Below are 121,896 nucleotides of genomic sequence, written 5' to 3' on the forward strand. Positions count from 1 at the left end.
TGAGATACTATACACTATAGAAGAAGACCTTATTATCGATTTTGTTAACCGTATATCAAGCATATAAAATTCAATATTCCATTTTCACTAATGAAAACTGTATTTTCTTTGGAAAAAAAGTGAAATATGACAACATGATTTCCATTGAATCATGTCAACTGGGAGGATGGCATTTACCAAAACATTTCAATGCAATATTCGACATAAAAAAATGAATACACAAGGTTGTTGAGCAGAGCAAAGCTCTTCATTAATATCTCATAACAGACATCAATTAATGCAAATCTCAACCAGCAACCAATCATCGTTCATTAAGATGAAGAAATACCAACAAAATAGTGCGCTTGTCATTAATGGGAAAACAAGTCACGAGTCTTGTAATTAAGCAAGTAGGAGATGATTAGAGTATATTCACATTACGCTAAAAAACCCTAACTAAAACACTGTGAACAAACTACAATTCCACAAAAGCTCTTTCTTCTTCCTCCTCAAGAAACTAGTGAGTACAATCAAAGCTAAAATTCTAGAATTGTTCCATCGAGGAATCAAATCGAGGAAGGAGGATACGGGTTTATGAATCTAAGGTAAACAGTCTGGGTTTAGTCGTCGTCACCGCCGGCTGCCTTGGAGGTGCCTCCCGCTTTCTTGGGGAGGAGGAGATTGTGGATGTTGGGCATCACGCCTCCATTGGCAATCGTTACATCGCCGAGTAGTTTGCTCAACTCCTCGTCGTTCCTAACAGCGAGCTGTATATGGCGAGGCACAATTCGGGTTTTCTTGTTGTCCCTGGCTGCATTTCCTGCAAGCTCCAGAACCTAAAAATAAGCACACATTTTACATCAGGATCACAAATGGTGGAAAAGACGATTATTCAATAATAAAAAATGCAGTTTTACGTATTGATCAAACCATAATTTCTTCCAATTGTTAAAAAGGACACAAAATTTCGCCAAAAAAAATTAAAGTTGAGAAATAGTAGCAATCTCTTACGCAGATAAACCCTAATTGATATATATATATCAAATTTAAAGATAAAGCACAGATCCGAAAATGAAAACCCAATCGTATAAACCTTTTATATGAAAATCCTTTTTTAGAACGTAGATCCATAATTCGTTTGGAAAGGACAATTTCAAAAGAAATTTGCTGGAAGCTTATCATAACAATTTTTTGAATTAAAATATTTAGTTTTCTCAGAAATTAAAGGGAACCCATATTAGGCTAAAAACCAAATGAACATTTTTTAAACAAAATACATATATACCCATTAATCCCTACGAATTTAAAACGGATGAAACCCAAATTAGATAAGAAAATGATTGTACCTCAGCCGCAAGATATTCAAGAACAGCTGCGAGGTAAACCGGAGCTCCGGCTCCGACACGTTCAGCATATTTCCCAGCCTTAAGGAACCTAGCGATACGACCCACCGGGAACTGAAGCCCGGCCTTGCTACTCCTCGATGTCGCCTTCTTTGACGCCCCTGATCCGAGAGTTTTGCCTCTACCAGCCATTTTAGACCCGCAACTAAAACTACGAACTTCTCAAAATATACGCCAAAATGTAAAAGTGAAACACTCGCGAAGGAGAAAGGGAGATCTAAGTGACTGAATGTAAGGTTGTTTAGGTTTATATATAGTGGAGAGCGAAAAGGTACTAGCCAATGGGAAGAGAAGACGCGGATTGATAAGGACACACCGTTGGACGATTAAGAAAGGAACGGATCCGATTTGAACCGAACACCGCTTCGGCATTTTTGGCTTTTGCGGAGTTTAGTTAGTTAAAATTTGAGGGAACTTTTTCTTTTTCCTTCGAAATTGGGATTTTATTGGAATGGATGGAGTAAGTGTCCTTAAGAAAAAAAAATTATTAATTATTCTGTTAATTTTAACATGAAACCCTAAACTATTGCCCAAATTTTAAAATGGTACATATATATAGTAATTTTAAATTATTTTTATTATTTAAGATATAAAAATTTGTTTTTATATTATGAAGAAAATAAAAATTAACTATGTATTAAATAAAAATAAAATTTTATTCAATTCTAATCATTGTCGTGTTTAAACTATTAACCATCAAATATTACGGTTAAATTACTCTCTCAAAATTATTTGTTGATAAACAATTAAACAATTACTCACATTTAAATATGAGAGTGGAGCAGGAACCGACTTACTTCAATGTTTAAAAGAATCGTTATTATTCTTTAAGTTTATGGGTTCGAGCACTTACAACTTTAACAAAGTGATTGTTGTCGAATAGTTGAAAATATTTAAAATAAATACTACTTATGGCCTTAGCTTAATAAGAAAAAAATTGAGAGTGAAATATTCAAAAGAAAATTGAGATTGGGATGTAAATAACATTGATTTGGATATTAATATTTTGTGGGCTTAAACTAAAAAAGTATTTAAATTATGACACTTTTTTACTTTAAGTATTTAGATTATTTTCTATTAAACTAAGTTCTTAAATTATTATATGTAATCACTTTACATATTTAAATTATGTTTTGGTCAAAAATAAGTCTCTAAATTCTGACTTTTTTGTCTTAATCCCGTAAATTATTTTCTGATCAAAACAAATATCTAATTTTGTATGATGTGTCAGTATCTTATTAGTCAAAAAATATTTTTCTAACTAAAAAGTGATATGACTTAAAATGATTAAATATAATGGTATGAAGGCTTAATTTAACCCAAAAAAAAGTTAAAGCAAAAAGAATGTAGTTTGAGTACTTATTCTTACTTTTAAGCATATTTTGTAGATCAAATATAATATTGGTCCCTGGATTATAAGATATTGTTTTGTTGAGTCTCTTAACTATTAAAAATTATTAAATGTACCCTCTGACTATAGGACATTGATATGTTGAGTAACTCAAATATTAAAAGTTACAAAATGGTCACCCAACTTTTCATATGTTCATAATTAGTCCCTTTTCATTACAAAATCAATGTCTATCTATGCTAAACGTTAACCTGCTGACTAGGATATTATAAAATCATATTTTAATTATGTTTACTAGCATCGTCGTTACTTTCAAACACTAGTTTGATGGCATAATGTTTCAATCACTAGCTCGAATACATAATATAAACCGAAAGTTAATCCACAAAATACAACTCAAAGGATTTTGAGACCAAATTTTACCATAACTCAGTTAACATGTCAATGTCTAGGAGCCCATCGAAGAACTACATGTTGGAAGCTAACCTCGTCAAGCATTCAAACTCTGCAATATAAAGGGGACCGTTGAAGAAAAAGAAGAGTAGTAGGAGGAGGAGTTAACGGAAGTTAACTACCACGTCAGATAAAACTAACGAGAGGTAACATAAGTAACCTTTATGAAAACGGACTAAAAGTTTAGTGACTATATTGCAAGTTTTAAAAGTTGATTGACCAAAATGCAAGTGCCCTAAAAGTTCAGGGACTACTTACATACTTTACCCTTATTATAATTATTGTTGTTTTGGAAGTTAATACAAAGTTAAAAATTACAAAGAAAACATTTTCCAAAAAAGACACGATCTGTCTTCTCGGTTCATTTTCACTTCTGAAGTATTAATATACAAAATTAAATCACAAAAAAGCCCTATGTTACACCAAATTACAATGTTTTTTTTAACCCTAAACACCCTCGAAACTCAATAGAGAACTCAAATTCTAAAACCAAACCTGGGTTTTGCTTTAGCTCCTTTACATCCGGAATACATGTCACAAAAACAAAGATTAAACCATTAGAAAAATTTAACACATCAACAAATGGAGTCAGCTGCTGTCCACGGACTCGTCTCTCCGGTGCACGGTTATCGGAAACTTAGTTTCTCCTTGCTCTAAGTCAACAGAAACATCGTCCATGATGGCACCAGATAGAGACTTACGATGCTTCTTAACGTGTCTTGTTTTAAGGATTCGCATTAGCTCTTGCACGATATCCCTCATCGAAGGTCGTTTTTTGGGAACACGGTTGACACATTTATATGCGAGGGTGGCTACATCATTGAGCTCATGCACGTCAAATTTCCCGTCCAATTGTGAATCCGCAATTTCCTCCCAACCGACTTTCTCTTCGGTACTCATAGCTGCCTGCTTGTCATACCATTATCATATTCAGAACATGAAAGATTTACTTTATAAGACAGGAAGTTGAAAGAGAGAATCTTACCAGTTCAACATGTTCCATGAGACCCTGTAAAGGATTTCTGCCAGCTATGAGTTCAAAGAGCAATACCCCAAAGCTGTAAACATCACTTTTCTTTGTAAAGGTCCTCGTCGATATATACTCCGGATCGAGATATCCGAAAGTTCCTCGTATGTTAGCTGCATGTTTGTCAACCATCTCTTCTCTTGAAAGTCCAAAATCAGCTACCTGCATGAAGTTCCTTCCAATAAGTATAACATCAAAAGGTTTACTAATGCATAAGAAAATAGATTTTTCGACAGAATTCCGTGCAAATATTGTATACCAATCACGAAGAACATACCCTAGCTCTCATGGAATCATCCAGCAAAATATTGGATGACTTGATGTCCCGGTGTATTACAGGAGGAACTGCCTGAAAAGGGAAATATGAATAAATTTACAAATGTGTACCGATGTTGAGAAGCATAAAATGCATAGACATGAATCTGCAAATACATGCCTGCAAACACAGACAGGTCCATGTATAGTTCGAACAAGAAGAAATATTACCCCATCATGAAGATATTCCAAGCCCCTTGCTACATCTAAAGCGATATAAACCCTCAAATTCCAGATCAGAGGTTCATGTTTTTCACCTGCACAAAGATGAAAATGCTGATTCGAAACGTGTATATGCTTGAAAAAGTACGCATACTTGTTTTAACCATATCACTCGTTTGCATAACCTAATCATGAAAAATATTCATGGTCCAGGATGGCATCTGACAAGCTAGGTTGGCCAGCTCTGTAGCAGTTTTTTTATAGCAATGACATGGCAATCAATTGCTCAATGAACTCAAGACGAAAAGACGTGCTTTTGTTTTGATAAAGCAGGCAGAACAGCAGAAAATACAAGTGACAGAACAGAAGATATACAAGTCTATAATACAATATTTCAGTTCAGTTTTGAGCATTCATAAAAATATACCGATCTTATACCAAAAATCGAGACAACTTACTGTACAAATGAGAAGCCAAGCTGCCTTTACTCATAAATACATAGACAAGAATATGCTGACCCTTTTCAGCACAATACCCAACCAAATTTACAAGGTTTCTATGGTGCAACCTTCCCAACAACATAACCTGAAGCATTAAGAGGGTGAAACATTAAACAAGTTTACGACAGCCAATAAAACAACAAAAAAGGGGAAACAAAACGCTCATAACACAGAGAAATGCCAGCAATAAAGGCATGTTAAAAAGGGGAAAATAGTAAATTGGGTAAAAGGATTGTGCAGGGCTTCGATTGACTAATCAAGTTTTCCCCATATTTCAATATGACGTTCCATGCATTCACTGGTTTGTTGCTATTTATCTCACTTCTCTACTTTCAGGTTTTCACTTATAGAAGAAATGCATGCTAGTGCTAAGATTCTTCCTCGATGCCAAGTCGTGTTTATTTCTTAAGACAAGAAAGCATGTCAGGAAATGGTATTTGCACAAATGCTTATGCAAATTTTAATAGAGGATGGATAGATCATGACTTCGAAATATGCCAACGAGATTGAACATCCCTACCTCCGTCTGGAACTCTTTCTCTCCTTGCTTAGAATCACTCGCAAGCACCTTTACAGCAACAGTCTCACCCGTTGACATCTGAGCTTTATAAACCGGACCAAAGGCTCCATGTCCGATTAGTGTTGTAAAATTAGAGGTTGCTTTTTGCAAATCCCTGTATGAATAAAGCCATCAATGAATTAGCATAGAAAAATTAAGGGGTCATGCAAATTTTGATTTTCTGATATTCAAGCCAAAAACCATCCAACCCTGCAAACTAGTTTGCAAGAATAGAAGTATTAGGTGCTTTAACATATTCTTACTTTGAAGTCATTAGATCGATTTTTGAGTTACCAAGTGCATGGTCTATTGGAATGCGATAATTTCGGTTATTTCTCATAAAGAATGTCCTCTTTTTCGAAAACAAACAAGCTTCACAGGTTCCAGAGCTGGGAAACCTTGTAAAGTTCATATCATGCTTACATGATGTCATCTTAGCTTGGGAAACAAATTTTCTATAGCCATTAAATCATTGATCATGTCATATGAAAAGCAACACAAACTAATCACCTATAAACTTTGTTGAATCGTAATCACATATAAAAGTAAGTAAATCATTTGCTTATACCAATACCAATCAAATCAAAACCAACTGCTATGATGCATAATTCAACGAGTTTCGAAGAGTCATACTTGTACGAATACTCATGTATTCCAGAAGCGGAGACAACATTACTCCTTCTAAACCCTTCAAGCCACACGGACATTCCATTTCTTCCGGATTTCACAGGTGAGTCAGGACCTATAGTCGAATCCGATAATATAGAACATGAATCAGCTCCATTAGCCCTGATAGGAATAGTTGAAACTCTCCTGGAACTGCTGATTCCTATCTGGGATCTCCTTCTATGATATCTAATGCAAAATAATGCGGAAATGGCTAAAAGCACACCAATCACTACTCCAATAGAAATCCCAATGATCAAACCAGATGACTCCTCCCTCATCTCCTCTCTCTCTTTTGTTATTGCTATTCAAGCCTGCAGTCCATTGAAACAACTGCAAGAACAATTCTGGGGTCAAATTAAGCCACCACTAAGCTACCAAAAATGACGACAATTTTTTTTAAAAGAAAAAATTGCAACATAATACCGAGTCAAAGAAAGTTAACTCTATCAAACCTAGAAGATCAATTCAAGAACTTCATGTCATCTTTCGATAGAAAATAAAATGAAAGTCAAAATTGAGATACATGACAGAAAGAAGAATTTTTCAGCCTTCTATCTGAACAATCTTAAACTAAAATTGATAAATTTTCAAATGCTGAAATGAAAACAAAAGGAAGAAAAATTGAGTAGAGCTTATGAAGAAAATATATTAGATTAACCCGTGAAACAAGAAAAGCTGCCCAGATATGAAAAAACCCAGAATTTGTTTCTCGTGGAAAAAGGTAAAACTAATACATTGATGAAGAAATCAACCAAAAACATTGACTTTAAAGCCTACCTATATCGGCATACAAATAATAAAAATAACCAGACATCTCATCAGTTACATGGTTTCTTTGGAGCTAGGAATAAAAAGAGAAAACAGCAATGAAAATGTGGCTAAGAAAATTCTTAGAGTGAGATTTTAAAGAAAGAATCTGAAGTTTGAGGTCTGAGAAGGGAGGTTTTTTTTTAAGATTGGAAAAAAATGGAATTATTGTTGGACTTTTTTATTTTTAAATATAATATTACATTTAAAATTCTATAAATTAAAAATGTCAGGACTAAAAAGTTTATTAATTTAGAGAGTTATTAATTTATCGATAAATTAATAATTAATAATTTAAAGAATTTTTAAGTAATTATACTGTACATACCAAACAAAAAGGTAAATTAGTCTATGCCTCTTAAAATTACGTTACAAGATATGAGTTAAATTAATAATGAGCTCCAAATAGACTTGAACTTTAAAAGAAAACATACAACTATTGAATCATATTTCAATAGAGTGTAATATATTATTTTCAGTTTCTATGAATTATTAATTTATGATTTTATTGGGACCGAAAATTATAAAAGGATCTCACAAAAAATTATTATCTTATTATTTTATCGAGTTTTTCAATTTTTTACATTGGCCCAAGTCGGGACCGGACAAATTTATTATTTTAGAGAATTATTAATTTACCGAATATTAATTTAAAGAGTTTCTACTGTATATATATAATATAACAATATACACGATAAATTAATACAAAAAAAACCCTGTAGAGATGGTTTAATTGTGTTACATTTAGATAATTTATTATATTACAAGAGATGTGAGTTCATCTTGTTTAGAATTATAAGTTTAATTATCAATAATAAATATTAGTATATTACTAAATATTAGTTTTTAAATGATCTATCCTAATTAAATTACTCTAATTATAACTAATTAAAAATTATAATTATAATACTTTGTGAATTATGGATAGAATTTACAGTAATAATTTGATATGATACTTGTATTTTAAGAAAGATTATTTTGTAGTACGAATTCAACTACTTCCGTGGTTAGAAGGATGATTGTTATCCTTAAAAGTCGTAAGTGAGAGCATCAAAGACAATAAAATTGTCTTAGTTTTCATTGTCCAATTGAAAATCTTTAGAACACGTACATGCATATTACTGTAAATAATAATATTCAAATTCTATCTGAATTGAACTTAAATTCATATTTGAGGAATTTTTTAAATAAATATTAATTTTTATTTATATTTGAATTATTCAATTTTTAAAAATTTAATTTTAAAAAAAAAATTGGCAAAGAAAAAAATAAGTAGAGGGCGAGTAAGAATAAATTGTTTATTCGGTTTTGTAATTAGATATTTTAATTTATAAAATTTAATTTCTTAATATCAAATGTATCTTGCGGTTATTTATTAGATAAATTATGTATTCAGTCACCATTTATTTTTGTGATTTTGTTTTGATCGTCTATTTTTTGAAATCATGACTAACGTTATGTTTTTGTTTCGTTTTGGTCATCCATCATTACAAAATAAAGGCTAAATTACACGTTTAATACCTAAAATATCAATTTTGATATGTTTTAAGATCTAAACTTTCATTTTTTTTCAAAATCATACCTAAAGTTTAGTTTTTATTTCATTTTAGTACCTCATCGTTAAAAACTTTAGTTTTTGTTTTATTTTAGTACATGTTCAAAATTTACCGTTATGTTTTGAAAAAAATTGAAAGTTTAGGTACTAAAACAGACTAAAAATGATAATTTAGGTACTAAACGCGTTAATTTTTAACGACGGGTACTAAAATGAAAACTAAATGTTAGATATGCTTTTGAAAAAATTGAAAGTTTATGTACTGAAACAGATCAAAACTGATAGTTTAGATACTAAATGTTTGGTTTACCCAAAATGAATATAATTAATGACATAACAATCTTTTATTTTTCCTTCAACGATGATATGATATTATCTTATGATGACATATAGTCATCATCGTTAATTTTTTAATGATATGTGACTAAAACATAACAAAAAAAGTATAAAGTATGATTTAAAATCACGAACTAATTTACCTCAATAGTTAAAGGAATCGTTGTTGTTCGTAGAGATCACGGGTTCGAGCACAACGACTGCAACAGGGTGATTGAGCGTTCATCGTCAAATGGTTGAGAGCACTTAAAACAGATACTACTTTGTATTCTTCTTAGCTTAATAAATAAAATTATGATTTTAAAAAATAATAGTTAGGTGGCTAAAACGGAACAACAAGAATAATTAGGTGATTAAATACATAATTTACCCTATTTATTTTTCTAATTTAATGTGTTAAAAAATGTTGGGAAGAAGCATATTGAAAAGAGAAAATATTTGGAACAAATCCTTCCACGTTACAAACACCAACATAATTGATTAAAGCAAACACATTTGATTATTAAAAAGATTAAAAAAAGGAGACGGCCAAACGAGCCAACCCAGAACAGAGGAGAGAGATCTTTAAAAGGCTAGCTTTGTTATTGTTGTAGAAACCCCAAATCTTTTCATTTGGGTATTCTTCTTAGCTTAATAAATAAAAGTTATGATTTTAAAAAATAATAGTTAGGTGGCTAAAACGGAACAACAAGAATAATTAGGTGATTAAATACATAATTTACCCTATTTATTTTTCTAATTTAATGTGTTAAAAAATGTTGGGAAGAAGCATATTGAAAAGAGAAAATATTTGGAACAAATCCTTCCACGTTACAAACACCAACGTAATTGATTAAAGCAAACACATTTGATTATTAAAAAGATTAAAAAAAGGAGACGGCCAAACGAGCCAACCCAGAACAGAGGAGAGAGATCTTTAAAAGGCTAGCTTTGTTATTGTTGTAGAAACCCCAAATCTTTTCATTTTGGGAAAGGCATAATACAAAAAATAACCCCAAAAGTCCGTCAAAATTATCATTTTGATCCCCGTGTTTTTTTTTAGTTTTTTTGGCCCTTAAAGTTTCAATTTGAGGTAATCATCTTCCTGAAAAATTTCAAATTATCATATATTTTCTATTGATAATCTATTTTTATCCCTAAAATTTTATAAATTCACCCGCTTAAAAATTTAAATTTTGCAAATTGGAATGCGTGATTGTGGTGTTAGCTTTTAGCTTTTGCCACTCTCAATCATCTATTAATCAAATTTCATCTCCTCCGTCACGTCTATTATAAATTGCTTTAACATTAAGTTAAACATAAGTCGAAAATTGCATTTATCGTATTTTGATGCTAAATTTTAACTACTCTTAATTAAAAAAAACCCAACTATGATACGGGTTCAACAGCTCAGAAAAACAACTCTAAATCTTACTGCCAATCAAATGAAGTAACTAAGAAAGATGCTCATAATTCATTAATACGAGTATAAAAACAAAACATCGGGATTAAAATAATAATTATGTAATAACAGGGTTTGTTCGAGTGGTAAACAATTTAATATCGTTTAAATAAGATTTCTAGTTCGAGTCATTGTATATACAGAAAATCCCCACTGCAAGATTCACTCAACAAAGCTCGGTGTGTGATGCATATCGATTTGGATTAATTAATGAGAATTCTTGAAACCGAGAAAACAAAAAAATTAATTATTATGTTTTGTCCATAAAAAGTATTTTGATGTCTAAGTTGAAGACAAAATCATGAAATGCCTCTAATCTCGGTTGCAAAATGATGATGGATTGTCTATGCACGATATATCTGAAGGGTAAATTATGTATTTACGTCACCCAACTATTTATGTAGTTTTGTTTTAGTAATTTGATTATTTTTTAAAATAAAATATCTAATGTTACGTTTTAGTCACCCGTTACTAAAAATTGACATAATTATTATTATTATATTCTTTTACTTTTACTTCAATGATGACATGACATTATCTTATGGTCACACATCAGTATAATCGTTAATTTTTTAACAACAATCGATCCAAACAAAACCAAAACGTAATGTTATGTATGGTTTTGAAAAAAAATGGTGACCAATATGAAATCACACAAATAATTGAGTGACTAAATATATGATTTATCCTTATCTTAAACAACTATTTGAATGGTCTTTCTAAACATTTATTGTTCGTGATTTATTTTATTTATAAAAAATAATTTTTTATAGTTTTAAAAAAATCTTTATATTTTATGTCACAAAACTATAATATGGTGTGCGATAGTAATCTCTCATATAAAATTATTAATATTTAATAATTAAAATTGATCTAAGTATATTTGGTCGGTTGACTAAACCATTCATCTTTTTTTTTTTATTCTCTTAGGGTTTGAGTTCTAAACTCAATAAGAACATTTTTTCTTCATTCCCTTTTCTCTTGATAGGATTAAAATTAGATTTAGAATTTATCTAGAAAATTAATTAAAACTTATCTCGAAAAATTAATTATTTTAAGTTCTCAATTTAAGAGATTAAATGTAAAAGTTTTGAAATTTTAATTGATTTTTGAAAAAATATATATTTTAAAGCTTTAAGATCCTTAAGCCGGAAAATATTTTCTCCCCCAACCATATGACGATCATGATTCCAAGAAGACATGCACAAAGTCGGATTTAAATTCGATTCGGTTTTTTCACCTAGCTAAAAAACTGGTTTATAAAAAAACTGATTCGAATCTTAACCGGTTTGGAGGGCCGGATGGTGTAACCGGTTCCGGTTTGGAAAAAATCGGTTAAAAAAAACGGATATAAAAAAACCGATTTTAATATTATTAAAATTACATCGTCATCAATTGCAACAAAGTTTACGATAATTGAAATACATAAATACTTCCAAGTTCGATAAATTCAAATACTTAAAAACTTCCAAATTCGATAAATTCAAATACTTAAAATCTTCCAAGTTCGATAATTGAAACAAAGTTTACGATAATTGAAATAAAGTTTAAAAATAAACTACATCGCCATCTCTTCTTCATCATTTTCGCCTTCTTCGATAAACGGTCAAAAAACAGTCACAAAAAACCCCCAACGACTAGTTTTTTAAACCCATACTGGTTTTTTCCAGATAAAAAATCGGTTTTTAATCCTGTAAAAAAACCGATCGTCCAATTTTTTCCCAAACATGTTATATTATCCGGTTTTAAAATATCTGATCCGGTTTAAAAAAACGGATTTTCCCAAATCCGATTTCGAATATTTTTTACGCAAAATCATATATTCCAATTTTTTTTCACCTCTAATTCCAAGTATTTTATATTTTCCACCCTTTTAGGGTTGCAAGTCCTATCCTATGAGTGGATCGCCAATAAGTATCACTCCCCTATATTCCATGCTTCATGTTGCACTTGATTGTTCTCACGTTATACTTTAAAGTTCTCACGTTACACTTGAAAATGCAATTATAATTGAATTTAATAATTTATCTTATTATATTTTATAGGACAAGCTATGCATTTAGTACATAAACTATCAGTTTTAGTCTATTTTAGTACCTAAACTTTTAATTTTTTTCAAAACAATACCTAACGTAAAATTTTTATTTCATTTTAGTACCGCTGTTAAAAACTTAAAGCGTTTAGTACCTAAACTATCAATTTTGGCTCATTTTAGAACCTAGATTTTTTTCTTCAAAATTTAATGTTAAATTTTGAACGGGTGTACTAAAATGAAACAAAAACTAAAGTTTATGTATGAATTAAAAAAGTTTAGATACTAAAACAAATTAAACTGATAGTTTAGGTACTAAACTCGTAATTTACCCTGTTTTATAATATATTATGTCATCTTTTTAGTTTATATATATATATATATATTATCAAGATAAATCGCGTCTTGCCATCATTTTTCTATTTTGATGGTTTTTGGTAGCATGATTGAGAGGCAAAGCAAAAGGCTTAGGCAGCATAGTGTTGGGTCCAAGGATGGCATGTGATTTGCACATATGGATGAATGTGAACTTGCTCTTGTAAAAAAAAATAGCAAGAGTGTTGATTTATAGCTAGGTTTGAGGGACATTAGCTTTATATTTTGAATGAAATATAAGGTATTACTCAGCGAATCATATGCGTTGGTGCATTGGATGCATATATTTATATGTTTTAATGTTACACTCTTTTTGGATCGTCGGGTGGACATAAATTAAAGACTTAAAATAATTTCTTATTTTTTTTCTTCCAGTGACTATCTTCTCATTTTTTACTATTGATCTCAACCTTTGATTTTTTTCTCATCCAACGATTCTAAAAACGTGTAAAACTTTTTTTTTTTGGGTAAATATCATCACATTTTGAGTGGAGATTTTTTTCACTCTTAAATCTGAATTGTATCAAACTCAAACTTAATTTTTTTTTAAAAAAAGTGATCTTATAAATTTTGATCTGGTCCTAAGCCGTCACGTTTAGATAAGTTTATCAACTATGTTTTTGATAGTTTATTTTAGGATAAAAATCAATAAGTACTTAATATTTAAGTTCATTTAAATCGAATGAAATCATATAGATAAGTCAAAGCCTATAAAACAAATATTTAGGGTATTGACAATTGGAACCTTGCAAATATAATTAACAATTATAAGTATAAAGCATTCAAAACCATAAGTTAATGCACGAAGTAACGGGCCTCGTGATAAAGAAATTGTTTTTATTCATGAGATTCGAGTTCAAGCATCATAGATGTCAGGAGTGTGAACATTTAATATTTTTAATCACTAAATCCAATTAATTAATCTAAAAATTTCAAATATAAGATAATTAACATTCACTTTAGCGGTAGGTGGGAATCGAACCCACGACGAGTTTTGTTTTAAAAGTAGAGCATATGCTTGTTCATAATTATCCATTTAATTTACAGTTTTAAACATTAAATTATCCATTTAAAAACGTGTAATTAAGACTCTTTTTCCACCTATAAAGTTTTTCAATAGATAATTTGTGTTCGTAATTATCCATTTAATTTGCATTTTAAACATTAAATTATCCATTTAAAAACGTGTAATTAAGAATCTTTTTTCGACCTAAAAAGCTTTTTAATAGATAATTTATGTACTATATTTTTTTCTTTTTTCCTTTACACGTTATCATTATCCATTCCTTCTCTCTCTCACACATACGTATAAAATGTTCAAATAAGTTATATGCTTTCGTGGATATCTCTTTAATTAATAGGTAAACATAAAAAATAAAGTAAAATGCAAAAAAAAAAATATTTTAAAAAGTACAATCTAATATTCTTCGTGTCATAACTAATTAGGCATCCCCCTTAACATGGTTAAATCCGAGATTGCCACGTCGGTCAAAGCAGTTAAATATAAGCTTGTAAACGAACCGAACGTTCAGCGAATCGTTCGGCGAAAAGTTTATTTATTTATTAAACGAACAAACATGAATAATATTTTATGTTCGTTTAATTAAATGAACGACTATGAACAGATGACTCGTTCGATCATTTACGTTTGTGAACGTTTGATAGTATGTTCGTTTATATTTTATCGTTTATGTTTGTTCGTTTATTTATTAAAAGAACGAATATGAATAATATTTTATGTTCGTTTAATTAAATGAACGAACATGAACAGAAGGCTCGTTCGTTCATTTACATTCGTGAACATGTTCGTTAATTTATGTTCGTTTATGTTTGTTTATGTTCATTTATGTTTAGCTCAATCTCTCTAGACCAATTTAAAATCTTAAAGCCCAATAAATTTTAATCTGATACCCATAATATTTTAAAATTTAATTAATTTTAAACAAAAATAAAAAACTCAAAACAATTAAATAAAATATAATCCTAAAATTATTAGAAAAGAAAAAAAATCTATTTTCATTTACGTTCTTTTACGTTCATTTATTGTGTTCGTTTATGCTCGTTTATATTCGTTCGTTTATGTTCATTCATTTGTGTTCGTTTATCATTTAAGTGAACAAACAAAAACAATCTACATTCCTTAAAGAACAAACACGAACAAAAAAAAATTCATTCGTATATATTCGTGATAATTTATTTTTTCGGTTAAAATTAAACGAACATGAACTTTGTGTTCATTCGGTTCGTTTACTTGCATAATAAAATAGGACATGCGTCCTTAAGCCACGTGTCTAATCCTTCACTTTGTCCTGCCGTGCACTTGTACACGGCCTTCAAAGCCAAACTGATTCTTCCCCAGTTATTACGTGTATGTTACGTACGTACTCACTGGAGTCACTTTATCATATTCCACTCAGACAATATTTTGGATTTATTGAAGTTTAATTTCTAAAAAACTTATTTCATCCATTAATTTAGTTATTAGATTCTAAATTAAAGAAGTTATTTTAAAATATTCCATAACAAATTTAATTAAATAATTTTTAATCCACTTTTATAAAAATACGATTTGCGAGATTCTTTTAAAATCAAGTGATTGCGTAAGTGCTGACGGGAGCTTATTTGACACAGTCTACGGAGGCGCGTGGAACACCGAGATCTTTTGCCATGCATTAAAAGAAGGGTAAAATATATTATTTTTCACTAAAATTTACCCTCGCATTTATTTTACTTATTATATTTTTAATTTTTTCAATTTACTTATTAAAATTAAAATTATTTATGTTTTGATAATTCTAAATTATTTTATTATTATTTTCATATGAAGTGATATTTATTATTATTACTAATATAAAATAATTTAAAATATAAAATAAAAATAAAAAGTGGTCATCCATTATTCGTTGGTGCAAGACGCCACCGTCGACCATCGTAGATGGTGTCCGTTCAGTCTCAAATTTTACAGTTTGATTTGTATCGATCCATTGAGTCTGAATCTAGTGGTTGTTTCACCAGAGAATGTCCCAAAACTCATGAATTTCGACGAAAATATTTCAGATGCCTCATTTTTTATCTCTAACTTCGGAGCAAGTTCAAAAAAAATAGAGGTCGGATTTAAATTCAAGGTTTGGAGGCAAAATGACTTATGAAATTTGAGATCAAACGACCATTATCTACGACGACATCGAGCATTGACGAACAACATATGACCACCTTTTATTTTTATCTTATATTTTAAATTATTTTTTTATTAAATAATAATATAAAATGTCAATTTATAGGATAATAATAATAATAAAATAATTCAAAATAGGAATAATTAAAAAAATTAAAGAGTAAATTAAAAAAATTAAAAGTACAATGAGTAAAATAGGAGAAAAAGAAAAGTTCAGACGAATGGTGTAATTTATGCATAAAAAAAGGAAATATCGGAGAACGTCGAACGTGGCCGCATTGTCGGCGGCCGTTAGTTTAGTTTAACGTCTTTAACTTCCGCAGTACAGAAAATACCTCCTCAGCCTTTTAAAAAAGAAAAAATAATCTCAGTGACCGAAAATGCCTTATAATATACGATTTTGATAAAATTTTTTCGATTTGTCAAAATGACTAACAAAATCGTAACGCGAACTCTAATTTTTCAACTCAGTTTCTAAATTCGCAACGCGAATATCCAGATTCGCAATGCGATTTTGAAAAATATGTTGCGATAGTTAAAATGTGTTGTGAGAGTTTGAAAAACGTGTTGTTGCGATAGTGAAAAAGTGTTGTGATAGTGAAAAATCCAAAATAAGTTTACATTTTAACTATTCTAAATTCACGTGGATTTTGAAACAATAAAGAACGTGTTACGATAGTGTAAAAGATTCCCAAGTCATTTGTAAGATCTTAGTTTGAAACAATAAAGAATGTGTTGCGTAAAATATTTCTAAGTGTTTGTAATACTCAATCCCACATAGTATTGAAAATATTATTAAAAATAGATATTTAAAGCTTGAATTTCACACTTTTATTATTGAGTGGAAGAGAACAAAGGGACTCTCGTGCCTGCTTTGTTTTTCGATTTCAAACTTAGAATTTTTTTTTTGGAAAAATTCTTAAGTTTTAAGTGAAAGAAGAAGACAAAAATATCATTTTTCCCTTAATTTGGAGCTTTGGGTTTTGTTATTTGATCCGTAAGAAGTAAGAATTTCCAGGTAAACTTCCAAAATTTACTGTCATATTGTTTGTTTTCCTTGGTGTTTCTTTTGCGTTCTTGGTTATTAACTGGCTTAAATTGATTTGGTTTTTTTTTTCGATTTTTCTGGGTTTTCATTTTGGTTAGCATTAGATTAAAAAATTAGCTTGATTTTAGTGCTTTATGTATGAATCGAAAAGCTTTTGTGCTTTAAGTGCTTCGAAGGTGTTTCTTTTGTGGGAAACTTGGTTACTTTTCAGTTGAAAAGATAATCAAAGATGTTCTCTTTCAGGGTTACTTATACTAAATTTAGCTCTCTTGTTTTGGGAACTTAATTATATATATGAAAAGAGAGAACTGCTTTAAGCTTCCCCTTCACATATACATATACCTGTATCTATAGGTTTTTTACTTTCTTAAGTTAGTTCTAGTTTTTATATATACATGTATTAATGTGCCAACTCATAACACTTAATCAAATTCTTCAGTTACAGGGGCCTTATAACTTTGTGAATTATCATTACTTCATGCGTATCCTATTTTCGTCGGTTTGAATAGTTTCGATTATTGACATTTTTCGTTTAGCTTTTAGGTTTGCTTCGGTCTATTCGGATTAGTCTATTAGAGCTTAATAAACTAAATTGGTTCAATGCTCAAGCCTAGTTATAGGAATGGAATTAGGTTGTTTTTAAGAACCATATATCTGCAGCTTATGCTAAACTTCTATAGTCATTTTCATTGTTTCTTAGTCATTTTGTGGTGATGGGAAATATTCGATTAATGTGCCTTCGTTTTCCATTTTATATGATTCGACAGAGTTTCATTGTTGATCAAGCTACCTACCAAGAAATCATAGATTAATTCTATAGTTGGACTTCTGAGAGACCTTTTTAACTAGTCAATTATGTAACTGCTTTGGACATACGTATAATTGTTAACCTACTAGATTATTGATTTATATTTGCAGTTAGATTTTCTGCCAAGAAATTACAGATTATGACGGAATACCTGTAATGTCCATTACGGCTTTTGATTTCGGACCTGCAAATGTGAATGTGTAGAACTTAACTTTTTTTTGCAGGTCATTTTTGTTTTCCTGAAGGGATAACGATATAACTTTGGCAATCTCTAATAGTGTCGAAGTTTCTTGTATTCACCGTGACAAAAGCAGTTCGATAATCCTGTCCTCTGCTGCCGAAAAATTCTGTAATTTTTTCATCATGTTGGGCAGCTGATGCCGAACTCATAGCATGGATTCACACCACCTTTTCAGATCATATGGTGTTACTGGTGCAGGCCTATCCAACTCAACCTCTTATTCAACTATTCCTTCAATACCTAATAGGCCGAGTTATTTGAAATCCGACGTAGGAAACTCACCCAATTCACCCTTTTCGACTCAAGTTGATTGTGATACCAAAACCACACTGAATGACAGCCAGAAGCATAGTTCCACTGAGAATCTCTCGGGACTCGGTCTTTCTTGTAACTTTTCACTTGAATCTAACGATTGTTTCCATCCATCTAGTCCCTCAGTAAACTGCAGGAGCAAAAGCTTACCAATCTATTCTGGCGGGACTTCTTACATGCAAGATTCAAAATCCAGCCAAGAAATGCTGTACACTTTGCAGGAATTAGGGACTCTACTCATGGAACCTGAAGGGGATGAAGAAGTAATGACCTTGAGTGCTTCCTGTGGAGAAAGTAGTAGATCAAAGGGAACAGTTCCGCGATCTAGGTCGTGGAATCTGGAGCCCCGAGGATCTCTGGTGCTTCAGTCTCAGACATCATTTGTCTCTAGGCATCGACAATCAACTGAAGTTGTTCATGACGAGAAACGTCAGAAAGGAATTACAGATTTGTCTTCGCATTATATTCTGCCAGTCAATCTGAAGCAGTGGTTAGTTGCGTGTGGTAAAGCACTCTCCGAAAACAATATAGATGAATTCGATAAGTTGATTGCAAAGGCCAAGAATGCTGTGTCTATATGTGGAGAACCGATACAGCGTCTTGGTGCTTACATGGTGGAATTGCAAGGAAGGAAGCATCGGGGTCTAACATGTACCATGCTCTTCGTTGCAGAGAACCTGAAGGCAACAACTTGCTTTCCTTCATGCATATCCTGTATGAATTTTGCCCGTAATTGAAGTTGGGGTACCTGGCAGCCAACGGGGCCATTGCTGAAGCATGTAGAACCGAAGACCGCATTCACATTATTGATTTCCAAATTGCTCAGGGAACTCAATGGGTGACCCTCTTGCAAGCACTTGCAGCCAGACCGGGCGGAGCGCCTCATGTCCAGATTACAGGAATTGATGATCCTGTTTCAAAATATGCTCGTCGTGGTGGATTGGAGGCTGTTGGAAGGCGTTTGTTGGCACTATCCGAACAGTTCAGTATACCAGTTGAGTTTCACGGAGTGCCAGTTTTTGCCCCTGATATCACAAGGGACATGCTTAGTGTCAGGCCCGAGGAGGCACTGGCTGTCAACTTCCCTCTGCAGCTGCACCACACTCCCGATGAGAGCGTCGATGTGAACAACCCCAGGGACGGGCTTCTCCGATTGGTGAAGTCACTTTCTCCCAACGTTACCACATTGGACTCTAAACACTATACACTGGTGGAGAAGGATGGTGCCATGTTGTTGAGATGGAAGGATCGAAACCTTATATCGGCTTCGCTTGGCAGTGCTGAAAGGCTGAAACCGGGGATACATACAAAGATCATGTAGAAATAATCCGTTCATTTTTTTTCACAGTAGCTTAGAGAAATAGATAACTTTGTTCTTTGGTATAGTAATGGATAATGGGGTTGTATGTGGAACGATGTTGCACAACGATCTTTTTTTTTGGGATAAATTTTCTTTGTTCATTCAAAGAGTCACAAGTTCAAAAGATGTCTTAATATTTTCATAATTAAATTTATATACTTATTAAAATGTAGTTTAAAAGGTAGTTTATGTTTACTAATATTGGCGAAGAAAATTATGGCTGAGGAATCGATTATTCAATGCCTTGCAAGTTACGGCGTCTCATTTAATAGAATATATTCTGTTCTTCCAATAAGCCTTGGAAATTAAGGAATTGTTTATTCAAGCAGTCCAAATAATGAGGCGAAAAGTCAAAGACAAATCTGATACAAGGTGCATGCATGCATGTGTTCTGCCTATTAATGAAATGGGTATATTTATTAAAGAGCCCATTCAGATGACTTATGTTTGATTTTTTATTTATTTATCGATGTTTATGAACTAAATTGGATCGATTATATGTATAAAATTAACAAAAAATTACAAGATTTATTAAAAAAATAAATAGGGTTCGTCTTATTTTCCCCTTTTTCTCTTAGCTTTTGTTAGTTTTTTTTTATCTTTGTGATTGACAACGATATCATCTTTGGTGCTGATTGTCGATATTCATTGTTTTTCCTTTATTTTATTTTTTTGTGAGAAAAAGAGGTTATTAACAAGCGTCTCGCTAAAAACCTCTCTAGTCCTAATAGAGGAAAAGAGTACAATTGGTAATAACTTTACAACTGAACAACAAAATAAACAAAAACACAACATCCACACATCACCGAAAAAGTACTCACAAGACTAACACCAATAAGCTAGAATCACCATCAAGACGTTGAGGATAGTAAAACACCTGAGTTTCAATAACTTCTGGTTTAGATTCCTTCACTAGTTTATCGGCAACTCCATTATCTTGCCTCATCACATGAGTGAATCTTACCTCTTATTCATGAACAAGTAAGCAATAAATATGCTCAACTATTGTCAGCAAACTCCTTTTCCTATTGTGCTCACTCAACATATTAACCACAAATAAATTATCGTATTCAACAATCACCTTCCTCAAACCGGTATTCCAAGCACAATAAAGGCCGACGTACACTCCCCAAAGTTTCGCTTCCAAAATTGAGCACAAGTAAAGAAATTTTTTAAAGCTAACTAGCCATTCTCCAACATTATTGCAAATTACACCCCACAAGAGGACAATCTGTTAGCAACATTTCTTGATCCATCAATGTTCACTTTGATCCAATGTTCAGGGGGAGCTTTACACACTGTACCACCCACCATTATTCGATTTACTCTTCTTTGTGCCTCATCATCTTGATCGACAGCTCTGCGCATCAACCCTTGAAGCCTCTTGCTCCTTTCGATAATCCCCATGTTATCCTCTATCAGATTGTAACCCCTTCAGACCGATGCGGATGACTTGATCCGATCTAGAGAGTCACATCGGAGCGACCCACCGTTAAAATCTCAGAAAATTTAAAACTTTTATTAAAACATGTAACTCATAAAACTTGATCCGATCTAGAGAGTCACATCGGAGCGACCCACCGTTAAAATCTCAGAAAATTTAAAACTTTTATTAAAACATGTAACTCATAAAATGATTTATCAGTATGCAAAGATAAAACAGATTTTCAGACACATATATAAAACAAAATACAATTACATGCCCCCTAATCATATGTAACATACTTTGCATGTAACGCCGGAAGAACTCCCTTACTGATATCGATAGATAGACTGGTACGATTCTTTTAACCTAAAAAGACGAGTAATAAAGTGAGCTTGGAAAGCTCAGTAATACAGAACTCCTAGACAATGCTGAAGAACGTGCAGATAACATATAAGCATATATTTCCTTATTGGTTCAGACATTTATAGATTTTTAGGCTGAGCAGAGATTCTACTGATATTTCAGGTAGTAACAGACAATGAGCTTTCAGTTCAGGGAAATATTTCGGATGACTGAGTTCAGGAGATCAATATAGGTTATCTAGTGTGTTCCCGTAAAACCAGTGAAAATATACAGATCTTTTATTTTAAAACAGTAGTAGTTTAAAAGATATTTTTATTCAAAAACCATATTAATCCCTCCAACCAAACACTCCATAATGTGTAGGTTTCCCAGAACCATACACCCACCTACACACAAAGTAAGGACTTACCCTGAGCACAAAGTAGAGGAGTCTGCAGTAACAGTAACGGTAACTTCCTCCAACAACACCCTCACATAAAACATTTATCAAAAAACCATAGTAATCCCTCCAACCGAACACTCCATAATGTGTAGGTTCCCCAGAACGATACACCCACCTGCACACATAGTAAATTCCATGATTCCATAAATCAGGAACAATTCATATTTTTCAGTGAAAACAGGAAACCTAATAACACATTTCAGGTAACCATAATTCATAAACCAGTAAATTCCATGATTACATAAATCATGAACAATTCATATTTTTCGATGAAAACCGTAATCGGAGATCACATACCATGTTGTCATGGTTCATAAATCAGTAAATCAATACTTTCGTTAAAACTCATTTCAAACATATAAAACTGTCATGTAGTACATGTGGAACACACTAGAGGATCAAAGTATTTATAAGATATTATTCAGATATACTGGATAATCTTATTGGGCAGAGAAACATGGATCTTCAGTAAACCGATTGAATGTCGAAAGTTAGAATCACTATCGGAAGAGTTCATTAACTGACAGAATCATCAGTTATTCAGAATGTGATTTGAGCTGGTAAGAAATAAATGAAGGTTCAAGACATTTACAATCTGTGTCGATCTATCGGATTATCGAAATAACTCAAGCTGAACAACTCCCAGAACTAATGCATGTTGATCGGTCCATTCGTTGCCCTTCCAAGTATTCACTATTTTATACCAACAATTCTTGTACATAAATCATCTTCTTAGTTATCACTGAATGGATCTTAAGGAGACGAATAAATATTCTAATGGTCTTTATTTCATTTTCATGTTTCAACTATATCAGGAAATGCCGACGTATTTGATTTATGGTTCATAACCCATATAGATGATACATCATGTAAGTTCATCCGAGTTTCCAGACTTATCCCAATCACTTACCTAATCCTCAGTCATTGATGTTACTTAGTTCATTTAGTAGTCAATTCTATCCCGGTTACTCCAGAGTTTTCCAGAGTAATTCTGACGTTTCTGAATTTCGGATACATATTGTACTTCCGTTCAGTTCAATTTGGTATTCGTGGCTGATTTGTCTAACGAATAATCATTTCTTAGTACCGAATTCTCTCTAGAGTTGAGCTGAGCTGAGTACTTCCAGAATTATCATCGATCCAAACTTGAGTAGACGAACAAGCATTCAAGTGGTATCTATTCCATTCAGGTATTGATATATCACTCGTGTTGGTTGACCGGCTTAATCTGTGTTCCATAACTTTTAAGAGCAGTACAACATCCATGTTTATTTGGATTTCTTAATTAATCCAAGACATTTACTTATTCTAGGCCATAAGGGTATTTTGGTCATTTTTATGCTCAATATTAATTCATTCATTTCAGAGATTGAGGATATTCAATCATTCATGGGCTTGGTGATATTCTTGATTCATTTTTATTTCAGGGTATTTTGGGTCATTTTACAGATACATGGTATTTCAATCATTTCCTTCCGTCCAATCTTATTATTTAATTCAAACTTATTATATATTCCAGTCATTTCGAACAATTCTGACAAAAGAGTACCCTCGATAACATATTCTTCAGGTATTTACTCTTAACTCGGAGATTTTCGGGTCAAGTACCTTCTCATATGTTACAAACAGGTTATCAGAAATTTTCTGTACAAAGACAGAATCTTAATAATTAGATCTGTAATTTATCGGGTTAGGTACGAATTCTCAGGGTATTTTCTCATTCAGAGTCAACTCGGACTATTTTTACCTCTTAAGGGCATTTTTATAATTTCTTAACCAGATAACATCAGTATTAAAACTCTTAACAATGATAAATAGAATTTAGAGGTCCTAGACTTAAATATTTTTCCAAATAATCTTTATTCCTTATCAAACTTCTAATTTATTGTACAAGCCATCAAAATTTTATTCACTTACCGACTTTTTACCGCATTCGTATCGAGTGTAGGAATTACCTAACTATACAGATGAGATCAAACATTTTCTTATTTATGCATTTATCAATACCAACATGTTCCACAAAGCATGAAAATGTAGTAATGTATTACCTCAATTTTTGTGTCATAATGATCGACCATTTAAATTCCATTCGAACACCCTCAATCTTTAATCCAACTTTCAATAATTCCTCAAATACATAACAACATAAATTTCATAAAAAAACAGAGCTTAATTGCGAAAAACGGATCGAATTGGATGATTAATCAGTGAAAAAAGCTTACCGGGTTCGAATTTGGCGAAACAGACCTCAAAAATGGACTCAGGACGTCGAAAAATATTAAGATAGGTGTACCCGAAAAAAGTCAACGGTGGTCAACAACGATCAACGGTGGTCAACAACGATCAACGGTTAACAACTCAGTGGCTCGGTCCAGACCGGTCCAACCGGTCAACACACTCCCCGGGCAGCCGGGCTGGCACGTGCGGCGGCTCCGGTCATTGGACGGTGACAAAAATTTCCAGATTTGTATATCAGGACCTCGGGATTATCGTGCAAGTGTTATTTTTCATCAAAATATAACGGATTGTAGAATTTTAAAACGTACCAACTTATCCGACGATGATCGACGAGTGAGGACGACAGAGCAACAACGTGCGACGATTTTGGTCGAGTTTTGAGCGCATGGTGGTGGTGAGTCTGATGGTGTAGGATGTGTGATGTACGGGTGGCAGGATCGACCGAAATCAACGAAAAACCAACGACGATCGCGTAAAACCGACAAAACTTCCAGTTGAGTTTTGTCGAACGACACTGATTCATGATGGAATAGAGGTCGGGTTTTGTTCTCCGTTCAATGGTGAATCTATTGGTGGTTTCAAATCGACGAACGGTGGTCAGACGGTGAAGAATCGGGGATACAAAGTTAGAATAATAGGGGAAGGAAATTGGGGGAAAACAATCTGGGGAAAATCATATTACACGGGGGAGAGGGTTTTATTTTCTAACATCTCACAAAAATAGGTAAATTTGAGTTTAAGTCCCTGAATTTTCCTAAACTTTATAAAATGATATATCAGCTTTGCGATTTTACACTTTAAGCCCCAATTTCTTCCAAAATACCACTATACTTCAATACTTTATAATTCCTAAAACTTAGCCCCTAAATTAGGGTGTGACACAGATTATAAAAAACTATGGAATTTCTATAGCACCAAGTATTCCAAAGGACGCGCTGAACATAATATCTCACTCCTTGTTATCCTTATGAAAATAGCAAGCTTTACTTAGATTGGTCCAAATCCACTTCTTGATCTCTATCGTCATGAACTCCTCAAGCTTATCTTCTTTTATGAGTAGCGTCCAAATGGGAATGATAGTAGTAGAAAATATGGTCGATGTCCTCCAAAGGACCATCATAGCACAGACAACTTTCACAATTAGTGAAATTATGTTTCGTCCGTTCAACATTAATCATCAGTTTGTTCCAGCTAAACAACCATAAGAATACCTTGATACGTTGCAGCCCCTTGCACTGATTAATCACCTTCCAAACTGGGTTTTTCGCTTCTAGATTTGGCATCGAACGAACTTCATAAGATGGCTTGATTGTAAAATACAAGTCATCATACCTCAACCACCCGTAATTATCCTCTTTGCCGCTAGGTACGAGACCTTTAATGACCGTAATTCTTAGGAGTATTTTAATGGGCAGTAAATGCTCGAAAGCTTCCCACTTTTAAATGCCTATATCATTGGACATGTCTCTCACCGATGCTTCCGAGCAATGTCTGATATTACCATTATTCACATAATTAATCAAAGGATCCAAATCGTATATCCACTTGTCGCTCCAAAAATCAATATTAGCATCATTGCCCACCACACGAGATATGTTGCTACAAATATCATTCCAAACCATGCCAATGCCTTTTCAAAGCCGCGAACAATTCTGAACATGATCGTATGTTGGAATATATTCCTTCTATTTATACTTTGCACTCAATAACCAAACCCAAAGAGTGTCCCTCCTAGTTATAAGGTGAAATGCTAATTTCATAATAAATGCTTCATTTTAAATCTCCAACTTCCTAAAACCCAAACCTCCATAATCAATGGGTTGGCACATATTGTCCCATTTCACTAAGGGTACTCCTCCACCACCATAATCCTTACCCCAAACGAACGATCGAATCAATCGCTCCAACTCAAAACATACTTTCTTGGGCAGTAAGGTCGTTTGCATAGTATAAGTTGGGATAGCTGATAGTACTGCCTTAGCAAGAGTGATACGACCAACCATATAACGAGTCTTCATTTTCCACCTACTTAGCTTATTCTGAACCATATGAATCAAATATCTATAAGACGCCGAAGTAACCCGGGTGTGTAAAAGTGGAACCCCAAATACTTACTAAGATCCTCCATCATGGTGAAGCCAAACTCTTTACTTATTCTGTTCTTGAGCTCAATAAAAACATTACGGGAGAAGAAAATTGTTGTTTTCTCCAAATTAATTTTGTGTCCCAAGATCGCATTGAATTGTTCAAGCACATTACGAATAGCCTCAAGTTGCTCCAGCGAATGCTTTAGCAAATAGAACCATATCATCAGCAAAAAATAAGTGAGAGATGTTGGGTATATACTTTCCTATAAAAACGATTTCCACACCCCCTGTTTATCTCAATTTGAATAGCTTGAGCAAGCCTCTCCATACATAGAACAAAAATATACGGAGATAGAGGATCACTTTGTCTAATACCTCGCATAGGATAAAACACTTCCGTCATAGACCCATTGCAGAGAATCTGAGTTGAAACCGAGGAGATGCGATGCATTATAAGACTCCTAATATTATTAGGAATACCAATGTCAGTGAAAGTGTCATCAATAAACTCCCACTCTACTCTATCATAAGCCTTCTTTAAGTTAATTTTAATCGTCATCCAACTACGTTTACCTATTTTTCGTCTCATAGATTGAATCACATCCTGGGCAATAATTATGTTATCTTCAATACTTCGACCAGACACAAAACTGGTTTGATTTTCAGAAACCCAAGCAGACAGAAAAGAGTTCAGGCGATTAACAATAATTTTAATGACTATCTTGTACAGTATGCTACAAAGACAAATCGGTCAAAATTGATGCATCGTTTCAGGCGTTGGCACATTTGGTAATAAAACCAAAAAGAGTGCGGTTAATCAAATCGGGAATATGACCCTCTATGAAAATCTTCCAAACAAAAGAACAAACCGAATTCCCAACTATATTCCAGTTCCTCTGATAAAACATAGCACAAAGACCATCCACACCAGGCGCTTTAAGGGCTCCTATACTATAAATAACCTCTTTAACCTCCTCATTCGAAACCATCTGAGATAAAATATTAATCATATGGCTGACTAATCTCGGAGAAAAACCATGCACCTTGTAGCTACATCCTGTACCTCATTGGCGAGTAAATAACGTTTTAAAGAAAGAAAATGCCAACTCTTTAAGCTTCTCTTGGTCCGAAGTCCAAGAACCATCCCCATTTTTCAGTGAGAAAATAGTATTTCTACGCCTCTAAGCTAAAGTCGAGACATGGAAATAAGACGTGTTATGATCGCCCATAAGTGCCCATTAAACACACGCCTTCTGCCTCCACAAACTCTCTTCTTGATCCAAAATCACCTCAAGCTCCTCCCATAACTGATACTCCAGATTCACAAGCGATTTTGAATTCCTGTGCTGCAAAGCTTTATCCACACCACAGATCCGAGAAATTAATTTTCTTTTTTTCTTTCCAATGTGCCCAAAAGAATTGTGATTCCACTCTATCACTTGACTTTGAAAAGAATTAGTGTTCGTTTCAACATCCTCGACCTGATTCCAAATTAAACATATAAAATTATTGAACTCTGGATGATCCTGCCAAGCTGCCAAGAATCGAAAAGGACGGTTATTGCTCCCAACATTATCCTGGACCAGCTTAAAGGAGTATGGGTCTATAATCCGAGCCAAGCCGATCCAAATGAAATACCCGAGAATCTTCAAAATTAGAATACCACGAATTATTAACTAACTAGCGGTCAAGTCTCTGATGCAAATTTTCCCTAGTCCAAGTGAACTCCGGACCAACAAAACCAATATTGTAAAGGCCAGTAGACTGAATGAAATTAGCAAAAGGTTGACTACCATTGTAATAAGTAATCGCTTCCCCAAAACGCTCCTCCGCATTTAGAATTACATTAAAGTCTCCCCCAATAGCCCAAGGGATATCATATCATCCCTAGGATTAAGGTTCTCAAGTTGATCCCACAGCTATTTCCACTTACTTCCATTTGGACTAGCATAAACCGCAATGAAGTGAAACCAGTTATGCAATTTCCGATTCCATATATTAGCATAAATGAACTGGGTGGAAATGTGCGTTACAACAAGATTAACAGGCTCATTCCAAAGAAGCCAGATGCCCCACTAAAACCATAAGCCTCCACCCGAAACGAGTGCGAAAAGGCCAGTTTATGAATAACTTTATTCGCCTTGCTACTAAGACGGGGTTCCAGCAGTGCCACTACATTCACTCTATACTCACGAACAAATAACTGAAAATATCTAGGAAACGTCATACTTACTGCTCCATCGCAATTCCAACACATCAAGCAAGTCATCAAAAAATAATCTAAAGGAAATACTTACTACTGAGACAAGCGTTGGGTACCCTCCAACTCCCTAACCTTTTTGACATTCGCAATAGCTAAACCGACCAAAGGAGACCCAATCCCTTCATTCATTTTAGACGAACTTTCATGGTTTATTGGCCGGTGATCCCTTTCGCCATCCATGGATAATTGGTATGCAATAGTTTGAACCCAACTCATTACATTCATTTTGTTGCTTGTTGAATTCTCGACTTGTTTCTTATTTCGAGCACCTTTAACCGAATTTTCCTTCCCTGATTTCCCTATTGCCTCCCGATTTTTAGAAATTTTAAACCCATGAGTATTCTTAACACCCATATTCGGTTCTTTAATTGCCATATCAATGTGCTTACTCCCATTAATCCTCATAGCATGTTCGACCACATCCACTTGTTGTCCAACCATTATCGAAACAACCTCCACCTGTTCGATACTCTTTTTAGCTTGTTTCTTCTTCTTTTCTGGATTCAAAGCAAGGTAGGCTGCTGAACGGGTCACTAAATTTATCGATGCATCTTGGCTATGATGATTTGGATGCTCTATTTCCTTCACCAGCTAGAGGCTTGACCGTACTTGTAGATACACTATCATGATTCTCTTCCCTCATTATTTTAGGTTCTTCCCTAATTTCTTCCAACACAGTAAAACGAGACCCTCTAGTCCCACTTATCATTCCACCCCTTCGAACTTCAGGCTATTGTTTACAAATTTTTTCCTGTGATTTTCAATCACCATCCAGGGGCCATAAAGCCCTTCCTCCACACTCTTTTCGTGAACATCGGGTGCAACTTCTTTATTTGAATCAACAGGTTCACTGTGATCATGCCCCTTCGTGCATTGTTCTTTTACATGACCATACACACTGTTAGGATTTACGGAAGCTCGAATCGATAACCAAAAATTGCCAAGAGGGGTTGAATTGCCAAGAGGGGTTGAATTGGTTTTTGTGTTTAGGGAGTAAGAAGATTAAAAAGATAGACAAATTGCACAACGATTTATAGTGGTTCGACTTCTCAACCAAGTCTACCTCCACTACCTAAGCTCTCACTTAGGATTTTCTAACAAATTCACCAATTTGTTCTTTTTTTCAAGGACAAAGAGATAACCATTTACAACTCCCTAACTTTTCAATGGCTAAACTAAAACCAATCTCTATATTTTCACTTGGCTAAAATAGAACCAATCCCCTTTTATAAGGAAAAGAAATGTAAACAAGAAAACCTCTCTAAGGTAGACAAATTGCACATCGATTTATAGTGGTTCGACTTCTCAACCAAGTCTACATCCACTACCTAAGCTCCTCACTTAGAATTTTCTAACAAATTCACCAATTTGTTCTTTCTTTTTCAAGGACAAAGAGATAACCTTTACAACTCCCTAACTTTTCAATGGCTAAACTAAAACTAATCTCTATCTTTTCACTTGGCTAAGATAGAACCAATCCCCTTTTACAAGGAAAAGAAATGTAAACAAGAAAACCTCTCTAAGGTATGTGTTTACAAAATTTAGCTCACAGGAACAAATATTTACAAGAGAATGAAAATAAGATTGTAAAACTCTTCTATTGTGTTTGAATGCTTGGATAGGTGTTCTCTGCCTTCTTCAAGTGTCTTGAACTTGTATTTATAGGTTGAAACGAGTTTGTGGTCGTTTCTAGTAGTTGGGATGTCTTGGAGCCCTTGGGGATTCATTTTCTCCAAAATAAAACTGCCCAGAACAAGTAGTATCGGTACTCATTCAATGAGTATAGGTACTACCTTTGTAATATTTGAATTTTATTACCGTTGGGCTTGATAGTATCGATACTACTGTTCACAATATCGATACTACTTTTCATGGTATCGATACTACTGTAGCAGTATCGATACCATTTTTTCATTCTATAATTTTTGAGCATCGGTACTGTTCATGGTATCGATACTACTGTTCACACAGTATCGGTACTATTCATACAATATTAGTACTATTCACACATAGGTTACTATTCATAAAATATTTTGTGCTCAATTCCAAATTAAATGGACTCTGAATTAGTTTTGAAAACTTTGAGTAAATTTAATTCAAGTTCAAAAATATTTTGCCATAAATTGTTATATCAAAACATAGTTCAACACACACCACACTTGAAACAAATTTGGTGTAATCCCTCATACTCGATCTTTTTCTTAACTCCATCAACTCTAATACATGTGATAACAAGTTTATTCAAGTCAACAAGAACCACAAGCCTTCAAACTTACCCCTTTCACCCATTTGAGTATTATAATCAATCTTAACGACATTGCCCACCACTGTAGCAATCAAGTGAAATAAGGCTTTACTATAATATCAATAAGGTAACCTTGGGAGGCGAATCCAAATGATTACTTGCGATGGATGTTTCTCCAAAGTCGAAAAGCTTCGAGACCATGGTTGAACGATTAGATAACTCCCATAAATAGTCAATGGCCCTTCCGTTAGCACCTTAACATAGTCATCTTCCTCCGCGAACTTGACCAAGAAGTAGTTGTTGTCTAAGTCTGTCAAGTGTATTTCTCTACAGGATTCCAAATAGCATTGATCCGATTCAACAAGGCTTTATAGCTCATCATCCTTCCAAGCAGTCGCACAATTATAAAGTTTCTCATATTTTAGTCAATTTGTTCATGAACCTTTCTCGAAAATTTGATTGTCGGGTACCCCTCGGATCTATAAATGACAAAATCCTCTTCAAGAACCACCACCTCATTGTCATTGATACCACAACAAGAATTCAAAGTTTTCCACTGGATATTCGATCCAGCCACCATGCTTGCATACGTAACCTTGCCAAACCTGGAATCATCAATATAATTTTTAGTAACCCGACCTGTTGAATACCCATATGGTCACTATCAGCCAGAGTGATACTGTTGGGAAATAAATGAGTAATTTCCCTATAACCAGATTAGTGAGAATGTGAAATAAAAGAGGAAAAATAATACCCGAAATTGATAACGGAGTTAAGCCAATTTTGCCTACGTCTCCGAATTGTTGTAGATCTTTTACTAAAGAGAGAAAATTTACAGGTGTTTACAAAATACTCACAAGAAAACTCTCTAGTATTGGGAGAAAGAAATGATTTGGGATAACTTTGAAGCTAAATGGGTTAGGGTATTTATAGTTGAAGCTTAAGGACTAATCTTATAAATACTCTAAAGTTTAGGGACTAAAATGCAATTATCTCATTACAAAAAAATCAACAATATCAGTCCTCTTTTGACTTCCCCATTTCGGTGCCTACCTTTGAATTTTTAACCCATTGTGCGGTGCCAAACTTTGAATTTGCATTGCTTGACTTTCAACTCCAACAATCTCTTACTTGAAGACTGATTTTAATCCGTCTTCACAACTCGATCAATGCATCAACTTTTCTAGTCTTGTTACTCTAGAATGTCAACTGAAGTTGAACACAACTTCAGTTTGTCCATAGTCACCGTCCTGTAAACCCATTTGTTATGGAGCACTTTCTTCGTGGTTGCCTTCTCCTTCAACGTCTTGGCTCCCTTCGACTCTCTTGTCCACTAGTCTTTGAAGGATTGTTCCTCACTTAAACATACTTGGCAAGCCCCTGCTTCGACCCTTCTCTTAAGATGGTCTCTGAAGCCATGTTCTCTACACGAACATGCTCGGCAAACTCCTTGGTCACAGACAACTCTTCTTGCACTTGGCTTCTACTCGCCTTGGTAGAAATGAACCTTATTGAGTCAACTCTAAACGCCTCTTCGATCCTGGGTTCGTCCTCTTCTCTAGACAACTCGAGCTTGGGCTCATCCATCACCTTGGATGACTCGGCTCCCCTCGGGTAATTTTGCAACACTTTTGGCATCTTAAGTCTGTGCCCCCTCATTTGTTCGACGCTTACCCTCGGCTTAGTATCTTTGACACTCGAACTTATGCCAAGACTACACACATCTTCCCCAGACTCACCATCTGGTTCATCATTGAGTGGATTTTCTCTGCCACTCGAGGAACAACATTCCTCATCCTCTTACTTGCCTTTATCACAGAATCTATTGCTGCTACCCTCGACTTTCGGCTTTGTTTTGGAAGTCTTGTTCTTCTTGACTCCAAATTCTTTGATGGACTCAAAGTTTGTCAAGGCTTTAGACAACTCCTTGACTTCCCTTCGCTCCAACACTCTCTTCGCCCATGGCTTCAATCCGAACATGAAGGTGAAGAATTCATCTTCTTCAGTCAAACTTGGGACTTTGAGCATGAGTCTTCTGAATCGACTCACATACTCCTTAAGTGTCACTTTATGTCTGAGATGCCTCAACTTAGACCATGCCTCCATCTTGGCATACTGTGAGCGGACTTGCTCACTTTGCACCCTCGGCATGATGGTTTTATCTTTTGCTATCGCACCAGGTTCCTTCTTGTGCTCGACTTCTTTGACACCGGTAGTCTCGTCACATTTCGATCATGGGTTGACTACTTGAGAACTTGTAGTCGCACCACTCTTGCTCCTTGATTTGGCTACTTTGGAACATGTAGCCTCATCAAGTCTTTCCACTATCTTGATTGCTTGGATACTCACAATCTCGAGCTTTCTTCCTGGTTCGGCTGCTTCAACATCAACAACCTTACCTCGTCTCGATCCTTGTTTGGCCGCATTGATCATATCAATCGGGCCAAGTCTATTTCCTGACTTGGTAGCTTTAACACTTACGACCGCATAAATTCTCACTATTTCTCCTTCTTCCATCCTCTTCATGATGGCTGTAAGGCGACATTTCTCGGGACATCCTCTAATCAAATGAGGACCTTCACAGAAGTAACACTTCAACTTCTCCTTGCTCGCCTTCTTCTTTGTATTGGACTTAGCCTTGTCATTCCTTCCCGATGGCTTTTCTTAGCTACGAACAGTCGATGGCTCACCTTGGCTATTAGAAGAGTTTTCTCTACCATCTCTCCACTGCACCTTTTCCTGGTATCCACCAATGTTGCCACTATCACTGGGCATGGGCATGGACGACACATTGCTACTTGGCTTGACACCTGCAAGCTCAGTCAGCTTTTCGGCTACAACTATGGCCTCCGAAAGTTTATGGGCATCTCCTTGCTCTCCCCCGAGCATCGCCCCTGGTCTAAGTCATTCCAAGAAGGTCTTGAGCGCACCCCATTCACTCATTGCTCCCTTGCATATGAGCAGCTCCCTCTTGAGCTCATCCACTTCGTTTCTCAAAGCCATCGCTCCCACTTGAATCTGACTTATTTTGGATCATTTCTGTCAATTCTCGCGAACTACAGTGTATTAGAACACCTCCGTCGACAAATTCGTATCACCGACCAAAATTTACTATTCATGTGAATAGTAACCTTACAGAAAAACCAAAAATATTCACCACCAAAAGCTCTTGATACGAGTTGTTAGGAAATAAACGAGTAATTTTTCTATAACCAGATTAGTGAGAATGCGAAATAAAAGTAAAAAAATAATACCCGAAATTGATAACGGAGTTCAGCCAATTTTGCCTACGTCTCCGGACCGCTGCAGATCTTTTACTAAAGAGAAAAAATTTACAAGTGTTTACAAAACACTCACAACTCACAAGAAAACTCTCTTGTATTGGGAGAAATAAATGATTTGGAATAACTTTGAAGCTAAATAGGTTATGGTATTTATAGTTGATGCTTAAGGACTAATCTTATAAATATCCTAAAGTTCAAGGACTAAAATGTAATTATCTCATTACCAAAAATCAACAATATCATCCCCTTTTGACTTCCCTATTTCGATGCCTACCTTTGAATTTTCAACCCATTGTGAGGTGCCAAACTTTGAATTTGCATTGCTTGGCTTTCAACTCCAACACCTCATCGTCATTGGTACCACAACAAGAATTCAAAGTTTTCCACTGGATATTCGATCCATCCACCATGCTTGCATACGTAACTTTGCCAAACCTGGAATCATCAATATAATTTTTAGTAAGCCCAGCTTGTCAAATACCCGTATGGTCACTATCAGCCAGAGTGATACTCCCTCCAACAAATTCTACTTTTATTCCCACATCCTTGACCTCTCCCATGGCACCATTATAATGCCCATCACCAATACCTTCATTATTCTTCACCTTCTTCTGAACTCTCTGATGCTCATCACCAACACCTTCCTTTACTTTATTACAACGTATCTTTATTTTTTTCATTGTTTTTATTTTTAATAAATTTGCCTTTATGACATGTTTTTCTCTACCTTTATGGCACAATTTTGGTCATTTGGATGTTACTTTCGTTTATTCTTTTTTTCAGAGTTAGATTTCATATCGCCAAGACTGATTAAGATGACGCTTTATTTTTTATCATGTTGATACTTCCTTGCTTTGGACCCTCAGATTGGATTTGGATACACGATTTACGTTCGTGATAGTATTTTCACATCGATCAATTCTAATTTGTAATTTATCGGTGGTCTTTCAATAACTTCATCCCCTTTTGTGATTCGTTTGATAATGCGGTCAGATCTATTCGTATCTATCTTTTATCTGAGTTATTTGGTTAGGTTTTTTTTGCCTTTTCCTTATATGGTCTTTGTGATCTTAAGTGGTTAGTTCTCTTTATTTAGGAAAATATCTTTATTATATATTTAATTTACGATTATGATTATAAACTTTCATTATAAATTAAATCTTTTATAAAAAAATTATTGCAATACAAAGGGCAAAATACAAATAGTATTGACTTCTTTGTTCTTTTATATAAAAGAATAAAGTCAGGAAAAAGGTGATGAACACATACTTTTCCTTTTAATAAAGTACAAATTCCATTAATTTTATTTCTTGGAAAATTAGAGACGCCAACTTCTCCATATTCAAAGCGCGATGGGGTCGATCAACAGGGAAGTGATGCCGCCTTTAGCCGCTTTCCCGACGTGCGTGTAACCATCGCCTTCCCTGTAAAGCACATCCATAACCCTGGCAAGGTTGAGGCTCCGGCAAAGAACCGGCGTCGGCATTTCTGTGGGTTTCAGGAACTCTTCGTTTACGTCTTTCCATGAACTTTCTATGTGTTTGTTGAACTCATCGTATGCTTCTTGCGCCGTCACGCGGTACTGTTCCATGTAACACTCGATGGCTGAGCAATCGTCTTCTCTCCTATGCTTGAACTGCACCCCCATACATATCAAACATTACCATTAGTTTAGCAGATGCAGACCCCCAAATGTCGAATATGGATCCAATGTATGGACAGCATACATTACCTTGTGTTCAGCGATGTCGTCCATGAACCTGCAAATGATGGTGGAAGCTTTGATGATCTTTGGGTCATTGGCTGCCCATTCGAAGGTCTCCGGGGTTATGATATCTCCCATACCAACGAACGCCGTGATAGCAAGCATGGCATAGCCGGAGGTCGGCAGTGCATTATCTCTAAACTCCTCGAATGTTGGTTTGTAGTTCTGCTGTGTCCATTTGGCCTCCAGAAGGTAAGCTTGAGCAAGACGTATCATCTGAGGAATCAAGACTGGGAAAATTAGTATTCAACGTTTCAGATTAAAGCAAATCGGATGATCGTATTGCCACATACTGCTTTTCTCGCGTACTCGACACGGTATTGTCTCCCTTGATCTGTCAATAGTTGTTCCATTTCTTCATAAACATCTAGCAGCGCCTTGTAGCTTATTTTCATGTATTCCGGAAGTTGATCAATGCATTTAAGATCCCACCTGGATCACATGTTTTCATTGTTAGTTTCAAACCCAGGGCTTTAGTATCATCCAGCAAAATGAAAGTCAACTTGTAGTGCAACAAATCTAACCTTTGGATAGCCTCTGTATAGGGAATGAGTTCATCGTATGTTGCAAATGAATCGTATGTATCATCCACAATGGAAGCCATGGCAATGACTTTTGTCAAAAACTTTCTCCCAAGGGAGTATTGGGGTTCGAAGTAAACTCCCATTATCCAGAAATAGCCTTCCACCACTCTGTCTCTTGCAAATGGAAGTTTTCTCGTAAAGTCTAAATCTTTCCACCACCTAAAACAAATCATTCGAAATCGAGTTTAATTCATTCGTAAAAGAAAGATAAAAAAACATTAGCAACGATGGTGTGATTACTGAAACACTTACCTACAGATCTCACTTAGCTCTTTCCTGTGCAGAAGTTGCAACAAGTTGAAATCAATCTTTGCAAACTGAGCAGTTGTTTGTTATGGGATTCGACATCTTCGTATATGGAAATGAATTTTCGAGCCTCCACCCTCGGCAACCCCCTTCGGATGGACTGTTTCAAGGCATGGTCGACCTGTTCCGACAAAGGATGGTCTAGAGTTGGTAATGCAAGTGTAAGTTGAGCGGCGGTGAAAGAAATGGCTTCGTCAAGTATATCTTCCCCATGGATCCTCATATACGAAGCTTCGTAAAGCTCCAACAATCCTCGCACATCACTCGTCAACGATGCCTTGAAATTCCCTTCCTCGTCTCTGAACTTGTTGAATGCGTCTGCTCAATCAACCAAACTCATCATCAAACATTAATGGATGTAGAGCTCGATAATCTTGAATTATAAAGGTTTGAGGGCTTAATTACCGCAGGAAACACGGAAGCCGTGCTCTCTAAGTAAACGGAATCGAAGAGCAGTGGTGTAGAGATCATTGTCAACATCGTTGGTCTTGATGTCATGGTATATTTTCCCGAGTTGATCTTCGATCTCTTTCTCAAAGTGATAGCTAACACCCAATCTTTGAACTGCATCAATGAAGGGTAACTTTTGGTTTGAATCCTCAACAGGTTCCACAATCATCTTCCTCACCTCCTCTTTCAATTCTTCGTACTGTAATCCGGTTGCAGCATCAATATCCTGCTCAAGTATAAAAAACTATTAAATCTATGAAATAAAACCTAAAACTCAACAGAAAGAAACATTGTAAAAAAAGTGAATAGGTTACCGTGATAGGACATTGGAGGAACATATCACCCCAAATGCCGGGATGAAAATCTGCCTTGGGCCGATTTTCATTATCCGACGGAAGGACGGAAGCTTGAACTTGGGAAACTTGTGCTGAAGCCATTTTCAGAGATGTATTGAAAGAAAAGAGTATGGTTTTGGAATTCAGAAGATTAATTGAGCCGCTGCCTTAGACTACTCTTTTAAGGTTGAAAAGAGAGATGAGGGATGAGAGTAAGGATGAAATTGTTGAATGTATTAATATATATAAGATTGCTCATTGAAGTCCAAAATGAAAGCGTATTTTTACTATTTGAAGTAGAAAACATACAGATATACACATAAAAGTCCATTTTCATTTGTTGTTCCCTTCTACTTTTTCTTGTTCAAAGTTGGTGCCTCGAAAACATTATTTAAAACATATTTATTTAATATATTATATTATATTATATTTAGTTTGACAGAATTTGTGTCTTGAGTAGATTACTTAGCAGTCTTTATGACTAATCTTGCTGATGCATATTTTTTGTATGGTTGAATTTTCTCGGGAAACAAACAATGAAAAGTTGGCGAAGTCTTTCGAGTACAGAGAAAAATATGTATCCCTGTAAAAGATGGCGTCACACAAATTTATATTGACAGTCAATTTTGACTCAATTAATTCAGAGTATTCATTTTTTTCTTCGATACAAACTCTACTAATTTTGCACAATGAGATTAATTTTAGTTTATTTGTGTTGAATTTAATTTATATTAATCATAGGTTACAACATTTAAAAAAATCGAAAAAAAAAATTACACTAATAGAATAACAAAAATTGAATTATAAATCCTAGAAGGTAATCCCAAATTAACATAATCAAACTCTTAAAAAATAATTAAACAAACAGAGTGAACTTTGAGAAGTTTAATAGGATAGTCGATACATTAATAAAATAAAATATATATCAATCTTAATAAAAATAAAACCACATAACATCAAATTGATGATAACATAAATCGAACATAAATTGAACATTTCGTATCATTTCCGGCAAATAACATTAAATAAACATAACAATTCATTTAATATTTATTTATTAGGTGTAGTCAAATGGTCTATTAGTCGTCTACGGATATTCAAATCTAGAATTTTCATCAAATATCAATACAATACAATATATAATAGTTATATTTCATTCTTGTTGGAACACATAATTAGTGGTGTTTAATCGGTCGATTTGGTTAACCGATAGAATTGAACTTCTAAAATTTCATTGATCGATTTTTTTCTTTTAAGCTTTAACCGAATCAAAAGTTTTTTAAAAATAATTAATAGAATCGAACGGATTTCAATTAATCGGTAGGTTAACTAAATTGACCCAAATTTATAAATAATATATTTTATATATTAAATATTTTATATTTTCAGCTAATTCGGTCCGTTAATTCAGTTAAAATCAAAATTTAAACACTTCAATATATAAATAATATATATAATATATTAAATTTTTAATAATTTATTAAATTTTTAATAATTTTGATAACCGATTGATTTCAAACTGAATTAACTGATAACCGAAATTTGAAAAATATTGACCGTTAATCAACCGGACCTAAAATTAAATCAATTAATTCAAAATTAGCAATTTAACGATTTTTTTATTCCCGAATATCCAACTCACTAATTAATCAGTCGTTGACGTTTTCCTAGAATTTTACGTAGACATCTATGAGATAAATAATATTTTTTGTGCAATTTTAAATGTGAAGTAAGTCTCCGTATCTTATTAATGAAACTAACTATTTCAAATTCAACGAACCCCCTATTTCTTATTTTTTTCTTGAAAAATAACTAAGATGAATGAATTTTTTTACCATAAAACAAAATATTTCTCCTTTTTTTTTGAATGTGAATTTTATTGATCATTAATAATAATACCAGTCATTTTGACATACTCAATGATTTTAAGTTCGTTATGAACTTATTTGTTCAAAATTTGTTCAATAAAATTAATCAATCCAGTTTTTAATTTGATTCGTATAGATTAACCGAAAACAAATTCGATTAAATCGATTTTAACGGAACTTTAAATACCCTACCCACAATCCTAAAAAAATATTTAAAAGTTCATGGCTGCTAGTTTCTTTATATATATTAATAATTTAGGCTTACATTTCCATGTTGTCCGTCCAACTTCACCAACTGGTGATGGCGACTAATATTTTATTTCAATGCTACAATCAATTTTTCTTAAAATAATTTTAAAAATATTATATTTAATTTAAATAGAAATAATTTTAATAGATTCATAAAATTAATTATTTAAATTTTTTTAGTTAAATCAAATTCATCAAATATATCATTTTATCTTAGAAATGTTTTTAAGTATAAATTAAATTGAATTCAAACCCATTTCATTTTGTATTGTAAACATTTTTTATTTTGTACAAAATTGGTGCAGAGTTAGTCAAGTTTGAAATAAGATAGATAATTTGAGTCAAAATTGACTGTCACTAAATATTTGTGTAACTATTAAATAAACGATATCGACAAAGAGTTAAAAAGAAAGGGTAACTATACAAATGGTCACTAATTTTTGAGTAATTTTTTGTTTTCACCATTGATGTTTCAAAAGCCACAAATCAGTCATTAACATTATTTTTTGTTATAAAATGACCACTTGACGTTAATAGTAGTTTATTGGAGTAACGAAATGATAATGTAGCACGTTAATATGATTTTTTGGCATCATTTGACCGAATTAGACCATTTTAATCGACTTATTCTTCTTCTTCAACCAACAAGGGTTTCAAATCACGGTCCGAAAACGTGATAGCGCTTGCGAAATAGCGGTTTCGCCGCCGTTCGAGTTACCCGCTACACCCGCAATAGCGCCCAATAGCGTCCGCGATGGCCGCAATCACGATAAACCCGAAATGACCGAAAATGCGACCGCGATTTGAAACCCTGCAACCAACCAAACTTGAATGCTAGCCGGTAACGATCAGCTTCTTCATAAGTGAGCCATTTTAACTAACCTTTCTTCAAGAAGTCTTCTGAAAGTTCACATTTAGAGCCGAAGCTGGTCTGTCGAAGAGTCAAAGTTTTCTTGGTTTGAGAATCAAAAGAAGGATTGTCGATAAGAGCATCGACAAAAACCCACAGACTGTTTTTCACAGTATAGGCTTTGATCTTAGCATTCTTGTTCAACACATAATTTATTCTCTGATTGGTAACATAGTCGACATGTGTTCCACCCTTGATTGTAGCTAGCTATCATTAACCTTCTCATGAATCCTGGAATGTTAACATATATTGGAGTGTTTAAATTTCGGTTTTAACTGAATTAACAAACCGAATTAGTTGAAAATATAAAATATTTAATATATAATATATATTATTTATAAATTTGGGTCAATTTGGTTAACCTACTGATTAACTTAAATGTTTTCGGTTAAATTAATTATTTTTAAAAAACTTTTGATTCGATTAACGATTATAAGAAAAAAAATCGATTAATGAAATTTTAGAAGTTCAGTTCGGTCGGTTAACCGAACCGACCAGTTGAGCACCCCTAATTATGTGTTCCAACAAGAATGAAAGATAAGTATTATATATTGTATTGTATTGATATTTGATGAAAATACTAGATTTGAATATCCGTAGACGACTAATAGACCATCTGACTACACCTAATAAATATATATTAAATGAATTGTTATGTTTATTTAATGTTATTTACAAGAAATGATAAGAAATGTTCAATTTATTTTCGATTTATGTTATCATCGATTTGATGTTATGTGGTTTTATTTTTATTAAGATTGATATATATTATATTTTATTTATGTATCGACTATCCTATTAAACTTCTCAAAGTTCACTCTGTTTGTTTAATTATTTTTTAAGAGTTCGATTTTGTTAATTTTGGATTACCTTCTAGGATTTATAAGTCGTCAATTTTTGATATTCTATTAGTGTAATTTTTTTTTATTTTCGAATTTTTTAAATGTTGTAACCTATGATTAATATAAATTAAATTCAACACAAATAAACTAAAATTAATCTCATTGTGCAAAATTAGTAGAGTTTGTATCGAAGAAAAAAATGAATACTCTGAATTAATTGAGTCAAAATTGACTGTCAATATAAATTTGTGTGACGCCATCTTCTACAGGGATACATATTTTGCTTTGTACTCGAAAGACTTCGCCAACTTTTCATTGTTTGTTTCCCGAGAAAATTCCAAAAAAGAAAGCATCAGCAAGATTAGTCATAAAGACTGCTAAGTAATCTTCTCAAGACAAATTATGTCAAACTAAATATAATATAATATAATATACATGTTTTAAAAAAATGTTTTTGAGGCACCAACTTTGAACAAGTAGAAGGGAACGACAAATGAAAATGGACTTTTATGTGTATATCTGTATGTTTTCTACTTCAAATAGTAAAAATAATCTGCAATTTACGCTTTCATTTTGGACTTCAATGAGCAATCTTATATATACGAATACATTCAACAATTTCATCCTTACTCTCATCCCTCATCTTTCTTTTCAACCTTAAAAGAGTAGTCCAAAACCATACTCATTTGTTTCAATACATCTCTGAAAATGGCTTCAACACAAGTTTCCCAAGTTCAAGCTTCCGTCCTTCCGTCGGATAATGAAAATCGGCCCAAGGCCGATTTTCATCCCGGCATTTGGGGTGATATGTTCCTCCAATGTCCTATCACGGTAACCTATTCACTTTTTTTACAATGTTTCTTTCTGTTGAGTTTTAGGTTTTATTTCATAGATTTAATAGTTTTTTATACTTGAGCAGGATATTGATGCTGCAACCGGATTACAGTACGAAGAATTGAAAGAGGAGGTGAGGAAGATGATTGTGGAACCTGTTGAGGATTCAAACCAAAAGTTACCCTTCATTGATGCAGTTCAAAGATTGGGTGTTAGCTATCACTTTGAGAAAGAGATTGAAGTTCAACTCGAGAAAATATACCATATCAAGACCAACGAAGTTGACAATGATCTCTACACCACTGCTCTTCGATTCCGTTTACTTAGAGAGCACGGCTTCCGTGTTTCCTGCGGTAATTAAGCCCTCAAACCTTTATAATTCAAGATTATCGAGCTCTATATTCATTAATGTTTGATGATGAGTTTGGTTGATTGAGCAGACGCATTCAACAAGTTCAGAGACGAGGAAGGGAATTTCAAGGCATCGTTGACGAGTGATGTGCGAGGATTGTTGGAGCTTTACGAAGCTTCGTATATGAGGCTCCATGGGGAAGATATACTTGACGAAGCCATTTCTTTCACCGCCGCTCAACTTACACTTGCATTACCAACTCTAGACCATCCTTTGTCGGAACAGGTCGACCATGCCTTGAAACAGTCCATCCGAAGGGGGTTGCCGAGGGTGGAGGCTCGAAAATTCATTTCCATATACGAAGATGTCGAATCACATAACAAACAACTGCTTCAGTTTGCAAAGATTGATTTCAACTTGTTGCAACTTCTGCACAGGAAAGAGCTAAGTGAGATCTGTAGGTAAGTGTTTCAGTAATCACACCATCGTTGCTAATGTTTTTTTATCTTTCTTTTACGAATGAATTAAACTCGATTTTGAATGATTTGTTTTAGGTGGTGGAAAGATTTAGACTTTACGAGAAAACTTCCATTTGCAAGAGACAGAGTGGTGGAAGGCTATTTCTGGATAATGGGAGTTTACTTCGAACCCCAATACCCCCTTGGGAGAAAGTTTTTGACAAAAGTCATTGCCATGGCTTCCATTGTGGATGATACATACGATTCATTTGCAACATACGATGAACTCATTCCCTATACAGAGGCTATCCAAAGGTTAGATTTGTTGCACTACAAGTTAACTTTCATTTTGCTGGATGATACTAAAGCCTTGGGGTTGAAACTAACAATGAAAACATGTGTTCCAGGTGGGATCTTAAATGCATGGATCAACTTCCGGAATACATGAAAATAAGCTACATGGCGCTGCTAGATGTTTATGAAGAAATGGAACAACTATTGCCAATCGCGCTTTGAAAATCGAAAAGTTGGCGTCTCTAATTTTCCAAGAAATAAATTTAATGAAATTCTTTTTTATATAAAAGAATGAAGAAGCCAATATTATGTGTATTTGGACTCTTTGTATTGCAATAAAATTCTTTTTTTATTTTATACATATAATTCGTCCAGTTTAACATATAAACATCATTATATTAATTAGATTAGTAAAAGATATATAATTGTTGTTGTTGAAAGTTACGTGTTCGAACATCAGCGATTACAATAAGATGATTGAGTAATGGTTGAAAGTATTTAAAATATATATCATTTTACTTTTTTAGAGTACCAAATTTGCCCTGAAGTTTTAGGCTCATTCTTTGGACTGCTAAAATAAAATACTCTACACAACTTAATTTCCAAAGCTTATTGGAAGAAGAAAATCTTATCAAATGAGACGCCAGAATTTCCAAGGCATTGAACCATTGGTTACTTTTTTCCTACATGGCGTGTTCTTTATGTTGGCTTCTCTATTCCCTCTTCGAGGGGAGATGTGCGAAGCAGTGAAACCATGTAAGCTATAGACAAGTCTAATGGAAACGAGTACTCGGATCAATCATACCCTTAAAAAATTCAAATCTCCGTATAATTCAGGTATCTTCTTTATATTTCGTATCTCCTGAAATTTTTAAAATTTCGTATCACCTAAATTCTAATATAACTTTCTAAAATCACACTTCTAATATAAAATTTTACATTCGTCTCTGTGAGGGGTTATCCTAACAGTAGATGATGAAGTTAATTAGGAATGGCAACGGGTCAGGTTCGGGGCGGGTTTTGCTCGTCCCGTCCCCAAACCCAAAATAAATCCCCAACAAGTTTTTTATCGGGGCGTCCAGTCAGGGATTTTTTGGTCCCGTCCCCGAATCCGACCCAAAATATTATACTCAAATCCGAACCCGAACCCGAAAATATTTTATATATAATTAATATATAAAATATAAAATATTATATATATATATATATATAATTAATATAAAAAATATAAAATATTATATATATATATATAATATGGGCGGGTCGGGAATATCTTGCCCCGAACGAGAACCCGACCCGAAAAAATCCCCAATACCCGACCCGGCCCAATATCATTCAACCCGACCCGACCCGAACTTGACCGAATTTCAAATTCTTCGAGTTCGGGTCATACTGTCATCCCTAAAGTTAATGATGCTTCAAACAATACCCGAAGTTAATGATGGAGAAATAGAGAAATGACGGCTACACAGTTTCCTGTTTGCTCTTATAAATTAGGGTTTCATAGGAGCTTGAACCAAGCCCAGAAATCTGGGATTTTACTATCTAGGTTTAATTAAAACATCAATATTTAATCTGGAATCCATAGCAACTAAGCAAACAAATCCACCAATGAACTCAAATAGCAGTTCGAAGTCTGAAATAACAATATAATTTAATTCAGACAATTTGTTTGTTCAAATTATGAATAAAATAAATAAATATTCACGTGATTATAATTTAATTTAATTTATTATATTTTAAATATCTTATACATCATGTTCAATTTCGCGCATAAATATATGATTTAAAGGCCAAGATAATTGAAAATGGAAAGGCTTTGTTGATATTAAGGACTTAACTAAAATATCTTTTAAATTTAAGGATTGATTTAAAATCAAAACGGTAGTCTGGGGATATTTGATAGAATCAAGCCACTCATTTAAGATGGAGCTTATAACGAATCCAAATAAATTCCAAAAAGAAAATAAAACCTTCTCTCTCTTATTAATTAAAAGTTAAAACCCGAACCTATCTCTTTCAAGTGTTTTTTTAGTTTACCTTAGGTGTTTGGTAAATAATTGATAGTTAATAGTTGATTCGAGTAATTAGTTTGATAACTGATTTGATTAGTTAATTTGATTAGTTGTTTATATAGAAGCGTTTGGTAAAATTTAGTTGATAGCTGATAGTTAATATAGGTAAAATGACAAATAAAAGTATGATACATTTAATTATTAAATACATATATGTTTTTATAATACTTTAGTTTTTATTTGGGTAAAATTATTCGGATAAAATACTTTCAACAAAGAATTAAAAATTCTTTAAGAAAATTAGTGAATGTTTTTGAAAATTTTGAATATAGTTTTGAATTTTAATATTTACAAATTTTATTCTTATGAGATTGATACATACTAACTTTGTATAAAATATCAATATTATATTTTTTATTTTCATGTTTTTCTATATTTTATTAATTAAAATATATTTGAGAATCTACAATTAAAAAATAGAATAATAAAATAAAATTTTAGTTTAAGTATATTAGGCGAAGACTATTTTATTATGTTAGGTTTTAGGGTAAATATGTAATTATTGAAAAAATAAGATCAAATATGTCATTTAATATCTTATTTTGCAATCAATTCTTTTAAACAGTTGAATTTTCAGTGTTTTTATTTTTAATTTATTTTGCATAATAATTTTAAAAAAAATATTCATCAAATACTAAAAATAAAACATTTAACTATCAATTAATTATTTATGTTTAAATAAATTAATTTTTTTTTAAAAATTGTTTGCCAAACAAGCCATTTTTTTTCTATCGAATCCAAGCCCAAGGCAAAAACCAAACCCTCCACAAAGGTACACCGACTTATGTTTTGCCCTGTTTTTTTCCAATAAAAACACACACCCAAGCACACAAAATACAAAACCACACATTTTATACTTTTCTTGCATACACCTCAAAACAAATCAAGTTCCTTTGTTTTTGTTTGATAAATTTTTGCCATGAAACGTGGATACCCAGATTCTCCATCTTCCTCCTGTGGTCCACCTCAATCCAAGTTCAAACATAACCCTGAAGGTAAATTTCTTGTTGGCATTTGTTTCTTTTGGGGTTCTTTTTATTGGTTTTCTTGTGCAATCATTATATTATTTATCAGTACCGAGATTTGGGTTCATTTTTAAAATATATCTTATTAAATTATAATTTTGTTTGGTTAAAGAAAAGTAATGGTTATTTGGTTTGAATGATTGTTTTTGGTAATGGGTTTTGAAGTAAAAAAGAAACTATTTTGATTGTTAAGTGAAGCACTGAGTACTTGAGAATTTAGTGTTATAGATTGCATTGAAGCTGCTAAATTTGTGTTCTAGCTGAATTAAAGGAAATAAAAAGATTCAATCTTGGGGTATTATTTGGTTAATGAGATGATTTTTGAATTTGGGTCTTGAAGTTCATAAGGTTTAACTTCAGAGACCAGGAAAAGAATCCGAATTGTGATTGCTACAAAATTTCTGTTGAAGAAGCTTCAATTGTGATATTAGGTGATTCACAATTTTTGGAGGATGAGAGCACCAAGATTATTGCTCGAAAAGTGGCCGATCATTATAGTTCTAGAACAAATCAAACTTTGGAAGAACGTGAAGCAAGTCCGATCATTCACTTGAAAAAATTAAATAACTGGGTACGTTGTTGAATATCATGAACTGCATTGTAAACTTATGATATGTTTTTGTTGTCATTCATGTTCTTCTTTGGATGGACAGATTAAAAGTGTCTTGATTCAGCTTTATGCTCGTCGGGGTGATGCTGTTCTTGATCTTGCCTGTGGCAAGGTATTTTAGTACCAACCTTTATTTGTATTTAACTGCCTTCTTATTTTCCGTATTCAATGTCTGCTAAACATTTTGTTTGTTTTCCTATGTGGTTTAGGGTGGTGATCTCATCAAATGGGATAAAGCAAAAGTTGGATATTATGTTGGCATTGATATAGCTGAAGGATCGGTAAAGTGTTAAACACACTGTTTCTTTATATTTATATATTGTGTATCTGATTTAGTAGCCTAGTTTAGTTGTTGTGAACCTCTAGTATCTGTGGGACTTCATTTAACATTTATATCATGATTATTCTGCTCCATTAATTTCCTTAAGCAGTACCATTGTAATGATGATGCATTGATTTGATTTGCACACTTGAATTAATCCTTAGATTTGTTGCAAAGCTTCTTCTACTTATGATCTCATGAAATGATATCAAATTGCAACTTTTCTGAAACATGAATCTTATGTGTTAGCGGGTGGCGATTCACAGTGTCTACATTCTAGCTTTAAAATCACAAATAGCTCGTGTTCTTTTGAAATCCATTAATAGCCTGCTGTTTATTTGTATTGCTATATTCATTTTACTTTGTCCATTTATAAACAGATAGAAGATTGTCGTACGCGATACAATGGTAATGCAGACCATCATCAGCGTCGCAAAAAGTTCACTTTTCCTGCCCGTCTCATCTGCGGGGATTGTTTTGAGGTATGCATTGAATGATGTGTCATATTAAATATCAGAATAAATGGCATGCTTATTCATATTAAATACTGTGAATTAACCCCAGAATATCATCATTCAATGCATACCTCAAAAAAGTAGTCAGCTTTTAGATATTCTGGTTCTCGGGTTAATTATCAGAATAAATGGCATGCTTAGTCATATTAAATACTGACTACTGCTGTATAAAACCAACAGCTAAACCAGTAAAACAAAATATCCCTTCTGGGGTTAATTAAGGATGTGTTAGAGGATATGTCTCCATATTTATATTTTTACGGTTTTCAGGCATGCTTGGATAGAGTTTTGGTGGATGATGCTCCTTTCGACATCTGCAGTTGCCAGGTGAATAGTTTAAAAATTGTCTATTATATGTCTATTTACTTCCTTGTTGCCTTGCCACTAAATTGCTTACTATTCAGAACTTTGCGTTCAAGTTCTTTAGTTTTCTCGAAAATATTAATAATAAAATGCTACATATGTAGTAGAGCAGTATACCCATGCTACAAACTAATATGCTTTCTCATAGTATCTCGATCTAATACTGAAGCTGTAATTATGGTTATAACTGATGTGCTCTTAATCATGCAGTTTGCCATGCATTATTCCTGGTCTACAGAGGCACGGGCACGTCGAGCACTGGCCAATGTTTCTGCTTTACTTCGTCCGGGGGGCACCTTCATTGGGACGATGCCAGATGCCAATGTGATAGTCAAAAAACTTAGAGAAGGTTTAGTTTTGCAACTTGCTTTTACATTTCTTGACTTGAAAATGATGCTATAGGAAATTTATTTTTAAGTGAAGCGAAAACCTGAAATTTAGAGTTAAGAAACATTCAATATATAACTAAAACTCGTGACACCATTGAATAGGAAATTTGGTTTTGTGCCTATCTGAATTTTGGTGATGGATTTAACATAAAGTGACCAAAGATAGCCTGTCCCATGAATAACATTTTTAAATTTTGTTGTTTCTTTAAACCAAATACCAAACCGATGACGTAACGTTTGATTTTGAGTAAAGATTATATTTTCACTGCCTATACAGCTGAAGGATTGACCCTTGGCAACAGCGTCTACTGGATACGTTTTGATGAAGAATTTAGTGACAAGGTGAATGCCCCCTCCGTTTTGCAAACCGTATTTTCTGAGAAGATATTGATGTTCACAATGAGTTTTATTGGATTCTGACATACTTTTACGGCCTGGTTCAGAAATTTAAATCTTCTAGTCCCTTTGGTATCAAGTACAAGTTCCATTTAGAGGTAAGCATCTTGAAAACTCCTTTTTCAGAAACCATCCTTTCGTATTAATTTATGCAATCTTAAGGGTTTACGGGACGTCTTGTTGCAGGATGCTGTGGACTGCCCCGAATGGATCGTTCCTTTTCATGTCTTCAAGTCGTTAGCAGAGGAGGTACTATAAATTTGTTAAACTCTTGTACAAAAAATAAATAATTTTTTAAGCTCGTAATTTCTTGTGTTGGTCTCTGCAGTATGATCTAGAACTCGTTTTCGTAAAAAACTCGCACGAGTTTGTTCACGAATACATGAAAAAACCAGAATATATAGAGCTTATGCGGAGATTAGGTGCATTAGGCAACGGTAATCAAGACCAGAGTAAGTTCACTTCCAAGATGGTTCATTACGTCATTATCTCGTTTCAATCGTTTAGATTGCCATTATTCTTTAGTGCTGGACACTGGTTAACTGTATTGTCTTTGTTCCCCCACCGTTGTGTACAGGCACATTATCTTTGGACGAATGGGATGCGGCTTATTTATACCTTGCGTATGTTTTAAAAAAGGTTGGTCCGGAACCCTGTATCGTATATTCATGTGTTTATGGGCTTTATTCGAAATTAAAATTCTTAAATCCCTTTTTCAATCGGACATTACTAACCCGTCGAAAAACCTTCCATCCAGCGCGGCCAACCGGATCGGACACAAGCAAATAGCAGAAAAGATAAAGGACAGATGCAAATAGCAAAGGAGGACATCCTGTATATTAGTAGTGATGATTAACAGGAAACCATGGATTCCACAGATTTATTTGAAAGTCCGAGCGAAACATAAATAACGGAGGCCGGCCGCCGGCCGAGTGTATGGAGCAATGCCTATGAACCATATTTTCTAGACACGTGTCATCATTAAATTAGATGAAAAATGTTCTAAATAGTAAATCTAATAATCAGGCATCAATCATTTTTTATTAACCAGCGATTGATCCAAGGCAATTCCGCAGCAATATAAGCTTTGTATTCCGCAAGCATCCAAGTGGAAAAATGACAATATCTTGTTTTGTGTTGTAAGATCGACAAATTCTCATACTTTTAATCTAGACTAGTTTAAGAAGCAATACCATAATAACCATAACGGCTAACCCCGTTAGACTAGCTGCGATCGTCTCCTCGAAATAGGTCGATCCGGTCTCTGTTTCGGCAGAGAGTAAAGATGTTCTGCAGGAAATCAGTTGCTTTATTAGCCATATCAACCACACGTCTTGAACTTCTCTACAAAATCAAAAAATGGATTCTTGACTTCTTGGGGTTGATTTACACCGAGATGCTCTTTGATCTTTAACGAAGAAGATGCGTATCTCCGAGGGGATCCGTTATTGTCAAATGCAAACTCTGCAACACATTCATTCTTTTAAATTCATGAAAAAAGAGAGCATCAAATGTTGAAACCAATAGGTAAAAGTCTCACTGGTCTTATGCGACCGGAAGTTGATGTAAGCCGGATTGTGCAGTACAGCATTCCATACATTTGGATCAGCGGCAATCGACGCAACAATCGTCTGGGAGCAAAACCAAAACCAAAACCAAAAAGATAAGCCCCCCAAGTACTTTTGCAGATCATAACAACACTATTAACATTCTGTAATCTGTAAGAGAGATTCGTATTCAAACATGTCGAAAACCAACTCGAAGACGAGTCATGGACAGTAAGATGCGCCTTCTGTTGATCAAGTCACGAGAATACGACGTTTTCCGAGGAAATACCTCTAATGGTTTCAACATGATAAAGCAAACAAGACGAAATGAAATGAAAGAGTTAAACCACAACCTGAATTGCAGGACTCTGATCGAGTAATTTGAATACCTGAGCAGCAGGCTTTGGTGCTAAAGTGGCTTTGACATCATCTGCCTCCTCCGAAAGCGAGGACGAACCAGACGAATGTGTATCATTCGGTCGATTCGGTCCAATTCGGAGGTGATAAATAAGCCCTGAAAACAAAGACCAATAACCACAAAAAATTATCAAAAACGAATGTGTATCTTCGGTCGATTCGGTCCAATTCGGAGTGATAAATAAGCCCTGAAAACAAAGACCAATAACCACAAAAAATTATCAAAAGATCAGAAAAGCAACATGGTTCTCGTATTTAGTCGTCAAGAAAATGATGTTTTCCATCACTTGAAATTCAACGCATAGGTAAAAGTCTCACTGGTCTTATGCGACCGGAAGTCGATGTAAGCCGGATTGTGCAGTACAGCATTCCATACATTTGGATCAGCGGCAATCGACGCAACAATCGTCTGGGAGCAAAACCAAAACCAAACAGATAAGCCCCCCAAGTACTTTTGCAGATCATAACAACACTATTAACATTCTGTAATCTGTAAGAGAGATTCGTATTCAAACATGTCGAAAACCAACTCGAAGACGAGTCATGGACAGTAAGATGCGCCTTCTGTTGATCAAGTCACGAGAATCCGACATTTTCCGAGGAAATACCTCTAATGGTTTCAACATGATAAAGCAAACAAGACGAATGAAATGAAAGAGTTAAACCACAACCTGAATTGCAGGACTCTGATCGAGTAATTTGAATACCTGAGCAGCAGGTTTTGGTGCTAAAGTGGCTTTGACATCATCTGCCTCCTCCGAAAGCGAGGACGAACCAGACGAATGTGTATCATTCGGTCGATTCGGTCCAATTCGGAGATGATAAATAAGCCCTGAAAACAAAGACCAATAACCACAAAAAATTATCAAAAAGATCAGAAAAGCAACATGGTTCTCGCATATTTAGTCGTCAAGAAAATGATGTTTTCCATCACTTGAAATTCAACGCCTTAGAAGGAAAGGAACGACCATTCATATATCAGATTATTATAATTTCAAATTTCATAAGAATGGATCCTATATTGAATGAATGAATCCAATGAAAGAAATTTTATTAAGAACAAAATTTTCTCGAAGCAGTAATCTTTACTTATCCAATGCATCTCTCAAATCAGTAGAGGCTTCTTTAGCCTCCTCAAGGGTTGGAGCACCTCCAAACAACACCCGAGCCATCGGCTTTCCTCCGGCAGAGATGGCGGTGGGCATCTCCTCTTCAAAACCGTCAGCAAACTCCCAATCATCCACCATCCCATGACGCCGTCATGTCAGAAGCGAAGAAGAAACTACACTGGCAGAATCAGAAATTCCGGAAGAAGAGGACAGACGGATCTGAAGGCCGGTGTTAACAGTTCCAGTTTCGGCTACCTTCGCTGACGTCCTCATTACTCCTCCGCCCATTTTGGTGATTCAAATAAAACAGAAAAATTAGCAAAGAAAGAGATAGGATTCGGAGATATACGATGGATTACACTCAGTTATCCATAGGCATTGGCTATTTATAACGATAAATAACTTATTTGGTGTCAATTAAAGATAGTCATTAATGAGATTATCAATTATATCATCAACTAAATGAAACCCAATTTTACAAATAAAGTGATAGGATTAACTTTTCTTCTCCAAGTCTGCAATTTCATAACACCAAAAAGTACAAAAAAGATCAAAGAAAATCTTTGAATTCATTTTGAAAAGCTTCTTCCAACAAAAACCGAGAGGCTTCCATCAACTCAGGGCTTAACCTAAACATGAGAACACAAAATCTGGTTAAGCGCTCCATCGCCATCAAGATCACCTTCTCTCACCATACATCTCAAATCATCATCACTCAAATCCTGCAAACCCAACAACACCGAATTCTTCTTCAGACTACCGAAAGTGATCAGCCCTTTTTCTCTATCCATCAACAAGTTAAACCATTGCAGAGTTCACCCATCAGACCTTCCCCTCCCAGCTTCTTCGCTATCACGGGCAAGAGATCCTCGAAACCAGAAGAAGATGAATTTGCATAAGCTGAAGGTTTAGCCGTTGAAGAAAAATATAGTTAAATAACCCAAAAAAATCTTAATATATTATATTTTTTGAACTGTTCACAAGTTTTGTTAGTTGAATATTTAGTAATTCGTTTCAGTTCGTTAATAACTCGAGCTGAATATATTCAAGTCGAATATTTATCGAATTTTAATCGAATTAATTTTAAATAACTTACAATCTATCTCATCTCATTTACTGTACAAATTTTAGGGTGACAATCAACAAAGGTTTTTCTAGGAAGGTCCCACGAATATGACTTTTTACAGTTGAGTCCTTTTGGTTTTTGATATTATCATCGTTGCTTGGAAATTCACTACAAATCTACAATTGGTCTTGTAGTTGACGAAGAAACTCCAACAAACTTCCCAATGTCACGGACCGGAATGTTGGCTTAACAAAAAATTATGACCCTCCAGATGCTGATGCTGGCATGGATGCGGATGACATTTATTGAGCTTATGGTCAAAGCTTCAATTTTTCGTGTAGACGTCACGATCCACATTAACATACGAGTTTTTGATATATTTATCTCCTATATGCCCGTATGAATAGCGAGAAGTGATGAATTTAAAAATTTAAGAATATGATCTAAAATTTTAATATTATTTTTTTAAAAATAATAGATATATTAAAATTTCTTAATATATTAAAATAAATTTCTTATTTTTTTCTTCTAAATAATGAGAGCATTTGTCCTCTGGGAGCTTAGTGCATTACCCTGATTTTGATTATGTCGTCTGCTTGGAGAGTGGGATCTTAGACACATTCCGGTCACCTGAATACCGATATAGCAAAGACGAATCAACATTTCTAAAATCTTGTTGGAAGCTGTCCTAATCGGTTTTCGTCAGGATGCGAATTTTTAAGAAATGTTTTAGAGTCGCCATCGACCTTTTGAATTAGGTAGGTCGAATACCTGAAATTATCTTTTAAAATAGTTTTAAGAAAATACTATTTTAAAAGAAAAATTGGTCTGCGTTTAACCAAAAATTCGTTCTTTTTCACAATAAAAAGGGATTCGTGGTCGATTACGTTTGGGGAACGATTAGCACCCCCACAACGCCCAAAATTGGTCCTTGTCGATTATAAATTGTCTCTAATAGTATAATTTAGGGTTTTGTAAATAGGACAATTATTTATTAAAAAATATCAGAAAATGACATCTAGTTGCTTTAAGATTGCATTTTCTTTAATATTAATAAATAAATAAATATTATTATTTAAATATATATATATATATGACTAATATAATAATAAAATAATTAAAGTAATAATTTAAATATATAAAGTAATAATAAATAATATTGCAAATAAATAATGATCAAAATAAAAAAATTAAAATTATAAAATTAAAATACAAAATTATTAATAAAAATTATCAAACTATTAGGGATTAAAATAAAATATAAATTAATAGTAATCAATATATCAGTGATTAAAATATAACATATTAAAATTAAAAGCTCTAATTCAAAATATTATGAAATATAATAATTAAAAGTGTAATTTATCCTTTATTAATTAATCGGGTTAAAATAAATATTAATTAAATTATAAGGGACTAAATAGAGCATTTATCCTAAATATTATATAACTAAAATTAATGATTAAATTATAAATAAATAAAATTTGGAGACTAAATTAAAATATTCAAAAATATAATTTAGTGACCAAATTGAATTAACTTCAAAATATATAGACCACAAAATGGTTTTACCTCTTCTAAATTACACAGATACCCCTCCCCAAAACGGCGTCGTTTGGAGAGGGGTATAAATTCCCTAAAACCGACCTAAGGCCCTCATTTCTCTTTTTTTCTTTCTTTCTGGTTCTCTCTCTAACGAGAAAACTCTCTCGTTTCTCTCTGTATTTCCCTTTTCGGAGGGAATTCCGGCGGCCACACACCGCCGCAAGCTCTACTGTCGGCCACCACCACCGGTGGCCGAAAATTCCTAAATTACCCTATATTATAGGTTTCGACCTCCTAAGGCCAAATACAACCTCTATTTTCCTTAAATCCCCTTAGATCGACATAGATCTAAGGTTATTTACCTTCGATATTTTGGTATTTCAGCGTTGCATGGAGGCTCTGGCGACTGTGTAGTTTCCTCGGTCGTAAGTCTCCTTCTCTCTTCTCCTTTATTTGGTTGCTGTGGGTTTTGCTTCGTTACTGTTGGTTGTTTTTGGTGGTCCTCGTTCTGCTCTCGGTTGCTATTGGTGTGTGGTTGTGCTTGCTACCTATCGTAGTTCTTGCTCTCTTCCTCCCTTGTTTGCAGGTGTGGTCGATGGCTTTTATAACCATCGACGGTGTGACTCTTGGACCGGTCCCATGGGTGAAGTTCGGTGATGCACCGAACTATGTGGTGACGGCCGTTTGGGTCTTTTGGAAGCTTCTGGCGAGGCGTCGTGGCAGTGTGGAACATTGGCAACAGCTGGACGAGACATCTGGCAAAGGAGCGTCGGCAGAGGCGGCAGGGATGATATGATAAAACCCTATTTTGGTTTATGGTTAGTTTGAGCCATATGGGTCTAGACCGGTTCTGATTGGGCTCTTGCTTCTGGGCCCCGATTTGTAATTGGGTCGTGTAACTGGGCATGTTTGTAATAATAATAATATTAATAATAAAATAAATAAATAATAATAATAATAATAAAAAATAAAATAATAATAATGAAGATAAAAACAAAAATGAAAAAAAACTAGTGTCTTCAGCTGCCCCTCTTTGCTCATTCTTAGTGTCTTCAGCTGCCCTCTTTGCTCATTCTTATGTTAATGAGATAGGGCAAAGACGAAAAAAAGACAATGAGTTTTTTTCATTGGAATTTTCTTGATTAAGATTGAAATTGAACAAGTTCTTCTTTGGGATTAGTTCTTCTCATTATGAACTCTTTCACTGGGATGATAATCCATCTCCTTCTGTGATGAAAATAGCAAAAGGTTGAACAAACTCTTCCTCTTCAGATGAGTTCTTCTCATTATGAACTTCCTGAAATTGTTGATCCTCAAGTGAGGTTCTTTTTCCATTCAACTCCATAGGTGATGAATCAAGCTAAGTCGAACAAATTCTTCTCATTATGAACTTCTTCTTTCTCTTCAGATGAGTTCTTCTCATTATGAACTCTCTGGAAATGTTGACTCATCGAATAATGGATCCGAATCTTTGCTAAAATCTTTACTAATCTTTAAAATTCCTGTTACATATTCAAATTGATAAAATGAATGAAAATGCCCATACTTTTGCAAATGCCTAAATATGATGCATGAATGTTGAGTGTATTTTTTACTTCAAAGTGGCAAACTTGGTCTTCCTTCACTTGGTCAAAATGTTATTTCAAGCTAGCATTTCTGATTTGGAAGAGCAATCTTTGTGTCCTCTTTGTTTCATGAAAGTCTCAGAAAAATGTTTCATTTATGGAACTCTTGTCGTAGTTAGAATTATGACTTTGATGCCCCATTTTGTCTTTGATAACACCGGCTTTTTCCGTCTGGACTTGTGTAGAAATCCAATAAAGCTTTCATCTTTGAAAAGAGAATCTATTATCTTTGAAGAGAGAATTTATCATCTCTGAAGAGAGAATCTACCATCTTTGAAGAGAGAATCTATCATATTTGAAGAGTGAATCTATCATCTTTGAAGAGTGTAAATGTGTAGATATGCCAAATTCAACAGAGATTAATTACGAGAGCAATGTTTGTTCTAATTTGACTCTTGAAACACATCACAATGAAGATTTATCCTAATTCCTTTCATGTCTCCACATCTAATCAGATCTCGAACAAGGCAACTTGGACCATATTATGTCGAAATGCTTAACAACAACCTGTCGTTAAAATTTTCTTGTTGGCTCCACTATTTTCTTGTTGTTAAAATTTTTGCTTCCCTTCTGTGGAAAAAAATCTTCATCATATCTCGCTTCTAACCTTTGGGTTGAAAAAGACATACTTTATCTTGAATCATAAATGGAAATTCCATATGATTGCAATATTGGTTCAACACCATAATCACTGGTTCATAAAACATTTGGCAACACATTCATTATTTCCTGTTGCTTCTGCTCAGATGTTCGTAAAACATTTGATAACACATTCATCCAGCTGTGGCTTCTGCACACATTTCTAGTCAATGAAGCTCTTTTCATAGTATTCAAAGCTTTTGCATGATGTCATAAGACCATTTGAGAACAAAACTCAGTGGGAATACTAGTGAGATGCTGGTATGTTTCATGACCAAAAAGTTGGTCAAATTCCAAAATATCATAGTTCTGAATTGAATAAGAGATACCAACTGATTTTGATATCATCTCGAGCAAGGGTAAGTGTGATATCGACCACGTTTTCTTTTATAATGAGTGTTGTAAGAAGTAGAAACACATCCGGTATAGGAGCTATGTATCGAAAGAGGTCCCATGGAATTCTTCCTGCTGTAGATGAAACACAAATGATAAAACCAAATAGATGAAAACTCAGTCCACCCTGACTGTCAATGATAACCCCAAATAACAACGGGAATAAGAGTAATGTACGTAAGTCGAGCCTTTCTCTTCAATGTCATCAAGTAAACAAAAATTGATATGAAAAACAGCTTCGTAACCCCAACAGTATGGTTGAAACTAACTGTCAGAAACTTCAAAGAAATATGTTTAATTATTACTGACACATAAAATACCAAATTAAAAGTCGAGATCTTGAGGAATTGAACCCTGAATCGAATAGTCTGTATGAGACCATATTCAAAGAACACGATGTCATGTAACACATGGTTAAGAAGATTGGGTGTTTGAAACCATATTTGCTGAGTAGATATTTGTTCAACACAGGACCCTAATACAACTGCCTGATGAACGAAGCAATTATGTATAGTCAACTCTACTATAGCTGTTTCACCATTTTCATTCTTCATACCTTTATTTCTCATTGGAAATATTTGCTCAAGTCAATGATTTTTAACACATGATGATGTGGGCCTTCAGCATGCCTCAGCATTTGCTGATATGAACGTTCAAAATGAGTTAATATTCCAATTTCTGATTGAAATGGGCTTTTAGCATGCCCCAACATTTGTTGATAGAAACGTTCAAAATGCGTCAATATTCTTGATTCTGATTGAAATGGGTTTTTGAAATGCTCCAACATTTTGCTGATACAAACGTTCAAAATGCGTTAATATTCCTGATTTTGATTGAAATGGGCTTTCAACATGCCCCAACATTTGCTTCTTGCTAATATGAGCTTTCAAAGATGCCCAAATATTCATACTGATGTGGGCCTTCAAAATGCCCCACATGGATCTTTATGAATTGGGCCTTCAAAAATGCCCCAATATTCAAATCTGTAAGGCTTTCTCTCAATGTTTGTTTGATTTGAATCTCATGATCCTCACGAGGTCCAATTTTACTAATGCCCCATTGAGGGTACTCGTGATTTGTACACAAATCTGTTAATCTTGAATGCTCTCATTCTGGTGTCACTAAACAACTGTGTTGTTCAGTAGCTTAAGGAATTCTCTTCATGTTGTTACAAACTTAAGAAGTAATCAATCATTCTGATAGAAATGTCTGAGATATGTGCCTCTTTTGAATGAGGTGCCCATTTTTTAGATCTGGAGGGATCTAGTCAGACAAAGTAGTATAAATTGCCTGGTAATCCATTCCAGGTCGACACAGTGGCTTATCATCTTTTAGTCTTAAGAGATATGTTCCCCAGGTACATCAATATCCTGTCTCCTTTCTCTGGGATCGATGGTGTAGAGATTGCCCTTTACCAGCTCAGCATACCTTTGAAAGTAAATGTGCAAGAACTGAATGATGATCTGTTGGAGCAATTGATGAGATGTGCAAGAACTTAATGGTGATCGGTTGGAGCAATTGATGAGATGTGCAAGAACTGAATGGTGATCGGTTGGAGCAATTGATGAGATGTGAAAGAACTGAATGGTGATCGGTTGAAGCAATTGATGAGATGTGCAAGAACTAAATGGTGATCGGTTGGAGCAATTGATGAGTAGATTTGGCGGATTCAACCTTGTTATCGGTGGCATCCCGTGTAACAACCTTACTGGAAGAAATAAACATCATCAGGAGGAACTAGAAGATTTTTATTGGTGTCTTTTCTTGCAATGACTGCTACAGTAACTGCCTTCTTTGTTGCTCCAAGATACGCATTGCCATATCCCACTCTTCCCGAAACATGAAAAGGTTTAGTTGATAGTAAAACTGGTTATCTCTACTTTTGGAATCCTGTAACCAATGTTACCCCATATGAAAGACCTATAAGTGTAGAATCTGTTCCAATGTCTTATTATGTGCCATAAGTTCTCAATTTCAAATTCAACAATCTTCTAAAGGATATAATGGACATAATACTGGATCGAAAATAATCGACATGGAAAAAAGAGCAATGATGTATCAAATTTTAAACCAGTGTTATGATATAACCAGAGTGCATATGGGGGACTTGTTCATTCCCATAATACACCTAATGGGACTTATAACTCTGTGATTGGAGGATCTGTTAGGGGACATGGAATGATGACTGATGAAAGTAACTTGTCCGGTGATGCTTATTGCCATCAGCATGAGATAAGTGTCCCTTTTAAATAGGGTCATCTTTCTAAATGGGTGGCTAATAATGTCACAGGAGATCGTTACAAGTTCAATTCTCCAGACTTTCTGGCTTCTTGGACCACTTGCTTTCAAGAATGTGAAATGCTTCATCTTTCTGGCCTTGCTTATTCTTGTTCTACAATAGAGGTAGAATAGGCAACAATTTGCTTCAAGGACCTTCCTCATTTGAGACTGTCCTGTTTGAAAATGTTTTTTCTTCTTTATTTATCAAAGACTGAAAGAATTTTGTAAAATATTGCTTATTATAGGTTCACAATAGAATCAAATCATAAGCATCAATTCAATGAATATCAAATAAATCAACTACACTTTTAAATAAAAAAATCATAGTCCTATGGCAAGTGTCAAAATTATTGATTGATTTAAGGTGTAGGTTGATTCTGGTAAAGTAAGGTATTTCAGTTTGGTCCAGCATATATGTCACTTTGAGCTTCCACTAACTTGAAAAAATGGTTGCTATGCTCATCATATAGAGATACTTATTGATTCCAGAATCTCAGGAACGTCTTTGAGATGTGTGGTGCTTCATCAAGAGCTTAAGATCGTCTCTTATGTCGTTGTTGCACCATTCGATATTCGAGCTGCCTTTTCAGGTTTTAAACTCGAATCCTCCTTTGGTTTCAAGACGTTATTTAGAAATTTTACGTCTTGAACCCCCTTTTTATCATTTTTCATATCATGCATTAAAGATTTTAAATCCAATTTTTATAAATAAAAATTAATCCTAAGAGGCAGAATGAAATCTGAAGATAATCTCTTTCACACAGAAATCCATGTATGATTAGAATGGACTTTTTAAGTACGTAACGTAGGCCAGGGGTTATGGTTACGAAAGAAATGGATAAAAGGCCCAAACAAGTGTTTAAGTGTAATTGAACCAAGGATCAATTCATTCGGATGCCTTCAATTTTGCCTTGCTTGACTTGGATCTGCTTTGCTACTTGTATTTCATCATTTCCTTTTATGGATCCCTCTAGACTGCCAATTTTTGAGTTCATTTCCATTTTCTTATATCTTAATCATTTCTTGCTTTTCTTGTTGAATATGAATCTTTGAACTAATTGCACTTGATCAACATTGTATCCTGAGGCCCAATAAGTCACCCATCTTGATTCAATTTTTTCCTTTTTCCTTTTTCCTTTTTTTTTGATGAATGAGTATAAGACTTCAATTGCTTTGAGCACCTCCTTTTCCTCTTGCATTTTGGAAATTCTTTCGTTATTCTTGAATGGATTGATCTTCAAGCACTTTGTATTTGATCTACCTTGTGGTATCTTGATATTTCTCACTTTATGACTTACTTCTGTAGCGAAATCTGGATTGATAATCTTCACTCATGCAAGCAGATGTCATTCACTTTGTCCCCTCAGTGTGGAGGGTGATCCTTGGTTAGGGTTGAATCAGAAAAAAATATTATAGGCTCAAATGGGGACAACAAGGGATATATATACATATATTTGAAAGGATAAATGAAACAATGTCGTTCGTCATCTCATACACAGAAGCCTTTGTAAAAAGAGGTATCCCCAGGGGATGAATATTCAAGATTAATCTTTATTTATATGAAAACAATGTAATTAATACATGATATATTTATCTAAATCAATCTTTTTCCTTCTTCTTTGAGTATGCCCCAATCACTCGAAATTATCTTCGATAAGTTGATCCATGATGCCTTATCTCGTCTCTTCTTGTGGATAATTTAATAGTTTGGTTCTTTTGAGGTCTTTTTGGTTTATGATGGTTTTGTATTTGGAAGGACAAATTTGTAACTTTTGAAGTCGTGTATATGGTGGAAGGTAATGAACCAATCAACTCTACTCGAGAAGGTAAACATCTGAATTTGGTGTCTCAAAAATAGGTAGAGATATGACTTCAAAGTCTCAGATAAATGTATGGTCAAGATTTGGTTTTAGTAAGGGTCAAGTAATTGGTATTGGATGGGATATAGAATGTATAATTTTACCACTTGCCAAAGATCTATAATTCTTGAAAAAGAATATTTAATTTACTTGATACTAAAAAATTTCAATATTAAAATTCGATTCTTTGCTCATAACCATAAAAGCAAAACAAATTTATTTATTGCACAAAAGGCGGAGAAAATAACAAAAAACATATTCAAACAAGATGCTAAAAATAGAAAGTACTACAGTGGTAGATAACAACTTCCACTTGTTTATTCTATCTTGTTCTATCATTCCTCGAATGTAGGGTGTGTATTTAGTCCAGGATTTTCATCCTTATTTACCCCCATTTCTTGATCATTTCTTGTGTCAAAACTTCATTGTTAACAAGCGTCTCTATTTCTTTTAACAATGACCAACCATTCCCTGTTGAATGTCCAGATATTCCCAAGTGAAAATTACAGAAGCTATTTTGATCATAGCAATGGGCATAAGGTTTTGGTGACACTTTCACCAATCTTGGTGTAATGTATTGACCTTTAACCAAATGAGGGTACAGATCTGAGATAGATTCTTGAAACACCTTCAGAGTTTTTTTCGATCAAGAGATTTTCACTTTCTTTGATCGTTCTGAATGACTAAATGCTCTTTTGCGATCGAGGGAGTTCTGCTGGACCAAGTCATTTATTTTCATTACGTCAGATATACTACTAGCACTCATCCTCTTATCCAAACCTGTTACAACAGGATCTTCTAAGGATTTCTCTCCATGGATCATATCATTCATCTTATCCATTAATTTGGTTATCTGTTCTTTTGAATCAGCCTGGAACTTTTTTGCTTGATCAGTCATTTCTTGTTGAATCTTGATAAGTTGCTCTTGTAGTTTCTCGATTTTACCAACCCTTGCTAAAATTTCATTCATGAATCTTATCCTTCTTTAAGAAAACCAAGTTAGCTCCAATTTGATTTCATAAATTCTGTCATGGAATTCTCCATGACTTATTCCCATGTTTTCATGATTAAATGCATGTAAAATAGTTTGAAACAAAATGTAATTATACAAAGATGCAAATGCCAAAATGAAAATGTAAATACAAACGTAAAAATGCAAAAATAAGGATGCAAATTGTACAATGTAAAAGCAAACATAAAAGTACAAATGAAAAATGAAAATGTAAAATACAAATGTATGTATGAAAAGGTGTTACTCAAGAGTGATAATCTTAAAACAGATTTCATTGAACACAAAAATTTCGGTGCATCAAATAAAACTTTACATATAAATGACAACTTTCAGTCCTAACTTCAATAAAACTTTACATATAGGGGATAACTCTCCTTTTTAACTTCTCTAAAGCCAAGTTAATTTCCAGTCATGCTCAAAAGTTGAGTTATCAGTCTGCTTCAATTCCTTGTAAAGTCAGCTTGGTCAGCTTGGCTATGGGTCATTGCTTGTCTGGACTGCAGCTTCTTCCATGACATTCTCTTTTTCCTTCATCTTTTGTGTCAATTCTTGGAGTTGCTCATTTTCCTTTGTAATAGAACTTTTGTGTCCAAGAAGTTCTTGGACAAGATCTTCATATATGTTGCATTTCTTTTTTAGTTTGGTGACCCCTACTATCCACTCTTCTGGGGTGTTTCCTATGCCAATATTTCGAAAGGCTTGACTAATCTTTTGGGAATCTTCATGCATGGTTTCCATTTATGTGCTCAATTTCTTGTTTTAATCCTTCAAATAACTTGCTTGAGCTTCATAAAAACCTCTTTATTCTGAGTGCCCCGACTGATACTCTTACCGTAGACTGCTTTTGGTATTAATCTAACAGGATCTTTATGTAATACTTTTGGTATTAATATAACAAGATCTTTGCGTGTATAACTCTCATCTCTCTTCAGAGTTCCCTCAGGATGCCATTCCTTGGCTGCATCATAGTTTGCTTGATCATAAAACTTATTGTCCATTTATGAAAACTTTTCAATTTGATGAACAGTCTTTCAAGTCAACAGCTTTTGGTTATGCCATGATCAAGCAATGCAAACAAAAGAAATTAATATAAACAAGTTAGAGCAAAATAACATGCATGGGAAAAAAATAAAATGGTTAGTATCAACTAATGGGAAGAAAAAAATTCTATCTATCAAGGTATAAATCCTAACCTCATGTTTTCTAGTTCCATGATTTGTTTGGAAAAAATTAACCTAACTACATGATTCCTAGTTCACATGCATTTATTTAGGATAAAGAAAAAATCAAATAAATTAAAAGCTAAAGCTTATTTCTCCTTTGTGTACACCTACGGACAGGGTTTCAACATTGTCTTAGAATAGGAGAATTTCTAAGGTTTATTATATGCAAGGTTATGGTTCTATGAGTAAAGGTACTCGAATTGTCCTTGTTGGTGCCCCTTGGGCTACCAAACCCTCAATCCTAGTCCATTACAGACTTAAGCGGATCGAGTTCAATTCGAGGGGACACATTTCTCTATGCTTGATACGGAGAATAAATTCTCACGAAGACATAGAGCATATGAACCCCGAACGTTACTTGCTAGGTCTGACAAGGAGAATAAATTCTCACGAAGACGACGCTTTCACTCCCACTTAAAAGGGACAAGCTTGAATATAAAGCTTATGTTATGCAATGCAAGTGTTGTGTGTGAGGAGAAATTTTCATATAAAAATTAATATCAAAAAAAGATATAAAAATAATAAAGGATAAAAAATAATTGAAAGAAATGAAAAGAATCATAAATTAAATAAAATTGGATTCTCAATTTCTAATTCTAGAGACAACATATAATCGACTTTGGTTGACCAGGGTCCCCGGCGGAGTCGCTAAGCTGTCGTAACCGGTTTTCGCCCGGGTACGAATTTTTACTTGGCGGGAAAAATAATGTGAATAAATTAATGAGTTTTTTAAAGAAAAGTTTTGGAGTCTCCATCGACCTTTTGAATTAGGTACGTCGAATACCTGAAAAATCATCTTTTAAAATAATTTTAAGAAAATACCATTTTAAAAGAAAAACTGGTCTGTATTTAACCAAAAATTCGTTCTTTTTCATAATAAAAAGGGATTCGTGGTCGATTACGTTTGGAGAAGGATTAGCACCCCCACAACGCCCAAAATTGGTCCCTGTCGATTATACATTGTCTCTAATAGTAGAATTTAAGAATTCAAATATGAATTTAATTTACAATCAGGTTATTTCAAATTTAATATGATATTTCTAACAAAAAATATTAAATAAATATATATATATATATATATATATATATATACATTTAGGGTTTTGTAAATATGACATTTATTTATTAAAAAATATCAGAAAATGACATCTAGTTGCTTTAAGATTGCATTTTCTTTAATATTAATAAATAAATAAATATAATTATTTAAACAAATATATATATGACTAATATAATAATAAAATAATAATTTAAATATATAAAAAATAATAAAAAAATAATATTGCAAATAAATAAATATCAAAATAAAAGAAATTTAAATTATAAAATTAAAATACAAAATATATTAAATAAAAATTATCAAACTATTAGGGATTAAAATGTAAAATATATAAACTAATAGTCAATAATCAATATATCAGTGATTAAAATATAACATATTAAAATTAAAAGCTCTAATTCAAAATATTATGAAATATAATAATTAACAGTGTAATTTATCCTTTATTAATTAATCGGGTTAAAATAAATATTAATTAAATTATAAGGGACTAAATAGAGCATTTACCCTAAATATTATATAACTAAAATTAATGACTAAATTATAAATAAATAAAATTTGGAGACTAAATTAAAATATTCAAAAATATAATTTAGTGACCAAATTGAATTAACTTCAAAATATATGGACCACGGTGTCGTTTGGAGAGGGTATAAATTCCCTAAAACCGGCCTAAGGCCCCCATTTCTCTTTTTTCTTTCTTTCTGGTTATTTCTCTAATGAGAGAACTCTCTCGTTTCTCTCTGTATTTCCCTCGTCGGAAGGAATTCCGACGGCCACACGCTGCCGCAAGTTCTACTGCCGGCCACCACCACCTGTGGCTGGAAATTCCCAAATTACCCTAGATTATAGGTTTCGACCTCCTAAGGCCGAATACGGCCTCTGTTTTCCTTAAATCTCCTTAGATCGACATAAATCTAAGGTTATTTACCTTCGATATTTTGGTTTTTCAGTGTTGCATGGAGGCTCCGGCGACTGTGTAGTTTCCTTGGTGGTAAGTCTCCTTCTCTCTTCTCCTTTATTTGGTTGCTGTGGGTTTTTCTTCGTTACTGTTGGTTGTTTTTGGTGGTCTTCGTTCTGCTCTCGGTTGCTATTGGTGTGTGGTTGTGCTTGCTGCCTATCGTAGTTCTTTCTCCCTTCCTCCCTTGTTTGCAGGTGTGGTCGATGGCTTTTATAGCCATCGACAGTGTGGCTCTCAGACCGATCCCATGGGTGAAGTTCGATGAGTCACCGAACTATGTGGTGACTTGTCCCATAGCTGCGACGTGGACGACCGTTTGGGTATTCTGGAAGCTTCTGGCGAGGCGTCGTGGCAGTGTGGAACATTGGCAACGGCTGGACGAGACATCTAGCAAAGGAGCGTCGGTAGAGGCGACTGGAAGCTTGGAGGCAACGGCTGGGATGATATGATGAAACCCTACTTGGGTTTATGGTTAATTTTGGGTCATTTGGGTCTGGGTTGGTTCTGATTGGACTCTTGCTTCTGGGCCCTGGGCCAGTTTGTAATAATAATAATATTAATAATAAAAATAATAATAATAATAATAATAATAATAATAATAATAAAGATAAAAACAAAATGAAAAAAATCAGTGTCTTCAGAAGCCATGAATATCAGTCTTAAAAAAAGTTAGATAATGTAATAATTGAAGGTAATTATTTGGATTCTATTGATTATAATTAAGGATATGCAAGACGTGGCAACATTAGTAGCAGTTTATTAGGTGGTTGGAACCAGAAGAGACTTTACAAGAAAGCTTAAAATTTCAAACATTGAAAGAAATCTCCATCTAACCATGTGGTCCCAAAAAGAAAAATATTGGATTTTCTCCATGTGGTTAGGTTCAAGTGTTTCTACATCAAATGAATGGATCTGTTTGTTTGTTCACAAGAGAAAGGGGTACTATCCATAGCCTTCAGCTGAGCTTACGTACGGACAATTTTAATCTTCTGAAAGGTATAGTTCTTCCAGTTTCTTTGTTTTTCTTAGAATGTTTTTTGGGAATTTCACCAACAGTATTCTTCTGGTTTAGTCACTAAGATTTCTTGTGCCTGAATTTCCAGATTCTTTGCAGAAAACCCATATCTATGCTTCACTTCACCAGGTTGAACTGTCAAGGAAACTGCTGATATTTTGTGTTTTGTTCATCGATCGTCGTATGAAATTACGGGGAGGCCTGTGAATTGCAGAGATAATTTGTGATGAACTTATAGGTTCTTCTGGGAAAAGGGAATAGGATGGAGGGAGAAGTGTTCAAGTCCTCCATGAAAGGTCTTATTGTACTTCTTCTTTGCCCCTTTCTGATGCATCATGCAATTATATCCGCCATAGTTGATTCCATAGATGCAGCTCACTTTATTAGAGATGGTGAAACTATAGTTTCGGCTAGCGAAATCTTCGAATTTGGATTCTTTAGCCCCGGTGTTACCGGCGGGCGATACTTGGGAATATGGTACAAGAAATCGACCGAGACCGTTGTTTGGGTGGCCAACAGAGAAGTTCCCCTAAATGATTCATCTGGTGTTGCAAAAGTTACAAATCGGGGAATTCTTGTTCTTATGAATGTTAAAGGCAAAACTATTTGGTCTTCCACTGTTCAAGACCGGTGCATTTTCCGGTTGCACAGCTACTGGATTCCGGTAATCTTGTTGTCAAAGATGATTGGGATAAAAGCTTCATATGGCAGAGCTTGATCATCCATGTGATACACTGCTACCAGGCATGAAGCTGGGGAAGGACTCCTTTATGGGCCGATATCGGTATCTATCATCATGGAGAAGTTCTGATGATCCTGCTCCAGGCAACTTCATATTCGGATTTGGTCTGTCCTTGGTTTCGGAAGAAGGTTCCCCTGTGCAGTTTCGTTCGAATGAAAATGAGGTATACTATGGATACATTCATGGCCTTCGGCATAGCTCAATTCTTACAAGATTAGTGATTAGTCATAATGGAGATTTAAGGCATTTCAAATGGACTGATCAAAATCGACATTGGGTGCACTATCATTTGACACAAGAGGTTACTTGTGACAGTTACGGATTGTGTGGCGCAAACGGTGTCTGCAACCCTAATAACTCCCCCGCCTGTGCTTGCTTGGACGGATTCGTTCCGAAAAACAAGATGGAATGGGATAAAAGACCAGGGTCAGGTGGTTGCATTAGAAAGACTCGACTGAGCTGTTACAGAGATGGATTTAAGGAGTTCCCCGGAGTAAAGTTTCCAGCCTCAGCTTCAGACTTTAACACCACAATGAACCTTGAAGAGTGCGAGTCTCAGTGTTCAAAGAACTGCTCCTGCACAGCTTATGCTAATTTGGATATACGATACGGAGGAAGCGGGTGCCAGCTCTGGTTCGGCGAGCTGATTGATATTAAACAAACCCCTGTAAGAGGACAGATGATTTATACGAATGGCCATGTCAGAAATAGGTATGACATTCCTCTCAACCCTGAAATATTGAGCTAATAATCTGGTGTTGATAGCATCCGAAAGAGCTTTATAATACTACAGAAATTTGGTAGCTGGAAACAGCTTAAGATGTTCTATAAAGCAGTAGTTTCTTATGGTATATCGGGTTTTAGGTACTTGCTGAAATGAAAGAACCGGCTTCACAGATGCATGGCAGATGAAAATCTCCTATTCTTGCCTTTAATTAATCTCACTTTCTTTCAATCTTTTGTTTCGGGTGTGGTTTGTTTTGTGTCATATAGATGAATCTCAGAAGGGAACGAATAAAACCACTGAGAAGAGAAGGATGTGGATCATAGTCATCTGTGGGTGCTTAACTGTGGTGGCCATTGGAGGCATAGCCCTGGTCCTTGTTGTCTGGAGGAAGAAAAACCAGAGAAAGGGTAATTCTTAAGGCTGAAAATCAGTAGTATTTATATATTTATACATCTATATCTGGATTTGTTGTTTGTAATGGAATGTACATTCACTATGGGATTTTGTAGGCACAACGAAAGGCCTTTCAGAAAGTAGTTATAAATATGAGAATCAGAATGAAGATCTTGAGTTGCCATTATTCGATTTTGCAACAATTGCCCGTGCAACGGATAACTTCTCTCCGAACAATAAAATTGGAGAAGGTGGTTTTGGATCTGTCTACAAGGTAACAACTGATTATAATAATTTCATTTGGAACATGTTCGATGGTTTACCGTAACCAAAACTGCATTTTTGCTTTATGTGTCGATGAATCTTTCTGGTAGAAGTACCAACGATGAGAATCGGGTTTACGAGAATGAGGCTTAGGTGATCTGTTTTCCAGGGTATCTTGGATGATGGTCTAGAAATTGCAGTGAAGCGATTGTCAAAGGGTTCTACACAAGGAGACAGCGAGTTCAGAAATGAAGTCGAACAAATCGCAAAAGTTCAGCACCGGAATTTAGTGAAGCTTTTAGGATGCTGCATTTTAACAGATGAAAAGGCTCTGATATATGAATTTATGTCCAACAAAAGTCTTGACTTCTTTATATTGGTACCATTAGACTAAACCCGAAAACACTCCAAGTGCTTTCACCATGTAAAAACCAGTTATCTGTAAACATAATGGTCTAACTTGTGTGAAAACTTTGATCAGATCAAGCTCGAAGCACGTTGCTCGATTGGCCTATGATGTACAATATCATCAATGGGATTGCTCGTGGACTCCTTTATCTTCATCAAGATTCCCCACAGCGAGTTATACATCGAGATCTAAAGGCTGCTAATGTTTTACTAGACAAGGACATGAATGCCAAGATTTCGGACTTCGGTTTGGCTAGAAGTTTCGGGGAGAAACAAACTGCGGCTGATACAAACAGAGTAGTAGGAACATAGTAAGTAAACCCAATGACTGATTTTGATACATTTTTTAACTTCACCTTGTATGCTTGATTAAACTCGAATCGGTTGCCTGCAGTGGTTACATGTCTCCGGAATACGTGATTGATGGAGTCTACTCGATCAAATCCGACGTCTTTAGCTTTGGCGTTCTGCTACTAGAGATAATAAGTGGGAAACGAAACCGGGGATTCTTTCATCCTGATCATCATCTTAACCTTGTTGGACATGTACGAGTCAAGTTACAAACTTTTCTCATATGCAAATGTTAAATTCGAATATCTAACTGACATTGGTTGCATAGGCATGGAAGTTATTTACAGAAGGTAAATCGATGGAACTGGTTGCTGAACCGCTTAGCAAAACCGGAAAGTCAAACGAAATTATACGATCGATTCAGGTAGGTCTGTTATGTGTGCAACAAAGCGCGGAAGACAGACCGAACATGTCGAATGTTGTGCTGATGCTGACTTGTGATGATCCATTGCCGCGGCCAAAGCAGCCAGGCTTTTTCCTTGAGAGAGATCTGGCAGAATATAGTTCATCAAGCAGTCAAAAACAATTTTTGTCTAATAACTTCACTATAACAGTATTGGATGCAAGATAGATGGCAGTTATTATTGTTCATATCCTACAATGCCCACAAAAGCTTAAATTTTCTAAAGAATACTACAGTTTCGGACATCTCATTTTCTTAGTGTTCATGTATTTTTTATAACGTGTGGTATGCATCAATTACTTTGAGTAGAGGAAACGCATGAAAAGATGTGTTGAAATTTTGGCAGGAAGAAAAGTCTTACTTCATTGAATTGTATGGATGGATATGCAGGTATTTACTTATTGCTCATCAATGATTCCGTGCGGTTAGGGGAAAAGTTGCATCCCTGCCTTCAAAGATAAATAAAATTTGAATTTATTTAAAAAAAAGAAAAAGGGTCAGATTTAATTTGTTATTTTCGATTTTATCATTTTCGCATTAATTTAGTCTTTAAAGTTGTTTAATTATATCATTTTATACTTTATTCTTAATTTACAACCCTAAATTATAAACCTTAAACTTCGAACCTTTAGCTCAATTATTTTTAAACCTTAAACCGTAAACACTAACTTATGATTTATAATTTAGAGTTTTAAGTTAGGGGAAAATACATAATGAAGCAATTAAAGAACTTTGAGGGTTAAATTATGACTCAAATAACTCAAAGTTTTCAGCAAATAGTAGATTGATATTCAAGTTCGAGTTGAGTCACTTAATTCTGCATGATATGTAGATCACATATAAAATAGTACGAAGAAATATATATGTATATTATATATAACATTAAAAATATTTATAATTAAATTTAAATAAAAACTTTAACAATCCGAATAGGCTAGAATTTTAAATATATATATATATATATATATATATATATATATATATATATATATATATATATATAATTAGAGTTGTTGCAATTAACGTGAACAACGTTGATTTTGTTTTAGTGAGAAAATAAAGAAACTAAACGAAAATAAGAAAATAAGGATAATAATACTTTCTTAGTTTATTAGTATATCATTGATATATGTCACGGTATAAATGGTGGAACACATATAGGACCATGGGATTGAGGAAGGAGAATTCTATTCAACATAGAAACCTTTGTCCACTCTTTTTTAACGTCAAACGCATCGAGACCAGCTCGGAATCCATCGGCAACGCTCTTCAATTCGGGGAACTTGGTCGTGTTAGTAGTCTGGGGAATTTCTTGTGGCAAAGCTTTGATTATACATGAGCTGCATTGCTTCAAGGGATGAAGCTTGGGAGGGACTCGGTCACAGGCCTGGATCGACCCCTTTCATCCTGGAGAACTCCTGATGATCCTTCCCCTCGTAGTTTTATGTATCGGTTGGAACTCGGCAGATTTCCAGAACTTATACTTCGAGAAATTTTGCATTCAGGTCCGACACGGTCCTCGGAACAGTATACGATTTGGAGCACACCCGGGCTAAAACTAAACAAGTTTTTCTCTGCTTCTGTTGCGATTGTTAGATTTGGCTTGCAAATTGTCAAATTTGGCAATTGTTAGGTTTGACTTGCAAATTGTCAAATTTGGTAAGTTTACAAAGTTGACAAGTTAGTTAGTGGCTAACTTGTACACATTAAAAAATTCTTTTGTAGGTGGCCAAACTTTTGCACATGAGAATTTCATATTTGGTCCCTAAAATATTAGTTTATTTAATTTAGTCCTTAAAACTCAACTATAAATAGGCCTAAGTATTTCATTAGAAATCACCTCAAAACAAGTTTCTCTTCCATTTGTTTTCTTCATTATCTCACTTTGGGAATTCTAAAGAATTTCATTTATTGTAATATTTGTTGATAGTGAAGTTATCATCTGGTGTGGTGCCCGAGGAGTAGACGGTATTCTCGTCGAACCTCGTAAATTTGGTGTGTTCTCTCCTTTATTATTTTTATTCGGTTTTTCTATTATGTTTCAATATTCAATAGTTTGACGGGTTTATCCGCTGTGCAACCTTTGGTGGTTTTGATCTTGACATTTTAGGTCAATTTTGAAACTACATTCGTGTGAAAAATAATCTGGTTTCCCCCAACAATTGGCATCGGAGCTTCGGTGTAGGTTATCTTGGTGGTTCTGTTGCTGAAAATATACAGTTCGTGATATTGAATATTGTTCGTTAGAATTAAAATGCCAAAATACGAATCAGTTGAGACATCAAGCTCTTCATCTGGACCAGTGAGGATAGTGATGTCAAATGCAAATTTCTCGGTGAAGTTGTTCGATGGATCCGATAATTTTGGCATGTGACAAGACGAGGTGTTAGACACTTTATTCCAACAAGGTCTAGACATCACCATTGAGGAAGAAAAGCCCGAATATATGGAGGAGAAAGAATGGGGAACAATTAATCGTTTGACGTGCAACACGATTCGATCTTGTCTTTCCAGGGAGCAGAAGTATGGTTACAAGAACGAGACTTCTGCAAGTAAGATGTGGAAAGCATTTGAGGAAAAATTCCTAAAGAAAAGCTCTCAGAATCGTCTCCACGTGAAGAAAAGATTATTCAGATTTGATTATCAACCAGGCACCAGTATGAATGAACACATCACTGCATTCAATGAGCTAGTGATAGACTTATTGGGCATGGATGAAACCTTGAAAGATAAAGATTTGGCTTTGATGTTGTTGTCATCTCTTCCAAATGAATTTGAGCACCTTAAGAAAATGTTACTTCATGGTAAGGATAATGTTACCCTTAAATATGTAACTGCTGCTTTGGATAGTTATGAGCTCAGAAAGAAAACCAATAAGGAGAGCAAGTACGAAGCAGTGGAGGCCATTGTGGCAAGAGGTCGCTCGAAAAGTCAAAAGCCAAAGTGGAGAGGGAGATCAAAGTCGAAGTCCAGACTGGAAAAAGATGAATGTGCCTTTTGTCATGAGAAAGGCCATTGGAAGAAAGATTGTCCGAAGCTGAAGAAAAAAGGAAAAGCTACTCCAGATGCATGTGTTGAAGAGCATGATGCAAATGACTCTGACATATCATTGGTTGCTTCATCAACAACATTTCATTCAGATGAGTGGATATTAAATTCGGGTTGTATCTATCATATGTTCCCTGTTGAGTTAATCGATCGACGGAATCATCCAAGAGGGGGTGAATTGGCAATTAAATTTTGGTGGAAGCTTTTGCAGAAAATTGAAAGTAATTGCACAGCGATTTAGAGTGGTTCGACTTTCTCAATCAAAGTCTACGTCCACTACCTTAGCTATCCACACTAAGGATTTTTCCAACAAATTCACTAATTTGTTCTTTCTTTTGAGGCCAAAGAGATAACCTTACAACTCCCTCAAGAATATACCCCAATTCTTGAGAACACTCTTTCTCAAAGAGAAGATTACAAATTTGCAAACTTACAAGGAAATCCTCATAAGGTAGATTGTTTGTACAATTCTAGAACAAAGAAAAAGAACACTAAAAATGAATACAATTGAGTACAAGTAGTGTTCTTGAAAGAAAAATGAATATTGAATGAAAAATAGGCTTGAAATGCTCAAACTTGAGGTTTGATGCTTTCTCTTTGATTCTCTCTTAATACTTGTTGATTGTTGTTTCTTGTTATTGATCAATGGCTTCTAAGGTTGTTTAAATACACCTTCAAATGATTCTGAACATTGGGGATGCTTAGTGGAGTCAATATAGTCGTTTAAGTGTGAAAACAATTAATAAATTCAGTTGGGAGCGTCAGTGCATCGATGCATACCCATGGTGCATCGGTGCATTAGTGTAAAATTCAAATATTTTGACTGTTGAACCCTTAGTGCATCGGTGCACTAAGAGTGCATCGATGCATCAAGTGCATTCGATGTTTCAAAATAGCCAGAGTGCATCGATGCATCAAATGCATTCGATGTTTTCATAAAATCCTCAGTGCATCGGTGCATGGTATGTGCATCGATGCATGAAATGCATTCGATGTTCAATTTAATTCATGGTGCATCGGTGCATCACTTTGATAAATTGATTTTAGGCTTGATTTTGGTTCAAAATACTTTATGAAAATTGTTTCAAAAATAGTTTAAGTATAAAACACAATTTTACATATTTAGTAAGGTTTGAATTTGATCTTGAAAAACTTGGAGTAATAATTTGATATTCGATTAATTAAATCAAATCTACTTAGAAAATCATTTGTAAAATCTTAAAATTCATTTAAACTTAATTTGTTATATCGAAACACAAAAATGTTTTCAACAATCTCCCCCTTTTTGATATAACAAAACATTTGTGTTATTTTAAGATTTTCTAAAAATTTGAAATCAATTTTGAAAAATTACTCCCCCTTACTATAACACTTCTCCCTTTTAACACTTAATATTTCTCCCCCTTTTTTGTTAAATCAAAAAGATTTAAAAATCGATTAGCCAATTGATTAAATATATATATATATATAGCTTAAGTTGTTAAGATCACAATCAAAAGAGAGATTAACCATTAGTTTCATAAACAATATTCATAATTAAACAATATTCAAACCAAATATATATATATATATAATAAGTTCAAAATCCATAAAACATTCAACTCCTAACAAATTCAAACATTTATCAATTCAAAACAAACAATCCAGAAATATAAAAAATTAATCCAAGTTTGAAAATCCAAGAAAACATAACAAGGAAACAAATTCACTCCATAGGAGGATCGGGAGGAGGAGGATAATGAGCTCGAACTTCAAGAGTGAGAGCGTCCATACGTTCATGCATCTCCCGCTAAAACTCAGTAATCTGAGACTCCATGGTGGCAAACCTCATATCAAACGACTCCAAGAAGGATCAAAAATATGGTGGCATTTGATCTTTTTGTCGTTCTGGTTCCGGTGCAGGCTCATCGTCTGGAACGTGATCATCTATATCTTGCATAAATTGTTGAAACTCAGGATCATCGTCAGCCGTCGGTATCGGAGGAGGAGCACGAGAAGAGTTAGGAGCAGCTCGTGAAGAGCTAGCTCCCGGGGTTTGCTTATCGGGTCGAAATACCCAAAGATTGGTTTCCTCGTCTTGTTTCCAATCCAATTTATTCAAGGAAGTAAGATTGATTTGGTTTTGGAGTGGAATAGGATTGTCGAGAGAGACGTCTAGACCAAGTTTGATAAAGAGGTTACTAAGAAGACATCCATAAACTAATGTTTCCACATGTTTTGAAGGAACAATGTTTATGACATCAACTAGTTGACTGAAGATAATGTGGGGTAGATTGATTTTGATCTTATTCTTGAGATAGTGCATCCACTACAAATCCCTAATACGAAGAGTGGAGTACCTACCTCCGGATGGTCTAAACCACCAAGAGATCATCAGATGAAGAAAACGATCGTGATGAGATCGTAGAGTACTAACACTAGCGTTTGGAACATAGGGATAATCTACAGTTTCATTCTCATTATATAACTCATCATCATCTAATCCAAAACGTGAAGCTATAATCGCGGGGTCAATATTAATATATTGGCCTAAAAGATATGATCTAATGGCTATAGTCCCACATTGAGTTTCGTTTTGAATACATACCGCATTGGAATAGAAAATGTAGACTAACTGTTGATAAACAATAGGTTTGAGCTGAAACATTTTATCAAACTTCCAAGAATCGAAAGGTATTCAAAGTCAACATCTATCATAGCTTGAAGAGAAGGAATACGCTCTTCCCGGATTCTATAAGTTTGAAAAGAATTTATGTACCTAGAGTACAATTCGTCTCTACGACACTCAGGCATGTTAAAACAAGATCCTAATAGAGATGACGGTGGAGGAGGAACAGGATTAGGAGGTTGGTTTGAACGAGAACAACTCGATGTTGTTCTAGGGCGTTTGGGATTAGACATAGTTTAGGAATCGGAAAAAGGAATATAACCTGCATATTGAAACACATGTATGCAATTTAATCAATCCCAAAACTCAAATGAGTCCATAATAATTCAAGGTTCTCTAAACCAAATTCTAATGGGCATAGTTTTTGAAAAACTATTTAGTAAAAAACGTTTGAAAATTATAATATGTATAGTTTTTCATAAAAACATCAAATTTAAAAACAAAAATCATATTTTCGATTTTTTTAATCTCGAAAATTCAAATTTTTTTTGAAAATTTGTGAGTTTTTGATGAAATTGGTTGTAAAATCTAGTTTATAACCATCAAACAATCAATGCATGATATAATGTTCATCCTAGAACTAATCTAAACTAGTCCTAAGATCAAAAATCAATGAAATAGAGTTTTTGAAATATTACCTTGAAAATTTTCGGATTTGAGGGAATGTGATGTTGTTTTGCACGATTTGATGATAAAAGAAGGATTAGGAGTTGAAGAGCTCGAAGATTCTGACAAAATTTCGTTGATTTTTGAGCAAGAAGAGAATTTAGAGAGTGAGAGGGACGAGCGGTTAGAGAGGTTTAGTTTTTAGGGTTTGAACCAAATGAGAAAAATAAGCCTTTTAAACCCAAAACCCGACGGATACATCGATGTATGTCCCTGTGCATCGATGCACATTCAAGGCGTGCATCGGTGCATCAACATGATGAATCGAAGCACATTCGAAGGGATGCATCGATGCACTTTTAAGTGTATCGATGCATGAAGCACAAAAATGTCAAAAAAAATCCATTTTAAACACTCAAAAAGCTAAATTAATTGGTTCTAGTGGTATTGGTAACTCATATATTGAAAATTAATCATGTTCAATCAATCAAATTAATCCTTTAAACTACTTTTGAACATAAAATTAATTTTCATCAAGCAACATAAACTCCCCCTAACTAATAGCAAAGAATGCAATCAAAAATTATTATTATAGCATTTTTTCATTTATACTTAAAAGTGATAAAATTATTTTAAACACTAAGTGAATATAGGTCAGTAAAACCTAATTCTCTCCTAAGTGTCCAAAATCTTTCTTTGTCTAAAGGTTTCGAAAATATATTGTTGAGTTAATCGATTGATGGAAATGGCCAAGAGGGGGTGAATAGGCAATTAAAATTTTGGTGGAAGCTTTTGCAGAAAATTGAAAATATTTGCACAACGATTTAGAGTGGTTCAACTTTCTCAACCAAAGTCTACGTCCACTACCTTAGCTATCCACACTAAGGATTTTTCCAACAAATTCACTAATTTGTTCTTTCTTTTGAGGACAAAGAATAACCTTATAACTCCCTCAAGAATTATACCCCAAATTCTTGAGCACACTCTTTTTCAAAGAGAAATACACAAATTTGCAAACTTAAAAGGAAAACCTCACAAGGTAAGATGTTTGCACAATTCTAGAACAAGAAAAGAACACTAAAAAATAATTACAAATGAGCACAAATGGTGTTCTTGAAAGCAAAATGAATATTGAAAGGAAAATTGGCTTGATTTGCACAAACTTGGTGTTTGATGCTTTCTCTCTTGTTTCTTGTTGATCAAAGGCTTCAGAACTTGTTTAAATACTCCCTCAATTGATTCTGAATGTTGGGGATGATTATTGTAGTCAATGGAGACGTTTAAGTGTGAAAACCATTAATACAACAGCTTGGAGCATGGGGGGAATCGGTACCCCCTCATGGGGAATCGGTTCCCTAAGTGTAAAATTCAAATATTTCGATCATTAAATAGGGGGAATCGATACCCCATTGGGGGGGAATCAGTTCCCTCTGAGCATTCTATTTTTCTCAGAGCCAAACCATTCAGGGGGAATCGGTACCCCATTGGGGGGGAATCAGTTCCCTTTGGACATTCTGGAATTTTTGGCTTTGAAATGGTTCGAAATACTTTGTAAAATTATTTTGAAATAATTTTAAGATTAAAACTTAATTTTACACTTGAGTAAGGATTAAAAATGACTTTTGAAAGATTTGGAGTAATATTTTGATATTCGAATAATTATATCGAATATACTTAGAAAATCTTTTTGGAAAATCTTAAAATTCATTTATCTTAATTTGTTATATCGAAATATCAAAATATTTTCAACAGATATACGCTAATTGATGCAAAGTATCAACAAATTCTAGAACTACATCTTCCTTAGCGACATGTCCTCTAATGAAGTGATGTCTAATTTCAATATGCTTAGTTTTAGAGTGTTGGATGGGATTTTTAGTGAGACAAATAGCACTAGTATTGTCACACTTGATAAGAATGGTACCTACTTCAATTCCATAATCAAAAAGTTGTTGTTTCATTCATAAAACTTGTGCACAACAACTACAGGCTGAAATGTATTCTGCTTCAGTGGTAGATAATGCAACACAATTTTGTTTCTTTGAAAACCAAGAAATCAACATATTTCCAAGGAATTGGCAAGTACCGGAGGTGCTTTTTCTATCTAATTTGCATTCTCCATAATCCGCATAAGAGAAGGCATGCAAGCTAATGCTAGAGTCTCTAGGATACCAAAGTCCTAAACTAGGAGTATCCTTAAGGTATCTAAAGATCCTTTTAACAGCTAGTAAATGTGATTCCTTAAGACATGATTGAAATCTAGCACATAAGCAAACACTAAACATAATATCCGGTCTACTTGCAGTTAGATAAAGCAAAGAACCAATCATTGACCTATATAATTTAATATCCACACATTTATCTCCTTCATCTATGTCAAGCTTTGTTGATGAGCTCATTGGAGTATCATAAGGTTTCTCATTTTCCAGTCCAAACTTCTTGAGCATATCTTTAACGTACTTAGCTTGATTGATGAAGATGCCATATTTTCTTTGCTTGATTTGGAGTCCCAAGAAAAATGAGAGCTCCCCCATCATGCTCATCTTGAATTCACTTTGCATTAGCTTAGAAAATTCTTGGCAAAGAACATCATTAGTAGAACCAAATATTATATCATCAACATAAATTTGAACTACTAATAAATATTTACCTTTATGCTTTAAAAACAATGTAGTGTCAACCTTCCCTTTTGAAAAACCTTTTTCAATTAAAAAGTTTGACAATCTTTCATACCAAGCTCTAGGAGCTTATTTTAAACCATAAAGTGTTTTTGTCAATTTAAGAACATGATTTGGAAATTTTAAATCTTCAAAACCTGGAGGTTGTTCCACATACACTTCTTCCTTTATAAAACCATTTAAGAATGCACTTTTAACATCTATTTGATATAATTTAAATTCATGAAAACATGCAAATGCTAATAACATTCTAATTGCTTCCATCCTAGCTATGGGAGCGTATGTTTAATCATAATTTGTGCCCTCTTCTTGAGTATAGCCTTGAGCAACAAGTCTAGCCTTGTTTCTCACTATATTACCACTTTCATCAAGCTTATTCCTAAACACCCATCTAGTACCTACAGTAGATTTATTACTAGGCCTTTCTACTAGTGTCCATACTTTACTTCTCTCAAATTGATTTAACTCTTCTTGCATAGCCATAATCCAATGTTCATCTTTTAATGCTTCTTTAATATTCTTAGGCTCTATGCATTAGATAAATGCAACATAATTATAAATATTTTTAAGAGAAGATCGAGTTATTACCCCTTTGGATGGATCACCTATAATCTTACCATCCTTGACATAGTTGTACTCTCTTGGGTAAGATATTTCCCTTTCTTCAATGGTTGGATTCTCGAGAGGATCTTGAGTTTCCTCATCTTTCGTTTGTTCCTTTGATGATGGTTCTCCAATGTCATGTTCAACGTCATTTATATTTATAATACCTACATCATCATTCAAACAAGAATCCTTCATCGGAAGGGGATTATCATCGAAAACAACATGTATAGACTCTTCTACAACTAAAGTTCTTTTATTAAATACTCGATAAGCTTTAGAATTTAAAGAATAACCCAGAAAAATTCCTTCATCACTTTTAGCATCAAATTTACCAAGATTGTCTTTACCGTTGTTTAAAACAAAAACATTTACATCCAAAAGGATGAAAATGGCTAATGTTAGGCTTTTTATTTTTGAAAATCTCATATGGAGTTTTCTTTAAGATTGGCCTAATCATTACTCGATTTACAACATAACAAGCGGTATTTGTGGCTTCCGCCCAAAAAATATTTTGGCAAATTGTTTTCACAAAGCATGGTTCTAGCCATTTCTTCTAAAGTTCGATTTTTCCTCTCAACAACTCCATTTTGTTGAGGGGTTCTAGGTGCTGAAAAATTATGGCTAATACCATTATAATTACAAAAATCAGTAAATCCAAGATTTTAAAATTCAGTTCCATGATCACTCCTAACACTAGTTATAGAGTAACCTTTTTTGTTTTGGATTACTTTTGAAAACATGATGAATTTTTCTAATGCTTCATCTTTAGTAATTAAGAATAGAACCCAAGTATATCTAGAATAGTCATCTACCAAGACAAATGCATATTGTTTTCCACCCAAGCTAGTAGTCCTAGTTGGCCCAAAAAGATATATATGGATCAATTGTAATACTCTACTAGTTGATACATCATTAATGGATTTAAAAGAAATTCGCTTTTGTTTTCCTTTAGCACAAGCATCACAGATTTTATCATTATCAAATTTAAGCTTAGGCAACCCTCGAACTAAATTTACTTGAATTAGCCGTTGCAAAACACTCATACTAGTATGTCCTAGTCTCCTATGCCATAACCAACTATCATGCTCATCCTTAGCAACTAGGCATAAATTAGTCATATCTATAGAGTCTAAATGCACCATGTATATATTTCCTATTCTATGACCAATAAGCATAATTCGATTAGATGCAATGTCAATAACTTTACACCCATTAGTTTCAAACATGACATTGAATCCTTTATAACATAATTGACTAATACTTAAGAGATTATGCTTTAATCCATTCACATATAAAATATTTTTAATTTGTATGGAAGAGGTATTACCTATGGTACCTATACCTTCGATATGACCTTTTGAATTATTACCAAAAGTCACTTCTTCTCCATTTTTGGCGTTAAGCTCTATGAATCGGTTTTTGTCTTCGGTCATGTGTCTTGAGCATCCACTATCAAGGTACCATGAGTTTGAATTTGTTTCCCGTGCCTTGTAGCAATGCTTATTTTCCTACAAACATAGATTAATTTCTAATTTTTGGTACCCAAATTCTTTTGGGTCCATATTCATTAGTTTCCAAAATCCTAGTCCCCTTAGGTATCCATTTGTGTAGGATATCTTTATCTTTAGTAGTAATAAGTCCTTTAGGAACTCATATACTTCTAACGATTTTTCCATTAGAGGTTCTTCGGGGACCTCTATGATTGTAGTTTTTTAAACTTTTTCTAACAAAGTTGGATTTTGAATTTTCTCCACTTTCAAAAAGTTTTGTTATAACTTTATCAAAAGAAGCTTTAAGATCATCAATTTTCTTTTGATGATCATTATTGACCTTTGAAAGTAAATTTTGCAAATCCAAAATTTTCTTTTCAAACTCTTCTAGTTTGATTTGTAAATCTTTATTTTACTATCAAGATCGTTGTCGGTTTTGGATATGAGTTTATTTTCAATTTTTAATTTTGAAACATCATTTTTATATTTTTTAAAAAAAAAATCTCATAATCCGAAGCCAGCCCATTATATTCCTCTAATAGCTTATCATAAGATAAATCATCAAATTCAGATGAGTTAGAGGTTACCTTAGAATCTTCCCCGAATGCCATAAAACACATGTTTGCTACTTCTTGTTCCTCTTTATCAGAATCCTCTTCATCGCCTCATATAGCCACATGAGCCTTGTGCTTATTTTTTGATTGACCATTTCTTTTCAATTGTGGGCAATCATATTTGACATGCCCCGGTTTTTTGCATTCATAGCAAATGATAGAGTCCTTCTCTTTTGGTTCATTTTTAGGTCTTCATTTCGTTTGAATTTTCTTCCTCAGTAAGGTCTCATCATTTTTCTGAACCGTTTGGTAAACAATGTTATTTCCTCGTCATCGTCATCTTCATCCGAATCACTCTCATCTTTTGTGGATTTGAGAGCAACTCCAATGTTTTTCTTCTTCTCCTTCTCCTTTGGTGTCTCGTCAATCTTATCAAGGTCCACCTCATCTTCAACCATCATTTCATGAGTGAGGAGGGAACCGATTAGCTCTTCAAGAGTTAAGGACTTTAGGTTCTTAGCCTCGATGATTGACGTCTTCTTGGATTGCCATGATTTTGGAAGTGAGTAAACTAACTTCCTCACAAGATTTTCGTTTGTAATGATTTCTCCATATGATTTGAGACCATTAAAAATCGTTGAGAATCTATTTGTCATAGCTTTGATATATTCATTTGGTTTTATCCTGAAATTTTTATAGCTATGTATTAGAAGACTAATTTTAGATTCTTTTACCTCATCAGTGCCTTCATGAGTGACTTGTAGTTTATCCATATTTCTTTGGCAGTTGTACAAGATGAAATTATTCCATATTCATCTGGTCCAAAAGCACAAAATATGATATGGATTGCTTTGAAGTTGAGCTGGAACATTCTCGTCTCTCATTCACTCCACAATCTTGGATGAGTGAGAGGCTTGATATATCCGTCTTCTATAACATTCCATGCTCCCATGTCACTTGCTTGAATGAAATACATCATCCTATTCTTCCAATAGGCATAGTTAGCTCCATTGAATAAAGGAGGCTTGTTGACGGGCATCGAATCAAGACCGGAGTCGATATTTGAAGTAGAGGCCATTAATGACATGATAATCAATGTAACTCTTCCCAAATCGACTCAAGAGGTGATTAAACCTTTAAATGAGTGAGGCTCTGATACCAATTGTTGAGTTAATCAATCGACAGAATCAGCCAAGAGGGAGTGAATTGGCAATTAAATTTTGGTGGAAGCTTTTGCAGAAAATTGAAAATAATCACACAGCGATTTAGAGTGGTTCGACTTTCTCAATCAAAGTCTACGTCCACTACCATAGCTATCCACACTAAGGATTTTCCAACAAATTCACTAATTTGTTCTTTCTTTTGAGGCCAAAGAGATAACCTTACAACTCCCTCAAGAATATACCCCAATTCTTGAGAACACTCTTTCTCAAAGAGAATATTACAAATTTACAAACTTACAAGGAAATCCTCACAAGGTAGATTGTTTGCGCAATTCTAGAACAAAGAAAAGAACACTAAAAAATGACTACAATTGAGTACAAGTAGTGTTCTTGAAAGCAAAATGAATATTGAATGAAAAATAGGCTTGAAATGCTCAAACTTGAGGTTTGATGCTTTCTCTTTGATTCTCTCTTAATACTTGTTGATTGTTGTTTCTTGTTATTGATCAATGGCTTCTAATCTTGTTTAAATACACCTTCAAATGATTCTGAATGTTGGGGATGCTTAGTGGAGTCAATATAGTTGTTTAAGTGTGAAAACAATTAATAAATTCAGTTGGGAGCGTCAGTACATCGATGCATACCCATGGTGCATCGGTGCATCAGTGTAAAATTCAAATATTTTGACTGTTGAACCCTTAGTGCATCGGTGCACTAAGAGTGCATCAAGTACATTTGATGATTCAAAATAGCCAGAGTTCATCGATGCATGGCTGGTGCATCGATGCATCAAATGCATTCGATGTTTTTATAAAATCCTCAGTGCATCGGTGCATAGTATGTGCATCGATGCATGAAATGCATTCGATGTTCAATTTAATTCATGGTGCATCGATGCATGAAATGCATTCGATGTTCAATTTAATTCATGGTGCATCGATGCATGGATTGGTGCATCGGTGCATCACTTTGATAAATTGATTTTAGGCTTGATTTTGGTTCAAAATACTTTATGAAAATTGTTTCAAAAATAGTTTAAGTATAAAACACATTTTACATATTTAGTAAGGTTTGAATTTGATCTTGAAAAACTTGGAGTAATAATTTGATATTCGATTAATTAAATCGAATATACTTAGAAAATCATTTGTAAAATCTTAAAATTCATTTAAACTTAATTTGTTATATCGAAACATTAAAATGTTTTCAACATTCCCTAATCGGGAGTGGTTCTCCGATTTAGTAGAACTAAATGCAGTAGTTGTTTATATGGGCAATGACAATGCATGTAAAACTGTTGGGATAGGTTCAATTCGATTGAAGAATCAAGATGGATCAACCAGAGTTCTGACTAATGTCTGATACGTGCCCAGTTTGAAGAAAAATCTCTTCTCGTTGGGAGCCTTGGAATCTAAAGGTTCAGTAGTCACTATGAGAGATGGAGTTTTTAAAAGTCACATCTGGCGCACTTGTGATGATGAAGGGCATCAGGAAAAATAATTTGTATTACTACCAAGGTAGTACAATTATTGGAGCAGTTGCAACAACTTCTGGAGACAATGATTTGGACACAACCCAGTTGTGGCATATGCGGTTGGGACATGCTGGAGAGAAATCCTTGCAAATTCTGACAAATAAAGGATTGTTCAAAGGTGCAAAGGCTTGCAAATTGAACTTTTGTGAGCATTGTGTTCTGGGAAAGTAGAAGAGAGTAAAGTTTGGCACCACTATACATAATACAAAAAGTATTGTGGATTATATTCACTATCATGTATGGGGTCCTTCAAAGACATCGTCTTTGGGAGAAACCATTATTTTGTAACTTTTGTAGATGATTTTTCCAGAAAAGTTTAGGTGTATCCGATGAAGTCTAAAGATGAAGTGCTTCAAATTTTCCTTAAATGGAAAAATATGATCGAGAACCAGACTGGTAGAAAGATCAAACGTCTTAGGACGGACAATTAAGGGGAATATAAAATGACCCATTCTTTGACGTTTTCCATGAGTATGGTATTATTCGATACTTCACTGTTAGAAATACACCACAATAGAATGGAGTGGCAGAGCATATGAATCGAACACTATTGGAGAAAGTTCAATGTATGTTGTCTAATGCTGGGTTAGGCAAGGTATTTTGGGCTGAGGTTGTGACATATGATGGCCATCTCATCAATCGTCTGCCATCATCAGCGATAGTAGGAAAAACACCATTGGAGGTGTGGTCTGGAAAACCTTCTAATGATTATGATTCCTTACATGTATTTGGATCAACTCTTATTATCATGTGAATGAATCCAAGCTTGATCCGAGAGCAAAGAAGGCTCTCTTTATGGGAATCACCCATAGAGTGAAGGGATTCCGTCTTTGGTGTTTAGACACCAAGAAGATAATTTGTAGCAGAGATGTTACCTTTGATGAACTTGCCCTAGTAAAGAAGGTAACAAATGAAGCTGTCCAAACAAGTGGTACTCCGCAATAGGTGGAGAATACTCCAAAACAGGTGGAGTTTCAGCAGACGATGATCCCAGAAGTTGATGCAGTTGATTCTTCAACTCCAATAGAAGAATCAGAAGATGAAGAGGTTCAAACCCAAGAACCATTGGAGACACCATAACCACTTACAGTTATAAGGCCAAGGAGAAAAATTTGTAGACCTGCTCGATTTGTTGATATGATGGTCTATGCTCTTCCAGTTGTTGATGATGATATCCCTATAACTTACCAAGAAGCAATACAAAGCTTGGAAAGTGATAAGTGGAAAAGTGTCATGGATAAAGAAGTGCAATCTCTCCAAAAGAACAACACTTGGAAACTGGCACAATTACCGAAAGGTAAAAGAGCAATTGGATGCAAGTGGGTATTTGCAAAGAAAGATGGATCTCATAGCAAGAAAGATGTTCGCTACAAGGCAAGGTTGGTAGCTAAAGGCTACGCTCAAAAGGAGGGAATCGACTACAATGAAGTATTTTCCCCTGTTGTGAAGCATTCCTCCATTAGAATATTGTTGTCCTTGGTAGCACAGTTGAATTTGGAGCTAGCTCAACTTGATGTAAATACAACTTTTTTGCACGGTGATTTAGAATAGGAGATCTATATGACTTATCCAGAAGGATACAAAGATGGTGGTTGTGAGAAATGGGTTTGTAAGCTGAACAAATCGCTATATGAATTGAAGCAATCTCCGAGGTAGTGGTACAAGCGATTTGATAGCTTTATGAGGAGACAAAAGTACACTAGAAGCAAACATGATCATTGTGTGTATTTGCAAAAACTCAAAGATGGATCTTTCATTTATCTTCTCTTATACGTTGATGATATGTTAATCGCTTCAAATAGTCAAAAGGAGATAGACAAATTAAAGGCTAAGTTGAATCAAGAGTTTGAGATGAAAGATCTAGGTGAGGCCAAGAAAATTCTTGGTATGGATATAAGTAGAGATAGACAGAGAGGGAAGCTTTGTTTAACTCAGAAGCAGTATCTGAAGAAGGTATTACAATGTTTTGGCATGAATGAAAATACCAAACATGTAAGTATCCCACTAGCTTCTCATTTGAAACTTAGTTCTCAGTTATCTCCTAAAACTAACGAAGAACAAGAGTATATGGCAAAAGTTCCATATGCTAATACAATTGGGAGCTTGATGTATGCAATGGTGTGTACGCGTTCTGACATTTCACAAGCAGTTGAAGTTGTGAGAAGGTACATACATGATCCTGGAGAAAGACATTGGCAAGCTGTGAAATGGATTCTTCGGTATCTCCAACAAACTGTGGATGTTGGTTTAGTTTTTGAACATGATGAAACACATGGTCAGTGTGTGGTTGGATATGTTGATTTCGAATATGCTGGTGATTTGGATAAGCGTCGATCAACTATTGGTTATTTGTTTACTCTTGCTAAAACCCCAGTAAGTTGAAAGTCTACTTTGCAATATACGGTGGCTTTGTCTACTACAGAGGCAGAATACATGACAGTTTCAGAGGCTGTAAAGGAAGAAATTTGGCTTAACGGGTTGATGGAAGACTTGAGAGTTGTTCAAAGTCACATTAGTCTATACTGTGACAGTCAGAGCGCTATTTACTTAGCGAAAAATCAAGTCTACCATTCAAGGACTAAGCATATCGACGTAAGGTATCACTTTGTGCGGGAGATCTTTGAAGAATAAAAGATTCTGCTTCAGAAAATTGCGACAGCAGAAAATCCTGCAGATATGATGACCAAGGTAGTAACAGTAATCAAGTTCAATCACTATTTGAACTTGATTAACATCCTGAAAGTTTGAGCACCTTCGGGTATATGGCGCTTGTGAGCGCAATTAGAGGCACTACAAATTTGGGAAGTTGAAGAAGTTGAGTAGGCTTGGTAATTTCAAGTCAAGGTGGAGATTTGTTAGATTTGGCTTGCAAATTGTCAAATTTGACAAATGTTATGTTTGGCTTGCAAATTGTCAAATTTGGTAAGTTGACAAAGTTGACAAGTTGGTTGGTGGCTAACTTGTACATATTGGAAAATTCTTTGGTAGGTGGCCAAACTTTTGCACATGGGAATTTCATATTTGGTCCCTAAAATATTAGGTTATTTATAAGTTTAGTCCTTAAAACTCAACTATAAAATAGGCCTAAGTATTTCATTAGAAATCATCCTAAAACAAGTTCTCTATTCCATTTGTTTTCTTTATTCTCTCACTTTGGGAATTCTAAAGAATTCCATTTGTTGTAATATTTGTTGATAGTGAAGTTATCATCCGGTGTGGTGCCCGATGAGTAGACGATATTCTCGTCGAACCTCGTAAATTTGGTGTGTTCTCTCCTTTACTGTTTTTATTCGGTTTTTCTATCGTGTTTCAATATTCAATAGTTTGACGGGTTTATCCACTGTGCAACCTTTGGTTGTTTTGATCTTGATATTTTAGGTCATTTTTGAAACTACGTTCGTGTGGGAAATAACGGGAAATAACCCGGTTTCCCCAACAGTGATCAATGATAAGGAAGTATACGACACATATGTGCTTCATAATAGCTCGGTTGAAGGTGGTGTTGAGCCATGACGGGCTTTCGGAGAAGCTAACGTGGATTGATCGACCCAAAGTTGGCAAATTTTTGTGAAGGTTCAAATGGACCCTTGTGACAATTGCGGACTATGTGGTGCATATGACAGCTGCAATGCAAGCGACAGTGTGAAATGCAGGTCTGAAAGGACACTGGAAACTGGTCTCAACGGTTGTGTAAGAAGAATAGCATTGAACTGATGGAGCAATTGATTTTTGATGTATTAGAATGTGAAGTTGTCGGATTCGAGACAGTCGTGGCTCAAATTCCAGTATGAATCTCGATGATTGTAAGAATTTTGTGTACTAGAAAGTAGAAGGACGACATTGATAATATAGACTTATGCAAGGACGACATGGAAGTAGAATGAGAAAAACCTATACTAAATTGTAACCATACATTTTGTTATCTTCGTCTTGGCTATGCTTTACAACACAAAAGGAAGATGATACTAATAGTAGATTACAGACCATATTTTGATAAACAAGAGTTCAGCTCCTTTGGTTATAAGATTGACGAGTATCTGATGAAAAAGATCCACAGCATATTTCGAACCTTGAAATGATGATGATGCTGGAATCACCGGAGAGATTGATCTGCATTCAAAACAACTTTGAGCAACCAAAAGTGGCTTATCTTAGATTGCAATAACACGAGTACAATCTCTTGTACATCAAATCAAATCAATGTAGTATAGTGGTAAATATTCTCACCTGTCATGTGGGTTACCTGGGTTCAATCCCCTTACACATCAAGTCATTATAGTATAGTGATAAGTATTCCTACTTGTGATGTATAACAATATTTTATGGACTTATTTTAATATGTAACATATTTGGAAGTGTTAAGGAAGTGCAGAAGATATAATGTTTGTGTATTTTGGATATTAGTCTAAATCTAATCGATTTCGAATATAATTATTTTTTGGTGCTAAATCGAGTGTACGCATATGTATGAATATAAAAAACGATTCGTTATAGGAACAATGATAGTTAGACAACAACAAAACCCTATTCCCATATGCTATGGGACAAGGGGGAGGTAGTGTAGTAGGCTGCCCCCAACGCCAAGTTGAGAGCAGCTTCCGTGGAAGATCTCCGATAGTCAATTTTTTTAAATAAAGATAAAATGCAATGCATGTATAAATAAATACATAGTTGAACAGTCTTCATATGCAGTTTTCATATGTGCATCTGTAATTGGAAGTAAGTCCCTGCAAATGAATCCCTGTGTAAAATTTTGTGCATATAGAAAGTAATGTAAGACCCGACTAAAATTAAAAACAGGAAACATTAAGAGAATGATACACAAAAATCAACGATAGCAGGCTACGTGAAGGAATGAAGTCAAATGGGTTAAAACCTAAACTAAGGTAACACTACTTCGCTACCCTAGTTCTAAGCCTTCATAAATTCCATCGAATGAAACGTATAAAAAGTAGAAGTTATGAAAATTACTACAACGGTTTTAAAAGAAGACAGAGATGATACACCCTATGGATGTGGCTCGCACTACTCGTCTATCATGGTCTTAAGTCTTCATACTTTCCTATCAGAGGTCATGTCCTCGGTAAGGGCTAAATCCTTCAAATCAGATCTCAAGCAGTCTTCCTACTTCCGCCTTGGTCGACCTCTCCTTCTGGCACCGTCGACTATAATCGACTCTACCCTCCTGACCGCATCCGACGATTGTCGTCGAAGGACATGCCTAAATCACCGTAATCTTCCCTCCCTCAATTTTTCGGATACAGGCGCCACCCCCAAGGACATCCTAATAGCAGAGTTTGATGTCATGTCTCCCATAGTCCTATCACATCAGCTCAATTATAATTTAAAATTCATATTTGAAGGTCATGAGTAAATATTATTTAAGTAAGTGTCGTAGAACAAAAGAAGTTTGAGAGATAAATGTAAATTCTAAGAACAAATTTGTTAAAGAACTTAAATGATTTTTAGAAATAATTTACGAGTAAAATTAAATATTAATTTTTTTTATTAATATAACATATTATTAATTTAATAAAAATAAAGATAATATTAATAATTGTAATATAACTTGTTGATTTTCATATATGGAAAAAAATATATCCATATATTAACGAAGCTAATAGTTGTTTTTTATTTTAGGGTAAACTATACCAAAGACCACCCAACTATAGTCTCTTTTCATTTCGACTACCATTTTTGAATTCTTATCAATTAAACCACCTAACTATTTAAATACATTCAATCAGACCACTAGCAACTAACATTTAACGGAAGTGATGACGTGTTGATTAATAAAACTAGTATAATTACACATTTGGTTCTTGATATTTATACATTCTTTCAATTTGGTCATAATTTTAATTCAATTTGATAAATTTAATCTCCAATTAGGTGCTAACATGTGTCACTACTAGATTGGGGGTTATTTTATTAATTTTAATTATTTAATTTATTTTATTTTCAACTGATTGGATACAAAATGTTGACACCATCTGATTGGATAAAATGGAAAATTTTCAATTTGCTCTTGGGAAATCAATCCAACACCCCACAACCCTTTTAGGGGCATTTCAAAACCGATGGACTGAGTCCCTCAATTGGTATTGTATTCCCACATTTTATATATAATATGTTCTAACCAATGATAGAGAAAAAAAAAGAAACTAACATGATTTTAAATGGATTCAAACTTATATTGAGTTTTTCTATTAAAAAAAAGTAAAATTTAACTTTTTATATTTTCAAACTACCTTCATTTTTATATAATTTGTTTTATATATAATCATTAAATTATTTTTAATATAATTAAATTTTATTTAATAATTATATATAAGTTATATATATATATATATTATTATTAATTATGTTTAAAAAATTAAATTATAATTTGATTATATAAAAAATAAATATAATTTAAAATCTTAATTCAAGTTTCGATAAAATTAATTTTTAAATTTATTTTAAAAATATTAAATTTATTTTTATACATATTAAATTTATTATTATTTTAAAAAAATTTATACAAACGAAGCATAATTTTAACTTTTTAACATAATTGATAATATACATATTTATATATAATTATTAAATAAAACTAAAATTATTAACTATATTAAAAAAATAATTTGATGATTATATAAAAATTGTATAAAAGGTAAAGATAGTTAATTAATAGATCGGATACCGATGATTAAATCCAAAAAAATTAAAAAAAAATCATCGAGTGACTTTAGTGATAAGAGGAAAGTTCTTTCTAGAGAATCTAAGTTTAAAATATCGAGTCATTACATCTATATAGTATATATGCATTATCAATTGATTAAGAAAATTTAGACAAAACAGTTTCCTGATTTAGAGACTATCGAAGCTTAGAATTAAGTTACATTTCTACACTCCTTGTACTAATTTTTATATTATGTTGTTCTTACTCCATTTTTCTCGAAGTATTCATATTTAATATTCGTGTCTAAAATTTGTCCAAAGAAAATATGTGTCTAAAATATATTCATAAATAAATATTATCCTCCAAAATCTTCTGAATAAATTCGAGTTAAAAAAAACATAATTCTGTTTGAAAAACCATACAGTGAAAGAAAGATTCGGAAACGATTCTTGAATTCCTTAGGAGCTGCATACAAGAGAAAGTGAAAATGTACATTCACACAAGCCATGAGAACCAAAATTTACCACCAAAATGTGGTACAAAAGTGGTATATGCTCCTATGGTTACAAGAAGTAAGAGACGACATTATATACAGAGGCTTGTTCCCTTATCGAAAATGGACCTTCGGAATTGAACCAGTGGAGTTTTCCCCTCTCCTTTGATTACCAACTCTTCCCTGTTGGAACATAGATCATACACATAAAATCAGATAGTTGATGAGATGACAATCCTAAAGTCCATGTATATGGGGAATTTATAGAGAAAATGTAAGAGGACAATCAAAGGGTGTATTAAGTTTCAAGATATGCAACCTAAGGATAATGAAATTTGTCAAATTGATAACCCAACACTAAGTGGAGGCCTCACTCAATAAGTTTCAATATATCAGGCAGGCATGTAAGACCTCTTTTATGAGATCATTTGTTTAGCATGGCTACAAAGGCTAAAATCATAAGCCAAGATGAATTACCTTGGGAGCAACCGTCTCGGTTTTTCCACCCTTTGCAGATGTACTCTGGTTTGGCCCTTTTCTACTCGCAGCCATGCCTTCAGCAGCCTTACCTTTTCCATTGCATTTCTGGCTCAGATGAATTTCACCTGTATTATTTTCTTTCCCAAAACCCACCACTTTGTTGCCGACTTGCAACTTCTCTCTAGCTTTTGTAGAACCAGCGAGTGACTTTTGTTCATTGATTTTGTTGAGTAATGACAGTTTGGGACGGTGAGTCTGAGAACTAGCCTGCAAAAGGTTACACCAATGGGTTCTTCAACATGATACAGTGTATGGAATATGGTTTTTTTTCATCTTAAAGTAACTTCTAGACATACATAAACCAGTTGAGAAAAATTCTACATCAGATAAAGAAAATCAATCCAAATAAAGCTTATATATTATGTAAATTCTACGTGTTCCTGCTGTATTAAGCATCTAAGTTCAAAACTGTGTATATTGCACAAAAAGCATAATACATACAAATGTACATGCACAAGCACACAAGTTTCTGAAGGTACCAAGTGCTACATACCTTTGAGTTTATGGCTTCCTCCCAAGTTTGCTTTGTAACGGTTACTAGTCCGCCTGTCCTAGAATCACGGCTTCCTTCCTTACCTCTAAGGTTCGATTTATTGTGCATATTAGAAGGTTTCACTTTGTTTTTGGAAGCTTCAGTCATTCGTGCTGCATTTCTGCTATCTGGGGTTTGTTCTTTCCTCTTTATCCATGAAACGGTTGACCTTTTAGCTTCATAACCAGAATATGAAGATCCCACGCTAGACTTGCCGGAGGAAGATTTACTGTCTCTTGATTCTATCCTTTGACTCCTATCAGCAGCATTAACCTCCACCCTTGATGCTGGTCTTGTAATACAACTTTTCCTTAGACTAATCCTCACAGAGGTTAACAGCTCACTTGTTTGACCGAAACCTCGACTTGATACCTCAAAGAACTGCTGCTGCTGCAGTGGTTGAATGCTCTCGGAGGTAAATGTGCTTCTAGTATTAGTTCCTCCTGATTTATCTGCCACAGGACTCGAACTTCTTTCCAGACCTCCTCGGGTAGTCACAGATTTGTCATTTTTTCCTCTGCCACTCTCAGTTATTAGGGAGACCGAACTTGTTTTCGAGCTAGCTGTCCCTTTCGAATTTATAAAGCTTAGCTTAGGTTTAATTCCCTCACCAGACCTTGAAGACTCCCCCTTCACAATCTTCATCGACACAATCTTATTCAATGAAACATCATGAGAGTCCCCCTTCCACTTCTTGCTCCTGAAGTCCTTGCCTCTTGATCTCGAAACTGACTGCGGAAGCATTGGTGATGATGCGCCTGCCAAGTCCAACTCTAAGTTTACCCCGTTCTCATCGGAACACAAAAGTGCCAATTTCAACTGGCTAGAAGAGCTTTGGTGGAACCTGAAAACTCACATTGACCTAATGTAATTAAATCTAATTCCATAGCAATCAAACAGTAATTGGGTAATGAACAGATGCTTACAAATGACTTGTTTGAAACCATTCGTCATCACTGCAAAATCATAACAAATAAACTAACAAATCGGACTTTATGGTTGTTAAAGTGCCATCAAACTACTCGGAAAAATCATAAAAAGTTGGCTGAAACTCACATGTCTTGGCTATTTAGCTTTATTTCTGAAGCAAGGTCCACCCACATTGGCGCTTCAATTTCTTCCTACATATTTCAATAAAAAAAAGCAATGAAAAAAAATCAAAAGAGTATTCATACCAAGAAACCATGAAAAGAGTTGCGAGACCAGATATTATTTCCATCCCAACAAAATTAGAAAGGAACATAATACGTTTTCGTATATTTGAGATGAAAAAATGATCAAAATCTATCATTTTTTTTAAGATATAAAACCTTCTGCTTTGACGTCCCAACGTTTTCCCAACAAACAAACATACCCTTTTCCGTTAATCAAAGTTATATCGTTTCACCAATCCAAAGAAACCCCCAAAAAAAATTGTTCATCAGGATTGTAACTAACTTAAAACCACAAGGGAAGAAACTTAGAAATTAAAAATAAAAGAATAGACGTGAACAAATCAAATAAAAACCCAGAAATGAAAAGGAAAAATGGCATCAAGAAAACGAAATTTAAAGTAGAAGGGTGTTAATCTATTACCAGAAATGCCCAGTGATCCTTTTGATTCTTGAAGGCCATTTTCTTTTTTCCCCTCTGTACTTGAATCTCCTTTGAAAAAAAAAAGGTTTTTTATTCGGAATCAAATAATTATCAAACAAAGGTGATTTAAAGGCTCTAAATTTTCCATTTCATTTTTAGGGGTTTTTGGCTCTTTGCCTTCTTCTCTGTTATAGCAGAGGAGTGGAAAGAGATAGACTGAGAATCAAGAAACGTTGTCGTTTTCTGGAATCACCGTACGAGGATTTGAAGAAACTGAGGGTTGATTTCTAGCCGCTGGATTGAGAGTTGAAAAGATTGGAAGGCGACGATTCGATCGTGAGGAATTAAGGTTTGATTAATTTAATGATAATGTTTGGTTATGTGACATCGCGTCAGTCATCTCTAACAATTCGACCGTTAGAGATTTTAAAAATGTTAGAGAAGTTCGCTAACGGTACATGAGGGTTATTTTTTTATTATGAATAACAAAATTTTGGCTATCACTAAATTGAAAATATTTATAGATATATATATATATATCTCCTTATCATCTAAATTAAGTATTTAACATTATTGTTAAAGAAATTATAAAATGATATTTAAATTATTTAATACATCAATTTAGATTATAATAAAATTTAAAAATATTTTTTATAAAGAAATAAGTTATGGTACTTGTATGTGTTTAAGATGATTTTTAATAAATACGTATAATTTAAAATAATTTTTATCTAAAAAATTTGAAATAATGACATGATATTTTTAAAATTTACAAATAATTTGTTAAAATATATAATTTTTTTAAATAATTTGAGATAATTACAAGATAACATGTTCAAAAAATTTCTTAAATATTGATAAAGCAAATGCCCTTCAATCAGAGTTAACATGTGACCTCTAGAAAAAAAAACAAAATTCTTACTATTGAGATCACTCAAATATACCAAAATACATTAAACATGCTCGTACCAAATAGTTGACGTACCCATATCTATACAATATACGATTTTCATGCCTTGAGAAAAATTGACTTAAAGCTGATAATTCACGATATCATTCATATATATATATATATAAAAGATTAACTTACCTTATGTAAACAAAAATATAAACAGTAGGTGAATCTAAATGGATGATTGAAATTAATATTTTGTATAGCTATAATTTTATGTAAATAGTAAGTGGATACTACAATATATATAAACGCGTTCATACTATGAGATTCCTAATCCTTAAACAGTTAACTGCCTGTCAAGAGCAAGATAAAGATGGAGTGCACAAGGTAAAATTGAAATTCCAGGGAGAGGGCATATGAACATTTTTCATTTCATCTGTATACAAGGAACTACAAAGTTGGATCTTACATCAGTTAACAACAGAATACTATACACAACCTAAACCGAACTATCCAAAGAAGAAACCAGCATGCTTGGACCGTCTACGGTGATGGTGGTTTAGTGCAGGTCTGTATCTGTAACACTTTACTCGCCGGCCACCACTTTTTTCGCGTCTTCTCTGATTCTTTATACCTTCTCTTTTGGAGTTTTGCCTTCATTTCCTTTAATCTCGTCTTGAAATCTTTCCTCCATGCCCTGAACCTGTGCTTTAATTTCCGTAGTTCTTCGTAAGGATTCACATTAGATTCTGTTTTGTTCACATCATCTTCAAAAGTTTGTTTCTGCTGCTCAAATTCCTTTACCAGATTGCTCACACCATTTTCTCTGTCCCCGACATCGGATTTATTTCTACCAGGAGTTCGAGAATGCATGGACACATTATCTTTGGAATCAATATCGCCTCTCCTTAGCTGGCCATCAGGACTGCCACTCTTCTCGGCTGCAGCAAGACTTGCCTGCAAAAAAATGCAATTGAATTCAACTAATAGATACATATATATGTTTGGATTTACACTAAACATGAAATTCTCAAAACGGCATATATGCGCTGTGAACTCTCTGCCAAATTTACAATTACATTCACCAATTATTAACGAAATAGTTAACATGATTAGCTGTAATCATCAGGATTGCATTACTTTTGTAATCACTGAGACGTTCTTAGGACCATTTATGTTGAGGTAAAAAAACAACCACCTTAATTAAAACAGCTTATAATTAGTGATATTTATCTACAAGCTCAAAAACTCACTTGCAGGGATGCAGTTTGCTCCTGCAATGTCTCCTCCATTTTTTTCATCTTTGCCTCGTACTGTTTTAATTGTTCCCGTAATGTATCATTTTCCTGTTCTTTTTGCATATGTGCTTCATACTGTTGTAATTGTTCCCGTATGGCATTTTCCAATTCTTTTTGCATTTTTGCCTCGTGCTGTTTTAACTGTTCCCGTAATGTGCGATTTTCCTGTTCTTTTTGCATATTTGCCTCGTACAGTTGTGATTGTTCCCGTGCTTTTTCCTGTTCCTTCTGCATTTTTTCTTCATACTGTTGTAATTGTTCCTGTATGGCATTTTCCAGTTCTTTTTGCATCTTTGCCTCGTACTGTTGTAATTGTTCCCGTAATGTGTCATTTTCCTCTTCTTTTCGCATATTTTCCGCGTACAATTGTAATTGTTCCCCTATAGCATTTTCCTGTTCCTTTTTCATTTTTTCCTCATATTGTCGTAATTGTTCCCATAATGTGGCATTTTCCTGTTGTTTTTGCCCCAAAGTTGCTTCCATGTCGAGAATCCTTCTTTGAAGCTCTGACATTGCTGAAGGCTGCTCATTTGGTATTGCATTTTCCTGTTCCTTCTGCATTTTTTCCTCGTACTGTTGTAATGGTTCCCATATGGCATTTTCCAGTTCTTTTTGCATCTTTGCCTCGTACTGTCGTAATTGTTCCCGTAGTGTGTCATTTTCCTCTTCTTTTTGCATATTTTCCGCGTAAAGTTGTAGTTGTTCCCCTATGGCATTTTCCTGTTCCTTCTGCATTTTTTCCTCGTACTGTTGTAATTGTTCCCGTAATGTGGCATTTTCCTGTTCTTTTTGCCCCAGAGTTGCTTCCACGTCGAGAATCCTTCTTTGAAGCTCTGCCATTGCAGAAGGCTGCTCATTTGGTATGTCCTGGTCAGCCCCAAAAAGAGGATCGTATTTTATGTCCTTTAGGGGTTTCTCAACAGAAACCATAAACAAATTGTTGAAGTAAAACATGCTTGGAGGCATGCAACTAAGACTATGTAATGCTATCATGTTTTTTTACCCAAGTAATGTCATCGTGTTAAGAGAAGAGATACCTTTATTTCAGAAAATTTTCTAGACTTCGTTCGTCTAGATCTCAACCGTCTCAAAGCATGCAAGTTACTGAGATGTTTCCGGACCAAACATCCACGAATTACTGCAACAGAGGAAAACAATGATAATGATAAGCAAGAAAACTACAGATGACAGAACCCAGAAATTTAGCTAGCACAAAAAGAATTTACCAGATTGTAAATCTATGATTGCTGTCAACAGCTCATCAAGTAATTGGGAACTAGATGCTGAGTAGCTACTTTCCTCATTAGTCGATGCTGAGTAGCTACTTGCCTCTTCCTTAGTCAACGCTAAGTAGCTACTTTCCACCTCCTTAGTCGACATTGAATAGCTACTTGCCTCCTTATTAGTGTACTTCCCTTGGATTTCACCATCTGCAACTGCATTGCAAGGGAAACATCCAGTCAATCAAAAAAGAAATGTAAATTGCCAAAATATAGGTGCCCATTGTCGGAAAAGGGAATAAAACTTAAGGTACAAACACAAGTAAATCTACACTTTCAAGCCTGCAAAGTGTATAAAGGTACTTCGAAGATGGAGATGTTTAAAGACCAAATATAAAATGTCATTCAGAAAGATAAACTAAATGCATGAAACAATGTTAACTTCTGACCATATAAGACAACAACAAAAAATTATAGAACAAGAAACGGTATTGTAGCACCTATTGGTGCAATGGTTTTTGTAACACCTGTTGCCAACGCCTGTTTTCGCCTATCCTCCAATGCACCAATCTGCAACCCAGCCAGACATAACAGCATCAAAGAAACTATTATATAACCTAACCATAAACAAAATGAAATAGCTTTTTATAACCTAACCATTTTCCAATACTCAGCTATTAACATGATGGTCCAACTCTAAGCATTAAGAAACATTTCAAGCATTTATAAGCAACAACGATCCATTTACAGTCAAATATAAACCTGGTTGGCATATGTTCACAAATATATATAGTTACTTGGGTTCCACTTGGAAAAGGATTATCGGTGATTTTTACAAAGACTAATTTGGCTAACATGGTTTTTAGCCATAGCAAGAGAAAGTCATATCTCCAACCTCAAGTGGAGTAAAAAAGCTAAAGAGTTAGGCTAGAACAGGGAGCTGGGCTGTTGGCCTTGTATGAAGTCTACGTACAAGCTCTTGACATGAATAAACCAAAAGTTAATTTGGTGACTCTTGCAATTATCTAGTCTCACAAAGGTCTTCGAAATGTTTGGGGAAAGAGCAATCAAGGTTGAAAATTACAACTAAACATCAAAAGAAATATAAGAACTTACCTGCCCAATTCGAAGATACAGCTTGGTGTAGCCAATTTGATACATTTCAGGGAGGACATTAAATTGCTTTAGAACAGCAACTGAAATACTTAAAGGATCCTGGGATTCATTAGTCTCCAACAGTAGCGAGCCATACCTAATCGCATATTACATGAAGAATTATGGGGAACTAGTTAGAGGGAATAATAAAATTTTTAAGACAACTCATAACTAAAGGAGGCTTTAGCCTTTACCTTTCTGCGAATTTCTGATGTGTCATTCGAGCAGGATATCCGGATCTAGAGATTCTAACAACTTCAAAAACTCCACAACATCTAAGCTGCTGTAAGACATGATCCTCATCATACACACTAGAGAGCTGCTTGCGATTTGGTTTTATGCAGCAAATAAAGTGAGGTTTTGTATTCTCCAACTGGTGCATTAATTTGAAGAGTTGATGCTGCAAGCATGGAAGAAAAAGAAATCAACATTTACAAAGCATGCTTTTAGTAACAGGTACATCTCATTATGCAGTAAATTCCTATTACTATATTGGGTCCCCCCATAACCAAAGGAACGTTAAGGATTTCAATGGAAAACTCACACATCAATGATGTACAACAAAACATGCAAGAAACAAATAACTCAATAAATCAATTATAATTTCATTCATGGGACTGGAAAATATTTTATGCTTTATACTGAAGACTAATATAAGAAAGCTCCTCCGATAAAGAATGGATACCATGCAAAACGATTTGTAGTTTAAATTACATTACAACCATGGATGAACTTGGATCACAACTATTAAGGAAGTAAGCTTACCTTCAACTGTGTACCGACACCTTGCTTTGGAGCATCTGGGTTCAGAGATTGGTTAAGCATTTTAATAGCAAATGCTTGTGGGAATTGGCCTTCACATGATGATAGAAGTTCGATTAACTCGGCGTTCATTGTATCGTGGTTCTTCTTCAGAAAGCCATTTGTATCATAGAGTACCTGGCATAACTCTGAAAATCAATAATCCATTGTAGGCCTTCTGCAGTACCATTGCAGCAGTATGCATCTTCCCAAACAAATCACCTTCCCGGAAATTGGACTTTCTTAATTGCATCTTATGGTTTGAATGAGATACTAAAATACCAAGTTATTTAATTTTAAGAGACGAAAAAATAAGCTCCCTCGCTTGTTTCAAATAATTGTCCTACAGCTACATGGTTAAAATAGATATACATGCATCTAACGCTAATGCCGTAAATAGACAATCTAATTCAGAATAGGGAAAACAAACAGAAGTCGACGAAGAAGTTTGTAATTTCGCTTATTGCTAAACCAAAATGCAATTAATAACATTTCAAGGGTTTCTATTAAGTTTACTTTTTAGTTTGACCACGGCGAGAAAAAATTAAATCAACTTACAAATAATAGATCCTGGAGAAACAGAAAATTTGCATTAAAGCTGTACGAAAATCCGGCTGGGTATATTTTGATCACTTTCAAGTATGTCAGAACTACTTTTGTTTAATTTCCAGTTCTCTTTTTCTTTTTTTAGTAAATAAATAAATATTTTCATGTTAATAAAGATAACTACAAACGGAATCTAAATTAATCTGTATTAAATACAGGATATTTTGTACTTTCTTGATCATTTGCCTTCGTTATTGTCTTATTGAATTGAAGGAGAATCTTAAAAAGATTTGACTGTTCAAAAACGAAAGTAACTAACCTCTCCCGCAAAATGTCGAACACCAAAGGTTCTGCCTTTATCTTCTTTGAAGCAAGAATTACCACTCAGGTGCTGCTTCAACTTATTAGCAAGGGTTGAATCATTTGCATCAGGGTAATTCAATTCCTCATCCAGTATGGAAAGTAGCCCAAACGGTTTCTGCAAAATGACTAGCAAAGAGAAAACTGACAAGATTGCCCACAAACATTTTGCTTTCACCGCATCAAGATATGCAGGGAAATAAGCTTCAGCCAGCATTAGCACTCAAAATAAAAGTATGTATTTGCAAGACCAAGCCCAATTTCTAAGTAGAAAGGCAGTTACATGTGCAAGATCCACAGGCCACATAATCCAAAGAATTCCAAATGAACCATGATGACAAATAGAAACTATTCAACCTTGAAATTACCTTCTCAAATAAGTCCAAGCACTCTTGATTGTCTACAAAATCAACTTTAACCCCATCAATCCCATCCAACTCATACTCCTGAAATTTGAATAACAGAAGACCCTTAACAACAGGAAGTACGTAAAAAAAATTACTGAGATAGAAGGTAAAATGAATCCAGAGATAAAAAATACACAGCGAGAAAAAATTATATAGAATTTTGGCTTCTGAAAATTAATCCTTCCCACTAAATGAGGGCAGAGTAATGGAATCCTAGCTGAAGAGGATAGAGGTCTTTATTCTACAGAACAGTACAGAAATCTAATACTGTACAAGTAAAAGATTTATGTTGCTAACCTCTTGCTCAAGCTTAAGTAGGTGCCAGTTAAACAGTTGTTGCAACCCCTCATTTGCATAGTTTATACAAAGCTGCTCAAAGCTATTCTTCTGAATATGGAAAGAGGAAAAGTCATCAGATGGAAAAACTTGACAAAGATATACTCTGAAGAACTAAAGTGCACTTGCCTTAAATGACTCAAACCCATAAATATCAAGGATGCTCATAGAGCTGCCATCATGCTGTTTGCCCGCGTTCAGTAACTTGTTTATTTGTACCACAAGCAAGCCAAACAAGCCAGCATAGATGCATTTTGCCAAATCATCTCTTGCATCAGTAGCCTAAATTACAATTATTGTCAATGAGTGCACGACAGCAAATATAAAGGATTGAGGAAGAACAATTTGGTTAACAAAATACAGGACAAACCTGCTGCAATGTAAGCTTTTCAACAATACTACCCTTGTCAGGTTGGATTCTATGGGTAGATAAAGCTAGCTTCAGTTCATGTGATGCACAACCCAGCAGCCTGGCAGCACTAATTAAAGCTGCAATGAGGAATAAAAAATAGCATCTCACATAAATATCCGAGTCTTCAACAAGGATACACACAACATATAAACAAGTATGCTCTTATATGCAACACAAAAACTAGTTAAAGATTTGGCTTTCACATATTCAACAAAATAGTAGTATAAGAATGCACAAAACTAATGATGATGAAGAAAACATATTATAAGGTCTTTACAGCACATGCATTTTTGTAAATTGTATTGTATCGCGTATGATGAGTTCTGAACAAAATTATTAAGGGTTAAAGATATGTTACTTTGTAGTAATTACAACATAGTAAAAATACATGGAGGATTCTTAATAAAAAAAATAGGACACTTAAAATTCATCCAAAGTGACGAGCCTATAAAACTTTGATAAAGGTTGGACCTTGTTCATTTCACAGGTTAGCAGAAAATGCTTAGGAGAAAATAAATCTGCATATCTGCATTAAATGTTAAAATTAATGAGTTCAGCTTCTAAAGTAGGAACTTCTTGACTCTACTGTAAGTAATAGAACAAATTGGCATGTGCATTAACCCAGCAATTTTATTCTTCATTTTATGCATCACCATCTTGCCAATGAGACATCACCGTCATAAAACTATGCAAAGCTTTCAGTTCCTTGAAAAATGCTACAACAAAAAAAGAATCCTCTCTCTCTCTACTACAAGAAAAGAAAGAGAAAAATCCTAGATTTAAATACAATATCTAATGCAATTTTTTTGTTTTACTGAAGAATATTGTTATGCAAAGCATATATCCATTACCTTCATCATCTGATGCCTCCACATGATTTTCATTGTCAATTACTTGAAATGATATATTTCCCAGCCATAACACTGCAGCAAGCATTTCAAACACCTCGTCTTTCTCTTCTTTGGAAAATCGAACAATGTCCAAGGCTTCCTACAGAAATGTAGAAACTATGGCTTAAAAGGCAATGGGATAGAAATTGTATGGAACGGGAATACCAGCACCATGGTAACATTAAAATCTAGTCTTCTGAGTTACCATAAGCTTATGGAATTCCTGAGCATCATCAACACCATTAATCACCAAGCAATCACTCTGGGCAAGATAGTTGTACTTATCAGCCATTTTAAGATGCAGTTTTTCTGCAAACGCACGATTTAAAAGATCAAAAGTAAATTACACACATTCAAGTTAATAAGTTGCAAAGTTGTAGATGTTATGATGCATTCATGTCTAGTTTAAAGAAGATGTTAAGGGATTCTGGCATTTTAAAATAGGTAAGGTATAGCACCCTTAGCATTTAATTGGTTCAATCTAGAGAATAAAAAGGACGTGGAAAGAGTAACTTGAGCAACCTTGAGATATAAATGGTATGATACCATTCTTTAAAAGGTTTACAGCTTCAAGAGATAACAGGAGCAAGCATGCTAGCATAGTTCCATGTAGATAATATAGGGCAGAGCCAATATTATTATTATTATTATTTTTTGATAAGAATGGGAGCCAATGTTATAGACACTCGCAACCTATTCTGATTAAACTCTGTGAAATGAAATAGTACCCCTTAGAGTTCGTGGAGCACCAGCACAAAGCTGATAAAAGATATGGTAAGACCTTTCAGAAGGGGCCAGCTGAACTACTCTCAACTGCTCAAAGATAACATCGGAAAACATTCACATCAGATATTTTACGTTATTACAGTGATAAAATTCAATATGAAGTTTAATGGAGTCGGGAAGTCACCTTTTCTAGAAGAACTACACAAACGTATTGTTGGTGAATCAACATTAACACAAAAATAAGTCAGTTGACAGGATTTATCTAATATTATTTATCACTACAATGTATCAAGTAATAATAGCAATCTTTTCTTTTTCAACATGCTTACAAGTTTGAATATTTGCACCAGATATCTCCCCTACTTCTGTAAAATGAATCTCCATAAGTTTCCCCTGCATCATTTCAGCATAACAGAGTAATTAATAAGACATACTTTCTGAGCTTTAGCAGATATGAAATACATAAGAATCGTTCACTAAGGTCAGAAAAGATATAACATATATATATATATACCTTCAGCAGAGAAAAGTTTCAAAAAAATAAGGGAAAGAACTCACAAATCTGCTAGCATTGTCATTCCTAGATGTCTTTGCATTCCCAAATGCTTCAAGTATACAACTTGCCTGGCGGAGTCGACACTCTATCTCAACATTGCCACCTCCAATGGCAACTAGGTACTGCATTGCAAATTTCGCAGTCTGAGTTTTCCCAGCTCCACATTCCCCACTGCAGGATAAATTTATATTATATAATTCTACAGTTCATAAAACAAAAATTATGCATAACAGAAAACGGTAATATTACATTATAATATATAACAAAAAATATTCAACACCCAAATACCTTATGATCAGAGACTGATTTACTCCATCTGCAAAATTTTAATTATAAACATGAAGAGAACATCAGAAACAAGTTGGTGTAACACAATAAGCAATTTATTAATTGTTTATTGTAACTTTAAAAAAAAAAAGAGAGAGAGAATGGTTTCATTCACCATTCATCATCTCATTATATGCAGTGTCAGCTATAGCAAAAACATGAGGGCTGTCGGTAGCTTTCTGTTTATAAGTCGTGAAAAATCCTTCCCATAAATTTCAACATCTTTAAATGGGTTGACTGCAATCAAAATTGCACCTGCTTTACTCTACATAGAGAAAAATTTATAAATGAAGCATGGCAGTAGAGATATCTTCATTGATAAGTACATGAGAAAGGTTTATATCCCGCTTACATATATCATATCACGAGAATATCTGTACTTAAGATTGTGAAGAACTGAGGGCTCATTCAAATAACTAAGATGCATGAGATCATCCACACCATCCAGAAGTTCTGGGTTTGCAGGATAGAGATAGCTGGTGGAGACTTTTACTACCTATAATAAATGATACAAGTATAAATCTCATACAACAACCTACCAAAAGGAATGGTCGAGGCTAATGAACAATTTCAGAAATCATGAAACTTACATTTTCATTGGCAAGGGAGATAAATGATTCTTCCCCTAATGTCGACTCTATAGTTCCAGATACCCACCCCCCACGTTGCCAGCACCAAACGCGAAGTTTCTGAAGCCAAATCCTCTTTCAATAAATAGAGTTTTATTTCATGCAATAAATAGATTTATTATGACACTCAATTCTCAACCAATATCATCAAAAACACCCCCAAGCAATATGTCATATATATGTATATAAAAGAACACACTAATTCACTTGGTATCAACCCCAAAAGGCAAAGAAACGTAAGTTTTCGTGGATATATCATATATCAAACCTTAATAAATCAGAGCTAAAGAGTCCTCTTCCTAAAGACACTAAAAAAGTTCATTAAACCAAAATGAAACATACATACGTAATGTTATCGAGTGACCAAAACTAAACCAATCGAATAGTTGAATGACTAAATACATAGTTTACCTTACAAATTTTCGAATTTCTTAAAAGTTCATAATTCTCCTGTACTTACTTCCTATATAGTATTAAAACATGGATTAATCAATATTGAGCTTCTAAAACCTCTTTCTAAGCATACATAAAAGCATAAGAAAATTAATAAAAAAAATACTAATTTCCACTTAATACTTACTTTCTCAATAAAATACCCAATATTATCGCTCTCCTCCGAAACACTCGTTTCCTCCTCCAAATTATAGGGTGAAACCACAATGACATCTTTCCTCCTTTTGTTGCCCCAAAGTGTATTCTTTTTCACTTTATCCTCGACGCCACCGTTTTCATCATCGGCAATGAAGGCGGGCTGAGAAGCCCAGCGTCCAGAGCTAATCCTCGCCCTGGATGGCGGTCGGGAAGGTAATGCCGGTGGTTCGTCTTTTGGCTTTTTGCCATCGTCTCGTTGCCGGAGAGATTCCAGCATATCCTCCAACGAACTTTTCGCAAACGAGAACATCACTTCTGGAAAGGGAAAAACGCCGTAAAATCACCGGAGACAGAAGCAATTGTTTTAGAAAATTCAACATCGATTTCCTTGCTAAACGCTCATGAGAAAGCCAAAAGAATGTCGAAACAGCCAAAAAAAAATCTTGAGGTGAAAAATTAAGGAAAAGGAAAGAAAAGAACGGAGAACAAAAAACGGAAATCGAAACATCGGGGATTAGAATTTGCTAAAAAAATGCCGCGCCTTATCAAAAACGCTATTTTAAAAATTCTAAATATATATATTTACAAAAGATCAAAGTTATAGATCAAGAACGCATTTAAATTAAATGGTATTATTTACAAATTATTTTTTCTCGAAAAAGTTAAAAAAATATGAATTTAATTTTATTAATATATTATTTTATAATCTATGTTTTTCACTTGATTCGTAAAATCATCATTCCAATTAAACCGTTAACATCAATCAGTTGAAGTTAGAGCTAGAAAAACCGTTTAAAACACGAAACATCATCGTAACACGCCATAAATATCTCCCTCCTCCGTTTGGTTCCCGAGAAAAAAAAAAGCCGCCGCAAATTCGAAATCACCGCCAAATTTTCTCTGCCGCCAAACAGAGTCTGTTCTTTTGAAGATGGCTTTAGTTCTAAACCACATCATCAGCTCTTCCTTCTCTAATTTCCCCAAAATCTCAAGCCGTAAAAATCACCCGAGAACCAGCTATGGTGAGTTCAAAACAATTACTAGTTTAATTTTGTTGAAATGATCGAATTTTAAGCTCTAAAACTTTTTTTTATATATATTGTTTTTTCAGGTAAATATACCATTTGAAACTTTGAAGGGAAGTGAGGATGTTTGCAAAGATTTGGGAACTTTGAAGTTAACTGCTCTTGTAAATACTATAGCAGGTAATCACTGTCTTCTTCCATTAGAATAACTGCTTTTAATCGTAAATTAGTCTGTTCTAATAGTTAACTAAGTTGTAAATTACTTCACGAGTGATGGGTTTTTGTTTCAGAATATTCTGAGCTTTTGTTTCTTGTTTTTTTAGTGGCAAATTTGGTTGCAATCGACTCTGCAAAGGCTTTAACTGGAGATAATCTTTTGGTGAGCTTCTGTTTTCGTCCATTTATCTTCGCAAAGTTCGATTTCCTTCCATGTACTGTCTTGAAACTTCATTCAATTTTCGTTGGATTAAATTGGCCTTCTTTTGACTTGACTCAATCGAATGGTTACCCCTAATATCAATCGAGCTCGGATATTTCCGTTTGTGCCCAATACAAAAAGTAAGGTCCTTAGAGGATCATACCTCTCCTGTGTTATGTATATCGTAAAATATTACTCTAAAAAATAAATGAAGGGTCAGAGTACCATAGTTTATAAGTATACTGTTTGTTTTTCGATATATTTCGAAGTTATATATGCAGATAGTCTAAGGAACTTGAATTATTTCCCTTTCAAAGCAGGAAGGAGCTGCTACACTTTACACTTTGGCTGATGAAAGTACAGGAGATTGGTTTGGAGGTCTACTGTATTCAGCTAGCCAGCAAGCTAATGAAGCTGTTCAGGGCCAGTTATCAGCTCTGAGTTTTACTAGGTTCTTTTCCGTGTTTTTTTCCCCTTTGAAATTGTAGCTATTTCGTGGTTGATGAGTGATGACTGTAACATTTTTGTTGGCAGTTTGGCTGTTATTTTTGGGGCTGGTCTTGTTACAAGCCTTTCTCCATGTACACTAAGTGTTCTGCCACTGACTCTTGGATATATCGGTAAGTAATAAGTCTACTTTCCTTGAATGTCAACTGTTCTGTTACTTTGTTGCGTGTCCTTCTCTTGTTTGTTGCTGATCGTTCGAGTCTCATTCGAAGCTTCCAGGTGCATTTGGATCCGGCAAGAGCAAAACCGAGGTAATAGCTTGCTACGCAATTCATCTTCTTTACCGCATCTGTTAGATTTCTCAGTAGAACCTTTTGTTCTTCATTGAAGCATTGAAACTTGCATGGAAGTAGTTGTAATTGCTAGCTCCCAATCCCATTATTAGAGAATTGTAACAAGTAAACTTTCGAAAACATTTTCTTGTTTTCTTTACCTTTTAATTAAGTTTCTTATTATAGCTGAGCATTTGTCTTCTGAACTTGTCCTTAACAGACAGTATAGCATGTGTACTATTTCTATGTAGCTGAATCCTATGTTGCTCCAACTCTTCATTTTTCTTGAAATACCTATGTTTGAAACCTATGTCCGACACATACATGACATAGGTATGAGAATATGATTCTCCAAAAACCTTTCAAATACATTGTAAAACTGAAGAGAAAATTAATAAATACCCGTGCCGGAAACATACCTCATATCAAACTCACATCTGAGTAAATAATAGAGGCTAAATCCAATTGAAACATATATGGGCCCTTCCTCTCTTGTACGTGAGACGCAGTTACAAATGCCATCATGGATATAACAAGTTTTCATTGTCAGGTCGTTGTGAATTCAGTGGCTTTCTCACTAGGATTAGCAACTACTTTAGCACTCCTCGGTGTGGGGGCCTCCTTTGCTGGGAAGGCATACGGACAGATAGGGCAAGGGTTGCCATTGGCTGCTTCTGGTTTGGCTGTTATTATGGGTCTTAATCTACTTGAGGTATTGAATCAAGCTATTAATGTTGTTATTTGATTTACGCAGTTTTTTTTCTGGTTAAATGTTCCGTTGATAGCGTCTAATATTTTTCATCATATAGTTTCTCTTGTTTGCATGGAAGGAATTCTTGCACTTGCCTTTGAAGTTCACATTTTTTTATCAGTGTGTATGAAACTCCATGTTTCTGTCCCTCCTACTGCCATCCATGCTTGTGTCTGTGTTTTCTGAATGTCTTTCCAATGCCAGGAGGTTGGAATCAGATCTTACAAGTTATTCATATCATCGTATGCAGAACGGCTAACCAGATTAGCAATTTCTTATTCAGCCATGTACCAGAGTTTCCTGCACTCAGACATTTACGATCTAATTATTCTTCTTTTGCTCCGAACTGACATTACAGGTCATCGAGTTACAACTTCCCTCGTTCTTTAACAATTTTGATCCTCGTGCTGCAGCTGCCAACTTCCCATCGGGTAAACAACTGGATTGTTTTCCCCAACCGAACAAAAGTTAATTATTTGCCTGGATCTATAAAACGTTTAAAAGATGTAAATTTCGAAATCATTTTTTTTCTTAGGTGTGCAAGCATATTTAGCTGGGCTGACATTTGCTTTAGCTGCCTCACCTTGCAGCACACCAGTGCTGGCCACTCTGCTGGGATATGTAGCCACATCCAAGGTAAACTCGAAGATAAAGAGACTGGATAGCTGTTCAAATGAAATACACCTTCAAGTCCATACGAGAAAGTAATCTCTCTTAATTTGGAATAAATCCGATAACTAATTTATTACAACTGCATAACAGGATCCAATTATAGGAGGCAGCTTACTCTTGACATACACAACCGGCTACGTTGCTCCTCTACTTCTTGCCGCTTCTTTTGCCGGAGCACTGCAGGTATGCACAAAGCCATCTGTTAGAGCTGAATCCTGTTGGCGCATACATCTGTTGTTCGAACTATAGAAAATTATTAGGTCATGTCATAACTAATTGCTGCCGTCTTTCACAGCTAATTTACATCCAATTATCTTTTACCTTGAAATCCATCTAATTATATGTCTTCTGGCAGAGTCTGCTGTCATTCAGGAAGTTCTCTGCATGGATCAACCCTGTGAGGTACTCTCTCAGGCACTTTGTTAAGTGATATTATTCCACTGCAGCGAAGCATCTGCGTGGATTTCTTTGTTGTAATTGCTCTTTAGATTTTCTGTAATCGCTGTCTGAGAGATGGTTAAAACTTGATTTCTTTCGCAGTGGAGCTCTCCTACTCGGTGGGGGTGTATATACTTTCTTGGATAGGCTTTTCCCTTCCACAATGGCGATGTAAAGGATTGTTATTCTGCGTGGTAAGATGAAAACAACGCAAAATTGAAATATAGATGAATACTAAGTCAATGTTGGAAGCATTTCCTCTTCTTTCTCTTTTACAGATACTTTGATTTATAATGAACTTGAATTTCTCTTTTGCAATTATAGATTAATGTCTTCACTATATACCATATATTATATAGGATTAATCTCTTCCAATCTCAAAATATATGATATCATTCGATCTCTAATTTTCTTTTTGGAGGATTTTATGTGCTCATTTTCTCATCCATTTTTTTTATAAAAAAAAATCTAATTTTAATCCTAATCTTACTTAAGAGGATAGGGGAAGAGAGATTCTAAGGGAAGGAAGGAGGTATTCCTAGTGGGTCTAGAACCCATGACCTAGGGAATATAAGGGAACAAAGATGAACAATTTAACAAAGATGACCTAGGGAAGGAAGGAGGTATTCCTAGAGGGTCTAATTTTCAAGTAATCTTCTACTCCATGTTCATATGAAGGGGAAAAAAGATCCATCCTAAAAATGAGGATATAAAGAGGAAACGATGAAATAGATGGTTTCATAGGTCGAAAACATGGATGACGTGGTAAGACAAGTTCATATGATAATTTTTCATTTTTTTAAACTCAAAAGAGAACATGTTCGAATGAGAATTATCAATACAATTCAATCTAAACTTGTGTGTTTATTAAATACTTGGCAAACATCTATACATACAAATAAAGCCATCACCCAAATATGGATCAATAAAAAACTGAAATTGCTGTATCTACAAATAGTTTACAAATGCCCTCCCGGAAGAGGGGTTAATTTCCAGAAGGAAACAAAAATACTTATTTTTTGTGTTTAGTATGAGGGAAGCAAACAATCATCACCGGGTTGTCTCAACTCAGCGTTTTGTGAACAACCGTTGTGTCAATGATGAAAAATCATAATCCTCTCCGGTGTGCGAAGAATTCGTCGATGACACTGGGGAGGCGGATTTAGGCTTGCTTGCTCCATTGGTTGCAGCACCACTTGCTGGGGTAACTTGCCCCAACGCATAAAAGCTGCAAGAAAAACAATTGGCAGAAGTTCAGATCAGGGACCTATGGATACAACATGTTCGTGGCATGGGATTCTCAGAATACATAGAAACTTAATACTGCATTTGAACCATATGGAGATTAAGTGTATAGCGTAACAAAACCCTAACTCCTGACAAGGTAGAGTAGACACAGAACCGACAATAAAGAGATTAGATATGTACCTGGATGATGCAACGTTGTTTCCCACTTGTTGTGTCTGTCCCGATTGCATTGTCTAAAGCAGTGAAATAAAAAGATGATAAGCTTGCTATACCATGAAACTGAGGCAACTATACCATGAAGTCTACCTGCGAAAGTTTCTGCAAATCAGCCTGTGCACCAACTGGCATCATAATTCCGGGTATTTGATAGCCAATGTTTGGCCAAGCTTGAGTGGGTATACTTGTGCCGGTGGATGGAAGCTGTTGCGTATTTTCAGGAGCAGATTTAGCTGCAGCAGCCATGAGAAGGGACTGTTGATGTGCTAACAAAGCTAGTTGTTGTTGAGTGGGTATGCTTGTGGTGGTAGATGGAGGATGCTGAGTATTTCCAGGAGCACCTTTAGCTGCAGAAGCCATGAAAAGAGATTGTTGCTGTGCTAGCAAAGCTAGCTGTTGTTGAGAGGGTATGATTGCACCATTGGATGGTGAATGTCGAGTATTTACAGGAGCAGATTTAGCTGCAGCAGCCATCAGAAGGGACTGTTGATGTGCTAGCAATGCTAGTTGTTGTTGATGCATTGCATAAGGCTGCAATGTATTGGACTGGGATCGATCGAAACCATGTAACAAACATATTTATACGCATAAGGTAGGGGAAATGTTAAGGAATAATCTAATTAGCTCCAACAAACAAATGACAATGTTGAAAATACCTTTTCGAAAAGGCTCATAATATCATTTTTTACATCTTTTTGTGGCTTCTCTGGGACTTGGTTGGTTGTTATTGGAGGTGAATCATTAAATAAATTCTCAATTCCAGTAGCAGTCTGGGCATTCTTCTCACCAGTTTGTGGTAGATCGTTTTTGTCAGTTGCAGAAGTGTTTCCAGCGGCTAAAAATTACCAGGTCACAAAATTAATGGCAATAATAAAATGCTATCACCATTCCTAGGCGGTTGACACTTGGCAGAAAGCATGTTAAGAAGATCATAAACAAAAATGCAAGGTGATGCCAATAAACAAAAAAATAATGGGGAAACTTTAGGACATACACTGGAAACCTGCCCAATCAATATCATCAGTAGAAGCTGCCCCAGAACCAGAAGCATTTTCACTTGGAGCATCATCAATGGATATCATGTTGAAAAAGTCTGTAGCACATTCAAATTTAGGGGGCGTAACAGTGGAAGGAGTTGTTGTTGCCCCAGTTGGTGCCACAACAACCGTTTCTGGTCCCCGGAGAGGTGCAACCTGTTAGATCAGCACAACATCATGAAAGTACTTTTTTGGAGAAAATTAAAGTTACTAGAAGAAATACGATATAAGGAGAAGCAAGAAAGTGAGTTGAACAATATGCAAAGCAATTTCAAGACAGAGTTCTAGTTCATACTATTTGTTTGCAATCTTTTTGTCTGCCATTTTCCTCATATTTTTTCACTCTAACAGCACTAGTCGATTTTCATAAAATACATAATGGAATACTGTGGGTAGAAACAAGAGCACATCACCAGCAAAAGAACTTAATACCAGATTCAGTCCCTTGGGAGGAACAGTAAGACTAATTCTTGTAGCAGGAAGATTTTCATTTCTGTTAGATGCCTGAATGGTCCTTTCCTCAAAAGAATTATCAGAACTTAATACCGAATTCAGTCCCTTGGGATGAACAGGAAGACTAATTCTTGTAGCAGGAAGATTTTCATTTCTGCTAGATGCTTGAATGGTCCTTTCCTCAAATGAATTATCAGAACTATGAACACGCTGATGACCACTTTTTCCGTCGGTCCCGGCCCATATGAAGGAGCCCTTTCATCAAACATTCTAGGTTGTGATTTGGATCTTCGATTTCTAGGAACCCATCGCTTTTCCTCATACCTACAAAAAAAAATACACAACAAAATTTGAATAATATAAAATCTCTTCACAAAAAACTAAATACTAAAAAAATCAGTGGCTACTTTGCACGAATGAAGTTCTCAATTCTAACTCTGTCGTAATTAGGGGGCAATTCAGCTTCCCAGTAACTGTTCGCCTTCTCATTTCCCATTGCTGTATAATAAGAAAAGCCGATGTCATATTAATAGGCTCTACTCCATCTTAACATAAAACCAATATAAATCAGAATACAGATTCATGGCCAAACAAAAAAGCTTACATTGAATAAAAGCAACCTGCTCAGGGAGCCATGTGTCCAGGGTAGCAGATCGAACCTGCAGCAAGAAGCATTAAGATGCATATATGCACACGGAAACATAAGCTTGGTGTGTAGCCTGGGACTTTAAAAAGTAAATACCAAACCAATCTAATCCTTTGCTGTCTTAAACATTACAATAAAAGATGTCAGATGCATTTCTGAGGCACCAAGTTTTGTTTCCAAGACAGAAACATGAAAGTTGAGACTGGCAGAATTTAATAGACTCTTTTTGAGTCAGAAAGAGATGAAATGTGAATTTGACTCAAGAGGCAAAAAAACCACCTTTGATATGTGTACACCGAGACTTCTGTGGATTCCAGAACACTGCATGCATATAAAGATCCCTATATTCACACTAGCCCATCTCGGACCTCTGCAGTGAAAGAATGATATTACCATCAACTCATGACAAAATTTATACAGAAAGCTACATTTTATTAAGACATTTTCTATTTTAGGTACTCCCTTATTTTTTATTATAATATGCAAATCTCCTTTCTTGATTTTCTTGTTACGTACTTGGATTTGCAGTCAGCACATTCCTTATTCTCCGGATTTTTTAGAAGACCTTCCAGAATCTACATATGAAATCAAAAGATGAGAACTTGATTCCAGATAAGATAACAGGCTAAGGAATCATCAAATATGCAATAACCAAAATCACTCGATAAAGTTAAACGAGTATATCATACCATATAGGTTAACAAATATGCACAAGAATTGAAAATTCAGGAAAATATGTGTATCAGTGTATGTATGTGCATGTATACATTTAAATAATATGGGGGAATTTAACACGCTCCACGGCTTAAATATAGACCTCATTCCCATATAGGAAGATTGCATAAGTTCCCAAGGTAAAAAAATCAACCCTTCAAAAATTTAAAAATATGAAGAAAACAATTATAATCAGAAAACCTGTCAAATATATTAGAAAGTGAAATGCATCATTAGGCCAAAAAATCCAAACTTTCAAAAAAATTGATTGAGAAAACCCAAGCTTAGATCTTCCAAAATAGCAAAACATAATATATATGTTGCTATTTAAGATGGAAGTTTTTAATGATGAAATTCCATTAATCTCAATGAATTTACCAACTTGATCAATCTAAACCGATCCTAATCTGATAATAATTTGAATGTAACCATCATTTCATTCATATAAAAGAATGTCTTAAATCAGCTCATATTCGCCATTCGACATCCGAATCAATCAAATCCCTTAAAAATGAAATGTAAATCAAACAACCAACAAATTCAGATGAATTAAAAGAAATCAGGTGAAAAGCAACAAAAGAAATGATATAACAAACACAGATCAAATCAGTACAAAGGCTAAAACACAAGGAACACAATGAAAACGTGATCAAAAAACGTAAGTAATATGCAAATCACATTGTCGAAAGATATGATAAATTTGCGATCACCTTCCGATGTTTCTCATTGAGTTCCTTGGAAACGTGGGCCTTCTCGTTCATGTTTCAAGAAGTGTAAACGAAAAATATATATGTGGACGCGCGCGCGCGTTAGAGAGATAGAAAGAGACGATTACGATTACGATTACGATTACGAGGGGGTGGAAGACGAAGAAGAAAGGGTAATATCGAAAGAAAGATAAGATCAAATTGGTCTTTTTCAGGCCTCTCTTCCTCCCTTTCTTTCCTCCTCTCTCTCCTTTCGGCTTTTCGCTCTCAGTTTCTTATTACGCGATTTAGAAGAAACTGACGCGAGAAAGGAATAGAAATATAAATTAAATTATTACTTTTTATAAAAATGAAAATGAAAAATGATCTCCCCGGCCTGACCTCTTTAATTTTATATATCTGATTTATTATATCAATTTTCGGGGAATTTTCTCTTTGATTTTTTACGCGCGTGTCAAGAGTTGTTGGTTTGGTTGGCGCCGCTGAATTCTACATTTTACGGTTACCTCGTACGTGAGAAAAAAAAATGACTGTCCCATTTTTTCATATGTATGGGATAAGGGGAGGCAAGATAGTAGGCTACCCCCAACACCAGGTTAAGAGCAGCTTCCGTAAGAGACCTCCGAATTATGAAATGCCCTCCGTAAGACTCGATCCCACGACCTTAAGGTTAAGATTTCGCTGAAACATGTCTCGGATTCTAATATTCATGTTCTACAAATTTAATTATATTTGGATAATTAAATGAAAAGTAATTAAACTATGCATTCAATTTAGGACTAATTATTAAGTATGTGAAATGAATTTGGAGTAATGTTTTACAAGAAAGTTTGCAGATTACACTGGGTTAGTTTAGATTTGCTTTATTGGTTCGGTTTTCTCCCCCTTTTTCCGAAATTATTTTTAATTATTTTTTATAAGAATGGCCCATAAGTATGTTTAGCAATATATTTCACATTAACGAATTATGTATCTTGAATTTTGTAAGAAATTGGATTTCTTTTTCTTTCTGCAAAGACTGCTGTCTAGGGATAGGGTTAAAACCTTTTCAAGTAACCACCTGGATAAATCCGAGTTCATAATGGTTTGTTGTAACCTGAAACCCGAATTTGAATTGTTTCTTTTATACTTATTGTTAGGTTCTTGCATCATGGGAAGTTTCGAACAATTTAATGGAACTGGTCATGTTAATGATCAAACCATGGAGGAAGCTGGGACCATTAATCCCAGCGCCCAATGGAAGCGACTGGGGTACGAAGAGAAGACTGTGTCCATAGATGAACCGGCTTCCTGCGACTAGTTCATATGCTACCCATCAAATAAGTGTTTTTATTAAAATTCTTCAACTGTTGTCCATTCAGGTAACAAAGATATGGTGGCTTGATCGGTTGGCGATACTCGAAAAAATATAAACTTGAGTTGGTTTCAATTCAACCTCTTTATTTGTGTTTATATCATCCAATAGGACCACCAGAATTCACGATCATGAACACTAACAATTAACAATATGCTTTGACCAAGCAAGTAAAAAAATATGCTTCCTGGGGTATACAAAGCATCAATAAGCCGTTCATAATGCAAAAAAACAAGGTGTTTAGAGATTTGAATCATGTAGATATGCGACGAAACATATATGTTGGCACCAAAGATGAAAATTTTACTCTATACAACATACAAGATACAACAAAACTAAGATTTAACACGGCATCTGATTATGGAAATACTATGACAAGCACAACTGAATACTGCTACACCTACACCAACACCAACACCATGTACCAAATCCCTTAATTCGCAACCAATTTGGCCAAGAAAGAATTTACGACATTCGAAATCCTGATGACGGCATTTACTCTAGAAGATGTCAATGAAGAATAATCTACCTGATTAGATTTATGTACATGCACCAGAGAAGACATTCTTTTCATTCCACTCATGGAGCACTACTATGCGTCCAGATTCCATTCTAACAAAAGAGTACATAAAACTAAAAAGAAATGACACCGATAGCTCATTCAGACCGTATTTAGCAATGGAGCAGATATACGATATCTGCCTCCCCTACCTCTTCTTGCATTGGATATGCTAGTAACCAAGGAGTTATATGCGTTTCCAACAGTATAAGCTCCCATAAGCTTTAATCCAAAACTATTCATCAAATAAACCAATTTAGTTTCTTCTTCTCCAGTTACTGTCTGTAGCTCAAGTGCTTGTTCACGAGATAGGGTCGTGTACAGCTGCAATGGTTGATTTGATGGAGGGTCACAGCTATTTTCCAGCACCTTATTCGTATCATCTTTGCAATTATCAAAAGTAATTCTCAAGAGTCCCATTGATTTAGGGTCATCTGTTAATGGATCGAACACAAATGAGAACTTCCCACATACTAGATCAGGCCACTTGAAAAGATCCGCCAATTGATCACTGCTTGGTCCAACATTCCGCTGCACAGACCTCCTAAAGTAGCTTTGGCGACCTCTTGTAGCACGGAGAATACGTGAAGCTTCCCTTAACCCACTCAAATAGGCACCATGCATGGTGGCTGGATATTGTCGAGTTGTCGCTTCACCAGCAAAAAACATCCTATTGCCTACACTTTCTGCAAGTATATCATAATCCCTGCCGGATGACTGTACCCTAACATGAGAGTATGAACCATATGAAAGGGGATCATTTCCCCATCTTGTACAAATTGTCTGTATAGGGTCAGGCACATCTACACCTTTTGGACAATAAATAGCTGCAAGGAAAATCAATAGATCACAACACTACTTTCCCAATGAACATACAGAAAATACAAGAGTTTAACCATGGAAACAGAAAATAAATAATCTGTTGACATTTGTACAAGTTAGAAAAATATATAGAACCTCTAAGTTTGCTTAGAACACGATGGAGCAAGATTGAAGGATCTGTGCGTTCAAATGTTTGTGCAGCTTCACCAGCCACCAGAGCAATCAACACTGGACCTCCAGAAACGGTATGGTAGCTGTAGAATAAAAAGAACTCTCCACGGTTATCACTAGTTTCGTTCAGACATCCAAACGTGTCTAGCTCTTCTCCCCAGAAAACATGAGGGAAAATCATGGCAACTTTATTCAGGAGTCCAAAACCCAATCTGTCAATCGCAGCTAGCTTTCTTTGTGGTAACTCCGGTTCAAATCTAATGGTCTTTCTTTTTAATACTCCAAGAGGCACAGTGCAAAGAACCATATCTGCCTGGAATACTTGATTACCAGCAACAACCTCAACTCCTTCAACACCATATCTAATAGCATCAACTGTTTTCCCATAGATTATGGGGACTCCATCAGATAATGCTTTTATCAATCTCCAATTCCCTCCAGCAAGAAAACAATGGTCTCCACCCATCTCATAAGGATCATCCTGGTCCCAGTAGGCAGCAGACAAGTCTGAAAGACATCCTGCATTTGCATATTCCAAATTAGCAAGATGCCATTCCAAAAATTGCCTCTCCTCCGGACTTCTAGCCACAGCATACAACTGTCTGAGCTTTTCCAGAACTGATCCTAGAGAAATATAATTCGCAAATCCACCCATTATTTTTCTCAGTTCATTAACTTTGTCAAGCATCTTGTTAAAGATCGTTTCAATCCTGGAATCAACTTCCTTCTTGACAGGCACCCCATCAGGTTTATATAAAGGGCAATTATCTCGGACCTTATGAAGCGGAATAGAAAGTTGCCTGGCTAGAACTCCAAGAGGATTGGCATGGATGCCGGTGATTACACTACCACCAAGATCCACTGCAGCATGTTTATCCTTCTTACCCATCTGTTGAGTATAAACTCTACCCCCAGGTCGATTCCTCCCTTCTATGACAACTACCTTGAAACCAAAAGATAAAAGTTGCCTTGCTGCTGCCAAGCCAGCAAGTCCAGCTCCAACTATTATCACGGAACCCTCAGTTGCCTCCTCTGGGAGGTAAGAGGAAAACGATGGTGAAACTCCAAAATTAATATACCCATTGTAGAGAAGAAAATCATAAGCTGCAGATAACAAATGTATATATTCATTGCTCACAGTTTCTTTTATATGTCCCTTAGTTAGCCATACCCGTACATTACTCCTCCACCGAGAAAGAATATGGTTCCTAACAACAATATAATCATTTTGCTCTTTTCCACCTAACTCTCTTACCACCCCAGCTTTAATTTCATCCTCAATTAGCGCGTCAATAGGGAATCCCAAAGATAATGCTATCATTGCCTCAATTTCAGTCTCTTTCTCCAGCTCCTCCTTTGTTCTAATCTTCCTAAACGCGGCACCTACGTGCTTCTCTATGAACTCGTCCATTAAATTCTCATCATAGTTCTTCTGTCCAGATTTCTTCCTCAACGACCTCTTCGACACCAACCCGTCAGAAACCGGCGTCCCCATATCACTTTTTCTTTAAAAAAAAAAAAACCCGTTCCTCAATGTCCTTCAAAATGTATGAAAACTTCCAATCCAACCAAAACCAACGCTCTTCTCGTACAAAATCTAATATGAAGTCATTTCCTTGACCCTACAATTCCAAAGAACTCAGTGAATCTCAAAACTAATGGGTTTTTAAATCTTTTCACAATTCTATGAAATAACACATCAAGAACTGATTCTACCAGAATTTTGTCCAAAATTGATATAATTTCTGACAAATTATAAATTACAGAAAAATTCACAAACTATTGCAACTCTAAAAATAAAAACCCATTTCTTTTCCTAAATTTACAATTACTAAAAAAATGGCAAAACTACATCGTAATTGGAGTTGTGAAGACTCAGTTGGTTCTAAATTTAAAAAAAAAACTAAAAAAAGGGATGCAATAAAGTGTTAAGGAGAAGGAAGGGTGGGTGACACACCTTTAGAAGAGGCGGAGTATAGTCGCGAGTTTGGGGAAATTTAGTCGGCTAGTGTAAGTTTAATTAGGGTTTTCTCCATCGGGTGACCTCGAGAAATGTGAACTTTTTTAGAAAATTGGATTGGAGGGAATTGGGAACGAGGATGTTGATTTGGATCCTAATGTGTCTAAATATTGTATCGGGTTAGAAATGGCCCGTTGAAACATGGGCCCAATTTAAACAAACTATTTTAATATATATATATATATATAAATTATTTATATTATAATTAAATATGTTATTATAGCAAGTATAACATAAATAATTAAAAAAAATTTAAAAATCAAATATTTAAAGTAAAATTTTCAATGATTTTGGTACTAGAAGAATCATATTCCTAAGCCAACGAGCGTTGGTACAAGTGGTTGATATTCAGAAATTTGAGTTTGTAAGGTCAAGTTCGAATCTTATCTACCGTCACTCTTGGTAGTCAATATTTAAATTCCTATATAAATCTCAATTGGGTCTTAATTTATACCCAAGCACTGAACTAAGGGAGCCACCCTGACCTAAATTTTTTTGTAACAAAAATAATGGTATTCCTAAAAATTTTAACTTTTTATATAATTGTATATTCTCTTAAAATTTTATAATTTTTTATTTTTAAATTTATATTATAGCTTTTAAAAAATATGTCTTTAACCTAAAATGTTAGGTAAAACAAACAAGTAGTCCGCTGATTATAGAGCGTTATTTTGTTGAGTCATCCGATTGTAGGACGTTGCTTCGTTGAGTATTTTGACAATTAAAAGTTACAAAATTGTCACTTTGACTATTCATATGTTCCAAAACATCCTATTCTATTAAAACATTGACGGTCGTTTAAGTTGGATGTTAAAAAGTTGACTAGAATATGATAAAATTATATTTTAATGATGTTTATTGACACTGACGTTACTTTCTAACATTGACTCAATATCATAATGTTTTAAATATCAACTCGAAGACATAATGTAAATGAAGATTGTCCATAAAATACGTTAGAAAACGATTTTATGATCAGATTTTATCATATCTCAGTCAGCAGGTTAACGTTCAGCTCAGAAAGTCGTCAATTTTTTTATGGAAATGATGAGTTTGGAACATATGAATAGTCGGATGATCATTTTATAATTTTTAATAGTCAAAAGGCTCAACAAAGTAACGACATACAGTCGAGTGATCATTTTATAACTTTTCATAAACTACGAACTCAACAAAACAACACCCTATAATCAAAAATCATATGTGTATTTCACCCTAAAATCTTATGGTCGTTCATCTAAAAAGTCGGTTTTATTCCATGAATAAAAATAGTTGGTACTCCAATGGAAATTTCATGAGTCGATTATTGGTTTTGTATGGCTGAAAATTGGTCAAAAAAGGTTCCCGCTGCCGTGGAAATTGAATTTGTCATCCCCGCGAGTATAGAATATCTTTCAAAGATAGAAACGAGAGTATAAAAAATATTAATTAAATAATTTAGTTTTAAAATTTTATAAATAATTTAAATATTATTATATTTATGTCAAACATCGTTCACATGTCGCCTTCGTACTTGCACTTTAAACCTTTGAAGAAATAAATTCTATATATATAACATTCTAAAGAAAAATATATTCCAAAGAATGATTTTAAATATCTAATACCATAACAGTAACGGATCTAAAATTTTAATTATCTTTTTTCTTTTTAAGAATGAGTACGTAAATTTTTTTTTCTTTTTCTTTCGTTTTAACACACTAAATTAAATTTAACATAATTTTTCAAAATATTAAGTATGCAATTACTCCTACGTGAGCTCAATAAAACCGCTCTTGCTCAGAAAGTCTCATCCTATTGACTTATCTAAGTTAAAATTATCGTCAGGTGACCAATACTCTCCTAATATGCTACCATATGAGTAGTCATAATGATATTATCTTGACATCAATTCCAAAACTCATTATAAAACTTCTTATTCAAGATCGAGAGCAATGATAGAACCAACTCACTTCCATTCATCTTTATTTAACCTTTTTATTCATATATAATATTTTGATAGGACCAACTATTAAACTATTAATTCACTATTGAATGTGACTTTACGCTCAAACTAAAAAGGATAAATCACTTACCCATGTCATAACCTATTTGATCTATCAATAAATAGGAGTTAAGAGAATGGGGAGAGCTCAACTCAACATACATAAGACATCCAAAAACGAACCCATTGATTCTCAATCTCATGCTTTGCTTTCTGTTGGCTTCATCTCCCTTTATTCCCACTTCCACCATGGCTCGAGAACTTGTCCATAAGGGTAAGAATGGCTCTCCTTTTTTCAACTTTTCGGCTATAAAGTTCGATTGACGACAACTTAATTGAGTTTTTGAT

The 121,896-nt window shown here is 34.5% G+C and overlaps 8 protein-coding genes and 4 pseudogenes across 11 annotated transcripts; 5 read left to right on the top strand and 7 right to left on the bottom strand.

Moving 5' to 3' along the window:
- Window positions 1-327: 327 nt before the first annotated feature.
- Window positions 328-1,620, bottom strand: LOC120164582 (probable histone H2A.2). The gene is made up of 2 exons (XM_039174275.1): window positions 1,326-1,620; window positions 328-815 (listed from the first exon to the last, which is right to left on the bottom strand). Exons 1-2 carry the CDS (start codon window positions 1,512-1,514, stop codon window positions 600-602), a joined length of 405 nt encoding a protein of 134 aa, XP_039030206.1. The 5' UTR covers window positions 1,515-1,620; the 3' UTR covers window positions 328-599.
- A 1,922-nt stretch (window positions 1,621-3,542) lies between these two features.
- Window positions 3,543-7,361, bottom strand: LOC120164481 (calcium/calmodulin-regulated receptor-like kinase 1). 2 transcript variants are annotated; one of them, XM_039174189.1, is made up of 8 exons: window positions 7,196-7,361; window positions 6,383-6,729; window positions 5,711-5,864; window positions 5,149-5,275; window positions 4,700-4,785; window positions 4,491-4,562; window positions 4,172-4,375; window positions 3,543-4,092 (listed from the first exon to the last, which is right to left on the bottom strand). In XM_039174189.1, exons 2-8 carry the CDS (start codon window positions 6,694-6,696, stop codon window positions 3,775-3,777), a joined length of 1,275 nt encoding a protein of 424 aa, XP_039030120.1. In that variant the 5' UTR covers window positions 6,697-6,729; window positions 7,196-7,361; the 3' UTR covers window positions 3,543-3,774. The 2 variants fall into 2 exon arrangements, with proteins under 2 accessions (XP_039030120.1, XP_039030119.1); XM_039174188.1 differs by having other exon boundaries at window positions 6,383-6,748.
- A 10,845-nt stretch (window positions 7,362-18,206) lies between these two features.
- LOC120164619 lies at window positions 18,207-19,869 on the top strand (annotated as a pseudogene).
- A 15,640-nt stretch (window positions 19,870-35,509) lies between these two features.
- On the bottom strand, window positions 35,510-37,895 carry LOC120164483 ((+)-delta-cadinene synthase isozyme A-like). Its single transcript, XM_039174190.1, is given in 8 exon segments — window positions 35,510-35,892; window positions 35,989-36,237; window positions 36,315-36,453; window positions 36,546-36,764; window positions 36,858-36,927; window positions 36,930-37,229; window positions 37,317-37,587; window positions 37,676-37,895. Coding segments are annotated over 8 exon segments (1,665 nt in total). The 5' UTR covers window positions 37,799-37,895; the 3' UTR covers window positions 35,510-35,598.
- Window positions 37,896-42,209: 4,314 nt separating this feature from the next.
- LOC120164620 ((+)-delta-cadinene synthase isozyme A-like) lies at window positions 42,210-43,725 on the top strand. The gene is made up of 5 exons (XM_039174300.1): window positions 42,210-42,396; window positions 42,485-42,752; window positions 42,840-43,212; window positions 43,306-43,524; window positions 43,617-43,725. Exons 1-5 carry the CDS (start codon window positions 42,274-42,276, stop codon window positions 43,723-43,725), a joined length of 1,092 nt encoding a protein of 363 aa, XP_039030231.1. The 5' UTR covers window positions 42,210-42,273.
- Window positions 43,726-46,412: 2,687 nt separating this feature from the next.
- Window positions 46,413-50,315, top strand: LOC120164504 (mRNA cap guanine-N7 methyltransferase 1-like). The gene is made up of 13 exons (XM_039174209.1): window positions 46,413-46,573; window positions 47,035-47,174; window positions 47,257-47,325; window positions 47,423-47,494; window positions 47,916-48,017; window positions 48,321-48,377; window positions 48,624-48,762; window positions 49,080-49,144; window positions 49,246-49,296; window positions 49,385-49,447; window positions 49,527-49,650; window positions 49,776-49,837; window positions 49,956-50,315. Exons 1-13 carry the CDS (start codon window positions 46,498-46,500, stop codon window positions 50,052-50,054), a joined length of 1,119 nt encoding a protein of 372 aa, XP_039030140.1. The 5' UTR covers window positions 46,413-46,497; the 3' UTR covers window positions 50,055-50,315.
- Window positions 50,316-66,759: 16,444 nt separating this feature from the next.
- Window positions 66,760-70,482, top strand: LOC120164621 (annotated as a pseudogene).
- Window positions 70,483-91,720: 21,238 nt separating this feature from the next.
- On the bottom strand, window positions 91,721-93,663 carry LOC120164479. The gene is made up of 3 exons (XM_039174185.1): window positions 92,775-93,663; window positions 92,219-92,488; window positions 91,721-91,924 (listed from the first exon to the last, which is right to left on the bottom strand). Exons 1-3 carry the CDS (start codon window positions 93,555-93,557, stop codon window positions 91,856-91,858), a joined length of 1,122 nt encoding a protein of 373 aa, XP_039030116.1. The 5' UTR covers window positions 93,558-93,663; the 3' UTR covers window positions 91,721-91,855.
- A 2,017-nt stretch (window positions 93,664-95,680) lies between these two features.
- Window positions 95,681-105,954, bottom strand: LOC120164569 (annotated as a pseudogene).
- Window positions 105,955-106,307: 353 nt separating this feature from the next.
- LOC120164570 (cytochrome c-type biogenesis ccda-like chloroplastic protein 1) lies at window positions 106,308-109,883 on the top strand. Of its 3 annotated transcripts, none has more exons than XM_039174266.1 (12): window positions 106,308-106,569; window positions 106,642-106,742; window positions 106,886-106,941; window positions 107,301-107,431; window positions 107,515-107,600; window positions 107,707-107,738; window positions 108,310-108,471; window positions 108,869-108,941; window positions 109,046-109,146; window positions 109,273-109,365; window positions 109,538-109,584; window positions 109,723-109,883. In XM_039174266.1, the coding sequence occupies exons 1-12, from the start codon at window positions 106,469-106,471 to the stop codon at window positions 109,793-109,795; spliced, it is 1,056 nt and encodes a 351-aa protein (XP_039030197.1). In that variant the 5' UTR covers window positions 106,308-106,468; the 3' UTR covers window positions 109,796-109,883. The 3 variants fall into 3 exon arrangements, with proteins under 3 accessions (XP_039030197.1, XP_039030195.1, XP_039030196.1); XM_039174264.1 differs by having other exon boundaries at window positions 106,308-106,559; window positions 106,649-106,742; window positions 107,298-107,431; XM_039174265.1 differs by having other exon boundaries at window positions 106,308-106,559; window positions 106,649-106,742.
- Window positions 109,884-110,624: 741 nt separating this feature from the next.
- On the bottom strand, window positions 110,625-114,934 carry LOC120164471 (annotated as a pseudogene).
- A 1,345-nt stretch (window positions 114,935-116,279) lies between these two features.
- On the bottom strand, window positions 116,280-119,639 carry LOC120164646 (lysine-specific histone demethylase 1 homolog 2-like). Its single transcript, XM_039174313.1, has 3 exons — window positions 119,505-119,639; window positions 117,512-119,169; window positions 116,280-117,381 (listed from the first exon to the last, which is right to left on the bottom strand). The coding sequence occupies exons 2-3, from the start codon at window positions 119,040-119,042 to the stop codon at window positions 116,657-116,659; spliced, it is 2,256 nt and encodes a 751-aa protein (XP_039030244.1). The 5' UTR covers window positions 119,043-119,169; window positions 119,505-119,639; the 3' UTR covers window positions 116,280-116,656.
- Window positions 119,640-121,896: the final 2,257 nt, after the last annotated feature.

This window comes from Hibiscus syriacus, unplaced genomic scaffold, assembly GCF_006381635.1.
Source record: "Hibiscus syriacus cultivar Baekdansim isolate YM2019G1 unplaced genomic scaffold, ASM638163v2 tig00111540_pilon, whole genome shotgun sequence".
NCBI classification, from domain to species: domain Eukaryota; kingdom Viridiplantae; phylum Streptophyta; class Magnoliopsida; order Malvales; family Malvaceae; genus Hibiscus; species Hibiscus syriacus.

What these genes read in the sequence shown, in the direction of transcription:
- LOC120164582 (XM_039174275.1), bottom strand. Translation starts at nt 1,514, where the DNA reads ATGGCTGGTAGAGGCAAAACTCTCGGATCAGGGGCGTCAAAGAAGGCG. An exon ending in TTGAATATCTTGCGGCTGAG is followed by an intron (nt 816 to 1,325) that starts GTACAATCATTT and finishes GCTTATTTTTAG; the next exon opens with GTTCTGGAGCTTGCAGGAAA.
- LOC120164481 (XM_039174189.1), bottom strand. Translation starts at nt 6,696, where the DNA reads ATGAGGGAGGAGTCATCTGGTTTGATCATTGGGATTTCTATTGGAGTA. An exon ending in ATACATGAGTATTCGTACAA is followed by an intron (nt 5,865 to 6,382) that starts GTATGACTCTTC and finishes TTATTCATACAG; the next exon opens with GGATTTGCAAAAAGCAACCT. An exon ending in AGAAAGAGTTCCAGACGGAG is followed by an intron (nt 5,276 to 5,710) that starts GTAGGGATGTTC and finishes TTAATGCTTCAG; the next exon opens with GTTATGTTGTTGGGAAGGTT.
- LOC120164620 (XM_039174300.1), top strand. Translation starts at nt 42,274, where the DNA reads ATGGCTTCAACACAAGTTTCCCAAGTTCAAGCTTCCGTCCTTCCGTCG. An exon ending in TCCTCCAATGTCCTATCACG is followed by an intron (nt 42,397 to 42,484) that starts GTAACCTATTCA and finishes ATACTTGAGCAG; the next exon opens with GATATTGATGCTGCAACCGG. An exon ending in TATACAGAGGCTATCCAAAG is followed by an intron (nt 43,525 to 43,616) that starts GTTAGATTTGTT and finishes CATGTGTTCCAG; the next exon opens with GTGGGATCTTAAATGCATGG.
- LOC120164504 (XM_039174209.1), top strand. Translation starts at nt 46,498, where the DNA reads ATGAAACGTGGATACCCAGATTCTCCATCTTCCTCCTGTGGTCCACCT. An exon ending in TTGATCTTGCCTGTGGCAAG is followed by an intron (nt 47,326 to 47,422) that starts GTATTTTAGTAC and finishes TATGTGGTTTAG; the next exon opens with GGTGGTGATCTCATCAAATG. An exon ending in AGTCAAAAAACTTAGAGAAG is followed by an intron (nt 48,763 to 49,079) that starts GTTTAGTTTTGC and finishes CTGCCTATACAG; the next exon opens with CTGAAGGATTGACCCTTGGC.
- LOC120164479 (XM_039174185.1), bottom strand. Translation starts at nt 93,557, where the DNA reads ATGCTTCCGCAGTCAGTTTCGAGATCAAGAGGCAAGGACTTCAGGAGC. An exon ending in AGGAAGCCATAAACTCAAAG is followed by an intron (nt 92,489 to 92,774) that starts GTATGTAGCACT and finishes AACCTTTTGCAG; the next exon opens with GCTAGTTCTCAGACTCACCG. An exon ending in CCGAGACGGTTGCTCCCAAG is followed by an intron (nt 91,925 to 92,218) that starts GTAATTCATCTT and finishes ATGTTCCAACAG; the next exon opens with GGAAGAGTTGGTAATCAAAG.
- LOC120164570 (XM_039174266.1), top strand. Translation starts at nt 106,469, where the DNA reads ATGGCTTTAGTTCTAAACCACATCATCAGCTCTTCCTTCTCTAATTTC. An exon ending in TAACTGGAGATAATCTTTTG is followed by an intron (nt 106,942 to 107,300) that starts GTGAGCTTCTGT and finishes CTTTCAAAGCAG; the next exon opens with GAAGGAGCTGCTACACTTTA. An exon ending in ACTGACTCTTGGATATATCG is followed by an intron (nt 107,601 to 107,706) that starts GTAAGTAATAAG and finishes CGAAGCTTCCAG; the next exon opens with GTGCATTTGGATCCGGCAAG.
- LOC120164646 (XM_039174313.1), bottom strand. Translation starts at nt 119,042, where the DNA reads ATGGGGACGCCGGTTTCTGACGGGTTGGTGTCGAAGAGGTCGTTGAGG. An exon ending in TGTTCTAAGCAAACTTAGAG is followed by an intron (nt 117,382 to 117,511) that starts GTTCTATATATT and finishes TTTTCCTTGCAG; the next exon opens with CTATTTATTGTCCAAAAGGT.